Below are 118,587 nucleotides of genomic sequence, written 5' to 3'. Positions count from 1 at the left end.
TCACTCTCAAGCACCAAACTTTTAGCTAAACAACAAGCTAGCAGGCTCACTCTGAAACGTTGACGATATATGTTAGCATTAGCTTAGCTTGAACAGACGTCTTTCCTCCCAGGCCACGTCGACATGGTCAAATACATACGAATGCCGTATAAAAAAAAACATGCATTGAGGTTTAGTGTAAAAGATAAAAGACAAAGGTTGATGGAGAAACTTCACCCACAGCTGTGTGTGCTCCGCACCGGCAGACTGCAGCTCTGTCATTGGTCCAAAATATTCTTGTTCCGGTGTTGCGCAGGAGTAATATGCACCCCCGCCGTGAAAAGCGCCCCCTAGCGTTCCAGCATAGAAGGTACGTAAAATGAACGCTGCCAGACAGAATGTCACAGAACATTCTAATTTCACTGATATGCAAAAAAATAACCACACTATCACAAGTATTTAAATGTTATTGGGCGAGAAGAAAAAACGTGTACCTTTTACGACTTTAGGTCGTGTTTACGAGCGCCCTTAGCCGTAACCATGGTAACAGTGTTTAGTGTCGAGCTGCGAGTACAACACAGTCAGTGGAGTGGAGTGGAGTGGAGTGCCTGTTAGAAGTTGTAAGGGCGACTTTATGGTTAATTCATGCAAAACAATTCAAATGTAAACCATTGAAAATGCTCATATTTTTTCTTTTTTTTCATAATTTGTCTTTTTTTGGACCACTGAAAATGAATGTTCGGCACCTTCCTTTGATCTATGTTGCGCGTGGACCAAAGTCAACGGTGTGAATCCTCATCGGAGACAACGGAAGGCCAAGAAGAGAGAACATAAGATCAGCTGTAACACATCAAACTCAACATTCACTGGACAGTTTCTGCCTGAAATGCACACTTTATATTATAGTTAAATCAACAATAGCTTATGCCACTTCAACAACATTTTTTTAAAACGACTGGAAGCTGTTGGAGATGTCAGGTGGGCCTCTAAATCTGAAGATTTGATTTCTTTCTCTCTCACACACACACAGTTTGGTTTCCATCACTTCAGAGGACATTACATTGACTTGCATTGATTTCCATCAGACTCTTCTGGCTTCACCCTAACCATAAAGTCTTCACTATAACATTTGATGAATCCAGTTTATGGGGACTTGCTTTTTGTCCCATAAGGAAGACAAGTCCCCATAATGTGACTGTATAAACAGATTTAGGTCCCCACAACGTGTGTAATACCTGGTACACGCACAAGCTTGTGAGACACAAAACATGCCCTAACCCTTTACCCTAATAACCTATAATAATCTAACCTTGACATAAAGTTACATCTAACCTTAACCTTAAAACCAGATCTTAACCCTCAAAAAGCACATGTTCACACACTGTTGTACAGATAACTTAAACCTAAACTTCAAACCCTTAAAATCAGATCTTAATGTATTGAATGTGGCAGAATGTTCTCACTCACACTGTGGTTTCTAAGTTGTTTTGTGCATACAAAGATATACGTACACGTACATAAACGCATTATTTTGTTTTACTTTCATACATATATATATATATACCTAAGATAAAAGCAGAATTATGACATGTCTATAGATGCTTGAATTTGAAATACTGTGTGTGTTTGCAGTGGAAGCTCTGATAAATGTGTCCTACATTTTTCCAAACGGTGACAAATACGGTGAGTAATGATAACCGATGAAGTGAATCATAATATTTTAGTGTATTTTAAAAAGTCTGTGACAACCTCTCCTTCTCCCACAGAGGGGGGGAGTGGCAGGTCTGCGTCTGGAGCAATGGTGAGGAAAGGTGTTGGTAAACACACCTCAGCAAACGGGATCATATACACAGGAGAGTGGCAGGAGGACAAGGTATGAACACGTGCAAATGGCTTGTGGATGTGAAACGTAATTAGAGCAGCGGGCGAGTTGTGTTCCCTCTGTGGTTTAGTCATACGTCATGCTCTGTCACTCTCTGTGCTCGTCACCCACCGACACCAGATGCGTGGCAGAGGGACCCTGCAGCATCCCTCTGGAGCTCGCTATGAAGGAGAATTCAGTGACAACATGTACCACGGCACAGGGACGTACACCTTCCCAGATGGCTCTTCTTACAAAGGTCACTTTTGTCACAACAGGTATTCAACAGAGTTTTTATGTGATGTTTTTACATGTAGTTCAGGGCTCTTTAATTACCTGAATACAGGAGCAGCAACATAGCTCCTGTCAGCAGTGGTGTGCACAGACATTTGGGAGGGCAGGGGTGAAAATTAAGGGCACCTACTGCTTGCCAGTAGTACATAATTCCCGTATATTCTATACGTGTATACTTGTCTTGGTGCAGCTGCAGGGTTAGTATAAATGCCTTAGTTCAACATTTGATGTATTTTTTCCTAGCATATTAGTTTTCGGTTGTTTTTTAAGTTTTGCGATGACCTAGCTGACATTGTGTTTCTAGGTTGGAGGGAAAAGGCGTTTACACCGACTCACATGGACGGGTTTGGATGGGAGATTTTCACGGCAAAGCAGCTCTGGGCCTGAGGATGCAGCACACTTAGGGAAGCCATGCTACAGCGTTTTTATGTCTTGGATTGTACTTATTAATTCCTTCGTCACGTGATGCATTTACTGTGTGGAGAGCAGACAGAAAGACCCATGTTCTTGCTCAAAAACGGCCTTCTTTTTTAAATGCTTGTGAGAGTTGAGCTACATTACAACTACACAAATCTGAAATAAACTGTTTTTTTTTTTATATTGCATACTTTTTGTTTGCTTGCTTACAGATATTCCCCAACATTTCTTCTTTTCCCCTGTTGCAGTTTTACTGCCAGCCCATCGCAAGGGGGACATATGCTCACATTCACACATGCGACAGATGTACCCTGTTGGAACATTGGCCGGAGGAGGTGTGTGATGTGATGTGAGTGGGTGGTCAGTTTGACCTTCGTTGTGCATGTTTGTGTGTGTGTGTGTACTCTCCCACCCACCGCACAACTTCCTCCACTAAAAAAATCCTTCACAAACAAACCACATTTCTTTAACATTGTTTAATAAGCAACTCTGATATTGAAATCTGTCATTCTATTTCATAATGCCTCTATGGATCTGCGATTGCACATACCCCCTGAACAAAGTCAGCACTGAGTATTTTGTCTATACACTAAATAGGTACATGTTAATGTGTGCGACGACAAAAACACATATATACTGTAGTAACACCCAAACAATGCTAAACACTCCCGGTACTGTAACAGATACAAGGAAACATTGATTGATTGTACAATTTTTCCCCCGATAGAAAATAACATTTCTGTATTGCAAACCTTAAGCGGCGATTCAAATCATAAAAAACGAAACAAAATAAATATGACCAAAGAGGCAACGACATTTAAATAAAACAAGGAAAATGGCACTCAAATTTGGCACAAGATACAAAAAAAATATATATACACCTGCACTTGAAATGCAACCGACATGAATGCACAGGTTATTGTGTTTAGTGGCGATGTGCAGCCTTTGCAGTCGACGTTGAGTGCTTGAGGTGTTGTTTTATTATTCGAAGAATGTGACGACGCACGCGTAGCCATCGCCACTATGTCGTGAGCTAGATGACGAGAAGGAAGCTTTTTAAAACTGTTGCAATATATATTATCTCCATAAACCTGAGAATATATAATCATATTTTCACATATTTCACCTTCCTGAAAAATAAAACCTTTTGTACTGCAGAAGACTGTGACTTGTGAACTGGAAACGGACATTCCGAATATTAAAGTGTGCGCAGGTGCTCCAAACAAAAATGGTGGACATGCACATCCCCACAGAGAAGAAGACTGAGAGTCAAAATTATTGTTCTGTACAAAGATAATTAATACGCGACAGCTCCTGACACCTGAAGGTGAGTCGATAACAATCGGAATCAGTGACGCGACAAAAGAGATGATGGTGCTTTTTGTCCTCTGTGCTTGTTTGTGCTCTTCAGTAGAAACACTCTCAAAGTTGGAAGTTAAGTAACAACAAAATGAAACACACCATTTTTTTTTTGTTACAACCATGATTTTCTTTCAAGCAAGCGAAGCAAAGGCCTCCACCAGGCGGTTTACAATGTGTTGTGCTGTTGTCAAGTTGATAGAGGGTAAATCGGTGGACCGAAGCAGGGAGTCAATATTAACCTATACCAACACTCGCTACTCTGACCTCTTCAAATAAAAAGATTTAACTCATACATGCTGGAAAAAAGGTGTGGTGGTTAGCACTCCTTTGTGCATGGAGTTTGCATGTTCTCCCTGTGTGTGAGTGGGTTTCCTCCCACAGTTCAAAAACATGCAGATTTGGGGATAAAGGCTAAATTGGACACTCTAAATTGACGGTGAGTGTGAGAGTGGATGGTGTAGCCCGCTTATCACTCTATGTCAGCTGAGATTGGTTAGTGTTTTGATGGTGAAAAAATTATATTGCATATTTGCAATAGCAATATCGGTCGAAAAACATTTTTAATTCGATATTTTCCTAGTTCGCTCAGCCCTACGTGGACTTGAATGAAACCTGGAGGATGCATTTGATTCTCTTTAAGTCAAAAATCCTGATATTTTGTGGAATGACAAGGTTTACAAGGTAAGTTTTCCGTTTTAAAAGTAATGTAACAACATGCTTCAGCAAAATGCAGTTTCTTCAAGCAAGATTCTGTTTGTTTCTGTGCCCCGCTGCCCACTTCTCCTACATATCTACATACAAACCACACGTACAGCTGGTATATTTCTTTTTTTTTTTTTTGGTGCCTTTTTTGTTGGAGGAAATAGCTCCAATGTTTATATTTGGGACTATCAAAAAAGACCCTGTGGTTTTGCTTTCCTCTAGAAAATACATAAGAAAAACTTTCAAATCCATCACTGAGAAACTCCAAACCCAGTAGGCTCTGTGACGAGATCTTAAAAAAGGCATAAACTGATCAAAAATTATAAAAAATGTACATCTTTTCCTTTAAAAAACAAAACAAAAAAAAAAGATTTTGAACCCACGCGCATACAAATCAACGGAAAAACAAAGTCAAAACAGCACCAACGTTTTATAAAGGGCACACAGTACAAACTGTTCTGTTGTTGTGTAACATGGGGGGGGGGGGGGCAATAAATGGCCACAACAGCCTCCTGCTACAGCGATATCAGGTGTTTTGTTATTATTAAGTGCTACCTCTGTTCTTACCAGTCACGCACACAGTTGTCATAGGCACCTGTTTGTGCATGTGTGGCATCTAATTGTGCTGAACTCCGTCTTCTTTCCCGTATCCTCTCTTCACTGCATGGACCGAGAGGCGAACAACACCGTGCCCTAAACCAATCTGACATGCTCATGTGTGTTACCTTTCCTCTGCTTGCACCCCCCCCCCCCCCCTCCACCTCACTCCCTCCAAACCTCTCTGCCCCATCTCCTCCTACATCACGGGTTCTGCAGCAGCCCCTCCCACTGGATGGGCTGCGAGAACACCTCCCTCTCCAGCCACATCTCATAGCTGTAGTGGAAGTCCTCGGGCAGCTCCACGCGCTGGCCCAGCACGCTCTGCAGGCAGTTGTCCACGGGCGCGAACTCGCCGTTCTTGTTCTTGTCATAGCGGCGGCCGTTGAACTTCTCGATGCACTCGCGCAGGGCGCACTCCTCCGCCTGGAAGTCCCAGGGCCGTGCGTCAATATCTGGGATGAGAGGGGAAAGCATTTACTCATTCCTGAACACACTTAAAGTAGACATATTATATCCTATTTCTCCAAGTTAAACTAGTTTCCTGGTGTCCTAATGAACATGTCTGTGACATACTTTGGTCAAAATACCATAAGGATGAAGCGCCACAGCAGTTCAATCACCCTGACAAAACAGCCCTGTTCAGAACGATCTGTTTAGTAGTATCTCTTTAGGTCCACATTAAAAAAAGTAAAACAGAACATAAGGGACAGGAAATGACATCAGCCACAGAGGCTACTGGGAGCTAACAGCAGTTAGCATTTGGAAAAGTGATCATTTGCAGGCTCTAGCAGGCACATCGCCGTCATATATAACATGTATACACTGGACAGCTAAATCCTCTGAGGCTGAAAGTTTGTGTAGAACTGTGCTGCACTGTGAACTTCTTGCGGACTTCCGGTTTTTGGATACCGTTTCCCTCGCCAGCACTCTCACGTGTTTTACAGACAAGGTGGAGCTCCGCGAGACAACATTTCCACAAATTTAGAGCATAGTGACGTCCCAGTGAGTGCGGAAGTCAACATTGCGTGTTTTATTTCCTGTTTAGAGGAGGACCACAAAAACATGAGAGTGAGTGAGTCATCTTTTTTCACACTTTGCCGACTGATAGGACCTCCAGAGTCTACTACTACCGATTAGTATGTTTGTATAAGTGTATGACTGCTTTAAAATAAAAACGGTTTGCTTTTAGTTGCTTTATGGAGGAAATACTGTATATGCTTCATGTTAAGGCTTGACGGTAGGCAGGTCTGACACTTGGTGCTAGAGGCAGCTATCGGAGATATGGCTGAAGACGGAGCAAGTGTTGTTGATGATGTGATGTGATGTGTGCCATGTCTAAAAAAATCAGCAGGAACTAGGAGAACAACATTGGCGAGAGCTCCGTTAGGGCTGAGTAGTGTTTGAGCTAAACGATGATGGGATTGGCTAGCGATTGTGTGGGAAAAATTTCCATAATGTGATGTAATATTTTAAATATGTTATTCAATTGTAAATGAGAATAACTGTGTAAAAATGGCCATTCCCTCTCCCATCATATCACTGGTAAATTTCAATCAAAATAATCACAATTGGATATTTATATAAAATTATTCAGGCCCTACTTACGATACAAACAAACGTGTTATGCACTAAACCTTAAAATAAAATAAATAAATAACAGGCCTTCTACTTATCTCACCCACAGTGACAGATCACTTGCTCTGTGACCCTGAAAAAGAGACCCCGCCCCAACCCTGCTTTGTTGCTATGGCAACATAGTTACACACACACACACACACATGCATGCACAGCCACCATGAATTATACAGTTAGCATATTATTAACCTGAAATTATCAGGCAGTCGTCTTTGTTCTGTTATTCTGTGTTGAGCTCTGTCTGAGTGTGTGTGTAGCGGAGGACTACAGGGACTAATTATCACCATGAAAACTTTCATTTATGAAATTCTGAGAGGTTAAATCGAGTTAGAGCTCAAGGCGAACGCCCTGTGACCTGATTATAAACTGCAGATTATCAAAGACATGTTTAAATAACTCACTCATGATGGAAGGAATAAAAAATACATGAACACAGGGGCCTTCATTTACTCTTTACGCTGCCAGAAAACCACAAAGATTTCTTATTTTTAGTCATTTCTTTACCTATTTGACAAAAGGTTGAGCGAAATATCATTAGTTTAATATATAAACTATTTAAAATTGTGTACTTGGGTATATACTTGAATATGTCAAATGCCAACTTGTAGGTTTAACCCTTTACAGGGCACTCAATGAAATACTTTTTTAAATTAAACATTTTAAGTGTTACTGAAGGTCCATCAAGGTCCATGAAGATACTATATATGGTTCCTTGCTTGTCTGTGGTAATTACAAAATACAAAAAAAACACCAATAACGTGAAAGGAACATTATTTTAGGACATTATAGAACATTTAGTACAGCGTTTCACAATCCTGGTCCATGTTTTACATGTTTCCCTACTGTAGAGTGTTGCAGGCCTCTGTGTTTCTAGTACCTTGCGGTAACACACAATAACGTAACTATAGTTCTTTGCCCAGTAACATGATATTTAAACAATAAATTACTATTATAATAATAATGCAAAAAAGTCCCTAAAAAGGTTGAAGACTGGCACTACAACTACTCATTTTGGTACGATAATTATTTCTTAAAACAGTTATTTACCAGCTCATTCCAACTCAAAGTGAACTGTTTCAGAAGTTAAAGAATCAGGTTTTTTTTGTTTTGTTGTTTTTACCGTTTCCATAGGCCCAGTCATCGTTGAGCCTGTGGCGGACTTTTTGGTAAATGGCCGACATGGTCTTCATGTTGCTCTTCCTCCACTGACGACCCAGGTACTTGGTCTGAATCTTGAGCAGCTTGAGAACGTAGAGCTGCATCATGGCCTGCTTCACCTTCAGAGCCCTCTTCAGGATGGGAGCAGACTTGAACACCACCAACATCTATTGAGGGAATATGAAGAAAGAGGAGTCGTATTAGTAGGAGGTTTATTGTCATGTCGGTAAACAGTGAAGCGAAACACCAATTCTCTTGAACTGAGGTGCTTCATAAAACACGGTGAGGACAGAGCTTCATAAAGTGCAGACGCTGCTTACAGAGTAACAATACTGACAATATAACCTTCTAACAGTCAGAGTGTGACAGACAAAGCTGGAATTAATATGTACATTAAAAAGTGAGTGCCGGGCAACGGCGTCAACGTTAGCGCGTGACGCGCTTCCATGACGACTGACCGCAAAAAGACGAGTGTGACGTCGTGTTTACGTGACTCCCGATTGTTAAAATGAGTCTCTAAAGAGGCAAAACAGAGGCACACATACGCGGTACATGATGTACGCTGGTTATTTGTAGCGCTGCTCTTTTCGTTGAAATTTAAACAGACCGTTCCAGTTCGACTGGAGACGCACTAATGGCGCTAACTGAAAAACGGAAAAACTGCGTTACTTTAGAGACTCCTTTTAACAATCGGGAGTCTCGTAAACAGGACGTCACACGCGTCTTTTTCCGGTCAGTTGGCGGCCCAGCCTTATTACAAAGAGAATGAATAACTACAGCAAAACAGATGACTTTAAATCAAACATCAGAAGAATGTGCATATAAAACGAAACCATATTATTAGTGATGAGTCAAAGCTGCTGGGTTTAGCATTTGAATGCCAATGGGACACAGACGATCAGTCTGGTCTTGAATCTCATCTCCAGAGAGATTCTGCCTATTGTTATCTTTAAAACTTTATAGGACATCGAACATCATCACGTCCTGAGGCCTTTGCTGACCTTCAGCTTCACTCACCATGGTCCTGGAGTGTTTCCACTTGGTCAGCTTGTTGAGGATTCTCAGCAGGTTGATACACGAGAACAGATTCCTCCAGCAGAATTGGTTGTTGTCTCCTGCTTCCTGAAAGGAAGCGGAAAAAGGTCAGGTCGCGATAACATTTGGACAAGGGCCTTCCCGCTCGACCTGCGGCGCTGTAGTTATTAACTCACCAAGCTCTCAGCCGTCAGCTCAGGCATCTCATGGACCACACAGTGGGGGAAGTCCAGCACACAGATGCTGCAGTGAAAACACAACATAAAAGATGTCTTAGTCACCTTGTGTTGAACAATTTTAGTTGAGGGTACCCAGAAACAGATAAAGCATTCATTTCTGTACTAATTTGTGTGAGATCAACAACGTTATTCAGAGACATCAATGGTGCAGGAGAAGAAGTCGTCCTACCTGTTTTTGGCACTGATATAGGACATGATATTCTGGTTGAAGAACTTGAGGATGAGTGGGATACAGTTGGCAAACACCAGGTGCTGGGAGACGATCTCAAACTGTGGAGACAAAGAAATTTGGAAAAGTTAGACCAGGGGTGTCCAAACTACGGCCCTCGGTGAGATGCTGTACGGCCTGCAGCTTCGGTCTTACAGTTGCTCTTTAAAACTAGAGTCATGTGACAGCTATATGCAATCATCTAATATTATGTTATTTGACTCCAGATGTGGAAAGAAAGGCGATTTTGCGTTGAATTTTTTCACTCCTGCGTGGCTCAGATTTGGTTACCTTTCCATTTAAAAACTATAATTGGGACAGTGAGAATACAATTTTGTGCATTTGTCTATAAATTATACTTTAAAAATGGCTAAAATAACTCCTCTTATTGTTATTTGAATTATTTATTCAAGGTTTTGTTTTACTGTGATCGTTAACATTGTACAGTTCTTATTTATTTGTTTATTTTGTACAATTTTTATACCTTTTTTTATGTTTATTTTTGCAGTGTTTTGTTAAGGTTTTGGATATTGATTCTACTTTAATATAATAAATCTATTTAAATGTAAATCTTGGTGAAATTATCTCACTTTATCAGTGTTTGTTCAACATTTAGAACATAATACAATTCTCATATTGTTACGTCCCGTTCAACCAGGAATGAGAATTTCCTTTATTTGCACGCTGTGGTGCAAACACTCAAAACACACAGGAGCAGGGACATTGGATAAAATGTACAGTACTGACACAATAAATAATCTGATGATTAAAAAAAACACATTATGGACTGAAACATGATGATTTTGAAGTGGAATGGAAATTCCATATCGCTGAGAAGAATAGAACAGAAAAAAAGAATATTCCTGTGTCAATGAGTTTCCTGTGTGGGAGGAAAAGGTCAAGAAGCGGAGGATTTCCATTTTAACTGTGGCAGCTGTATTAATCCCTCAGATTAAAAACCAACAGCAATTCTGAAGCTGAAACTCACGAGGACAGATTTCAGTCAGTTAACGACGTCCCAGGTGTCCGATATTTAGCTTTACTGTCCGCGTGTAATGATTCTCCCTCACAATCTGTTCTCATAATGCAGTGTTAAATTATGTAAAAGAATTAATCAATTTGCCCAGCTCACCACAGCTTTGCCAGCAGAGGGCGCTGCCACTGCAACTGTGAGGAGCAACCAATTCAAACACAGAGGAGGAAGGAAGAGAATACATATCCCCATCCTGCTGCATCAAAGCAGAAATCAAACAAAATACTTGTAATTGTGCCAAAAACCTAATGAAAAAATTGCAGATTTTATTTTTGGTCTCCATCAATCTTTGTTTTCTGCCTCCAGTGAAACGAACACAGCTTCAGCTGTGAGGTGGTGCAGAGTCGGAGGTCCAAAGGTGGGGGAGGACTGGCGCGCTTGATGAAATAATCAGGTGGAGAATAGTGTAGGTCACACTGGGGGAGGTGAATGGATATCTCTATGTGTGTGTGTGTGTGTGTGAGTGTACTGCAGGGGGAAGCAGGGAGATGATGGAGAGATGGTTGTTTAAGTAGGAGGGAGGACAGCAGGTATCTGTGTGTGTGTTACCTGATAGATATGGTTGAGTTTGAGGTGCTTGAGGAGCAGCAGCAGCAGAGCAGAAATGGCCTTGACGATGATCTCCTTGTGTCGGTTCACGTCGATTCCCAGCTTCATGCTCTGAAGGACTGTGATACTGGAGGCAAAACAACACAAAAATAAACTGTGTGACCTTCGAGTGTGTATCCATAGAACTGGTTAACATCTGTCAACACGCTTTCCAAGAATTAAATGAGTTTGACTTTGCTTTACAGAAGTGTCAGGGGAAAAAATTGGCCTGTAAAATTGGCTCTCTGATTTCTACAGCTTGGCATTGGCCCCAGAAAAAACAAAATATGACATAAAATATCAGTCAACGTGTAGCAAAAACAGCCTTACGGCATCTCCTCCGGCAGCACATCAGCCAGGATGTTGATAGAGTCAGTTTTGGCTTTGGAGGTGGGAGCTGCAGCCAGCAGCAGCTTCAGAAGGGCAATCTTGTCACAGAAGAACAATGCAAAGCATTACACAGATTACAATTTCTATATATGGATTATTGACATATCTTCCCTAAATTCTCCACAAAGCTCCTCAAAATATTGAATTTGTAAAACACACAAAATAAAACACACAAAATATTCCCCATCTTTTAAAAGAGAAATTCAGGAAAAGGGACAACTTTCATGGACAACAACACATTAATATACTAAATAAAGAGCAATAGAAATAGACCTACAGTATGTTATGATATACTCACCACATACTGGGAAAGGTTAGGAAGCATGCCCAGGTACATCATCTCTGTCGGAGTCTCCTCCACCTCCTCCTCTCCCTTTACAACACAGTTTACATGATTGAATGTGGTGTGAATGTGTTTTTTAAGGTTTAGATCAGCTCACATGAGAGACTCATCTGAGTGTCTGAAACTTGGTTTTACTGACCAGGGTCAGCGGACACTGTTGAAGCTCCTCCTCCTTCTTGACCTGGACTTCACTTATGGAGACATATTTGTGCTGGTAAAGAAAAACAACAGAACATAAAATTGTTCAGTCAGGAAAACTCACATTACATTGTAATTGAATTGCAACACATAGTAATACAGTTCGATTTGGTGCTGATGGCGCCGCGAAGCAGAACAGGCAGGGGTGAAGGGATGAAGCTTTGTCTTTGAAGAAAAAATTCTGCACCCCTAGTGACAAAAATGTACCTTTATGTCCTGGTACAAAAACGTACTGATTGGTACACTCTGAAAAGGGTAAAGTGCTTGTATCCTGATAGGGTACAACCAGAGCGACAAAGCATTTGTACCTTTTTAGATACAGTCCTGTACTTTGATTTCTTAGTGTGTAGCAAGACACCTGTCAAGTTTGAAATCAATCAGACTATCGGTTCGACATTTTTTCTGGAAGTTTTCCAAAAGGTTTTTCAGTATGTTTTTAAAAAACGAGGTTTAAAAAAAGAGTTCGAACCCAATCATGGGGTTTGGTGAACCGTTACAGCCCGAAGAAGCATTGGTGTAGCAAGAAATGAAACAGGGGGTTTTGTTTAAATTGACCATCTTTTGTAGAGACCATCATGAACTTTTGTATAGACGTGTCCTGCATGAACTACCCCAATTTAATTAGCTTTGCTGACTGACAGGCAGTCAGATATTCCTCTGTTTGAGTCCACTTCTCTGTCTGTTTTAACAGAATGAATGGATTTTTAAATGGGATGTCAATGTCGGAGGGATTCAGCAGCTACGGTGTATTGATTAGGAGACTTCACTGGGCCAAAACACAAAAAAGAAGGGCTACTGTACGTACATTTGGAAATGGGAGCCTGTGCTCTAGTACTGAAATGAGTAGAGAAAATGAGACTTAACATAATTAGCAATTTCACCTGTTTCAGTGTCTTCACACTCTCATGGATGGGTCTGGGTAAACCCACCAAGGTCTCTGTGTCACTACAGAAACAAAGAGAAGTTACGCATGAAAAATGAATTAAAACTAATAAGGACATTTCAATGTCTCAGATGAAATACCCACTTTCCCAACGTGAAGCCGATGAACTTGTTTCTACTGGTTTCCAGGAAGTGCTCGATGTCTTTCTCCCTGTGAACACACACACACACACACACACACACACACACACACACACACACACACACACACACACACACACACACACACACACACACACACACACACACACACACACACACACACACACACACACACACACACACACACACACACACACACACACACACACACACACACACACACACACACACACACACACACACACACACACACACACAGGCTGCAGTCAGATTTGAGACCTATCACACATTAGCTTTCTCAAATACTATCAGTCATGCTCAAGTGGTAACTGGTCGTGACTCAACCACTCTGAATCCCTGAGATTCGCGATTTGGCCAGGAAGTTCACATCCACTCATAAGTGCCATGCTTTATAATCATTTGTGTTCCTCTAAATGATTGAGATTAAATCCTCAGGAAACTGTTTACTGATGTTATAAATCAAGTGAGACATGGTGACAAGGTGAAAAACCGGTAAACCAGGAGACCACATCCACTTTTCATGGACGTTCTACGGCCGCTCAATGTGCTGATGCTGTTTTTGTACAAACGTTTCAGGGCCTGTGTCATCTCTCCAAATATAGAAATCAGTCAGTAATGAAGGCATGATAAATAGTACAAAATGTCCTCTCTTGGATTTTGTGTAAAAACACTCACACTGCCCACTGTGTGTAAAAACACAGATGGAGAGCATATTGCTTGGATGAGGTGAGATTGTGTCTTATATTTAGTCATAAATACTCATAATCAGGATGGGATTCTGACACGAGCTGCCAGCAAATAATGGTGTTAAATCCTGATTGTACGTGGGAAGTTTTTTTGCCTAATGTGCTGGTCAAAGTGGCAGGTGGCCAAACGTAAACCAGAAGGTTTTATCCAGTGGAATAAAAGCTAAGTGCTCCATGCCAGGGATAATTTTAGCAGCTAAAACAATTATTGATGGTATTAGTTTAATAGAATGCGTTCACATTAACAGATTGTAATGCCAATATATGAGCGATGGTAGCTTTCAAATCCATAACAAGGAGTTAATATCTTGATGGTGTCATGTAGTAATGCTCAATCATCTGTGTTTTTATCCAGAAGTAAGGAAACATTCAAACTTTTTTTTCCCCGATTATCTGCTTATCTTATGTTCTTGTTTTATTCTAAAAAACAATACATATATATACATATATATATATATATATATATATATATATATATATATATATATATATATATATAAAAATGGATTAATAAATAATAATAATGATGGTAAGTTAAAGAAATCAATGAGGTTTGAGTATGGAAAAACATCTAAAACATGGACAGGACCGGGGTCCCAGAGGACCAGGGTCCCAGAGGACCAGGATTGGGAAACACTGTCCTAAAAATATTCTCGAATGTTCCAAATTCTAGAAGAGGCAAGGAAACATAATAAACTGTAATAAAAGGGAAAAAAAACAATGTTTTAACTTTCTAAAATCAGTATTTTACCAATTTTTATTTCAGACCCTAAAAGTGCTATTGAAAGCTGAGAGATTAACCTGACTTTAGGGGCCCAGGGGAGGCCCTTAGGGAAGTTGACCCTCTCTGTTGGAGGTCTCAGAGGAGGCGGAGGCGGCGGCGGCTGGATGATGACGTCGCGGTCCAGAGGGTCCACCTCACCCTCGATCCCGCTGTCCGTGTCCTCTGGGTCCTCGTCCTCGTCCCGGGCGTCGTCGTTCTTGAAAGGATCCCGCTCGTTGTACGTGTCCAGGCTGTCCTGTTTGACCAGCGGCTGGAAGAGAGAGAGAGAGAAAGAAAACGTAGGATTACAATGAGATTCTGTAAATAAATGTTTACTTTATTTTCAATTCACCATCAGTGATGGTTTAACCTGACAACCTATAAAAGTATAAAACCCAGAATACAATTTAAAACATACTTTTTGAACCAAATATTACAGGACTTCTGTCTATTTTACTATTGTTCTGCATACTTCCATACTATAACGTTGAATGGTTTTGTAATTTCAATTTTAGGCTTACATTTAGGCTTACGGTTACATCTGTCCAGGGACTGCAGATGAAAATATAGCCTTGTGGCTATGGCACATTTACAGAGATGTTTATCAATGTACATTGTCCTTGTTTCAGTAAACCAATAAATAAATTAAATCAATCCTGAAAAGGCGGTTCAAGTCAATGCCACATTCATCGTACATGTTTTCACATCAACTGCAAGCAAACGTGACTGAATTAACTCACCGCACCTTTTTTTTTTCAAATGATACAGGCAACAAAATGCAAGCAAGGCCCACGACTTTAGAGTCTTAATCCCAGTTCACACACATACATACACACGGTATCAAAAATCCAAACACATTCTCTAATGAATGAGTGTGACAATAGTGCAAGCATCAGGCATGAGTCAGCGTTCTGGACGTTAGTGAAGCTAGTGCAGTTGATGTATGGTGCAACAGTGGTGGCTGGACTAAGTGAGGAGTAGAGTGAGTGTATGGTGGAGAGGAGGGAGAAAGAGGAGGAGGAGGAGAAAGTGTGTTGTGAGCCATTCTCTATGGAGAAGCCATTCTCTTGCTACATGAGGAGTTCAAGCTCGTGTTGTTTTCATCAGGGTCAGGGGACAGCTGCTTTCAATGACATCCATTTAAGAGAGAGGTCAAGTGGAAAAAACAAAAAACCCCAAATACAACATCCGCTAAAGAGTAAAGATAGAGTTCATTAGGATCTCAGTTCACCTCCTCCATGAATGCATTTGCAGGACATTGACCCCTAGTCCGGAGTCAGAGACGGTGCAAGGTGACATTTGAGGCCAAACGCAGCAGCGATGCGATGAAAACTACATCGGGGGGAGGGAATGCTACGACTGTAGATAGTCGCTTGACAATAGTCAGCAAGCCAGCCCTGTCTTTCAGACCCCACAGCCCTGAACTGAGCAGTGACCACAGTGGAGGAGGAGGAAGAGGAGAGAGGGGGAAGAAATAGGGTGAGGGAAAGGATGTGATGAGGAGAGTAAATAGGAAAGTGAAGGGGGAGTGAAGGGTGTAAGGAGGATGGAGATGAAATGGAACGTGTCAATGGGAGTGGAGGAGAAAAATATGTAGATGAAGCAAATTAAGTGAAGCACTGGGCAGAGAGCGAGGCTGCACCAACATCACTCAAAGAGCATTAAACTTTGAGTAATTGATCCGTTTCAGATCAGATTTCAACCCGCATGCAAGAGTATAAAACATCTGAAGTCAAAGAGGGTAAGTGTCCGAGTATACCAACAGGTTTGGATGAGATCAAATGACAGGAAAAATGAGGATGAAGGGGAAACAAATGCAAGGGGAAGAGAAAAGGGGGAGAGAGGGAAGGGAGGAAGGAGGGGAGTGCAAAAATAGTCCAGCTCGATGCAGAAGGAAAAGAGAGGAACTTGTGGGTAAAGACCTGCTTCTTGGAAAAGGGACTGTCTCCTTCCAAGCTATCAACAAAGGCACTCTGTGGGGACACAAGGAAGAGGGGCAATGAGACATCACAAGACAGTTAAAGACAGAAAGAGACAGAAAGAGACAGAGAGGGAGAAAGGAAGAAGAGAAAGAGTCTGTCCATTCTCTATGAGGAACAAGGGGCTGGAATTCCCAGGGGACTGATGACTGTACGGCGCAACTGGAAAACCTGACCCAGCAATGAGTTACAGAATGTGATAAATCCACTTTACCAGAAACAGGTGAAGCTGTTGAATGATTAAAAAAAAGGCAAATTAAGGAAAAATTAGTCTTGGTTGGTTAGTAATAGCAAAAACATGTTAGTAATTATAGTTCAGTCACACTGTCGAGTTAAAGGTACTTTGTTCAAATCCCCGATTCATTTCTTTGGCTTCATATTGTTTGCAATTCAATTAATATGTGGTGTCCCACTGGTCAAAAAACCCATTTACTCACAGGTTTAAATCAGAATTCACTTCAATGTCAAATGACTCCCTAATGCATGCAGATTCGGATGAACACAGTCATTTTTCTTTGTCTACTTTAATTGTGGCAGCAATGCAAAGCCCTTTATCATCTCTATTTATTTCATTAACTGACCTTCAATGTGTCTCCCCCCCCCAAACTTGGTTTGTTTCCGGCACTATTTTGTGCTCATTTCATACACAGGTGTGACAAAAACACCAGCATTTTTGTATGAAAGAGTCTTCAAAGTTTGCGTTTTTGTGTGTGTAAGACAGAGGAGAAGAAGAAGAGGGATGAGGAGGGGAGCTGTACCCGACGGCTACGGCGACCCCTCTTCTGCTGCTGCTGCTGCTCGATGAGCTCCATGGCTGAGGCCGGAGGTGACGCTGCTCTCATGGCTCGGACCACCTTGATGCTGTTCTCTGGCAGCGGAGGCAGATTCAGACGCTCCCGGCCTCGAACCTTCATCTCCTGGAGCTCCTCGAATCCACCCAAGGTGAACTGCAGAGAGGGAAGTGTACAGTTCAATGTCAGTCTTGCATAAAGTACTTGAAAGTATCTTACCAGAAAATGACTTTGGTAGAAGTTAAAGTCACCTTTTAGAATATTACTTGAGTAAAAGATTTAAGGGACCTGACATGTACTGTACTTAAGTATCAAAAGTAATTTTCTGATATAAAATGTACTTAAGTAGTAGAAGTAAAAGTAAAAGTATTGGTTGGAGAGCTGAAACAACTGATAGCTGTAACCTAGCATCTGGATTGTACAACAGAAACCTGGAGACCAGAACCTCGGTGTCAGACATGGTAAACAACGAGCTGCTTCCGTGTTTTAAATCCACTTGGAGCCGTTACCTGAGGCTAACAGCTGAGTGGCTGTGTGGCTAACGGCTGAGTGGCTAATGGCTGAGTGGCTAACAGCTGGTACTGCTAAAAACAACTAGCGACAACAAAAGAGCATTACGTCACCAACTCAACTTTTATTTTGTAGTAACGTACATGGTTATGGGAAATGTATCGGAGTAAAAGTACACATTTTATTTAGGAAATGTAGTGGAGTAAAAGTAAAAGTTGTCAGAATAAAGTACAGATATGTGAAAATTCTACTTAAGTACAGTAACAAAGTATTTGTACTTCGTTACAAAACAACACTGGTTTATGTTCAGTGCATCAGTGCACAAACAAGAGGCTGAGAGATGTAAAGCAATATATGATAATGCATGCATCATATTTTTCTTCATATAAAACTAAAATCTAAGTTGTATCCATCATCTCTCCGCAGTTTTGACGGAAGCTCCTTTAAGATTTTAAAGTTTTCTGCTGTAACCTACTGTTGTGTACCTAGAGTAGCGATAGAATATAACTTAGTAAAAATGTGACAGTGAAAACATGAGCCTCTACTTCATTAAGAGTGTTAAATGTACACAGGTTTCTTGCACATAAGGACCAACATGTTTGCCTCTTTTCATGTATGTGGAATAATTATATATTAATAAGCCAGTAAATTAGTCTCATCAGTTGTTCAATCTATCAGTTGTTGATCTATATGATTGTTTGTGATGCACTAACCAGTAATGTCTTCCAGAGCAACAGGAGCACTTTCTTCATGGGGAAGTGTGGCGCATTCATGCTGCAGAACTTGGTGACCATGGTGAAGAGGAGCAAAGCAAAGGGCTCGCCGTTGTACAGAGGTGAACCTGAAGAGACAGAGATCAAAGCCAGGGTTTTTTTGTGTGTGAATATGAATGAATTAATACCCCTTCATCCAAGATACTAAAAAACACACACACCTAACTCGTTCTTGAAGGCCTCTCTGGCTGCGGTCCACTCAGGTCTGTCATCCTCTGTTTGAACTCGAATAGTCTCCACCATGAGGTACATGATGCTTAGTAACACTCTGCAAACACATGAAAAGTCACATGAATGCAACATGAGCATGTTTCTCGTGTGTGAGTGTGTGAGGCATTAAAGTGGTAAGGGAACTCTCTGCACCAACCAAAAAAACAGCATAACAGAAGAATTTGTGTCAGCTGGGATTAGCTCCAGCTTCCCCCCCGCGACCCTCAGCAGGATAGACAGTAAATAACAAAATAATAATGGAGGAGATGGTGAATAAAAATGAATTGTAAGTACCTTATTTATAAAGCAATCCGTTTGTGCCAACAAAAACGTTTCCTGATCTCTGCCAGGTATTACAACATCCACGCACAATTACCGAATTATGAACCTGTACATGTATTATGAAGCCAACGTGTCGATTTTTCCAAAGCAATTGAGATGTTTTTTCAATTTTCTAGCAGTAAATTGAGTGGAAAAAAATGTGTCCTGTGGCCTTCGATGATTTGTAATTTTTCATCTGAGGAAAGACACAGATGGCGTGTGTGTTTGTGTTTGTGTTGACTATTTTGTTTAAAAATCAATTCCATGAAGTGGAAGAAAGACTGAAAACGAACGCGAGAAAGAGCGAGCGACAAAGACTATAATTAGATGTCGCACATTTGGGGTTTATATGTCGACAAAAGGTGAAGACATGAGACAGGAAATGAAACAATAAAAAATGAAAAAAAATAAAAGCATAGAGGGAGGTAAAGTAGACTGTGAGTGATGTGTTTGTATGGCTCACCTGAGCTCTGTGCTGTCTGCAAGAGAAATGGCAGGTTTCCTTACTGCACTGCTGCACGCCTGGCTGTTACTACTCACACACAGAGAAAAAAAAAAAATCACATCTTAATTGTTTTTGTTTTTAAAAAAATGACATTAACACAATCAAAAACAGAAAATGTGAGAAAATACAGATCGGACTGTCTAGTAAGATGATTCTGTGTGTGACACAGTGGGCAGACTGTGCCATGGTGTCTATGAGCAGCTTATGTAACAACAAAGATTTGGATTTGGACGCTTTGGCTTGTGGATCAAAGGCAGCGTGTGTTCCAGCATTTTAAGTTGCTCTCTCTGCGCGTTTCCAACATCACAAACGTCCTCTCGTCTCGTTTGAGCTTTGAAATGGAAGATGAAGGATTTGGGAGGCAACAGAGAGAGGGATTGCTGAACAACAATCAGCTCGGGAAATGTGAGGGGAAAAACTGAAGCCTGTCCCCACACTAGAGGATTTTCAAACGTGACTTGATTTACAGACGCGACAAATTCACCGATTTTCACCGTTTTAATCCTGAGAAAATGCAGACTAGACGATCCAGTCAAGAGATTTGGGATCTCACAGAAATTTGCATGATGTAACATGACTTCAGAACAGGCCAAATATCCTGGAGTGCAACTCTTTCAGGGTTTGAATGAATGACCTTGCAGTTACATTAAACATCATATCGTGATCATATTCGTCTACTTCTACATGAAATCTGCTGCCAAACAGAAAGTCCTGAGAGCATATTTACTTCACTTTATTGCAGCCCTCTCTCTTTCTTAATTGTTCTTAGTGGAAATAAAGTAAAGACAGAATATGAAAATCTGTCCCATCTACTAAAAAACATGAAATATAGAGCTCTGGTGGCTGATGTCGCACCTTCATATCATGCAAAAGTGGGAACCGAAACTGCACCACTGTGTTCTGACTCAGAGATGCACAATATATACGAGGTAATACGTCAGGCACCTTGTCTCTGTGCTGGCTCTTTTCATACATAGTAGAGATGATGGATAGTAACACTAAAACAGTGGGAGACAAGCGAAATGGCCAGAACACTTATTTATACCATAGATCCCGAGAGACAGCGAGGTTGAATCACTGCCATAAAATGCGCTCATAGTGAACACAAGAGGATGGAATGATGACAACCTACTGCAGGCAGCTGATTCCTTGTGCAGTGATCACTTCATATCAGGTACAGAATCCAACGGAAAGGAAAGGTTTATCAGAAAGTTGACATCTAGATTAATGTCCGCGCTGCCTGTTTACATACTTGTACAAAGTGCCGACATAGTAAAGGGTAAGATATAGTGAGTCAAGTCAAGTTCTGTGATATATTTATCGTTCTCCTTGGATTCAAATTGCACAGCGAAGTCTGGCAGCTTGAAACCAGCACTGGTGCCAGCCAACATTATCCTGCCAACATGGCAGCGTAAACAAACCGAGTCACGTGATGTTTGGAGCTCTATAGGCAGCAGTAAGTCTGTAGTGACAGTAAATACAACATTAAATATGTTTCAAAAATAACGTATCTGGCCGTTTTTCTCGTCTATTATTAATAAAAAAATGTTCTAATTCTAACAAGAGTCCTACTCACTCGATCTCCATGCTGAGCAGCTCCAGCAGCGCCGTGAAGATGCCCATGTTGTAGAGAAGAAAGACGTTGTGTCTGGACCAGTGGAGCACGTCCACCTCGGTGTCACACTCATCAAACACTCCTGTGAAAAAGATGAAGAGAGAAGATGAAGAATAAATACCATGATGCATTATGTTCTCTGTATCAAATTATGGGAGTTTTAACGATAACAACATAGTTATAAAAGAAGATGTGCGCTCTTATACTTTGTAAAATGAGCTGAATCAAGTACATTAGACATGAGGTCTGTTGTACTATGCATTTCAAGTGACTTTTACAAGCTTTTATCGATATAAAAAGTAGTTCTGGGCACGTTATCAATCTTCCACAGCATGTTAGACACGCCCCTTCACCGTCCACTTTTAAAACGCGTCTTAAAACCCATTTTTACTCTTTGGCTTTCGACCCAGTATGAGACTTAGGTCGTTATCTTTTTCATAGTTTTATTGTATGACCTGTTTATTGGTGTTGTTTTTATATTTTCTACAGTATTTTATTGTTTGTTCTGAGGTCTATCAGGTCACACGTTTGTATGATTTATTTGTTTGTATTTATTTGTTTTCGCCGGAGTTTGTCTGTCTGTCTGTCTTTTAGCAACCTAACTCGAAAAGTCGCAGACGGATCTGGATTGAATTTTTTGGAAATGTCACGGTCAAAATAATGACACAATACTTAGTTAGTAGCATGGTGTTCATGAGAATTTGTTGTTCTGCTGCCGAAACGCTCACGCTTTATGGGAAGAGCTTCAGTGGCTCAAAGAGCAGCAAACGGCACTGCAGTGAGTAGCTGTGATTTTCCGTGACCAAGACCCACAACAAACTATAAACACAAAGGTCAACACACTGGCTAACGACTAGTTATTAGATGTTTGCACTGGAATGAAGCAGTTCATTACCTTGACTCCAAATACAGATTTCTGTGGAGCGCAGAAATATCTCACATTGTATCTTTAACTGCTCACGGTGCACGGATATTTTTCATGAATGGATTTTTTTCTCCATGTCACAGGTGAAGAAACCGACTAAGCCTGAATTCAATTTAGTTCTGGCTCTATTCAGGCCACGCTCGCCATCATGGCTCATAAATTCAAAAAGAGCCGCTGTTGATAAAATAACAGCTGTGCTTTACACTCTCTGAGGAGACTCTACGAGTGTGTGTTTGTGTGCTGTGGAGAAAAAGAAAAAGTCTTCATACCCTGAGCCAGGTACAGAATGGCCCTGGCCACCTTTAGCCTTCTGTCTCGGTCCGTCACCTCCAATGCGTCCAGCAGCCTCATCACGTACGCCCTCTGTTCCTCCAGCGACAACTCGATCCACCTCCTACCTCGAGCTGCAGAGAGAACACAGTCATCGGGGTTACCACTCACTCTTTGTTACACCTGCACTCCAAATGATCCCGAGTTTACGCTGTGTTGCGTGTATTCATGTTTTCATTCTCAACGACCAACAAAGAAACATGTATTTTTTCACCACTCTCACTACACTCAGTAACAAGGGATAAAGTATGTTTAACTAAATGATGATAATCCTGCTTTGATGCGTCTGTCATTAGCTTTCACATTATGTTCCGGCTCACTGCATCAGCTTTAGTCGTTGCGGGATACAGAACAGCAATTACCAGAGTCTGTAGCCACAGAGACGCCAATAAACTAGAGAGAACTTGGAATCACACAACCTATTTTAAAAACCTAAAACCATACACTACCGTTCAAAAGTCTGGGGTCACTTAGAAATGTCCTTATTTTTTTAAGGAAAGTGTTCAATGAATATAACATCAAATGAATCATAAATACACTCTATTCAGTGTTAATGTGGTAAACGACTATTCTAGCTGCAAACGTCTGGTTTTTAATGCGATATGTACATAGGTGTATAGAGGCCCATTTCCAGTGTTCTAATGGCTATTGGATGATTAGAAAACCCTTGTGCAATGATGTTAGCACAGCTGAAAACAGTTTTGCTGGTTCTTATTTTGAATAAAAATCATTATTTCTAATCTTGTAAATGTCTTGACTATATTTTCTATTCATTTTGTAAGTCTTTAGATGAATAAAAGTGTTTGCTTGCTTGTATTTGTGTTTGTTGTTGCAATAATTTGTTAATAAAGATTTAAAGGTGCCTTATATAATAAATCTAAAGCAACTGGCCGTAAAATCCTACTAATATGTCACAGAGACTCAGGAATAATATTCATATAACAAACTGAACTCACCAACAACAACAGTACAGCCAAAATATTTGCATTAAAAAATATTTTGCCGACTGCAAATCACATTTATGTTTTGAAATCATGCTGAGCAACCACGGGTTGCCAGTTAAGTCTGAGCTACAATGGTGGCGAAAATGAAAACCTTAAAGACCTTGGTCCTTTGAATTTGAGTGGAGTAACGTTTTTTTGGCCACATTCTTACATATGTGACAAAAGACACACACACAAAAAAGGGAACAGATCATTCTACAACAAAAACAAATATCATACAACTAAATGGCTTCAGTAGAGCGGGGATCGTGTACTCCGATTCTGACTCGACTCGGCACAGAAACACGCTTTCAAAACATACAAACACACATACACCTTCCCCGGATCTTTAATTAGAGGTGTGGTGACGGTAATCACTGTAATTTATGCGAGTGCCTGCTTTACAGACAGTGCTGACAGACCTTAACGGGAAAACTGTCACTGTGGACCGTGATATACGCCGTACAGCTCACACTCACAGAGAAGAGAGAGAACACGAGTCAATCAGGAAAACCAACTGCTTGACAACATGCACACACACACACACACAAACATAAACATAAACATGGACACACTAATGAAAGCTGCAGCTCTATCTCTGTAAAACAGCAGCTGCAGCTTCAGGCTAATCCTGGTATTCATCGTCACTCGGTTTGGAGAGGAGGTGTCTGATAATGGAGGACAGCACTCATCTGGTCCATAAGGAAAGATGTGTGTGTAAGTGTGTGTTTGTGTGCGTCACAAACATCTGAACCTTCTTTTTTTAGTCAATGATCTTTGCGTTTTTCTCCGACACCATCCCGGTTCTTCATTTCTGAGAAAAACGTACTAAATTATAATCGTGCTGCATCACTAAGATTCTATATTCTAATCTATATTATATCAATATCATGACGTAAGACAAGATAGTCGTTGATTTTGTATCATGATATGACATCTATGAAGTCTTTTCCTGGTTTTAAAGGCTGTTGCCATGCTGATATTGAGGCATATAGTAAAATATTATGATATTTATGATACATTATTGATTAAAAATACATGGAATAGACATAAAATGATAAGAAAACTCAATTATTTGTTATCAAATCTATATCTATTTATTCTATTTTTTATTCTATAGCAATTTTTATGTTTCTGACACTTGCAAATATTCGTTATTAAACATTAAAAAGCCCAAGAAGATATGATCTAAAACGAAAGCCAACAACTGCATTTCGTATAACAGTTTTTTACAAGATACATCACTGTCCTGCGAGAAGCACAAAGCTCTAAAAATAACAAAAGTTTCCTGAGCTCAAAAGAACAGCCTGTGTCCAGCTTTATATCGAGTTACATCCAGATATATTCCATATTTCTGGACATAGCCTAAAAATATGGAGAGATTATTTATAAACCAGTAAAGAAACACTGTACTAAAGCTTGATTTAATTTGAGAATTATATATGAATGATAAAGTATGTGTTGGAAAAGCAGCTTTGTTCTTGGAAAACTTGGGAAAAAATGAATCTGTATCTGAGAAGAGATTAAAAGAGCAGAGCTTTGATGTGTCACCGCGCATCAGTCGGCTTAAAATAAAAACTGACACAAGATTAAAGCTGCAACGATTTAAAAATGCACAGAAACATTGTGCGATTTAGTCCGTTTGTGATGTTGTTATTTCATTACTCTATCGTGTGTATTGTGTCGAGAAAGAAAAACACATTCTTGTACGGGAACATTTTGTCGTCCAGTTAACCTTCAAGGTTTCACTTAAGCGTCTGTTATCAGGCGGCAAACCGGAGCCAGTAACCAAAGAGGCGCCGCACAAAGAGAGAGACGCAGTCGGCAGAGGTCACGCTGGTGGAGGAGCTGTCAAGGTTCCTGAGATAAAGAGTCACGACTGTGGACTTCTCAGTGTTTGATAAGGTGCAGCAGAGCAGTGTGAGTGTGTGTGTGTCACCGTTTTTGTTGTGTTTACACTACAGAGAGGGAGGGAACACACACATGCAGACACACACAGAGACAGTGAGACAGTACCATGACTCCTGAAGTCCTCTTCAAAGTAGTCTCTGTTGAGGGCAAACTCCGGCTCCTCTGTGTAACTGTAGAGCTCTATATGAAACACATTTAGAAACAGAAAACAACATTACAGGTATGATGATAGGTTAATCATTGGAAATCTTTTAAATGTCTCCTTTTATTTGGTAATGTAACATTGTTGCATCCTTTAAAGAAAGGAAAGAAGGTCATAGGTTACATTAGAGAGGCACAATGCCAAAAGAACAAGAAGAAAAAACCATTTTTAAAGCAAATAAACACTATCACACTATCATACACTTACAGTGTTTAGTTCTCGTCTGTCTTGTGTTGTCTCACTCAGGTACATTGACATGCTTTGTCTCTCACTTGGTAGTTTTATTTTACTTTCCACGATCAGTTAAATGAAAAACTAGAAAAGCACTCGGAGAGCGCAGACCTCCACCGAGGGAGCTCAGCCCCCCCACAAAATAGCGAGAAAAATAGTGATAGCTTCTACGGATCACACCCACATTTGAATCACTTGTTCCTGGTCCCATTGCGACTTATGAGTTATGTTGCTAACAGACAGACAGACAGACAAACTCCGGCAAAAACATACCTCCTGGCGGAGGTCAATAAATAACTCCCGACCACAAAAATGACAGAACAGGAAAGACTAGAACAGCCATGTTTGACTATGACAACTGCAACTGGAGATATCTACGGGCACTTCCACACTTTTGTGACTTTACGCGCATGTTGAGTGCGTTTCACGAGTTATTTATTATGAGTGGGAAATGAGGAAGTAACAGTAACACAGATTTACATAAATGCAGAATAAAAAAAGAAGTTAAGAGAACTGAATAGTTAAAGGGTACATATTATACCCTACTTATCCAAGTTAACCTAGTTCCCTGGTGTCCTAATGAACATGTCTGTGACATGCTTTGGTCAAAATATCATAAGGATGAAGCATCACAGCAGTTCAATCACCCTGCCAAAACAGCCCTGTTCAGACCTCTGTTTAATAACATTTCTCTAGGTCCACCTTAAAAAAAAGTAAAACGAAACATAAAGGAAAGGAAATGCGCCACAGAGGCTACTGGGAGCTAAGAGCAGTTAGCATTTGGAAAAGTGATCATTTGCAGGCTCTAGCAGGCACATTGCCGTCATATATAACATGTATCCACTTGACAGATAAATCCTCTGGGGCTGGAAGTTTGTGTAGGACTCTGTGCTGCACTGTGGAGCCAAGAATAGAACTTTTCGCGGACTTCCGATTTTCGTATATCGCCAGCACTCTCGCGTGTTTTATGGACAAAGCAGAGCTCCGCGAGACGGACGGAGCGCGGAAGTCAACATTGCGTGTTTCCTCTCCTGTACTTAGACTGAGGAGGACCACAAAAACATGAGTGAGTCATCTTTTTTCATAATTTGGCGAATGATAGTTCCTCCAGAGTCCCAAATATGGATTTAAATGATTAAAAAGTTGATTTTGCATAATATGTCCCTTTTAAGAGAAGGTTTAATAGAATTGAAATGAAAAGAGGACCTAAAAACCAACTAAAACTGAGTGTCTGTCCACCATTTCCTCACGTTGCCGCACGTTTAAATCCATCGCCATTCCATGATTCACATGAGTCGCTGCAATGTCCGTCTGTGTGTGCCAACACTTGGCAAATCTCCCAGAGAGACAATCGCTTTATATTTTACTTTAAACCAATGCCATTATTTAATGTTTTCTCTTTGCACATCTGTTGCCTCTGAACTAAATAATAATTTAAAAAAAGGCTACACACTTGTGCCCTTCTGTCATTTATTTATGCATCTCTTGGCATTTATGAACCCTGGCCTCAAGTCACAGAACATGTTACCCAACACGCAGACGCGGGAGTCACCAGGGGGTTCTGAATTCATAATCGCAGTGTTTACGATTACTCATAACATTAGTCATTCAATGTGTCCTGTGTGTCTGAAAAACATGTCGAGGACGGGAACGTTTTGTTCTCTGCCTTTTGAGCGTTTTATGAAAAACAATTAGAGAGTTGCACGAAGTGAGCAGTCAAAAAAATTGTTCTGGAAGGACAAATGTAACAGTTGCTCCACTGGTTATTTAAATGGAAGTCTATGAGTAATCATCAGTAAACATTTTCCTGAGCAGTTAATGGTCACAACCGCTAATTTCAAGTGTTTTTCAATAGAACATGACGTCAATTTTGTACATTAAGTTTGTAGTTTAAAGGAAAATCCATGAGAAAGTAGGGGCAGGTCAAAGTAAAGTCCTTTGTCCTTCCTTGTGCAATACGACAATTGGTACGCCAGGGCAAATATTGATATTTTTTACTTCATAAATGAAGGTGATCTAAAGTAAAGGCGTCCTTACTTCACGTCTCCTCGCGGTGGCGCTGCTCATATTAATGAGGGAAGAGGGATAATATATATTGCGGGATAATGTCGGAGAAAGCTACGTTAAGAGATGCCACCATCCACGTTTTTATGCACTTTGTTCTCTATGTTGTAAACTAGAAAAGCACTCGGAGAGCGCAGACCTCCGCCGAGGTAGCTCAGTGCCTACAAAATAGCCATAAAAATAGTATATCGTCTACGGATCGCGGCCAAAATTGAGTCACCTGTTCCTGGTCCCATTGCGTGACATTTCCTGAAAATTTCATCCAAATCCGTCCGTGACTTTTCGAGTTATGTTGCTAACAGACAGACAAACAAACAATATATACCCCCTCGGCGGAGGTCAATAAGATTACAGTCTGCTCATAATGTGAAAAACTATATTTGTCAGTTCCAGATACCTGTAACTAAATGTTTTGTGCCTTCTTGATCTTGACCTTGTGTGTAAATGCATAATATTGTTGAAATTGCACTTATTTTTCTTGTAAAAAAAAAGATACTTCATTAAATGTCAAACAAAGGGGAAAGTGTGGAGATGTTGTTGTTTATGGGTTATTATGCCGTTATTGTAATGGTCTGACCCGCTTGAGATCAAATTGCGTTGAACTAAAATGAGTCCGAAACCCCTGAGTTAGACAGAAATCGTGATGTAGCTCTAATATGACTGTTTTTCAATATATATTGAGTATTACAGAATCATTGCATCGTGATATTATTGGTATCGCGGACCATGTAATGTGTATCGTATCGTGAGGTACCCTGTGACTTAGTGTAGTGGACCCCGGTGTGATCGACAGATGGTATCATGGTTGCAGGTGACATCTTCATTATCGTCAAATCAGGTATCGCAAATCCTGATATGACATCCATCTTTGACTTTATCTCTGTCAGTCAAGTTTGACTTTACACAGTAATGAATAAAAGCTAGTGGCAGTTTGTTTACAAATGTGATGCGTGGGTGTTCATTCTTACCTGAAAGCTCAGCTGTGAGAGCGTCCGTGTCTCCGTACTCAAACTCCAGGTTGGGAGAGTCCATGGAGCTCTGTGAACGAGGGCCAAACACACACACACACACACACACACACACACACACACACACAGACATTACCATGAGCGTACAGTGAAGGATAACAGTGAGCTCAGCCAATCACAGATGTCCCGACACCCACATACAAACAGACATTCAAACATATTCACATTGCGTTAACACCTACCACACATCACCCACACACACACACACACGCTTCAGGCTTCACGCTCACAGTTTGGCCCGATCGTGAGTGTTTTGAGTTTTGATTGGCTGCTGGATCTCCAGGCAGCGCACTTTCAGATCCTCTTATAGTCACTCACAGTTTCAGGTGTTGCCGTCTGGGGAAACACAAAGCTACTGTCCTCGTCTGCTGTTATTAGAAGCTTGTTAACAGTTTAAACACCTGCATTCATTAGTACAGGTGATTAACACAGCTATTATCTTTGGAAAGACACTTGTTAACGTTTACAGCCAGCTTATAAAAACTAATACGATGTTTGTTGATAGTAACAATAGTATAAAAGTCACTATTTTTATTTCTTAGCACCCTTACTAACACTGAGTAGAAACTAGAGCCTTAAAACACTATAATAAATGTATTTACTAGGCTTTTATAAAACTTGGGACAATATATTATCACTGTTTTTTTCCATTCCTATATTAAAATGTTAATACAGAAGCTATAAGAATGTGCACCATAGAGTGTCATGTCCTTTTTTTACAGTAAAACCTATAGACAATCTGATGATTTTTTATTTTTTTTCATTTTCACCAACTATATATGTTTATGTATATATATATATATATATAGTTAGATTTCATTCATCGTCCAGTGTCTGGGGCATCCGGTTGTAACCACCTCCTATAAGTAATAGTCTCATTAAATATTGATCTGCTGTAGAATAATACACATTCAGTGCCATGGTCATTCCAAAGAGCCATGGATTTCATTAGAGTAAGAGAGGAGTTTAAAACAACTGGCAACATCTGAACCACACATTCTCCAACGCTTTGATGTCTCCTTCTGAGCAGAAGGGTAATACAATATCTCTCTCCAACTGTGTGAAGATGCAGTTTCCCATAGTAATTCACCAATATTTTTGCCACTGTTCAAATCTTAAAAGTCTTGACATTTGTATAATTGTGATATTAATCTCCAAGATTTGTAAAAAGAGTAAATGAACATATTAAATTCAATGTACCATTTTCTATTTTTCTTAATTCCCTACATCATAATTTAATTTAAGCAATGCTTTATTTGTAAGTTACAAAAGAGATCCCGGTTCTGCAAACCATATTCTGTTCTGAGGTCATCAAAAATCATCTTTGCAGGCCCATTCTGCATAAAAAGTCACTTAGACCAAATAATGAATAATAATAAAGTGATTTAGTAATTGATTAATTGTTGCAGCCTTAAATAGTATCATCCACAGTGAAACTTCTTTATCTTATTCAGATGTGAACTGATGAAATCCCCCCCTTCAAAAGGATGATTATAAATTCATATCCTGTTAATGAGCGTTAAAGAATATCTCTGACTAGCTGCAGGCTAAGGAGCGTTAAGATGCGTTCCACCTCCTCTGTAAATAAGGATGTGCTCTCTCTGACTCAGCTCGACTGGTTTAAATAACTGCTGCGAGACGTCATGTGTCGCTGCTGCCGTCGCCTATAAATACCCCGCTGCTACAACCGTCGGCACCAACCCCGAAAACAGCCTGGACGTCAGCCGCCTGTTTGTGGATGACGCCGAGCCAAAGTAATGTGACTTGATGTCATTACAGCGCTGGTAAACCAGGAAATGAAAAAGCACTTGGGAGAGAGTGCAGATGATTCAAGGAGATTAGAGACAATTCTGAGCGGAGAAAGGCTTTGATACTTTGCTGCTTCATTTTTATACCGACTATAGCTATTATTGTACGAGGATTCACCTTCCTGGGCAGGAAACTGTTGTCACATTTAATCTAATGATTTCTATTGCACATTTAAAAAGAACAAACGTGCCGTACATTAGGGATGCACGATATTGGACTTTTTGCCGATATATCGGGATATATATATACGTATAAATACATACACATATACATATAACCGTGTGTATATATATATATACATACATATATACATATATAATATGTATGTATATGTATGTGTGTGAATATATATATATACACACATACACATATATATGTACATATATATATATATATATATATATACATATATATATATATATATATATATGTATAAATATATATACACATACATACACATATACATATATACACATATTATATACATATGTATATACATATACATATACATATATGTATATACATATATTATATACATATGTATAGATACATATATATATATATACACACATACACATATATATACACATACACATATATATATATATACATACACACATATATATATATATATATATATATACACACACATAATATATATACACACATACACATACATACACATATATAATATATAGGTCAAGAAGGTAGCGGCCTATTTAGCCTGATGATGTAGTCATGAGTCATATCGACAGATATTTTAAATATATATCCCACAATAAAAGTGACTTAATGATACAAATCATTTCCTGTGTCACATTTTTAATTGACATGGCACATGGAACAATTGCAAATACATTTTAACAATTGCAACATTTGTAATTGACTAATTGTGTTGATCTGAATAGGGAATAATTGTCCATTGTTTATTTGAAATTGTTAGACACTGATACAAACGCTCTTATGAATAATATTGTCAATATCTTTAACCTAAATGTCACACAGCTTATTATTTTATGTCTTCAGAAAAACAGCAAATCCTCACACATTTGAACCAAATGACGAGGCTGAAGAGGCAAAAGCATTTGTTGGAATTCATGACACAATTAAAGTGACTTAAGGATACAAATGGTTTCCTGTATCACATTTTAATTTACCTGGCACATGGAGATAGATTTAATTAATTGCAGTCTCTGTCATTTACTAATTGTGTCGTTTCAAAAGGTGCTATTTTGATTTGAATAGGAATAATAGTCCAGCAATAACAAATGACTTGACACAATTAGCCGATTATCAAACCTGACATTTAATAATCAGTTATTGGAACATGTTGCCTCGTCATTCAGAGGTTTAATAGAGTGGAGTTAGACCGGAGTGACTGATCTTATCCAAGTGTTTTTAAATCCTCCACAGCACAGAAAACCTCTCTAAATCATCACCACTTTCACTTTGCGCCTGTTGATGGCACAGGGATTTTACCAGAGGAGAGGGGATTAAATACATTCATAAACAAGCTAATTTTATTTCGTGACTAATAAGAGACGGCGCCGATGTCCTAAAACACTGACTGAGACTTAATGTGCACGCATTGTTGTTGACAAAAAAAAAAAGAAGACTAAAATGTTTTGCATCAACAACAACAGAATGAGGAGACAGATGTCCAGCTGTTGAATTCAGTTGAGTTCATCATGTGCAGCAGCAGCAGCTTTATTTACGGTACGTGCCTTTACTGCAGCATGAAACTACAAGAACACCAGAGATTCTGCTTTAACATTCATCCATTCATTTATCTTCAACCGCTTTATCGTCCACATGAGGGTCACGGGAGAGTTACACCCTGAACATCCTGGTCGCCAGTCCATCACAGGACCCTTTTGAATTGGGTTGGTTCAAAATAAAGCATTTAACAAGTGTATTTTTATCAGGTTATAATCAGAATTTAATCAAAATTTGAGATGTGTGATGTCTGAAATGATCTCAGAAATACTTCAACACTTGTTTTTTTGTTATTAAGAAAATACTAAAATTGACTTAGTCAAGACTAGACTCTAAAACTTGACTGACATAGTAAATGGTACATGAATGGCTAAATATGACAAAGAGTAATTTGGGCTCGTAACTGGAAGGTCACTGGTTCAATCCCCAGACCCGATACTAGAGATGTGACTCTTTGGGTGGCTCATGATACGATTCTTAAGGTCACGATTCGATTCAAAATCGGTTCTCGATTGAAAAATGTATACAATGCATAGGGTGTTAAGGCAAATTATGGAATCAAAACGAAAAAGTTTTGTGATCACACAAAGGTAAACTTCAGACAAAAGTTAACATTTATTCATTCAAAACAAATAAAAACTTACTTACTGTACAAAAAAATAACTTGCATAAATAAAAGCTTAGGTTAGCTGCCTTTTTCTCCCAGAAGTTACAAAAATAAACTGTACACAAATAACACAAACTGCTGTGGCTTTTCAAAATATAAAATTTACTTCTTTTTTTTTCCAAAATTTGATTTTTGACGATTCAGAATCGTGGATGTGAATCGATTTTTTCCCCCACCCCTAACCAATACCCTATTGCTCCATGGGCACAGTGTGCTGGTGTGTAATGATAAGATTCACTATAACCTATTGATGTGTGTGCAAAAATTGCTAATAACGATTACTTTGAGTATTTTCCAGATCAATCGAGTAATCGTTGATCTGGTCGTTTCAGTTATAATGATTTCTTTGTTATATGGAGCAAAGAAAGCAGAAAATATTAGAAAAATATTCACATGTAAGAAGCTAAAACAATCACAAATCTTGTTTTAATAATGGAAAACACCCTCAAACTGATGAATCGATTAGTCAAATAGTTGACGATTCATTTAGTAATCAATTAATAATTGATTAATCGAGTAACTGCTCGAACCCTAATAAGAACAGGTGAGTGACTAGGATATAAGTGTATATTCTTATTTCTGTATTGCCAAAAATAACGCATTCACGGTTTGAAACACTTAAGTTTGCTGTTGTACATAATTTTAATAGCAATAATATTTGTTTCAGCCCTGCTTTCTCTCTCTCACCAAAACATGGCACACAGCTTCACTCTGCACCACATCAGAGTGCAAAAACTGGGCACAACATCAAACCACCAGCAGCCAACACATGCCACACGGACAACACAACAAACGCCTGCACGATCCACTCAGAATTTGAGGTCAAACAGAAACGAGAAAGGAGCCGAGGCCGCAAAGTATCAGCAAACTACATCCACTCAAATGATGGTTCTAATAATAAAAGCTTTCAGAACAACCCCCCCACCACCATCACCATCTCTCCTCCTCCCACCATGACGTGAATATGCTCCAGTTCTCCTGAAAACCATACAATGCGTTGTTCAATGGAAAAAAAAGACAGTGGAGCGTGTTGTTCCTGGACAAAAGCATCTGGACTGAATGACCCCGGAATGACTGATCATAAACCTTCACGTCTCAGAGCAGAGCAGACGCTCAAGATTACACACAGACTGACTCATAAAACACACATGAGAGAGTGTGATATGTGGTCATGTCTATGCTTTTTTTATATAGTTTACAGCTAGAAGACATTTTTATGATTCATAAATAAATTCTTTATAAGTTGATCCAGGTTTGTTGCCCATAATAAAATGTTAGAAAATCGAAATAAATCAGATTAATATCACAAATAATAGCATGAAACCATTATTATTTTTATTTTATAATGATGTGAATTCTCACTTTATATTATTAAATTGGATCTTTAAGGTTTCTTCACTCAAAATTGAAAATAAACAAAACAAAAACCAGTGGTAGCTCCAAATAAGGGAAAATCCTTTATTAACACATTTCATGCCCAGTGGCAGATAACTTTTATAACTATTATTTGACTCCAGTTTTAATAACAGTGATGCTTTATTGATTATGACATTACCTTAACTCACAGATATCTTAAAGTCTTAAAACTAACCCTAACCCTAACCCTAATAAAGATGATATATAATCAACTGTGCAGCCGGTTTAATGATATTAACCTATGGGATTTGCAGTTTCTCACAGATCGGCACAAATATCACAGTCTTAAATATGTTAATAATGTAATACCATTCCCTCTGATATCGTGAATCATATCAAAATTGCTATCAAAACAATCGCAATTAGATATTTATTCAGAATCATTCAGCCCCAAAGTCAAAACTCCTCAGGTCCACTCCCATCACAACCGTTGCTTTTCCACTACATGGTCCCGGCACGAATCGCCTTGGCTCGACTCTACACCTTCTCAACGTGGGCTGAGTCATCACAGCACGGCTGCATGAAACTGCTGTGACTTTGTTTTGTCGTTTGTACGCAACACACACAAACTAGTGATTAGTGACCTGTAAAGCAGTTGTTTTCAGTGTAACTGAATCATTAGAATCAGTTATCTAAAAAGATTTGTTCAGTACTTCCATCTGTGAACGGAGACTCCTTCTGACAAATCTGGTAAATATTGAGATTTTAGATATTTCCTTTGCTAAATGTTGGAGATGAACACACGTTTTCAGGATTTTTAAGTCTTTTTAACTGATCTACAGTTCGGCATCGTTTGGTTTGATTCTTGCGACTCTGCCTGTGACAACGCTCTGACCAATCAGGGGCCGGCAGTCTGATGAAGTCACACACAGTATCAGCTCAGCTTGCTTGGAACCTCGCCAGAGAAGGTACTAAAACAAAAGTACCAGGTACTATTGCTAATGGAAGAACAAAACAAACAGTGCAGTGCTGAGTCGAGTCGTAATGGGACCGTGTAGTGGAAAAGCGGCAAAAGTACTGCTACAGGAAGGTTCACGTACCACAGTTTATATTATATTAGGGTTTATATTATAATGATTTTAGTTTTTTATTAATTATTGTGCAATAAAATGTTGAATCCTTTAGAAAGTGAAGCCTTAAAACTGCAAAGGTTTTCTGTTGGAGGAGATATCGATGAACACTTTCATGACTGGTGGATAATCAGCATTGATACTGATGATTATATTTGATGGATTATATGCCAGTGATGCTGAGCATGATAAAAAAAAAAATAACACACCATAATACAAAAAACACAGCTGCTGTAACAGCTGCAGTGGACAGTTGTTGAGGAAATCTGCCTAAAATGACCAGGAGACATAAGAGAATTAAGTTTTTTTGGTTTGTTTTTAGTAGTGAAATGGACCTGATTTGGTGGAGCTGGCGCTGCTGTGGTCACATTTCACCACCTGCCTCCTTCACCACTGTAGGATTACTGCTGCCGGGTATTTATAGCAGAGGCTTTTTCCAAAATAGCACCTGGGTGTCTGTCTGCATGAGAGCATGTGGACATGTCCAAGAGGACACACGAGGACAGTCTCACACTGCACTGTGTGAAAAGAGGGGGGGACATTTAGCTGGTCCGAAAAGCTCCCCAGCAACAACACACACACGCACACACACACACATATACACAGAGAGAGTGTGTAGCCCGGATTTACCTCCGACTCCTTCTGCTGATCCTTGAACGCATCTTTCCCTCTCGGCCTCAGTCTGTCGCCGTTGTCGTTCAGGTTGTTAATGAAAGGGACCTCCATGTCCTCCGCCTGCATCTTTCCTCGTGTATCGGCAGCGGCTCACTCCCTCCTCCTCCTCCTCTGCTGGTGGCGCATACCTTCTCCTGTGGTGGTGGAGGAGAGCTGAGCTGACAGAGCAGACAGAGAAGCGGGCACCAGGAGCAGGAGTTGAGGGTCTCTCTTCTTCTCCACCACCGCCGCCGCCGCCGCCTCCTCCTCCCCAGGTTTGTTTCGTTCGCCGAAGCGCCTGATTCGCTGTCACCCGTGCGCCCCGAGAGGGCGGGGTTAGAGTCCTGACAGCAGAGAGGAGCGTCAGCTGACCACTACTAACTAATAAAACGAGGTGAGCGGGGTGCTATGGTGGCCCTGAAGGTCAAGTTGAACTCACTTTAGCATTACAGAAAACACATTTCAAATTAGCATTAGCACTTAGCTAATTCACAAGATACAACATTTTCTAAAAGAAATATCTTCACAGCCTCATTATCTTATTCACGTTAATCATAATTTTGCGTTAAATATTAATTGGAAGAGTAATAGGGCTCTATGTAAAAAAGAATGTCAAGAATAAAGTGAGAGATTAAAGTCAAGATTAAAGCAGAATTTCAAAGATTAAAGTCAATATTCTGAGGAAAAAAAGTAAGATTAAAGTAGAATTTAAGATTAAAGTCAGAATTCTGAGAAACCAAGATTAAAGTGAACACCAGATTGAAGTCTGAATTCTGAGCCACTACCTTCCAGTTGAACGACAACTCTGAGACACCACGGCTCTATCCTTAATCTTGACTTTAAAAGAAAACAAAACAAACTTATACTTCTAAACCTTAAGTACTTTTTATATCAGAAAATTTTGCTGAAGTAATATTATTTAAAAAAAAGGTGAAGTGTCCCTTTAATACGGTGGCCCTGAGGTGCAGAACACAAACGCAAATCACTGTTTGCGTTTGTGTTTTGCACTGATAAATTGAGATTAAAACACCTCACAATCACATGTATATCGAAAAGCTTAAAGATACAAGCAGTAAAAGCAATTAAAATACAAATGCACCACATTACATACAAATATGAATATAAACACTTCAGAGTCCTGCATTTTACACGAGTTGTAGTCCAATAAATAATATCACTGGCTGGAAATGTAAGCGACATCATCGAATCACATGCATTATTGCCGCAACACTAAAGGGACATTTCACCAACCTTATGTCAAAATCACCATACCTTTGTCTGATTTTGTGCTATATATTTTAGGAAATGACCATGGGACATGAGATCAGAGGGTTGCCCTGCAAAAAAAAACAAAAAAAAAACAGCGGCTGAGTGCATTAGTCCACACAGCAATGATAATTCAATATTTTGCTCAGCAATGCACAGGAAACGGCAATGATACCATTGTTGGAGAGGAGACCCCCCGTCACTCAGCCAAACTGCTGCTTGTTTGAATATTTGATGAAGGTGGAGGTGCTCCCGTCTGCAGCAGCTTCGCCTCCTGCTTCTCATCCTTTCTGTGGAGCAATTTTGAGATATGATGAGAGGGTGTGTGGGTGTGTTGGCTGTACACACACCAGGTTTTGGTCTCCATGAGGACTCCTGACTCCTTACAAGGTCAGTGTTTGTGCCAGAAAAGAATCCTGAAGATGCAAAGTAATACAAATCCACACACACCAGGCTTTATGACTATACAATCCACTTATGATGACGTGATTGGATTGTACAGATGAATGTAGGCGTGCGAGCTGGTGAGAATGCGACCACATGGCAGGACAGCAGGCACAGTGGGAGCACGCTTATCATTAAATAATTACTCACTGTTAGATAGACTCACTGGCCACATTATTAGGCACACGGGCCAATGAAGTGGCACCTGGTGTTGTTTTCTGCTGCTGTAGCCCAGCTGCTTCAAGATTCTCTGTGTGGTGCACGGAGAGATAATCCTGTGCACACTTTGGTTGCAGTTAGTGTTTATAATCTGGTCATTCTCCTTCGATCTCTAAGGTTTTTTCCCTGTAAGCTCCAGAGATGGTTGTGAGTGAAAGTCCCAGTAGATCAGCAGTTTCTGAAAGACTCAGCAGGTGAACAGGTGTACCTAATAAAGTGGTCTGTTTGTGTACATCACTTTAGACCAGGGGCCTCAAATGCAAAGTGACCTGGGGGCCAGTGAACTTCTAGTCTGGACAGGAAGGGGCCAGGTCAAGTGAAAAAAAGTCCAACAATTCGGGGAAAAATGAACGCTTTAGTGATTAGAAATTAAAATTATATCTTGATAATCCATCATGATGTTGCAGTTACAAACATCGCACACCATTTCGAAGTAAAAGTCTTTGTTTTGATGCATAACCCACACATTTATGAAGCACAAAGAATCTGTAAATAACAAAGACAGACAGAATTGAAACATTAACTCAAAATACACATGTAGACAATTGTAATTAAAACACTAGACAGGCTGATATATAATTAAATGTGGAATTTTGTCATTTCAAAATAAGTGTTGGGCCCCCGGGCCGCGAGTTTGAGACCCCTGCTTTGGACTCAAGAAGCTGTGAATGCAACAGCAATACCAGATTATTTGCAAATAAACAAGCAGAGGATGAAGGATTCAGTGTATTCACGGTGTGTTTTAGTGCTACGTATGGTTTTGGCCAATAATTCAATAGCAATATACCGTACACTATATTATGATACAATATACTAATGTCATTTCTAGGGTTGTTTTACTTCAGAAGCGTGAAATGTGTCGTTTTCAGTCCATAAAAGATGTTTAAGACAACGATTACCTTGTTTCTACAACAACATTCCCTGGCGGCAAAAAAAAAAATCAATCTTTTTTTATCACACCTTTATTGTGATAATTTCTTATATTGACTACTTTTAAAAACAACTGACATAACACTTTATAGCAAGGGGTCTCAAACTCAAATGACCTGGTGGCCAATGCGCATGTAGTGTGGTCAAGAGGGTGAAAAAAACACTATATTTATCACAATATTGCATCATGATATCACACGCTTACTTCATCATACTATTTATGGATGCACAATAAATGTATTAATATCAAAAACAGAGACATTTATTTTAAATTACATAAATAATAGTGTGGACAACTGTCATTAAAATTCATCCCAGGAGCCATTTTGGGGCCACTGCCAGTGTATTTATATATATATAGTTATATAGTATATTTAGTTTGAGACCCCTGCTTTAGAGTGACTGTAAACAGGGCCAGTCCAAGCCTTTATGGGGCCCTCAGCTGAATTTGATTTTGGCACCCAGGATTGTGGTGATACTGGACTACTGGATTAAACAAATAAACCAGGAAAACTTACATTATTTAGATATACTAATATCTCTATCCAGATTTCTTTATCGTATTAAAATGTTTTTATTTTGTTTATAGCATGGACTGTGACTCTGACTGCGATTGAAAATCCCACCATATTCTCCCGTCAGTCGTCCTGTGATGCAGATTTGCGTGAGTGCGAAACACACGAGGGCTCGCAGCTGTGTGTGTGTTGGAGACGTCCCCGTGTACGACGGCTCACATTAGCTCACTGACATAAAATCAGGCCGCTGTGAGGACACACACACACATTTGTATACTTGTATAGGGAGAAGCAGGTGAGCAATAACTGAAAAGGAGTTAAAGCACACAAATCGGTTACAATTTTTTAACGTCTTTATTCATTAGGCTTACAGATTTTTTCTTTTTTTTTTAATTATTGCTCATTATCTACCATTATCACTTGCGATATTTAAACATAGGAGTTTTTTTTCTTTTCTTCCTTTATTAGACAACTTAAAACATGTTTGTGATCATTGCCAGTTTGCTGTGTGCTAGGATTTACAACAATAATAATAATAATAATAATAATAAATACAGGAGTCAAATTTTTTTTTAACCTTCCTATACTTTTTAAAGGTTGTCATATTATGTATATAATACGTCGTATATATACACACATATGATGCTGGTGTCTTCCCCTGCCCCACCCACGTGTTGGTCAGCTCGCGACTGACTACAAGAAGAAAGAAAGAAGAGAAAAACAATGGTTTCTTCCCCTAACGTACAGGCTAGGATCCTGAGGCAGCTGGTAATGAAGCAACCTAGGCCTACATGAGAGGAAGTGACACACACAGACACACACTAACACACAATCCTCAGCTTTAAAAAGGTACACATACTCACGTTTGACACATTTACACTGGAAACAAAAGCAAGGACTGATTAGAAGAAGGGATTTTTCACAGCACGATGAGACGCATTATTAACATTGGCTATAGTGCTGAGGTTTTACGGGCTGTGGCACAGTATCGGATCTCATCACTTCATATAAAGTATATGAGAAGTTGTTTTTTTGCTTTAAATGTTGACCAAATTTAAATAAATAGTCTGAAATCGTGGTTGCTTAGCATAAAAACAGAAAACTGGGAGGAAAGAACACACATTTTGCACTGACACTAGGTTAGATTTTCATTTATTTAGTGCAAAAAAACGAGTTTTGGGGTAAATTAACTTAATGACTATTTTTCCATGTTATTATTAGCACTGGTGGTTTGTCATCCACTGTTTACAGTCAACATGTTAAGATATCGCACTTGTGACGTCACACGTACAAAGTTGCAGGACATGTGTAGAAATATTTGTACTTCAAATAAAATGTTTATTGGATTGGTAAACAAGGTTTTTTTTTGTGCCATTTCAACCTGATCAAAAAAGGTGTAAAGAGGTCACTTTTTTTATTTTTAAATAATAATAATAATCATAATAACCCCCGCATATACAGTGAACAGATGGTTTAATTGTTTAGTTCATGTGTTAAAGCATTTGATCCCATGTCTGCGAGAGTAGAAATGACACACACACACACACAAAAACACACACACAGACACTGACTGGTTCAGGATTTTCTCATTTCCAGCCATCAGGTCAGCTGAAGGAAAGAGCTGTAGAGGATGACAGCTCATTATAGAGTAAGGATCTAAGTCTTTCAGGTGCAGCGAAGAAGAAGGAAATGTAATCAGGGATAGCATGAAAAGAAAAATAGGACAAAAATCCCTTTACAGGCAAATGCACATTGATGCTAATCATGTTTCTTGGATTGGTAAAAAAATGTCTGATTTCTTTTTTTTAATTTTTTATCACCAACTGAATCTGTGAGTACCAACGAGTCGTGTCGTGTATGGTCAGTGTAGTAAATCTTTTGACCAGAAACAAAAAAAAAAACGTATTAGTACCAGACTGGCAGCAACAAGTTTTGGTTTCTCTGGATATTTTCTTCCGTCACAGTATTAAAAATGAGGTTTTACGTACACACGCATTATTGGAACATTTAATTGCTTACGTTTAGGATTTTTTGTTTTCCAAAAAAAACAAACAAAAAAAAAAACACGTATGACATTAGATGGTGCAAGAGAGGAACAGAAGATAGAAAAGTTTCTATATAAATATCTAAATATACAGTATAACCCCCTCGCAATGACCCGACTAATACAGTATCGTCTCTCGTAGAAAGGAAAACTGAAACGTTCGGCTCGCCCCCACTGGCTTGAAATACTTTTTGTGACATCAACACTGGCGTTTTTTTGCGTGGATGCTGAGAGAGAGAGAGAAGCAGCCAATGAGATGGTTTCACTGCAGGTTTTGAGTGGCAGGTGGGAAGCACCGCCGCCCCCCCCCTCCCTCCAGTCGTACTAAAGAAAACCAAAAAAAACAAGACAAACTACAGGCTGATCAGAAGAGAAACAACGCGTAATAAAAAGTGTTTTTAAAAACAAACAGTGAATCTCAATGAAATGATGATGAATTAAAAGACATGATATGATTGGACCCTGAGATCCCACCTAACCCCGCCCATCATCAGGTCTAGCCCCGCCCCCTCACAGAACTACACAAAACATAATCACAGGTAGAAAAGAAAAGACAACGATAACAAAAAAGGAAAAAAGTGTCCATCTAAATCTTCAAAGGTCACCTTCATTCACACAGATTTTTTGTTTCTTTTTTATGTTTTTTTTTTTTTTTAATCAAGTTTGTTTATATAGTTATATATATCATTTTAGCATCAATAATTCCATCTTTAATAGTTAAACAATAGAAGATCTGGCAATGGGAGGAGAGGATGAAAGGTTTACATACAGGTTGACACACAAATGAGCGTCTTAGGACAATGTGATAATGGGGGAGAAGAGATAGAAAGTGGAGAATGGCAGGAGCAGCTCCGCAGAGTTAGAGTTAATGCTGTTATTGTTGTTTTAAAGCGTGAATAAATAAAACCACTGCCACGGGTGTATGGAAATACGACCCCCTCTGCAAACAAACCCCCCCCTTTCCTTCTCTTTCAGGCTCAGCCAGAGCCCCCCCCCCCTCTCCTTCCCTCCCCACGAAAATAAAGCAGGTGTGTTGACTATTCTGTCCTCCTTTCTGTCCTCCTCCTCTCCCTCTATGAGTCTGTGCGATTCATGGGAGTACTGGTGTTTCCACAATCCAACCGTAATGCTGCTTTAATACCTTAAAGAGACAGAAAAAAAAAAAAAATTCAGTCAGTGTTTAAATCACATTTATCTCAATTAATCTGCTTAATTAGTCAAACTCAATGTAGTTCAGGAACCACATCCAGCATAATTTGATCTAAAGTGGGCTGGATCAGTAAAATAATAGCATGATAAACTATACACAACTCGGAATTTGTTTTCCTTTGTTTTGTAATGAAGTATCCTTTTTTTTTTTACAAAACATGACATTTCTTATGAAAAAGTGAAAAATATAGTGTTTCACATTATGATTAGATTCCAACTATAGTGTGAACTTTTAAATGTCCCATATTATACCCTATTTCTCCAAGTTAACCTAGTTCACTGGTGTCCTAATGAACATGTCTGTGAGCAGTTAGCATGTGGAAAAGTGCTATGGTAATATTTACTTCTTGCACTATAGTGCGATTACCTCATTAGTCTTCTTGTCAATTTAATTTACCTTATAAATAATAATGTGTCAGATTGTAATTATTTGTGCAGGTAGCAGTGAAACCTGAAACCTGTTCCTGTCTTCTCAGTTAATCCTTAGTTAGCGGAAATGACTGGTTAACCAACAAGTTACTGATCATCTTTTTGGACTGGTGGTCAAACACGTGCAACTGCATCCAATTTGAGGACATCGGCTCAGAACAGTTGAACCTTTTTTGTGGAATAAATAGTTAATTGACAATAGATGTCAAATAGATGATAAACTGAACTGAATTGAATTTACTAGGAATATGAACCGATTTAGATTTAATAAGCAGGTTATAGATGATTTCTTAACCTCTAACCTCCCTCTAAGCTCCTTGCACTGTGTTCTAATCTCATACCTATAGTAGTTTGGCTTAAAGGGTCCGTTTTTGTTCAAGCCCAGATACTTGGCCTGCTCGTCGCTCAGCTCCGTCAGATGTGCGTCAAACGTCGGCAGATGTAGGCTGGCCACATACTCATCTAGAGGGCAGGAGGAGGGGGAGATAAAAAAAAACAGAGTGTTAACATCGACAAGTCGTCTGTGGTTGATTAATGATTCAAATGAAGGCGGAAACAAAGACTGTCGGGAGCTTCTGTAATTTACCACCACTCCATCTCTTCTGTACACTGACTTTGTGTCAGTGCTGTGCTCACACACACACACACACACACACAAACAGCTAAGAAATGTTATGGCTAACGCTGCTCCACACACGCGCACACAGAGGACTCATTGTACTGTGAATGATTTTTCCAGGGAGACGACTCCGCATGGAACAGATGAGATGTGTGTTGTCTACAGAGATAAGTGTAAAGTGCCTGCAGACGCCACTGGGGGCAAAAACAAACCCTGTTGTAATCACCGCCGTGTTTGGTGGCTACTTAAGAAGCAAACAAGGTCATTCATCTCCATAGCCTAATAGCTTGCAGCTTTCTATGTTATCCAGCGGAGGATGAATACTTCTACATGCTTCAATTACTGTGTTCTGCTACTTCTCCAGACACAATTATCAACGTTAAACCTTTAACATACTATTAATTGAAGTCAATCTTACCCATCTTCTTGGGCAGCAGGTAAACATCCTGCTTGTAGCGTCCCTCTGGGGCGTTGTACAACTCTATCAGAGCCAGAGCCTGGGGGAGAATTCAAAAACACACACACACAAGTGTTACTCAAAAAACATGTTTTTCTGCCTTTTGGACAGAAATAAATCAAGGTCCAGTCAATTATAATGTGAATAATGTGTATAAATTGGTGGACCTGGGTAGTGGCGGTGATGGAGAGCACAAAGGTAGGAACAGTGGAACAGCTGAGGTTCAGCAGTCGACCCTGAAGAGGACACACGGGAGGCAAAATGCACACTGGATTTAACTTTGTGTAGCTTGGCGTGAATCAGTGAGGAACAAGAACTCAGCTTTTTAACCACATGGCATAATGAGGTAAGTTGAAAAGAAAACATACAGTAATATGCAAAATTACTCTGTTTTAGCAACGCTACAATGACCATATAGTATAATTATCTCTTAATCACATCCAGTATATATAAGAAAAATGTTTGCAGTTATATACATATAAATATATACACGTACATATATATATAAAAACACATATACACATATATACTTACTAGTTGTTAATCTTACTAGTAATTAATAGATGGCTTGCCAATATATAAAACCAACACAGTCACATCGTTCCAATCCAAATGACACTGATCACAGTATTTAACAGACATAAAAACACCAAAGCTGGTGGTGCTTTGAAACTTTCACAGTGCTGTACGTTTCCTTGTATCCGACGTTGCACGGTTTGTTTTCCTTTCAGGAGACGGAAAGTTGCCATGGTGCATTTGTTAAAAACAGCTGCTGTGGAATATGCTGCACTGCAGAGAAACCCTATAGTATAGATAGCAAGTGGTGCAGAAGATGAACTTGAGTGTGTGCAGCATGTAGAAAAAACACTCGGCAACACCACAACCTGCTCCTCTCGTATCTGCAGTTACTTCTGCCTTATTTGTTTATTTATTTATTTATTTGTTCTATTGTCTATAATAATTCTGATGATTTTATGAGTAATCTGTCTTAACTTTGTGAGGCACTCTGGAATCAGGATTTAGAAAGTGGAAAACAGGAGTTCAAAATAGTCTGGAAATATCATATTTAAGTTCTGATGCTTAAAGGGAGGTGAAATGGAAAAACAATCAAAGAGGACATTTAGACATCGCATGACTAAAACGTCCCCTCTCACTTCACACATTTTTGCCGTTACTGGTAAACAGTAGAAATCAGCAGGTGATGTGGAAACATTTGTCGAGCAATTACTCCGCAGTAATGAACACCACCGCACATCAGCTGGTGCCTTCATTTACGCCTCTCGTCCTTCTGTGGTGAAACGGACTTGGGCGCCACCTACTGCTAATGTCCTATAGTGACTCCCAGCACTCATTTCACAGAGGTTGATGGAATGAGAATTTGGTCACATTTTGCATAACTGACTAATGTCAAAAGATGATTAAATCATAAAAAAAAAAGGGAACCAAAAATCAACAAATACAGAAATGGTGATGTGAGGGGAATGTAAATAGTGACACTTCGGGATTTCTGATTGTAGTTGTATGGAACGGTAGAGCTGCAACTGAGGATTATTTTCGTCATCGATTAATCTGTTGATGATTTTCTCGATTAATTGTTTGGTACATAAAATGTCAGAAAATATTTAAATTAAAAAAAAACGGTGATTGGTGTTTGTCAAACATGGAAATTCCGATATTCTCGAACGTCTTGTTTTGTCCACAAACCAAAATGATTCAGTTTGAATGATTTCTTTGTTATGTGGCGCAAAGAAACTAAGAAAATATTCACATTTAAGAAGCTAAAACAGTCAGAAATCTTGTTTTAATAATGAGAAAAGCTTCAAAACGATTAATAATGGATTACTTGTTTCAGCTCTAAGAGACACACTTTGACAAGACAAGGTACCGTCTGTCCATCACTGTCACACTGCTCTTATTTTGTCCCCACTTGTAACAAACACAAATACAGCCAATCTTATCGCATACCGATTTGTTGTTCAGTGAAATGCTGAATTAATGTGACAGGATACGACCAACTATTACTCACAACTTGGAATTTCTTTGTCTTCCTTTAATGTGTGTGTGTGAGAATGAGTGTGTGTGTGTGTGTGTGTGTGTACCTCAGCCAGCAGCACTATCCTCTTGCCATCGGGCCAGATGACATGGTCCACCTGAGAGCGAACCCTCTCCCAGGTCAGCTCAGGAGTTCGCAGGCTCGCCTACAAATACACAAATAGTACCTAATTATTCTCTATATTAGTCCTTGATTTCTGGGATTTGATTATATCAGTAGTATAGTGCTGAACTTAATGCATCAGGACATAAAATTATATTGTAATGTGTTTTTGCAACCTCATAGAGCTCTTTATGCGACATGTGGTGTGTTAAAAGGCTATTAGAGAAGCAGGAGTCGGTGACTGACCACATCGATCTCGGTGTTGGAGTGTCCCATGTTGCAGACGATGCAGCCGTTCTTCATTCGGTCGAGGTTCTCTCTCACCACCACGTTCTTGTTGCCTTATGAAATCAGAGGAGATAAAGAAGAATAAAAAAATAATGGGAGAAATAAGCTAAAATATTACATTTTCTTCTTGTGCCTGATCTGTGTGAGGTGGCTGCTGTGACACCGTTAACTTCCCTCTGGGATCAAACCCTTCCTGTCTATTCCCATAAAAGTCTTTCCTGTATTTGGTTTAATTATGTCTCATGAAAGCACTCGGGCATGATTAATTAAGTGTGACAGGGTAATTCACTTTTGAGCGTTCCCTCAGTCTATGTACACGAGGATCCAGGCATGTCTACTAAAACTACAGGAATTCTACTTCAAAGGTTAAATTCAACTCTTCGTCTGTTTATGTTTACGTCTTAACTCTCGTTTCAAACACTGGAAACATACAAATGAGGCACATTTGACTTGAAGGTGTAAAAACTATAATTAGAACGTGACTAACCCAATCCAAACTAAACATTACAGGCACGGCCCTTACTTTAAGAGAAGCGTTGAGATTATGATTATAATGATTACACTAAATAGACCGTTCCAAATATAACTAATTCCCTTCTACAATCACATCATTCACTGGGAATCTCAAAAAGTGGTTGGGTCAAATAAGGTTTATTATAGTTAACGAAAACGAAGTCTATGAAGAAAGAAAAACTCACTAAAACGAAACAGAGATAAATTCAGCTTCGTTTTTCCAAAACTTAATTCTGGAATGCAGACCGTTTGAAGTTTGACTTTCGATTTACCTGCAGGTGTTAAAAGGTTAAAGAATGAAATGAAAGGATTTGATAATCCATTATTTGGTGTGACACATTCTTTCATCCCTTTCAGCGTCTACAATTCAAGGCTTTCTCTTAACACCTGAAAAACATAACTAAAACTGCCATGTCATTTGTTGAATTAAAGAAAACTAAATGATGAAATAAAAATGTCAAAACTATAATAACCTTGGCTCAAATACAATGTGTCTATCTTTCCTGTTCGACTACATCTCCAGCCATTAGACAGCCTCCTGCTGGCTGACCTGAGACACAAGTAATTCTCAGCTTCATATAAGTGTGAAAGTTAAGTCCCCGGTTGCCAAAAGAACTAGATTAACACCTGCTGCAGATTGAGTGTCTGTCCAGCCCTCCTGAGCAAACAGCGCCGGGAGAGTATGACTCACCGTTTTATGTCCATCATGTTCCCAATTCGCATAATGAAAGCTAGCATTTGTCCAATCAGTTAGCCGTGGATCATTCCCCCAACAGGACAAATAGAAAAGGGCAATAAAGAGACGGAGGAAAAACCAACCTGTGCAGGTGATGACTATGTCCACTTGTCTGATGACTTCGTTCAGCTTCACCAGTCTAAAGCCGTCCATGCTGCAGCGAGGAGAAAGCAACGGGATTGATGGCAGTGTCCACACTCGCAAAGAGACACAGAGTGAATCACAGGAAATTCAACAAGTGGAGTCTCACCAGGCCTGCAAAGCACAGATGGGGTCGATCTCTGTGACGTAGACGATGGAGCCCATCGCTTTCAGGGCAGCGCAGCAGCCTTTTCCGACCTGGGGGAAGCAGGATGTGATGTTAGCGCAAATGTACGCGATCACGTGATGTCGAGTCACGTGGTGTTGAGGTGTTAGATGGGTCTGAAATAGTCACAGTTGCTTTCTTGGTGTTTTATAATAGTTAACTAAAAAAAAGTTGGATTTTGGAGGATGAGTCGAACAACATAAGCTAAATAACCATTTTAAAAGTGTTGTGTCATTTAGAAATATTCCCCGGTTATATGCAGTAATCCTGAAGTTAAATTCAATACCTTTTTAAGACCTTATTGCCACTTTAAGCTGTAATCAGTAACACATATTTAAAAAACAGTTTTAGTTTGCAACTAAATCTATAGAGCATAACCATACAAAGGAACAAAGCTCAAAAGAATAAATTAAACCACAGGCAAGGTTTATTAAAATAAACAAGTTACACTTTGACTCAAGTATTCACGATTTCGGTGTTTATTTCATGCGATTTCTGATATCATTTCACACCAGGAGGAGCGTGTTCGCTGTCGCAAGATGCGCAACGTCACATGTACACGTGTGGCCGATCATGCAGGGTGAGCATGACTGCGCATCGTTGTTTTTAACAAAACGCAGGGGAGGAAAATATACCTCATGAAATAGTGATTAAGACTTTTTAATACTGTTTAAAAAGGGCCTTAATTTTCCCAAAATCGATTTATCAACTTTTAATACTTTTTAAGACCCCGCGGACACCCTGTATAAACCGTTATATTCAAACCACTGTCGAATGACAATGAAAAAAATACTGATAAAGCCACGACTCGATCTGTGTTTCAGACCTGTAGTTCAGCAATTTGATGGCATAAATATATGTCCCCCACCCCACAAGCGCCTGTCAGGTTTAATCCAAAATAATGTTTTGTCGTTTCTGCTCACAAAGACCAAACAGAGACGGAATACTATCAACGACAAATATGACCAGTGCATCTTTAAGCCATTTCTCATATCATTTTTTTTCCTAATTATAAAGGCAGATAAACCAATAATGAAAGTAATTGTTAATTGCAGAACTGACATAATGAAGAGGACTCTAATCACCACTCTACTCAATCTGCACAGACTCGTCATATTCTGTACTCATGATTTGCTTCAACACAAAATAGTGTGAAATCCAAGAAGGCAACCACTGTTATTCATCTTCTAAACAACATCTAAATTGGATGCGTTATATTTTTTACTGTGATTTAATTTGACAAGTGTGTCAAGCTTTACCTCTCCGTATCCACACACCACCACCTGTTTGCCCCCAAACATGACATCAGTGGTTCTCTTCAGCCTGAGGAGAGGAACACAACAATTTGCCCCTTATTTCATACATCCTACGATAACATATTTAAAGACCAGCAGAAATGTAGTAAACGAGGTTCATACCCGTCTAAGATGGACTCCCTGCAGCAATAAAGGTTGTCAAACTTCTGCTTGGTCACAGAGTCGTTGACGTTCATGGCTGGAACGGACAGCTTTCCTGCCTTGGACAGTTGATACAACCTAACGCATAAAACGCAACACAAGTCATATAATTTGATCCATTCTGTAATGTTACGGGCATAGGATTGCAATAGAATAATCAGTGTCACTTTCATTCATGGTTAAAGCCATGCTGCAGTTGTGTAATCTCAGTAAAATGTTGTTTTTTTCAAACCACTAGGTGGCGATGTTACCACATCAGACACAGAGTGTGTGAGAATCAAGGAGTGAGAAGTCCTACCTGTGCACACCAGTAACACTCTCCTCTACGATGCCCTTGATCTTCTTGAACATGTTGGGGTATTTTTTATAAATCCAGTGAGTCAGGTCTCCACCGTCGTCCAGAATCTGACAGACAGCAACCAAAACAATACCATTCAAGACAGAGAACTAGAAGTGCTTCAAAGTGAATGTCAAACTGCAGTTAAATAACACACTTTCCACATCAACTGAAGTGTTTTTCCTTCAAAAGAATCTTCTGTACATATATATATATTCTTCATGAACTCCTATCCACAGTGACAGAAAAAGTCAAATCTAGCTTCCTGGGTTATAAAGGGTAACATGAATAAGCGTGATAGAAAAGAAAGAAAACATTTGCATTGGCAACTGGCTTTATTATTTATAGAATGTAGGTGTGCTACCATGTTTGGCTGCCAGCCTTCCACGTTAACACAGCGATCGATGCACCACCAGAAGTCGTCCTCTGACTCCCCTTTCCATGCAAATACACTGAAGCCTAGAGAGAGTGAGAGGGAGGATTATAAATACAGAATACACATGAGGTAGGTGTGAGGGGTGAGAATGATTCTGAAAGACCGAAACAGGAGAGATGAAAAGGGCAGGTGTCACACACGGCAACTCCCGAGAGTCTCACCTCCCTCTGCCAGGGCAGCTGCCACTTCATTCTGGGTGGAGTAAATGTTGCAGGCAGCCCATCTGCACTGAGCCCCCAACGCTGACAGAGTCTCCATCAGCACCTGAGGGAAGGGAAGAGTTTCACTTAGTGTGTGAATAGAGTGTCACTTCCTCAGATACAACACAAGATAACGGTGTGAATTGTGAGTGGGATTCTTTTTTCTTTTTTTTTTTGCATTTCTACTCACAGCAGTCTGAGCGGTAATATGAGTGCAGCCCACCACCTTGGCTCCGGCGAGGGGTTTCTCCCCCTGCGCTCGCTTCCTAAGGGCCATCAGTGCTGGCATCTCTGAAAGAGTGTACACAAGTGGCAGGAAGGAATCCCCCCATATTGAAATACAATTCTGTCACACTGTGTTGCCAATACTTGAGCTACATGAGCTGTCAGCGCAAAGGATATACTCTACTGTTGTGTGTGTGTGTGTGTGTGTGTGTGTGTTTGTGTGCGTCTGCGAAAAGCCTGCAGGGGCCAGCTGAGGCGCCCTGTATGTTCCTTCTGTGAAGTAATTAGGGAATAATGAGAATGATGTGTTGGACTTCAGGTTTGTGGTGGCAGGGGACATATGGCCAGCCAGCAGTGTCGTAACACACACAAACACACACACACACATGCTAGTGTTTCTGTATTTTGTGCTCGAGTGAAAATGTGTCCAAGAAAGTTCAAAACAAATGTTTATCATAAAAAGTGAAAATGTGATTTTCCTCACCTTGCTCCGCGATCTCAATTTCTCTGCGTCCAAAGTCGGCCTGTTTGATGTTTTTGATGCAGAAGTCGCCGTTGCCCTTGGAGTTCTTCTGCTGCTTGTCCCGAGGAGATGTCTCATCGTCAGAGCTGTCCGTGTATGACGCCGCTGCAACAAACAATCACACGGTTCGGTCAGTGTACACGCAAACATAAAATATTAAAATTGATGATCTATTCAACAAGGTCGAAAGGTCCAAACCACAAAAAATATTTGAGCAGCAGTAAACAAGCCACCAACAAATATTTATAATGCCTCTAAAATAGTTTGCCATATAATTTTCTGCCAATCAATTGTTGAAGCTTGGACATTTTTTTTTTTTTTTTTTATTACAAACATTTGAAACAGGATTTGTTTTCCCATTCTCAGAGGATTCTTTCAACCACAGCTTCCAAGTTCCAAAGTGCCCGACAAACAACAATGTGCCTTTTTGGCTTCTTTATTGTGAATTTCGCTTGGCCTTTCACCAAAACCGCACATGTTTTCGCAGCACCAAGGTTTAATTGATTACAAGGCTGTGTGAGAAGCATTTCCTGCTACAGAGAAACTCCAGTCTTACGGGAACACGGTGGACAAAGTGAACACACGAAAACAAAGAAGTATGAATGCAGCACACTCAGTGAGGAGGGCATGCCTTCAGTACTGTACTATGCATATGTGGTCCCCAAGACTGAGGACTTGACAGTATAATGTTACTAAGGTTAAGAAGAACATAAGTCTTCACGGCTACATGGGAAAAAACGGTGGTCATGGGAAAAGTGTTCATCGCACTGTGGGAACCATCAGAAAAATAAGAAGCACTCTGCTGAAGGATTTATAGGAGAAGACAGGGAATCAGTAGAGAGGGATGAGGAGGAGGAGGGGGGGAAACAAAGAAAGAACATGAAAGGGAGAGTTCAAAAGGGATGAGACAGTGGTGTCTGAGAATAACAATATTGGCAGCATTGACAACTCTGCTGTTTATTAGTTGAACACAAGATGCACGGATGCACGCAGCATGGGAGGAAAAGAATGAGCTTGTCAAATCAATGCAGGCTAAGTGCTCTCATTATGATCATAATATCTAAGGAAGAAAAAGCTCATGTCATGACTTTAGTAATGTGCCTCAGGCTAGAGAGGGAACATTTAATCCTGAGGAAGGGCTGTAAAAACTAACCTTACCCAATGTTACATAAACAGCATCACATTTTAGGCGAGAGACAAAGCACTTTTTCTGAGAGATGGTATATAACGAAGTGAAAATTCACTTTCATTGTTATTATGCATGAAGAAAAGGGGACGAGTCGTATGCTCAGCAGACTGACTGGTGTCGCTCAAGTCACAGGACAGGAATCTTACATCTTTTCCGCAGATAAATATTTTTTCAACACCAATGACCTAAGTAGAACCATACACCAATACTGACTAAAAGTCTATTTTTGTCCATCTGTCATCAATCTCTCTGTCCATCAAAGTACAGAGACACTGTCCAGGTTCAGTGTCACGTGCGTAATCACAGATTACTTCATCATCCTAATGGCGTCATTGGACGACCTGTGCACTGCGAATGACCCTAGAGCACAGCAGTCAACAGAGTCGATGAGTCTGTGAAAAATTAAGCAACTTAACTCAGAAAAATCAACATTTTAGTACTTTTAGACAAGTGATGAAATTTTGTCAGGAAGTTACAGAGTGAACCGAGTTAGAACTGCTGCTTAATCATTTTTCTAAATTCTAAAAAAGGCAAACTTTACTCTGGTCTGTTCTCTGGAAACTCCCCTTGCAGACTCGTGTTCTTTTTTCTGGATTAAAGGATATTTTTCTGTGCGGGGGTAGATTTTATTCACCACCAATTAAACTGATACCATGATACATAGTTGAGTATAAAGAGACTGATTCGTGTCAACATACAGCGATCTCACCTTGCTGTAGTCATTGGAAAAGTTCTTTTAACACAGACCTGAACATTTCCTTGAAGCAAAAACATCTCGACTGTGAACTTTGCATACACCTGCTCGGGGCTGCTTTCCCACTCACCAGTCTTTAGCTAATCATCTCATGGATGCAGCTTTATAGTTTTAGTATTGTTCTTGCTGAACAAACCTTTGACTCATATTTTTTAAAGCTCACTTTTAAAGTGTCACTTCTGTCACTGACAAAAAGTAATTATTAAATCAGTGACAGGGCCTGTACATGACGCATGTTTTTTTGATCTCGCACCACCTCCGCTACCCAGCTGCTGCAAGCATTTATCCCATCAAACTGCTGCTGAACATCCAATTTCTTTTGACTTTGACGTGCTTCCTCATTACCTCTGTCGGGCTTCAGATAAACAAATCACTCGACGTGAGGTTTAAAACATCACTAAACTGAGAAATTCAGAGAGTCACATGGAGCTCAAAATGCCAAAGCAGCTGATGTACCTGGTTGGTGTAAAGGAAACGGTCTGATTGTTCAAATGAATTTCCTTAGCAACCAAAAATGCACCATTTTCTGCCTGAGGGATATAGTTAAGGTAAATCTATTGTTTCCGAGTTGCCACTTTTACCACTTTTATCCATCCTTAAAACCATTTTAAATGGGATGGACTGGCGACCTGTCCAGGGTGTAAACCACCTTTCCCACCTTTGCCAGCTGGAATTGGCACCAGCACACCCCGAGACCGTCATGCGGAGGACGATGGATGAATTGGACTTGAGATTTTCGGTTTATTATGCCACTCAGCTCAAACTACACAAACCACACACTTCAGCTTCTGGGGAGCAGACCAGCAGTAGCTAATCCTCTCACACAGAGGCCACAGTGTCAGAATGTGAGAATGAGAGCCAATGAGACCAGAGGTGGGTAAGCGAGGACATAGATGAGGTCGGTCCGTTTGTCCCAGTTAACACTTTCTACGGCTTTGGCGTCGTAAACATGGAAACATGTCATGGTAGGTGAGTGATAGAAGGAATACCTGAGCTGTAGCTGTCTGTGGAGGACTGGGAAATGGAGCGGGACAGAGAACGTCGGCCAATCTTGGAGGGGCGCTTGTTAAACTCCTGTTTCTGGTCGGCGAACTGGATCTATTCGCAGAGAGAGCAGAGGGGGAAGAGAACAAAAGGACGTTCAGATTTTAAGCCCAGACTTGGACACACACAGAAGCAAACAAAATGCAGTAATAAGATCAGGTTATGAAGACAAATCAACTTCAGTGAGTAACTTTATCTTTGTTATGCTCTGTAAAAAAAAAAAAGACAGATTAAGTACAAGTCAGTTTTCAAGAGAGGGGACAAACTTTTTCAATCTCTTTAAAAAGATAAAGAAAACAATAACACTATTATCATAAACTCGCAGCAAGGCCAGACATGGTGCAACTGTTTTATTTTTTACAGCCATTGCATCAGAGTCAATAGTCTGATCTGGTGTATAATAATATATGCACTACTAATAACGGAGTATGAATGGCTGACTTATTCAGGCAGTAAATATCTCGCAAACAAGAACAAAACGTGCGTGTGGGTGTGTGAGCATTCACATATGAATAAATGTTTTTTTTTTTTTTTTCCCACCCTTTCATCTTTCTGCAAAGGTTATTCAACAAACGCCCACGAATCAGCAAACGCGTTCTGTCAAGATATCTGGAAAGTGAGAGATTCTGCCAATGTCACGGTCCTGTGACTGAGCGTTGACAAGCTTTACAGATTTGATGACAAAGAAGCGCCATTCATCACTCTCAAAGCCCGGCCTTGGGTCCAAAATGCTAAAAAATGTTTTTCGTTTTTATCAAAGAGAAGTTACAAAACAAATCTGACATTCACATTCTGTGCGTGTGTGTGTGTGTGTGTGTACATCAAATACCAAGAGGTTCATTGTGTGCGAGTGCCCATTCACTCCATTCATTCTCACAGAGAGAGAGACCCTGAATAAATGACACACTGCTGCTTTCCACGCAAAAATGATGACGTCCGCAAAGAACTGGTTTTGTCCACAAATCAAAACTTGCATACTTGGCCTTTAATTCCCTCCTTCCTCCTGACCTTTTTTGTTTAAATAAACACAGGGCACACTCACTGCCCTCTCCCCATCTTTTCTTCTCTTCAGCATTTCCACGCGGGTGTGTCTGCGTGGTGTGAGTTTCAAGGTATTTTGCATTGGAGGAGCCCCTCAGTGTTCACAGGCTACCATCTCTTCTCGCTCTGCCAACTTTTGCTTTTCTTGCAATCCAGGCCGAACTGGTCCGACCATGCTCACTCCGGCAATCACAATGCAATAAATTGTTTCCAACTTCCTTTCCTTGTACCCCCCTCCCTCTCTCTCTCTTACTACCTCTGTATTGTCATTTAATTGTCGATTGTTCAAGAACCCTGAGATCCCTGAATTGCTGGTATCATGAAAAGCCCTACCAGTTGATACTGGTAAAACTGGTTAATAGAAAAGTGCTGGAAAACTACTGAAAACTAAGTTAATGTCACAAAAACTTTCTCTAAAGGACAAAAAAAAATAATGTTATCTAAAGCCTACAGAGGAAACATGGCAGTCATAAACCTGTCGACATATTGCTTCGAAAAATAGAAAGGGACACATTGGAGTTATTAAAATGGACCCAAACTGAACTAGTTCTACACATGTGTTTTATTTGAATGTGTTAAATAATGTACTTACAAATGACTACAACAGGCCATAAAAAACATGCATTAAAGATTGACAAAACTGCCACTAGATTTATGAATCTAATGAGGAGCGGCTAATGGTGGCAATAAACCTTGACCCCAATAACAGACTATAACGGGCCATCGGTCTCTTCGGGCTTATCAAAGTGAGGTTAGATGACAGACTCGAGCATGTATTTGCTGCACTGGGACATAACAATTAAACGGTAGCCTCTGTGAATGTTTAGTCCATTAATCACAGCCGGAAAGACTTTGATTTAGTTGTTGTATGGAAGCTTGTTTTAAACATAAAAACAACACTCAAAGGATTGATTTATTACCAAAACAGTTGGTGATTAAGTAATCAATTGCTGATCCATAATCATTGCAGCCCTAGAGGAAACAAAACTGTGGTAGTGACAGGAGAGGCTCCGAAAGGCTCTTCACCGTCATGTTTGTATGTAGAGCTGCAACAGTTCAGGGGAACATCAATCATTTTATGGACCGAACAACTCATTGATTCGTCAAGAAAATAGAACGACAGATTACTAGATTATAAAAATAATCTTTAGTTGCAGGCCCGGCGTTATGTAAGAGAGGCACTGGCAACAACGGGTGGACACACACAACAACACGCTGCTCCTGTACTAGTACATCAGAGCTGCCAACTAGGAACAGGTCAGCATGACTCAGCAGCTGGAAAAATCATTACGTGGAGCTCATTCAATCTGCTCAAAATATAGAGCAGCTGGAGACACGTCAGGTCATTACGTACCCTCTTCATATGTACTACTAGAGCAGGGCATCTTAAAACCAACAGCCCTCGTCGCGAACGTGGCAACGGTGACGTCTCGGAGCCTCTGCTGCAGCTCTGAAACGTCGCCGTGTGGTGGAGACGTCCTGCTGTGTTGTTAATGCGAATGACGCTTTGACCGGTCTGATGTGTCAGAACAAATCCTCTTCCTGACTCTACAGCACACAACGCCGCAGGTTTAAAAAGGGAATACAAAACAAAACGTAACATTTGCAATGACTCCGCACATCCTGTCGCACTCAGGAACTACACACAAAGCTACACCACGTGACCAGAAAGATTAAGAGTCAGAATCGCCAGCCTCTAAATAATGCATCTTGTTAATATGCTCAGTAAAAGTCACATGAATTGATTGCGACTTTGGACAAATATGTGGAATTATGAAACTACTCTTTATAGAACTGCTATAGCATATAAAGATACTTTGATTATTTTTGAGTGAAGACCGAGATTTTTTAACACTGTACTTGTATCTATTGAGATTTCAATTATTTTGACATCTGTTAGGGCTGGGTGACATACAGACTTTTACATTTTATCCCTTTTCACATCACATTTGCCTCTTTTAAAGTTGGAGAAAAGAGCTGCGCTGTCACAGCCCCAAGTGGACGCATCGTCGCAACACTAAACCACCCAGTTTTTTTATTTATTTGTTGCCACCGCCACAATAGTATGTGTTGTTATGTGATTTCTATTCCTATTTGTGGAGTAGTGGAGCTCTGATTCACCAAGCTCCTCTTAACATTAACACAAACCATCAACGGCTTGTGTGTAATCATTAAAAAAGGTCCCAGGATATGATTTGCCCACAGTTATTTATGCCTCTCTCTCTCTCTCTCTCTCTTCACGTTGCAATGCACGCCTTTACATTATGGATGGTGACTGATTGGGAGGCTAATGACATGTGAATAATGAATGTTGATTCAATACTGGGACTCTCGCATGCTCACCAGGGACTTGCCTTTCCACTCGTCTGTGTGCATGTTTCACATTTAAATGGGATTACAAGAGACTGGGAAGTGAAGCTGGGTGTGGGCAGTCCCACTTAGGTACGCTGTGTTCACGCAAGTGGCCCCATACAGACACAAGTACACGCCGCTGATTATAGTTGCTAATGTTGCCATGCAACAAATCTATTTCAAATCATAGTGGCCTTTTGTGTCGCACACAAAGTACCAAAAACAGACAAAACAAAATACCAGCACAGACAGGAGCTCGATAAATCCACCTCTTAAAGCTAGAGGCTACCAAGATATTTCAAGGTCAAGGACAAATATAAAGACTTTTTTATTTGGGTTTTGGAGTGACATGACAGTGGAAGTCTTCGCTTAACACATCATTTCTATCCTTCCAAGTCCATCTGGAAACTGTAAAGCAGAAATAAGCCCCTATATGCAACCTACAAGGTCAAGCATACAGGCTCGCTTACTTAACTTGATTATAATTTACAGTCATAATCGAGAAAATGTCAATCCTGAGCTCTGCTACGACTGCCTGCGTGTGTTCCAACTCCGTGATGAGACACTATGTTACGGGACAGGGTGGATCCCTTAGCTGAACACAATCAACAAGCTCGCCAGACACCATGGGATCTGCAGCAAAAACAGAAGCCCCTCTGGGCAATAGAGAAAAGGAAAGCAAATAGGCACAGATGTGCTGCAGCGGGCGGCAAATGTGATGGGAGAGCGTCCCGTGTGGTTCCCCCCCACAGCCATTTAACTGCAGATTCAGCTTATCCAGCCGACCTGACATCGTCCTCTATTAACGTCACCGCAAACCGACCAAATTTTACTCAATAAAAGCTTGCGAACCGTCGAGGGGAAAATAAACACAAGTAAGGTCAAACCATTGTGTGTGGTTTAGACATCATCATTGAGTCAGATAATTACAAAAGATGAGGTGCTGTCTGGATGTGCAAGTCTCACCGATGTAATTTATCAAAGATGCTTATTACAGTGTCACACATTGAACACTGTTGTGGTGACAGCTAAGTATACTCATTTTATTATTCCTAAGTGAAAGAAACTCAAGACGGTGATGATGGTGACCTGTTTCTAGCATCTACAAAATCCACTTTTCCAGTTGCTTCGCGCTCACTTAACCCTCTTATGACCATCATGATAATAAGGCCGCCTGGATTTATTTTGATAAGTTTAATAGTTATTCAAGTGTTTAGGAATACAGTGGTGAGAAAATGACGTCACAAACGTGTGGCGCGCTGAGATTCCCATCTCGTCTGTGATTGGACGGTCGTTCTGAGGGCTACCGTAATGACAAGTATGCGGGTGCAAGGCTCCATTTCTCTGCTTTCTGGCATCTATCGATCCAACTTCACAGCAAAAATGTTCTAGATATCACAAACAGTCTAGTAGTACACATGCCAAAGGTAACAGAAAGGTAAATATAAATGATAAGCCTTATATATACCATACATTAAAAGAAACTTGGTGCAGTATTTTCACCTCAAACATACCAAGCAGCATTACCTTGGTGTGCTTAGGCTGTCCGCTCGTGTCCATCATCATCATCATCTGAACACAATCTCCTCATGACAATCCCTTTAAGGCTAATTCAATAAGAACATCCGATTTTTAAAATTCTCAAGGACTTTAAGGCTTCAAAGCACAGGTAAAAAAATATATAATAAATCAAAGGAACGGTGAACAAGTCCTGTCTGCTTGTACAAACTGTGCCCTCACTCACTAAGAAGAGGGCAGGACAGAATATTAACAACAGACGCTGTAAAAAACATTGAAAGTAGGTTGGATGTGGTTACAAACAGGACGATCTGAATCTCAGGTAGCACCCAGTCTTACTGATTACTATAACCTGAGAAGCAGCTTGGTGAAAGGTTAAATAAAATGCTCAAATCAGGTGTTGAAATTGACAGTCCCTTTTTATTCCACACGAAGGAGCTTGGTGAGAAAAATCTATTCCTTTCCTAAAAATGACAGAGGGTTAATGAAATCCAGAGGCTGCCTCAAACCTCGTTAGATTAGTCGCACGAAGATCTCCTCCTGCACAACTTGATATGGAATATTTAAAATTAAATTGAACGACGACCACAACTGCATCAGAGCTGAACTTTGACATCGGCGATGATGTCACTCGTGATAAACCCAGCGGGAAACCTCGCCCTGAGAAAACACATTTATAACTAAATCTACACAGGCCTGATATTATCTACCTTTCTTTGGCTCATGTTTAACAAGGGGATTTATCTGAACATACCTTTTCCCAGCATAATCTACCACAGTTTTACACCTGATAACTGACCTGTAATACTGCAGTCCTGCAATACTAAGTGATAAGACTTGTTCTTTGGGGAAAGTTACAACGAGGGGGAAAAAAAGATGTTTAAAATGTGTAAAAGTATGAATAGATGTTGGTAATAATGTAATTATTATTCTTAATTGAGGTGCAAATTCTAGGATGCACTGTGCATTCTGACTATTAGTATAGTATTGTATTAAAGACTACCATCTTATGCCTGCAAGGTAGGCAAACTTTTGTCTGTGTGTGTGTGACTGTGTGTGATTGTGTGTGATCTGTACTGTACTATTGCTGCACAACAAATTGCCTCATTGGGGGACAAAAAAAGTACCTTGAGTTGAGACTACCATCTGAGACATTTTAATTAAAATGCAATAACAGAAATAAACTGGTTAGAGATTCTTAAATGTGAAATTTGCTAGTTTTCTTGCACGTGTAAATATTAAACAAAAATCTGTTGGTTGGATACATTTGATTTCACATTTCCTCAAAGTCTAGGGAATTTTATAATTTTATAGACTTCTTTATGCATTAATACCATTAATTTTGAAGTGGTTACCAAATCATTTGCAATATAACTATCGTTTTTATAATGAGACTAATTATTTATAATGTAATCTTCAACAAGTGCTTGAATGTGTATTCAGCTGCAAAATACAATAAATGTAGGTTTGTGATACACACACAGCAGTGTCTTCCCAGCTGTGTGTTGTCTGCAGGTTTTCCATGCGTGTCTCGTTTGTGAATTCGTTCTTTACAGGTTTCTCCTGAACATTTCAGTTAAATAAAAAATTGTGGCGATACAACCTCATACACTAGGCTTTTTCCTCCCAGTACGTACACAGCTGGCTTCCTTTGAAGTAATTTCAGAGCAGGGGAGATTTGCCTTTTATGCGTTTCCAGATCTGTGTGTAGGAACAAACTTGATCCTAATCAAACACAAAGAGGTCATGGGATGGAGCAGAGACCCCCGCAGCAACAAAACACTGGGCCTCTCGCGCTGTCGGCCGGGTCTAAGGTCCTCCCTCAACCTCTGCACATGGAAACACGCCAACCTCACTATTGACAAGTGTCATCGATCACTAAATTGCAGCATGATTGCAGCAAAGTGATCAATAGGGGTGGGGAAATCACGTGGTGCCTCGCGACACACGATCCATGATACCCATAATATCACGATGCATCGATTCCGTTTGATAATCAATATATTGGAAGACAATCATATGGCGATACATCATACAGAAGAGTATTAGGTAAATTATGTAAAAACAAAAAAAATATTCTCACAATTCTGACTTTAATCTTAGGATTCTGAATTTCTGTCCAACTGAGGAAAACAAAAAAACAAAACAGTGTAGGATTTCTCCATTTATTCACAAAGCGCATAAAGTTCTTGTATTGAACGTGGGTGGGACATCTCTTAAAAAAAAGGTAGCTTCCCCTGCCATTATCCCACTGTAAACCCTCCCTCTTCTTTGGCCAGGTAACTGCTGAAAGTGTTAGCTTTACTTGCGCAATGTTGTTTTTGCCTCGATCACGATAGAAGATAGAAAACTTGTTTTTAAGCAAACATAAAAATAACTACGAGAAAATACAACCTCTCTGGTGAACCAACAATGACAAATCTGTACCATCCTACTTCCCCGCTGCATCACTCTGCTACAGGATGATTACACAGACCAACAGCCTCCAGGCAAACAGTAACTCATTCACAGACTTCAAGGTTTGCTGAGAGAGATGGAAAGCAATAGGATTATAGATTCCCTCAAAGTTTCCTGCTGATAACGTAATGTACTACAAAGACAATTGATTAAGGCAAATAAAACTGATTAATATGGCTTAATATTGCTGCACGCTTCATTTCACCCTGGTCCCAAACTAGTCAACCACAACGTGGTTCGAAAATATTCAGTATCAACACTGACGGTTCATCCTGTCTACATATAAGCTCTCCCATCTGGTGCCAAATGTCATTATATAAACACACAAAATCACACTCATATATGGGTAATTACATGCAGTGTCATGTTCCACAGCAATGGTAATTTCCAAGGCTTTACTCAACGGGAACAAGGAGGGACTGAATTTGACAGAAAGAATAAGTAAAATATCTATAATTACTACTAAATAAAGACTTAACGAATATAATACTCAACCGAAAATGGCGACCTACTGTCTCTAGACCAAGAAGCTGCAGCATAAATGGTCACCAGGTCATTAAACGGTCATTTGAATAACTTGTTATTCGGTGTACATTTCCCCCTGAATGAGAAAACTCGGCTAACAGCTTTGTGATGCAATTATAATGTCAATAACTTAAAATCTGAACAAACAGCGTCGCCGAGACATCCAGAATATGATCACCTGTGGAAAATGTATTCACTAGTTGGCAGGGTGCTGATATATATATATTCATAGACAATCGAGCACACATTCATTTTTAGAGGTTACTTAATCATACAGCAATCGTGACCAACTGCATGACATCTTAGTCACTGGATGATGGACACTGACAACCTAAATACTGCAGGTACTGTTATAATATCTGACTAATCTAACTGCATCAGGAAATAGAGACAAGCACTGGATCTGGATCAGACCAAGCCACGAGACCAGGTGCAACGTCCTTTCAAAGTAAACCCGCAGGGGAACCTGGACTAGTACAAAATAATACTCTTCAAAGATATTCACAGTTATGTAAGACAAACAGCTCTTTTTCAGGAGCCAAATTGACACATTTGGTTTTTTTGGTTGGTATATGGTGAGTAATAAGTACTGGAGGTAGCAATTGTAGGAAAACTTTGGCATCATGACATATTATCTTTATGCCTTTAATTAAACAAATGCATGTGATTTAAAAGCAATTTTCCAAGACTTAATAAGAACAAAGACTGGAGAGCACCGGACCATGAGTAAACACAAAGCACTCGGTGGTTTGTTCCATTTCAATGTAAACTTTAAAAAAAAACGAGCTGGTACTACATTATTTTATTTGTGTGTCAACACTAATTCTGTTCCGGGAAGCGCGTGCTCATCAGGAAATCTCATGTTACCAGACAGACACTAAGTCTCTATCGGTGATGGATGGACGACTGTGTTGGCACAGTCCGACTTGTGACAGGCTTACCAGCCAAACATAGGGATAACGCAGCAGCAAAGCCGTGGTATCAGGCCAAGATTCCACGTGATGATTGCAGCATTATAGATGATAATGACCTTGCAAAGTTAAAAGGTAAACAGACAGATCTGAGTGCAAGGATGAGTGGTCCAGTTAATAGCTTTATGTTTAGATGTGGTCTGCCAGAAGGGCAGGAAAAGTGAGTGATGGTTTAAAAGAAAAGGGAAAAAGAAAAGACTGCAGGAAAATAAAAGGAAGAGCGTGTTCTGTTGACCACTAAATGCAACAAACAAATGACTGGAAATATCCTTGGAGCTAAATCCTTAAAAGTGTTTCTGCCTGATTGTCCCCATTCTGGGAGTAATTTAGAGGGGGGAATATGCAAACTCCATGCAGAAAGACCCTTGTTCTGGCTGGATTGTGAACTCGGGTCATCTTGCTACAAAGACAAGAGTGCTAACGACAACTTCAACCATATGGCCCCCTTCCATAGACCACAAAACAAAAATCAACTGCATCTGATCCTCTTATCAGAAGGTTATAAACAATGAGTACATTGGAATCAATGAGCTTTCAAGACACTGATAGAGGTATACAAGTATGCGTGTAGATGCAAGTACTGTATACTTGTACATCCGACGTTTCCTTCGCTCTAAAGCAGTCCTTTTGAGTCTTTGTTTTCACCAGCCTGTTTCAGTGCAGTTCAGCTCACCACAGTGTGGTTTGGAACACTACACCCTCATCTGACTGGTGCTTCCACCGCAAGGTGTGTGGGCCACATATACGTAAATTATGGAGCTATTTAGGTTATATGCGTCAGAAACGTAAATAGTGCAACTTCATAACCAGCCCATCTCACACAGTGGAGCTCGCCAATAAATTCAAACCTAGCAGAAGACGGTAAACAAATGGCAACAATGGAGGAATTTCAGCATTCCATGTGCCTTCTTCTTAGCATGTGGCTACTTATCATGATAAGACTACACGCTTCTTCGAGGAGAAAACACCACCGTTTTTCATGTTCATCATACATGAATGATGGATTACCCGTCAACAAATTGACGGACTGCAGTTTGTCCAGTTCCAAACACTTAGAACCGGACCCCTTTGCTTGATACGGGGGGAAAGTACAGATTGTTTTGCGGACGTTTTCCAGATTTCCCCCACAGTTTCGATGCAAGAACCTCTTCACTTACTCTTTTGCCTGCCGTTTAAACACTTCACTCACAGTTCTCCCTTTTTTCTACTTCCACACTCGTCTTTCTCGTCCAGCTTGATGCAGATGAGAGAATGGAGCACAGTTTGTGTGTATTGTTTAACAAGCACTTAGATAACACAACACTTAGATCAAATAGCTGTGCACAAGTTTCTCACCGTCTTAACTGCTATTTCTGGATTACTGTTGTGCCTGTGTAGAAGAAAATCAAAAACAGACTGTAAGCAGACCTAGAGGTGCCTACGGTTTTCTCCTTTTATTCTTCTCCCCGTCTCACCCTCCCCTGCATCTAGATCACACGCAATACCAACAAATCTGGATTAAGGAGCCAGTCTGATTCAGAACACACTGTATGGATAAAAAAAGGGTACAGCCTGCCCTGTATAGTCCCTCAGAAAAAAAAGAGGACATGTAACATGACAGAGCTGACAGGTTTCCTCGTCTTAACGGAGCAGACTGCCGTTTACTGAGTGACACACTTGGCTGACAATTAAGCCTGCAGCCATTATTGTTGAGCGTAAGACTGTCTGTCTGTCTGTCTGTCACACCTCGGGCCACACTGACCCTGGATGATTGCTGGCTCCAGTCAGAGACAAGATGTGTGACTAGAGAACACCAGCAATTTCGTCTCCTATCATGGATAATAATCAAAGAAAACAGTTCAGTGTTTAATTTGTTAAATTCAAATGATATTATAGAAAAATGCATAGATTGGGGCACAAAACTTGTTTTACTGTGGTTTTCTGTTCATTACTTAAAGCTCTCATAGATTGGTCCTATCGCACATATATAGTATGTGAGTTATGGAGGTCTACTTGCATACATTAACTTGTATAAACGAGCCAATCGAAATCTCTCCTCACTGAAGCTCTCGTCAGCTGTGCCGTTTCAGACCGAAATCTCACCCCCAGAAGACAGAACTGTGTTGTGATTGGACAGCCAACGAGAGCTTTCCGCACCGTCTTGTGATTGGCCAGGTACCTGGAAGTGACGTAATTAGCACATCAGCTCTCAGAAGCACAGCTCCCCCTCTGGAACGGTGGATGCACTGCTACTCATCAAAACATTGTTTTAACAATGTTTAAAAATAGTTTCGTCACGACTCCCCGTCACAGTCTCTTTTATCAGGAGTCAGACCCAGAGTCAAAAGACACCGTCGCACGCGAGACACCTCCACAACGGACGATTTTCTTCTTCTGCGGTTCAATGTACGCAACCAGATGTGCCCTGGAGCAGAAGGATCGATTCCATTCTTTTTCAGACCACTTGTAGAGCCTGAGAATACAATAAAACCCAGCTTTCTCAGCAGTGGCTGAACTGTTTGTTTTCGAAAATGTAGGGTTTCATAAACGAGGTAATGGCAGATACACACCAAAACGCAGCATTAATTGGAACTTATGGTCTATGGGAGCTTTAAATGCTAAGAAAGAAGCACCAACTACTATTAACACCACTATGAGGACTTTCGTAAAGCAATGATCAATATACTGGTCAGATGTTCAAGTTCCATGATGATTTAATTCCAACATACCAAATATCCAAAGTACGGTGTGTTGAGCTTTCATTGGCCAGCAGGACTGCAGTGTTTTGGACCATCCTTTTCCCTGTGGCTGAATATTGCCTCTTCATAATGAGCACATATTTGTGATTTGCAAATATGTCACTCAGATGAATATGTCTTGCAGATGACATTTTAAACAGCTTCAGAACAACGCAATAGTAGAACTCAACCTCAGGACGGCTGAAAGAACTGAAAAACAGGTGTGTGACTAGAAGACAGGCCTGGCTTTTAGTGGAACAGCTCTGTGCTTTTGAAGCTCTGGTACTGCACAAGGGCAGAGGAACTGATGCACACAAGTCCGAGGTGCTCAGACTTGCACAGAGAAACATGCTAAATAAATATATCGACCAAAGACGACAACATGCATGTGCAAATTCACAAGATTTGCCCTCAGTGTATGCCCTTATGTATAAACGGGAGGTATGTGTGAATGAGCTTTTATGACCTAGACAGCCCTGTTCCATACTATGGTAAATGCACAAAAGGACAGAGTGGCAGGGTGGAAAAAAGAGTGAATAGTGAGCATTAGAAATATTTAAATAGAAAGCCTAGAAAGAGAAGGTGGCTGCTCTTATTCAATAGTCAATTACTCCTGAGGCCTCCTGAGAAGGAAGAAGGCAGCTACTAGTGCATGGTGGTCAGTGTGCATGTGTGTAGACTGCAGTGTGCTGCCCTGAAGGGGGCTGTGTGATGTAAGAACGGCTCCTGCTGATTTATAGACACAGACAAGTGCTCACACTGACTCACATGTCATGTGTAAGAATACGCTCACACACACACACACGCACCCACTGCCACGCATGCACTTGGCAGTTGCTGGGCCCACGTGTGATTACCAGTGCTTTAACACATGCCCCACACATTTCCACCATAAACAAATGTCAGCTCCATGGACGCAAATGTGGAATTTAATTCTTCTGAAATGTGAATATTAAATCCAGATGCTTCTTTGACATAACAGTTAACCCCATCCCGTTGGATTAATCAAATGCATCAAAAGGTGTACATGAACATAAACTGTATGTAAAACCTGCGAACAGGCATCCAATCAAAGATACTAGCTGTCAGTCACACTGGTATCCACTCATATACGTCATCTATTTTCCTCATAATTTACAAAATTGACAACATGTTCTATTGAGGAAGACCGACAACTAGCGATTAACATCGTCAACACCTCAGGAAAATGTTTATTGGCTTTATAAATCAAGTTAGAATAGGACTCGATTTTGATGGCTCCATGTTTTCGAACTGTTCATTTGCATACAGTCCATCTATAAGGAAAAACTGAAGGATTGTGAAATCAAATTGGTAATTGACTGCGAGACCCTGTGGTTCTGAATGATTGCAGTCCTGCAATAAGTCATGGAAAGTATTCATGGTCGTCTAATGTCTGCACAGCCCACTAGAACAATCTCTGTCCTGATATGGTCCAATAGTCATTGTAAAAGCCAGGGACACTGATACTAGAAGAGAACAGGCAATGAATGATGGGGCTTAGTGACTGATTAAACCCTACCTGCTTCTTCCCAGAGAGGGAGGAGACAGGAACAGCCACCACAGTCAGGGCTTTCTTGTTCTCTTCTCTTTCACATGCCTTTCCCCTCTATCTGCCACTGAATGGGGGAGGATTAAGAATGCAGGATTCACATGTCCTTCAAGGACGAGTAACAGCTGACTTTCTTATGAGGAAACCATTTTGAGTCGCTGAAATTTCTCAATGGTTCTTAAATATTTATACCTCTGTTATTAGGCACTAGATTAGCCACACACACTTAATGTGGGTTGTGTAACATGATTTTACTGCCCATGTCGACCAAAACAGGGCACAGTTCAGAGCCCCGAGGCTTTGTGATCCCATCTAATGACAGCGGTCAAATAAGCTCCATTCACACTGACGGCAAAGTGATCAGCATTACTATTGATCGGATCTTTTAAAAATCCATTTTTGGCTCCTCCACGTGGCTCTCAAATCAGAGAGAGAAAACTGACTGTGGCATAAAGTAGATATACTTTGACCTAGTGATGGATCAACAATAGAATGCCTTTACAGCAAGCTGCTATGCGCTGTAGCCATACTCATCCATTTACCAATGGCACGCGATCATCTGTCTCTATTAGGACATACTTTTCACATATTAGTCTCTTTTTCTAAATCGAAGCTCTGGGAGGAAGTAAATCCTTTCACCAGAGAACAAATCATTTGCGACAATTAATCAAAGGCAAAACCAAGAAAACGTCTACACATTTTTGACGTCTCTTCCTGCAGGGCAGGTGTAATTACATCAAAGGATCACAGACAGGACAGGCGTTTGTGCTACTTTCTTTTTTAATAAACCAATTATGGGGTGAGGGGTCTATATTTAATTAGGGGTGTGAAGTAATGGTTCAATAATTGTTAGACATTCATCACGTAAATCTAGTGTAAATCAATATTTTTTTTACATCTATAATAGCTCAGTCAGTATTTTCCATATGAACTAGGTTTATAATATCCGACTGGTCAAGTGTTTTATATTTGTGTTCATTTGGGATAAAAAAAAAGCTTGTTGTGATGGGGCTAAATTGCAGATGTTGAAGCTCCATTGAAAAATAATTGCTCGTCTTTTTCCATCTGTGGTTTTACAACGGTTAATGTGGTGCATTCATTGAACTCGGCCGTGAACCCAGCTGTTTATTTCTCCATTCCCTATAGGAAGTGAGTGACAGGGTTTGATTTGGTCCAGTCAGTAATTGTGCATTATAGCTCAACATATTCCATTAATAGAACATTGATTTGTTTTTAAGTTTGCATCAAGAACATAATTGTCTGTGTGTATTGTCTATCAAATCCTGTGATCATTGGCATTTAGATTGGAATGATGCGACTGAAGGTTGGTCTTATACCAGTAGCAAAAGGTCAGAGAGTTTAACTCATACATGGTTATGTAATGTTCAGGCCTGTCTTAAAGAAACACGGTGTAACAGACTTTTTTCACAGCAGATATCTATTGACATGAAATAGGACAAACAGGTTTTACCAATAATGTTAAGAAGGATTCTACTCCAGGTTTAAGAGAGCCAGGGTCATGCTGTTATTCAAGGTTTAGGGCAAGTCAGAATATAGAAGAATATATTTTACCTTATTGTCTGGATGCATTCCAAAGTGATCGAAAAATAATTATACTGTATGGCCATTAGAGCATTGCTAAAACAACAAATCGAATGATGGCCTAGACTTTTGCACAGTACTGGATATCTACATCGATATCCTTAATGTGCTATAGTCTCATCTGACATAATCTCCGTCTTTCAGAGTGTTGGTGGCTTGGTCTGACTAATAGGAAGTAGGGCAGACAGATGGGTGTGTGGGGGTTCATTTCAGGCTTTGTGAGGGCCCTTTTGTGAGCTAGCACTTTTTGGACACAATGTTGGCCCTTTGTTTGGATGCAGTGCTCGAGTATGGAGCTGCATTCCTCGTCATGCTGGTAAGCAAGTTCAGCGTCCGCTACTTCCTACCGATCCTCAGGATACACACACACCAAAAAGGTTGATCACTTGTTCAATTGTAACTACACCAAGGGTTTAAAATTTCACACTAATTAGGTTTCTTGTGAGCCGACAGTTTCCAGGAAATGTGAGCACTACATTTGCTCTTCCAAGAATCTGGATCTTGTACAACAGCTTAAGACGGGATGATGTGTAACTCAATGAGCTGTACATGCTCAGTTATAACAGGCGGCAACGACGAAGCAGGATGAATGAATTACAACTGGGGAGCTACAGCTGCAGATAAAACATGTGGGTGGTACACACAGGAGAAGCAGCGATACTGCCAATACCAGCCTAAAAACGAAGCAACTACATCAGATAAATCAAATACCTGACCCCATGAGCCACATGCCAAAAAACCGGGGCAGAGTTCACTCGATTGTCAGCCTTGGGATAAGTGTTATGGCTCCAATATACAAAGTGTGAAAATTTAATTTGGTAGGTTGAGCACAGCAAAGAGAACAGCCAGAGCACTCAGGACTCACGGACACTGGAAAGTCGAGTGAGACAGCCAAGACTTCATAGTGCCAACTTAATTTGAAAGCAATACGCAGAAAGGAAGCATACAGATAAATGGCAGATGCTGACAGGAATTATGAACACAAGCTGACAGGTCAAGTGTGGCAACACATTCTTCATGTAAATGTTCTTGTAACCCAAATTGTCCTCTTAAAAAAGCCACTGACTGAAAAACATGTTCAACGTAAATCATTTGAGAAATACTCGTGAGTTGTGCAACAATTTCATTCAATACTGACTCAGCATCCAAGTTGATCATCCTCAGAGTTCATGCATTTTGAGGTGACTTATTTCTTAATCCATATTAGTAATGAGAACAAATGTTCAACTATTTGTTTGACTGTAAAAACGATCCTTTTTCACAGTTGTGATTATATTAATAAGATACAAAACAAATTTTTTTTTTCAATGATTGGATTAATTAATCTTTTGACTACTTAATTTGTGGTGCATATTACCACAAGGTGTAATTGTGATCAGCGTGCAGCATGTGTGTTTGCAGAATTTATTAAATTTACGAGGTTTAGTGAATGCATCTTGAAGTCACTCATCTAAGCTCAACATGCTGTGAAGCCCTAAGAACTGATAAAATGTACCGGGGTCAATGAATGTATAATTTTAGCTGCTCTTTGTCAAAGCTCACAAGAAAACACACTATGAACCCTGGATTACTCTCACTACCTGTTGACGTGTGCGTTTGTTTTCATGTTGAGAAGAAACTGCCACTTGACAAAATGAATTATGAAGTAGAAATGTAATTTAATGTCCGTCAGGGACTTAAAGATTAGATTAAGTTAGCAGCTGCTGCAAATATTGGTCAGATAATCCGAAATTGGTGTGGAAGAAAATTATGATCTCGGTGAAATCTTGTGATTTTCACTTCATTATTCAACCACACAGTCTGACAGAAATGTAGAGGCTAGAACATCCCGTCTGAAGAAGGGGTGATGAGATCGCTATCTGGCAACCTCAGGGTGAGAGAAACTCAAACTGGTGTTAAGTACCAGCAGCCATTTCTTGAGAGCCTCAGTGACACGAATGAAGTTGGTTATGAAAGTGCGTTCTCACACATGCCTTTGCTGTGTGGTGTTAAGATCAACACTGCGAGAGGGTAGAATGTGCTTGCCCCAATACAAGAGTACAGTGAGAACTGGAGAAAGCAAGCCCTGGACATAAAAAGCTATTGTTGAGTAGACTGACCGGAGGAAACAAACAGGGACAGCAGAAAACAGAGGAGAACGAAAAAAACTATTATGAGTGTTCTGGCATGGTAATTTGAGGAAAACGGTGCAAGAGCACAAAAGAAAAATCTGAATTACAGCTTCACTCATAGGTGATAAATCCAGCTCTGAAGACAAAATTGGCCAAATATACACGTTCTTCGATGGTGGCACAGGGAGCCAAGCGATGCAAAATTACACACGGCACCAGCAAGATCCTATAAGCATTTATTTTGAGACGCATTTCATGTTCTGCTTCCTGGCAGAGTTTGACCGTAATAGAGCTCTCTAACACTTTGCATCTATCAAGCACATACTGAATACCTCCAGGTCAAGGGTGAGAAATGGGCAGGCTTTGTGACAGTAGTGGCCAAATGGAGATTTCAAATAATAAAATAATAATAATATATTTCTGCAACACAAGCAGGTCAAAGAATAACATACAACAGTAGCTTGACATGGCATTCAGGGTGGTCCCCTCTGGCTGCATGCCTGTCAGGTCATGGGCAGGGTGAAGGAAACGCATAGTGGTTATGTCACGCCATCGCTGACCAGGATCACGGCCAAAAGAAGTAAATCTGATGCAGCGTGACAGAACTAAACAGAAGAGCCAGGGTTTAAGGCGACACAGTCTCAAGTGTCATTACAGCTGAAGACGCAGCAAAACTGGAACAGTTGTGTCCATTGAATAAAGAACTGCAGTGTCCTACTAAAATGGGCAGTTATCAAATTTCAGCACCACAGTAAGGAGAAACAGCTGATATCGCTCACTCAGGTGATTCTGACAGAAAATCAGTCATATATTTTACTACTTCGCTAGTTGTGTGTTTTTTTGCAACCCTAGTTGTGTTTTTGGCTTTTACTTTTTTCCTCGAGAACGAGGTCGTTCTTTTCAAGCTTTCGCTTTCAACGGATTTACAGCGAACCAATCGGAACGAGCGTTGATGACAAGGATTCGAAACATTCAACACAGCAGTGGATATGCTAAACGCCCCTTACACTGAGCCCAAGCTGTGATTGATTTTAATGTGTATGACATTTTCCTGCCTGTTAAAGGATAAAAGTGGATTGAATATTAAATCTGCAGTGAATTTTCCCATGTTTACATTTAAAAGACAAATATATAAATGGGAATTATTGATCCTAGTCTCATGTGTTGATCAGAGTTATGATTCAAGGTTTAGGTGGGCCTCTGAGAATTTTCAGATATCAAAGTGGGCCACCAGCAGTCTTAAATTTGGGAACAGCTGATGTGCCCGACAACCTCGATTAACAGCAATACAATGACAAGCTCAGAGCAGCGTTGTCCTGCTAAATTTCAATTGCCGTTCCAACTGTGTGCGCAAAAACTGACCTTTGGAAAGATCCAGTCCATTTAAGACCGAATAATCCCAACCTGGACAGGATTGAACAGAGCCTTTCCAACCCTGTATAAATAACCTTGCCTTGTTGTATGACACCAATAGATAAAAATGTCTAGACCTCCTTATCCAGACGAGGATATGAAACCAGGAGTTCTAGAAATGTAAACAAATTACACGCACTATAAATGATCAGATGATGACAACCAAAACAAAAGCCAATCATTGGAGTGGAGCCGGTGAGTGACTCTTTAATTATTTTTATTTGAGCACTTATTTATACTCACTCCAGTTCAGTGAAAACACAACAGAACTATTGTTACACTATTGTTGCGTTTACACTCATTTAAGACAGAGACTAAAGCACATACACGTATCTATTGCACTGAATAGTAAAACTACTAAAGACATGATGTTCTGGAACATTGAGGAGACTTTCCTCTTTCTGGGCTTCCCTGAATGTCATTTTAATCTTAAAAGTACTAACTATTTCCTGGTTCTGAATTTAAGCCAAAACATTGCTGCACCGAACTGTGATGAACCACCCACTTTAGATTTGTTCTCATCTTTTTTTCTTGTTCGCCTGCCGCAGTCTACCATCTTTCTTCTCCCTTCTTTTCTTCTTTGGCCTCGTATACCGAGAGCTCTTCCAGCTCTTCTGTGACCTTATCTCTGCTGTCAGCGTTACCTTTTTCCTCGAGATTTCTTCTGACCTCCTCCCTGCACTTATCGAACATCAACTTGAACTTCTGGGCATTGTGTGCGTTAAAAAAGCATATTGCCAGGATTTCAGGTTTGGGACATCCATCAGCAAAGTCTGCTGGTGTGGACCATACCCATGCTCTGTTATTGCCAGCATTGGGCTTCAGTTCCATCATGGGTATAAAACAATGATTAGCACAAACCTTCAAAGTCCGGTTTCTCCTCATTAAGAGGCGGATCATGCCCTTCTGTTTGTGTTTCAGTATCTTGACCACACCAGTTCCTCTCTCCTTCCACTCTGGGGGGCTCTTCTCAGTGGCATAACGAAATAGTTTGGCCTGCATTTTAAGGAGTACCTCCTCCTCCTCAGCTAATGTTTTCACATCCTGCTCAGGCAGTGATGCGGTGGCCTCAGAGTGGGAGTCGTGATTTAAATCTCCTGCACCAGCTGCAGTGGTGTAAAGTGCGTACAGGTTCCTTGGATCCGCCATATCAGTGTAGATAGTAGCCGATTATGGGAATGGTGTGGTATATTCAAATCTCAAACTGGTGCCTTTTTGCCTCGTGGGAAAAGTGGAGAGGGAAGAATGCCAATTCCTTTTTGGAATTTTGGTGAGCCTTTAACTTGTAATGTAGAACATCTGTAGGATGAGATCAAAGAACTGGCAGCGCAGTGTCATCATGATGTCGCAGTGATGACGTTCTATTTTGTCCTCAAAGACAAAGACAGCTTGTTAGGCTGAAGAGTTACCAGGTAACAATGGATTTTTTTGTGGGGAATTTATGCCCCTGTATGTGTCAAAGGTCAGTAAAGCCCTATGTATACTTCTGCGTTAAGTGCTCTACGTAGGTTACGGAGACCCCTGTATGTCACCAGAGAGCCTGTCGGAGAGTCTCTCCGTCGTCTCCGGGTGCACAAATTATTTTTAAAGTGTCCGTCACTCCATCAAGGGACAACGGAGACGGCAAGGACTGTGATTGGTCCTCAGGACAGGTCGAGATAACGCTGCTCTGTGCCGGCCACTGTGCGTACCGAGGGTCCAGAGGCGGAGCTGATCACCACCGAAAACGTCGCTGCCAAACTACGTCATATCTTAATACACAAACCACATGTTTAGACTCTAAATAGCCAATTTCTCGCCTCAAATGATCTTAAAAACCGAGTTCCAGGACACAGAAAATATTTATTTCAGGTGAGAAACGGCCACTTTTTCAATGTTATTCAGCTGCAACGACAACAGTCTTTCTCTCTCGGACGCCATTGCTCACTGTAGCAAGAAGCACAACAACCTTGCGTAGCAACCCCTACTGATCAGGCGGGAAATTGCGTTGCGTATCCGGCACCACAACGGTTAACTATAAAGGCTCGAGGGCTCTCCGTGGTTACGCAGTCGGAGAAGTATACTGTGGCCTTATGACAATTGCAGGCCTGACCATAAGACTACATTTTGGGAGCCTTTTGAGGTATAATAGGGCTCTGTTAAGCGAGACTTAGCACTTTATAATTTAACTATGATTCTTTCATTTAGGCTAGATTCAGCACAACAATCGAACTTGACATTTTAATAGATTTGCTAGGAATCTCACTTCTTTGCCAGTAGGGAGCGGACATCTTAAACTACCAAATCGGGTCAGTCGGTTGTCGTCGTCATCGTCATCATCCTCCTGGCCTCCCCATTAACCTCTGACAATGTTCAAACATATTTTCCCTCCTCCATGAAGACTCGATAACCGGCGAAAGCTCATGTCAGCACAAGAATCGGCATGACAGTGTTTAATATATTACAGTGCTGCAAAGAGCTGACAGGGACATTTAGGTAACAGAATCGAATACTACTGAAGGGTTCAGGTTCAAATCCATTAATGAAATTAAAAAAAAGTGTGCCTTCCAGCAAGTGAGTATGGAAAGGTTTTTATCAACACTCAAAAGCAAAGGCTTAACTTTTGTTTTAGCTCAATATCGTGAAAAAAAGGAGGTGGGATAACTGGATTTATTTTTTGGGGGCAGTTCTCCAAATTCAGACCAAAAAGGATGAATGTATGTCGGTATGCCATAAAAGAGATTCTCCATTTGTGTTGTGTGGTAAAGACAGGCAGAAAGTGAGCACAATCTTACTAGTCTGCTGAAGCCAAACAGCAAATACCAGACACCAGCATACTCACTGTGTGGCTAGATCTGTATGTGTAAAAAAGTTAAAAAACTTGATCCTTTTTTTTCCCTTTTTTTTAAAGACAATAGAGTGATTCAACGAGGTCAACACTACAGTAAAAGAAGACAGAATCCCCTTAGGAAGATGTGTGAGTAATTATCACTGTGTGTTCACTAACAAACTTATATGCAAGCCATTTTTAATCACTGAGGTGACTCACAAATGAGAGCCCAGGGGCAGGAAAATTATGCGTTCTCCTTTGTAGCCAAGGACAGCCACGGGAAGATAAAGACGCTTTCCATGAAGACGACAATGCTGACGGGGCACAGATCAGGGTGACCTTAAACTTCGACGAGATAACTCGTGCAGTCGCATCTTTAATTTTAAGAATTCTATCACCAATTCTGACTAATTCACACAGTGGACCTGTAACGCTTTCAGTAAGTCAGAAAAAGGCTGAATGACGGGTTAACAAGCATTAACATCAACAGCAGCTTAGTAGGATGTGACACAACTTTACATCAGAGCAAAATGACGCAATGTTCCTGATGTCATTCATAGAGATCATTGTGCATTCTTTCCTAAATCTATTAGGAAGTGAACTCGTTCAAAGGTCGATTGGTGAAAAGCCTTGTGTTTGGGTCAGTGTGTCCGACAGGTCCAATGTGTTTCAAATAAGAAAATCAGGTCGGTGACCGTAGTGACCCAGTGTGGAAATAAAACGTTGCAGAACGGGAAAATTTAATGCACATGTTAGAGGAATCATGACGCCCATGAGAAACTAACCCTAACCCTCATATGACTGCACCATGTGGCTCTTTTTGAGAAAAGACACCTGCCTGTACCACAAGCTTCGAAATAGACGGTCGCTATGTTTCCAGACACAGATAAGTCAAGCTATGGTTGTAGCCCGACTGTTAGTATTAGTCAGTTATGATACCACTGTCCAAAACAACTCTAGCTGGCAGCTAATTGGCATCATATCAAGAGCCAATCAAGTCTTCCTCCCATCCATGAACTTGAAAATGTTCAATTTATGCTTTGCCAGCTCAAATAATTTATCTCATGATCAGTCCAATGCAAATGCAGAAGTCTGGATTTTGCTATGTTTCTCTTGCTGTTGTCTTCTATGTAACGGCAACTTATGTCGTTAGTCTGACTTTGACATTTTTTAATTGAAATTTCTGTATATTTAGGCAGACACAAACACAATACTTATTTTGTAAACATACTGAGCACAAATTATCTTTCCCCACATTTTGGAATTGTAAATATGTTGCTTATGTCAAACAACACTTCTTATACCCATTTCAAAGTAAAACCACTCACTCTAGCATTTGAGATTACTTGCAGGACCACCTGGTGAGCGGCTTTATAACGAAAAGCACTGGCATTTAGTTGAATACAAAAGGAGTATTTGGAGTGTTTAAAAGTGCATTATTTAAATTGCACTCTGTGTAAAAACATAGCAACAGCTCTGCATCAGACTCACTCCCTGTGTGAACAGCAGAGATGCATGAGACGCAGCAGGTGAGTAAAGCAGCTGTCGCATCACGCGTACAGTGTAGCCAAGGCCTTGGCCAATAACTGGCTAGTTTCTTCCCCTTCCAACCGCAGGTATCACCCACAACTTTACAAAACACCAGACATACACATGACGAGCTATGCGTGATACAGCAACAATCAGCGGTGACTCAAAAAGCTTACATCTGGGCCAACCTGCAACAGAGAGCTGGCCTTTTAATCCCCTCGTGTGATGACACGATAAAGGCATGGATTACAGGCTTGCCCGTCATCCACTCACTCAGTCAGTCAACAAGGCTGCCTGCATCATCACTGCTGCTGCTTCAGTTACCCTTTGCTGCACATTGCAGGCAGAATTCAGCTGATTCTAAAGGCCAGGCTGTGGTTGGATATCTATAATGCATTGCGCTATAAGACTGACCATGCCTCATGATCTATAAATAGGCAGCAGGCAGCCTTCTGTCCCACTGGTTATATACGCTGAAGTGATGGACCGGACCAATGCAGTGACAACAAAGTATTTACATTAATGTAATGGATTGCGCTCCGTCTTATTTTATTTACAGTCTATCGTTCTTTACGATGGCTTATTTGTGCATTATATGAACAAAACACAGACACATCGACAATGAAATTCAATAATACGCCCTCTTATGTCAAATAAGAGATTTGAAACAATAGCATCATTATACAACACTCACACTATCAGGCAACCAAGAGACACCTATCATTATTTCATTAGATAATACATTATAAGCTCCTGGTGTGTTAATAAATGTAATCAGCACAACTTTGGAAATGAATGCTCCGCTCTGTACCATGTTCCTGTATGTGAACTTGGTCTCCACAATAATCCAGACATGGCTGTTGCCATCTACGTCCACCTTCGCACTACGCCTCAAATGTGGTTCGCCCCGTGGGCCCAGTGCTTCCTGCTGCAGGTTGACTTCCATATGCTTTCTTGCTGTGAGAGTCTGAGGTATGTAAAGCCATCTGCTCTGAGCTTCTGTCAGTCCGCGGTCCATCCTCACACTATTTTGTCCAGATATTGCTGCGTGGCTCTTCTAGTAAGATTTCCTTAGGGGTTGTCCAACAGGATGGGATGACTGCCTGGGCGTAATTGTGGATGTGGGTGTTGAGTGAATTACAAACCACTTGCTCCTTCTGCCTCTACGCTTTACTCTTTCCAAGACTAGGACTGAAAAATAATTATTTAGATGCAAAGAATTTACAATTGCAAAGAGAAAGGATAAATATGTCTTTAAAAACGAGCAGGTGCACACATACGAGACACTGCACGTCCCCTTGGTGGATCTTTCAGTCTGTCCTATGCTCTTGAGGCAGCATGAAGTGTACAGTCGTTCCAGAGAGAGGAGAGGACATCCGATCATCATCATCTGGGCAGAGGTGACGACCCTCTGAAGAGCTTTCCTCTCTGCCGCTGTGCAGCCAGCAAACCACATACTGACACAGTATGTTAGTATGCTCCCTATAGAGCAGCAATAGAAGGACACAAGCTGATTTGCTGGTAGAAGTGGTTCTTCCCGAGGACCGTCAGGAAATTAAGTCTCTGCTGTGCCTACTTTAAGACCTGTGTGATGTTAGCGCTCCACGTCAGGTCCTCCTCTATGTGCACCCCCAGGAAGCAGAAGTTCCCAGCTGATGAGAACGAGCTGAATGTCCCAGTTCTTTTTTTTTTCTCTGATGTAAATAATGACCTCCCTTCATTTTGGTGGTGCTAAGGAGCAGGACGCCATCTCTGCAGTCACCCACTCAACCTCATCCCAATAAGCGGACAAATGCCCAAACAGATGATAAAGTGCAGTACAGTGACCACAGGTTATAAATCTCTCAACATCTGGTGATAACTCTCAAAGAAAGAAACAACTCTTTCCTTGAACATTGCCCTAAATAGCCACTTCTGTCCTAATCAAGACTGTGTGACATGCAGATAGATGACGTGTTTCTAGGGCACAAACAAAACCAGGCAGATTTGGGATCCAACTTGCCAAGAGTGACAGATTAGTGGCTGCTATCGTGTTCGAGTTCGACAACACTCCAGGTGACAAAAATTAATTTACCACAGCATTTAAGCAGTAAAATGGAAATATGCTGAAAAAAACCTGACCTGAAGTCAATCTGAATGCAGAAATTACACAACCTGCAGTTTCAACAAGGCAAACCAGCAACATATAATATTTGTATCACAGAAATCTCCCTTTAAAAACCAGCATATATATAGTGCTGTACATCATGTGCTAGCACAGTGGTGAGATATGGTCAAATGGAAGTCGCAGTTGTTGTTTTTTTCCTAAATTTTACTAAAGTAAAAAGATCAGATTACATTTGAGTATTGTACTCCAGTAAGTATTCAAGTGATTTTGAAGCATAAGATCACAGAACTATAAATATAAACTAGAATTACTAGTAAATCAGTAGATAAATGCTGATAATTCACATAGTGTACACCTTTAGATGCACACTTTTAGATGTATATTTCATAATAAAAATGTTTTAAGTGTTATGCCTCATACTTATTTCAAATGTACTGCATTTGCTTCTCATTTTCTTCCCCGTCAAAACCAGGACCCTCTAACAAAACAGATTTTAATGTCAATGAGGACTCTCTGGTTGAAAAAAAGTTTACAACAAAAACTATTAATTATTTAAACATCCACAAACAAAACAAGTGTGGTATTATAATCATAAATAAGCATATCGAATAGGGTCAATAACGTCTTTCTTTCTTAAAAACACAATATCAAAACTTATAGCAACTTGGACGTGAACGTTACGTGTAGTTACGAACATGTCTCTCCAAATTAGATGGTTAGACCTTTTTAAAATACGGTGTTTGGCACTTCTTAAACCCCCTGCTGTGTTATTAGCACCACACACCATTATTTACAGCGTTAACTGACAGAGCTGAATCAGCTTTTGGACCGACTAGCCTGCTAGCATCGTCACACAATGCCAGATTTCCCAGGGAGCTTTCATTGCGGCGAGGTGCTTAGTGGTGGTTCAATAACAGCGAGAATGCTGGCGGTTATGGCGAGAGAAGGAAAAAAATGCGGTCTCCCTCACCTTCTTCATTCGTGGAGCCTCGGCCACGGTGCCGTCACGGTTGACAAAAGCCTCTCCGCCGTTCTCCTGCGGGTCCGACCGCTTCATAGCCGACGCCTGCGGCATCTTCATGGGGTTCGGCGTGAGCAAGCCAAGGCTGGCTCCCCCGGCTTTTGCGGAGGGCTCCGCTGTAGGGGACGCAACGGCAGAGGAACCGGCCTCGTGTGGCTCGTTCCTGCCGAGACTCTTGCCTTGCGACGTGGGTGTCAGCGGGGATCCAGCCGCCAGGTCTTTGCCGGTGGGAACGTCTTTGAGTTCGACCTCTGCCATTTTCGCTGCCACAACCTGGACTGACATCGCTGCAGTTTCACAAAGTCCTTTTTCAACACTAATAACGAGTCAAGCGGATATGAGCGGAGTGGAGCGGCGATGGGCGCAGTGCATTGTGGTTGTTGTAGTGCTTCTGTTTCTCAGACCCTCCCCTTGTGGACTCCCTGTAATACAAATCAAGGGCATACCACTGACCTTTCTACAGTGTTTATTAGTATGGAGAATAAACAATAATATAACTTGTTTATGAATTATAATCAACAGAAAAGCTGTTTTATTTGACACTTTGACTACATTTCCAAGCAGGTAGAGCTGCGCCGTGAAATGCATTTTGGGAAATAAAGTCCTTAGATAAAAAAGGAAAACGAGAAACTACAAAACAAACACGGGTTATGCCACATAATCTGTTCAAGGAACAATCAAACCTCTATCTCTTAATGCTAGACATGAAAAAACTAATTTCTATACCATCAACTCTGTTTCTCACATGAAACTGGATAGATTTACGTCACTTATATCGTCATACATTTTGAAGGACACGCTGCCACATCACAAATAACATCCCTAACCCAAAAGGGATTCCCGTCATCCAATATTGACAAACATTCTAAAACCGTTCATACATGTCGCTTGTCGCTGTTAACGCAGGTACACAACTCACGCAGGTACACAACTCACGCAGTGGACGTGCAGTGTCTCAGAAAAAAATTGGAACAGAAGGTCAAATCCGGAGAAAAAGAAATATTGAACTACACCGCCACCAAGCGGTTGTTTGAAATAGTCAAATATACCAAGTACAATTTGAGAGACATGAAACAAAAAGTAAAATTTTATACCAAAATTTTATTTAATTTAGTCCCAGGGAACATTTTGTAAAACAGAAGTGAACATGTAAAAAGCTTTACACATCACGAATGGGTGACACACTGCATACTGTACATACAAAAAATTAACTTTGGTGATTCAGAGGTTTTTCCAATTTGTTTTCCAGCACGTCAGATTCAACTCAAGTCATAATTATGTGGCACTGTGGCCTAGTTATATGGAAAACATGGAAAAGAATCCACAACAAATACCAAAACTAGTATCATTGAGCATTTTGTGCAAGTTAATTCAAACACATACCAGGAGTATCCCTATTACTGCAGGCATTAATTCCAAGGCAGAACTAAAAAAAATAAAACAGCATTAGCTGTGAAAGGTCACTATGATGCTACAGAAATATGAAGACGGCACATACTGTATTTACATTCAAGCTGAAAAGGATTTAACCCTTTGCAATTCACAAGTTGTGAGGTATATTATTTACAAGTCTACCATGCTGGTACATTCTGAAAATCAGCAAACCAATGCTTGAAAAAAATACAGCTATGCATTGTATTATAAGCTCACTGGTGTAACAGAAAACACAGCATGCTGCTGATTTTTAGATAAAAAAATTGTGTAAATGTCCAAAAATGTGCATTTGTTATGAAGTACAAACAGAAGCACAGTTTTTTTCCACACTTAGCCTCTTAAAGAGCCGTCATGTTAGGTGAGACAACCAGTGTATGCAGCACTGATGAGACTGAAAATCGTCCATTTGTAGCTTGTGGTTGCTTGTAAATTATAAATGCATCAGTCTTCAAATATCCACAGGATGTTCACACCAGAGAGGCCGAGATTTACTCTCCTGAAAAAACACAAAAGGCAATTTATTTTCCCCACAGAAACCAAGCGAAGTAAAACCAATTACTTCAAATAAACAGATCAATACTGGATACAATTGTCTGTTTTGTGTTTTTGTTTTTTTTGCCAAGCTGGCCACAAATAACATTTCTGTAGCAGCATTACTCACCCCAGCATCCCTGACTCCTTAGTCTTAATGACATAGAGAAACATGAGTATTGTATGGAAAAGGTTGTTCCTGCCCTGAAACAGAATTTGAGGTGCATTAGGTCATCGGGAATTAAAATGTTGGTGGACAGCAAAACAGCCTGAACTGTTTTACAACGTCTCTTCAAAAGCCCCGAGTTTGCTGGCTTTATAGCAGTTACACACTACATGTGGGAATAGGTGAACATTCACGTCCAATGGAGAAAATGAAGGTAAGCTATCTTACAGCCCTTCAGCTTATGTATTGTCATGTTTTGTGCATTCGTGGGAATAAACACTTTGGACAGTAATAGACTGCAGATTGCATTTAATGTTATCCATCTTTATACACAATGTATTATTTAATCGTATGTACCTACAATGAGACAGTCAATTCAATATCAAGTCAGTCGGACAAAAATTGTAAGAACTGGAAAAGGAAATTAACAAAATATAAGATGTCATTTTTGATTATCACCTTGGGAAGACTGTAGATGTTTCCCTGGTAGATGAGCTGGTAGTGAGGTGGAGTGGTGCTGCTTTGGTGGATGCAGAGGAGGTTCTCTTTGGTAACATCTATGAAACAGTACGAAAAGAGCACAAGAACTAAACTGCGAGAAACTGATGTAAAATATCATGAAAAAGTCTGAATCAAAAAAAATGAGAAGCATTCAGTGGAAACCATGAGTGTGTGTATTTACCAGGTTTGTCTGGGGTGTGACTGAAGTGCTGTGAAGTAAAAGTCTTTCCGTCTGGGTACTTTGGGTGTGGGGGGAGTCTGGAGTCCAAGTATGTGCAAAACATGTGCATGAGGATCTGAGGGAATAGACAAGAGTGACCCAGCAATAGGAGACAACGTATTATAATAGGATATAAGTCAATATATGTACTTTTATGGTAATTCTATCTCGATGCTGAAACATTAGGCAATAACAAACAAAAAATACAGCGGATGTAAATTGGATTAAATCCTGAGCAGTGATTATTTTACTTGGAAACTTTTTAAACAACTAGATCTGTATACATGGGTGCACGTTTGTACCTACAGCACAATCAGAGGGGAGGTCTGTGTCCCACTTCCTGTTCTTCAGATCACCACCTCTTTCCCAGCGGAAGGAACTCATGCAGCCGCTGTGAGACAACTCTGACCGAACAGAAGATTAAAACACATGAAAACACGCAACCAGTTTACAGCTCAGACAAAAAGTATTGATTTCTGATTACTTTGTGTCCAGTCGACACAAAGAAATGTCCTCTAAAGACTTTAGATGCCTTTGACTGTAGCGAAAAGGTGAATGCACAGATCCAAAGGATCATTCTGTGCTGAGTGCTCAGACATTACACGCATTAAAACGTTTTGCATTAGCATTTTCACCCACACTGAGGGGTTTTCTTTCGTGTAAATGATTTTCTGGTCAACCACAAAACCTGTTCTATTTATTTGAGAAACTAATACTTTAAATTTTGCCATTTCAGACATTGGCCGTTTCCCCCTCAATCATTTACAGCTCTCAATTCAATAACCATGTCTCTAATTATTTTCAAATTGGAGCACTGCACATATAAAAGTCTCCATAGCCACCTTTGTACTGTATTCGATGAATGCTGAGACTTAAAATGTAACATCTATTATTATTCAAATTAAATAAGTCACAGCTCAGCTTCTATAGAACAAAAAAAAAGCCTCAGGTCAGTGAAATTTTTGCTGATATTCACACAAATACACATGCAAAATCAAATCAGTACACTTTACAACCACTAAAAACACATACATGGTCGTTGCAATGGGACCTACCTTTTATACGGTCCACTAGATACTCCTGGTTGGGTGTGACGTCCAGGTATTGGACAATAGAGTTCATGGTGGGGATGGAACAGGCTTTCATCACTGCTGCCTGCTTCAGGCTGCTTATGCTGGCATCTGATGGAGGAGATGGGCAAAACAAGTACAACTCTGTGAGTATTGGATATCAGTATTTCAGAATGGGCTTTTTGGTGTGGGTTAATTTCCTACACGTGCAGCTTACTTGCTGTGTAAAATAATTCATAAACATACCATAAGTTGAGGGAAAAAAAACATTTCCTCAACTCTGCATGTTCATTAAAATTTCTGGAGCAATAGCTCATGATTTTTGGCTAAAAAAAATGACATTACACAAAACATGAGTAATGAAATGTATCATCACTCCTGCACTTTTTATCTCCCTGAACCTAGCAACAGTTTTTAATTTGTATATTTGCCATGATACACATATTCTTGTGGTGGTTTACCTCCTATCTGGAGTTCAGGGCAGCCCATCCTTCTGAGCTGGCTGTTGACAGAGTCAATTTCCTTGACCATGGGCACCAGGATCGTGTCACTTATCCACTGCAAAGAAACAAAATATTTTTATACCAAATAAAACCATTTGTATTTTTGAAGACATGACAAAAATCAACAATAAAATTGCTGAAATCAAGAGAGCAATGTAGTTCTTTATATTTGGACACTTACATTCCTAAGCTTGGCAGTCCAGCTATCAATGCGGTCAACTACAGGGCGACTGGTTGTGATTCTGGCCCACACCTACATAACAGGAGGGGGGAAAAGAACCTCATGTTAACCATACATCCCACTTTGATACCAAAAAGCAACACTATGCCACACAAAACTAATGAGCAGACAGACCTCCTCTGCAGCCTGTTTGGAGCCCAGGTCTATCTCATCCTTGTGTGCAGATGGAGCCTGAGAGCGGCAGGCTGGCTGGTACAGGAATTTCCTCAGGCTCTGAGCGTAGTCCCCCACAGAGCGGTTATAGTTCCAAAATGTTGGACTGTGGTTTGGAGAGACAGACTCTGGACTACCTACAAATGTCATCCATTAATCTCTTTAGTTGAAAGGTAACAATTCAGTATTTTGTACAGTGTATCTTCATACTATTTTTATTTAAGCTCACACAAACAATGTATTATTGGTCTAAACATGTCTGATTCAAATATACCAGTGATGGTGCAAAAACATTAAGCTTAATAGCTCTGTTTGTGTTCCTGGCATTTTCTACCTAGTTGGCTGCGGTGACTCCTCTCTTCCTCTGTGCGGAGGAACCTCTCCAAGCTTTTCTGATCATCCATGTAGTCCTCCTTGATTCCTGGGGAATTATATACTGAGGGTGAAGTGCGGTATCGAGCCCTCAAGCTGGAGCCCTCTGCTGGACCAATGCTGCTGGGGTAGGGAGAAGAACCTGGGGATGGGCTGTAGTTTAACACCTGAAATGAAAATAACACAAAGTACAGTTATTACATTGATTTACTTATGCTTTTCCCAGCAACTATATCAGTGCTGTGATGAACGTACCTTTCCGAATGGCACTGAGGGTGAGAAAGGCCCCCCCACACTGTTTGGGGTGGGTGGACTGCTGAGAGGAGGGCTATATCCAGGTACACAGCTCGGGGAGAACTTGGGGTTAGTGTTTGCCGAACGGGAAGGGCTGAAACTCAGTACACTCTGACCCTGCAATGGAGACAACTGGGTTGGAGCTGGGGTCTCCTTTTTTTCTGGCTTCTGTGGTGGAGAGGCCTGAATACCTGCAAGACAATGAAGAACAATGACCCAAAATCCAATAACATTCTTGCACAAATACTGATGAAGCAATTAGTGAAATATTAACAGTGTGCTGACAAGAGTGAGCCTCACTTGTGTTCCTCAGCCCCAGAAGGAGATGCTGCTCAGGGGATACAGCAATAGTGGAGGGAGCCATGGTGTATTTGAAATATTTCCAAAAGTCAAAAAGAGCATTGAGGCTGAAGAGAGATGCCAGCACCAGTTCTGCGAAGAACAGAGAAAGATACACACACATAGCACAACAGGTCTTCTATGGAAAATGACAGCAGATATGCTTATAATAAATTAAAGTGTGGTGTAGGATCTCACCAATGTACCAGATTGGCCAGTATGTGATGTTATAGTATCGGCTGAGCAGTTTCCCTGACCTAATTGAAAGGGTAAACAAGACACATACATTATCACACAGTATACTCGAAGACACGCATGAAAACAAGGGGAGAGTGAACCAGAACTTACATCTCAGTGTAAATCATTCCAGCGAGGGAGACGTTGAGCACAGCCCAGACGAGCACCACCTGTCGAGCCTGCTCCTCTCTCCTCATCCTCAGCGCATTGTCTATCACACTGGGCACCCCCTCCTTCTGTGGGGCCAACATCTTCTTGTCTCACCGTTTAGGCTGACACGAAAAAAGAGCAGTTAACCACAGCGGTAGACCCCCAAAAATCCCCAAACACAAAAAGCACAGCGTAATTTACAGAACTAACTGTTCACTGGCATAACTGTAGCTCCCCTTCTAGCTACGACGAGCTAATATTAGCTAGCTAACACAAAACACCAAAGGAAAAGGAGCTTTGGAAAAAATATGGTTTGTTGAAATGTGTTCCCATGATTTATAAGACATGAGACAATAATATTACCCAAGAATATCACAAGTTAAGTACAAACGGGAGGGAAAAAAGAAGATAATTCCTACCACGCTGAAGTGAATGACAACTGCGGCGCTGCATAATTTGTACTGGACCGGAAGCCAGAGTGACTACTTCCGCTAGCACCGAGCCCTGACAGAAAACGAAACGTTTTTAAAATAATAACATTTTAACCTACCATTTTTCTATGTGTAAGTGCACATTTTAATATTGTTATTATTATTATTATTATCATCATTATAATCATACAAATACTGACAACTATAGTCAAATGTAACTAAGGAAAAAGTACAAAAACACTTACTAAAGGTTTACTTCGATATACAGTAAATTGTTTCTTACATTTAGATATTGCACAAAACGGTGAATATAAATTGCAATGCATTAATAAAAGTTAAACGTGTTTCTGATACCTTCAACAGGTACAATATTACATATATGTGTGTGGTCATCGACTTACTGTGATTAAAAAAAATGAAATTAAAATATTGTGTAAAAGAAGAAATCAAGATGTGACAGATGTAACATTTTAAAAAAACATTTATTCAACATTCACACAGAGGACTATTACAATAATGCAAAGTCTCTGTTCCAATAACGCAGGCAATCTAAAATAATTAGATTGATGCATTTGATAAATTAAGAGCAAAGGCCCAGGGTATACAGGAATTACATAATAATAAATATGGCATCAGAAATGTCAAATGACAATGTTCAACTACAGAATATATAATATCAGACTTTAACACCATGTTAGTGAGGCTATGATAGAAAATCTGATCGAAGAAGAAAAATGAATCGATTCTCATGTGAATCCTATCAATCAACAATATTGCACAGGCTTCCCTTAAAAGAAACAAGAGAAACGGAGTCAGATCTTTGAGAGTTAAGATTATTGTAGAAGCACTGCTATGCATAAAAGAAACAAAAATATTTCACTTATGTTAAAGGTGGCCATTCAAATTCATCTGATATTCTGCAAAAAAGTTCTTGAATAAACATGAGGCACAGTGTTATCAATGCGGGGGCGAAAGGGACTTTTCAGAGTTATATCCTCCCACATCTAAACCACAGTCTTCATCATTGGCTGAGTCAATCAGTCTTTCTCCTCCTCCCCTGCTGCCATCCTCCTCATCCTCCTCTTCCTCCTCCTCCTCTTCCTCATCCACGTCCTGCTCTTTATGGGATGCTTTCTCTGTCTTGGGTCCTTTGCATATCTTGAGGTGACGGGTGAGGTGGTATTTGGTGAGGAAAGCTTTGTAGCATTTTTCGCAGACAAAGTCTCTGCGGCCCTCGTGAGAGTTCATGTGTTTCTTCAGGTGGTTGGTCTTGAGGAAGGGTTTGTTGCACTTTGGACACTGTATCCTGCGCTCACTGTGGTGGAGATGGGAGAGAGGGTAAGATATCAGATAACAGAGAAGGGACAAAACATTCAATTCTTAAAACGAAAGCAAAGAGATGCTCAGTTAAAGGTCTAGTGTGTGCGCTATGTAGGACGGAGTAAACTGTACACAAGTATATAGTTGCTTTCAAATTAATGTATTTTGTTTTTAATAGCCTAAGAATAAGCCTTTTTAATGTTCTTCACGCAAGGGCCTTGCTTTACAGAGGCTGCGTTCTTGTGCTACTGCATCTTTACATAAATCTGATGCATTAACCAATGAAAATGTCTCTCGCACATTCACGGAAAAGTAAACAAATGGCACAAAGGTGAAGTTGACCGTCCATCAATCTTCACATTAAATTAAGTGAATAAATTACAAAGAATAGGGAGCAAAAAACAGATGAAGTCAGCAACTAAGCCATGATGAGCAGGTGGTCAATCATTCAACCATTTTACTAAAAAGAGAAAGAAAACACTGGAAAAAGCAAGGAGAGCTTGCTTTATTCAGTAGCTTACATTTCTACCAATTCACTGCTTCAAGACTGACTGTACAATGGCTGTCAGACAATTTGAAGAGTCCCAGCTTTCAACATTTATCCAAAAAATTATACTCATTATAGTGACATTACATTGTTAAAATTTGAAAGTCTGGATACCAGACACTGGCTATAAAAAGTCTGATTACTTTCGCAGCTTCTTTTAGAATATAATAAATAAGTTACATACTGTGTGTGAGAGAACATGTGCTGCGTCAGGTCATGCTTCCTGATGAAAGCCCGGTCACACAGGTCACACTTGAGCTTCTCTGCACCGGTGTGGATGAGCATGTGTGAGGCCACATGGGATTTCTGCGTGAACGACTTTTCGCAAACGGTGCATCGATAGTTCTTCTGACCTGCGAGACGGAAAAGGAGTTCCACACATTTCAGAAATACAAAAGTAATATTATATTATATTATTTAGTTTCTCATCTCATGTGTTGAGACTATTCTTTCAACGAGCTTGAGGTGATGTATTAAAAGAGTGGAACAGTGCTAAGAAATTACTTTTAAATCACCTTCTTTTGTGATGCTAATCACGTGTACATTTTCTGACACATATTTGAGGGGAAAAAAAAGCTTCCATTTTTCTGAAGTGTTAGTTTTCATGTGGCTTTTTTGGAAATAAATGTTTTCAAAATGTACACCCATATAGTGAAATACAGATGTTGTGAAAAATCAAACTTCCACTATGCCCGCCAGTACCTGTGTGAATCTTTAGGTGCTTCCTGAGGTTACTGGGATCGCTGAAGGCCTTGCTGCAGTATTCACACTTATGAGGTTTCATCCCCAAGTGTCCCATAAAATGCACATTGAGCTTGGTGGATGTAATGAAAGCCCGAGAACACATGCTGCACTTGAATTTCTTCTCCCGCACATGGCCCTGTCCTTTTGCTCTGACATTTCCATTATTAGAGCTCCTGTCACTGTTGTCTCTGCTGCCACTGGTGTTGTCATTGTTTGTTTGTCCTGCAGTTTGAGTGTGGCAGGGCCATGGTGATGAGGAGGAGCTGGAGGTCCCATTGGTGAGCTTCTCTTCCTGATGAGGGTGTTGTTGTTGTTGTGGTGGTGGTTGTTGTTCTTGCTGCTGATGTTGTTGCTGTTGCTGTTGCTGTTGCTGTTGCTGTTGCTGTTGCTGTTGCTGAGAGTGGTCCTGTTGTGATGGGCTGTGGCTGTGTGGAGGTTGATGATGGTTGTGGTTACTATTATGGCTGCCGAGATGAGACTTGAGCTCAGAGAAGGATGAGCACTCTTCGCCACATTGGCAGATCTGGCCCTCAGGCACCTGAGGTACACCTGCAGTGACACAAATAAAGCAAAATTATCAGTTTATTATCAACTACGTCTGATGGTAGGCGGGTTCTTTATATATATAGTCGACTCACCCATTACCCTGCAGTAGTCTCGACTGTAATAAAAGAGCAGCTCCTGATCTGGATGGATCTCTGTGGTTGTACAGAAGAAGAGTTTACCATTTGCAGGGTATGCCACCAGGTTCTGCTCCTCACGAGTCCTAAAACCACACAGCAAATTAAAAAAAATATTTATTGATTTCTTGTTATTTAAAGTGAAATATCATGACAAAAGCACTGCTGCTATGTCATACCTTGCCCTGCGCACAAACATCATCCAGTTGCATTCGTTCTCATCTGTTGTTACAATGTAGAACTCCAGCACATTGTTGTGATACATCTGCAGAGAGAGAAAAAGGCTAATGATTTTTCATCCACTTAGCATGGTTTTGTGCATGAAAGTTACAGATCAATAAAAGTCACTGTACTGACCTTCCATATTTGAGGTGTGTCTTTTTCTGGCCAATTAGACAGATCCACGTTGCTACAATGCTGGCCAACCATTGGCCCGAAGCAGGTCCTCTGAGCGATGACATCACGTGCAAAAACACCTAAGATAAGAATATATTGTCAGTAATTTAATTGTATACTATTTTTCTTTCCATAAGGAAATGTTAAAATCCTAAAGGTACCTTTACTTTGTTAATGCTCTCTTGTTAAAAACTGTTGTGTTTCTTGAAAAGTATGATGATATTGAGACATTAATTGCAAGGTTGCATGTTTAAGAAAAACTTGAATCAGTTTACACATATGAACAAAAATAAAAGGAAAACCGTCTGTTAAATCATCAGATATGACTGTCCACATATTGGTGAATAAGGTTGGTTATGATTGAACAGCCACAAAAAAAGTCTTATTTACTTATTATTTTCTTACCAAGTGGTTCATCGGCCACTGAGATACGCAGACACAGTGGACGTGGCAGAGAGAGGCGAGCGCGGCTTTGGATGGGAGCGTCAGGGATGAAGGTGACTGGGCCATGTTCTGGACAGTCTGAGGTATACGAGCGCTCACATAGTGTGCACCCTAGAGAACAACAAAACCAGCAAAACATTAAAGTTAAAATATACGTTTTTTTTCAAGCACTTTCCTCAAATCCTCAAAATGTCTGCAGGGACTGCAATAAAAACTCACAGATGGTGAAGGCGGTGACCATGTTCTCCTTATTGGACGTAGAGTCTTCGAGCTGCAAGGAGGAGTTCACCAACACCAGGTTGTTTTCCGGCCCCAGTGACACTTCTGCAGTGATGGGGGACACGTTCACCGACTCCAGCCCCATACCAGAGTGTCCATGGAGAGGCACCGGCTCCAGCTGACCCTGACTTGTCATGGAGCCAGTTAGCACCACACTGACAACTCCTGAGTTTAGCTCCCCATTCGAATGGAGCTGCTCCCTAAGTCCTCCTGCTCCTGCCCCAGTGTTTCCAACTCGACCTCCCATGTGATCTGGATCCATAACGACTGGGAGTTCAAGCACAGAGGGCCCATGGAGAGGCAACACCCCACCAGATGAGTCCACACCAGTCATGCCCTCATGCGGCTGAGGCTGCCTTCCACCACCAAGCTGCTGCGAGTCAGACACCGCCACCACTCCGACTCCATCCATAGAGGCCAGCTCCTCTCCCATCCTATCTGGGGACATCGGGCTGCTGGCGCGTGACTCCATGGCCAACCCTGTGGAGTCTAGTTCATGTGCACCAGTCTGGTGGAGGTCAACCTGCCCACTGACCTGCCTGGAATCTATAGGTACCAGACCCTGCTCCAGGGGGCCCACTGGGCCACTGTAGGGATCAAGTCCTGAGGGATTGTTGCTAGCCACAGACAGGGTCCCATCCATGTTAAGACTGCTGGGATGAATGTATTGAGGTGGTGGACGGTCTGCCAGATAAGACAGGATCCCTAAAGAGAGAAGAGAAGTCCATGATCTTTAATACATTAGGAAGCATGTATTAATGGTTCATCAACATAATCTTCTTCAGCTGAAAGTTTCAACAGATAATATTCAAAACAGACAGTTTACCTGGCAATATGTGTCGGAAGTAGCTGCTCTCCAGGTGTGGGTATGGAGGAGGCGGCAAGGAGTAGTTTCTCTCCGGAAGACCGCACATCACTCCTCTGTCACTCAGTGGACCCATGGGTAGCATCAGCGAGAGGGCAGAAGGGAGGGAGCCCAGGGAAGGACCCAGGCTGGGGATGGCCACTGGCATGCCTAAATCAAATACCCCACACAGGGATGTAGAAAAGAATACTGTAAAGTCAGTTTCAGACATGAACTCCAGGTTATATCCAGAAATTAGGATCCAGACATTTAGAGTTTGCAGTCTATAGTATATGACAAAATCAAACAAGAGACGGTCTGTGTGAGACACGTTCTGAACAGCGGTAAAATCTCCAGATTAGTTCTCACATCAATCTCACTTGAATATAATCTGTAGATAATAAGGAGCTGGCAGACAAATCAGGAGCAACTACTGTGGACATGAACATTATTGGTGTAAAGAGTTCAATGTATGTCTGAAAGCAGTTTAACTTTAATAAATAAAAAGAACCCATCACACATTTTAAAACCAAACAGATTTAGTATTTAATGATTAATTCTACTTGTGTATATCTCATGCTCCAGCTGTTTAACTAGGTTTGCAATTCAGATCAGATCATCACTGTCATCGACTTTCCACACATGGGGAGGATGTATCACATCTGTTAATGCGTTATCTTTTACAAGCCTGTGAATACCGTCCATACCTGTTGTGGGGATGGGGTTGTGTGTGGGGGAGGTGGGCAGACCCAGGTGGCTGGCACTCACTGAGGGCACACTGAGCTGGTCCATGCCCACAGGACTCAGGTTCATGTCGTTCATCCTGGGAGACATCATAATCATCATCATCACCGAAATTAACAACACTGTTAATGCTGCAGATATATAAAAGCTGAGGACACATGACACAACTTTCACTGGTCTGTTACACTCTCACACACTTGCTGATTTGATTCTTTACCCCTCACACACTAACAGATTTCTGTGCCAACTAGCCATGCTGACTGTACTCAACTAGTGCTGGTGCAGACTCTGTCCAGCTGTGAATTGTGGGTAAAATTGGGCCACTGAGCCAATGACTGGTGCTGGACATTATGTCAACATTTAACAAAGACAAGTTATTTAATTATTCAACATATTAATAAATAGACATACACAGTTCGTTTCTTAGCCTGTTTGTTTTCATTGTTGATGTTCTTTCCGTTGCTGTTGTTGTAGCGTATGTACTTTCATTCAACAAGACTTAATTACTTTTCTTCTTCTTAAAAATTGCCAATAAACCCTCATAAATGTTTTCCAAAAAGCTAAAAGAAATAGACATTACACAATGTGAGTAGCTACATTAGCTTACCTGGCTTTAAGAGCTGATGTCCATCAGTAGCCTTGTCCCGATGAAAAGTACTTTTATATTTGTGTCACTGTCAAAAACATGAAAACCACTTCAGACACATTTCAGAATCCTTACAAATGATGTATTTGCAAGGGCAAAGCGAGAGCAGCTCGTTATTTAAAACCACTGCTTTGCTAACAACGACACTTCCACACTGCTAACGTTAGCCTTGCTAAATTACATCTCCACACAACGTGAAAACAGAGAAAAACGCAGCGCTACGGGTTTAGGAAACGTGCACACACACTGCGTCACTCTCGAATGCTTAAGCTTTATTGCAAGAACAATGTACATTTAAGAGGAAAGAAGCCGGAAAAACAATAACATACCAGCACAATACGTCCCTGGACGGGGCCATGACAGTAAGCAGTCCTATGACGCATGCGCAGTGGCGACTGATGGGAATGGTGGGTGTATTTAGGTCAGGTTTTTTTTCAGCGTAAACGAACACACTTATAAGATTAAACACGTTCTTTTTTGTATTTTGGGTAATTTTTAAAAAAATCATTTAAAAAGGCATTTATCTGTGTTTTTCTTTAACTGCCTATATGTGTTATGAGGAAACTAATAAGGGAAATAAATATAAAATATAAAATAAAATAATCTCATTAATATTGATCATTTCAATGTGTAAACATTGTAACCCTTTATTTTAAGTTGAAACGTGTTTAGATTATTATTAATGTTAAGTGAAATCAGATTGTTAGGTATCTTCTTCTTGTCTTGCTATTTTGTTATTGTGCCCCTGTTCCTCGTTCCATTATTATTATAAAAACTTATTAGGTATAAAATAATTGTTAATTGCATTGATGTAATGTGCTAGATCAGGGGTGTCGAACTCAAATACAGAGTGGGCCAAAATTTAAAACTGAACAAAGCCGCGGGCCAAGGTTGAACAAATTAACCTTTAAAAATATCAATGGCATATCAAATAAAATTTAAATAAAAAATGTAATGCCTCTTTTCTATTTGCAGCCTTCTGAGGTAAATATCAACATTAACTTTTTCCACAAGCTAATACATTTGAAAATACCGCTATACTGACCATCAAAGTTGCCAGATCGCCCCAGCTCTAATGTTAATTCGATATTGCCTCAAGGGCCAAATGAAATTACATGGCGGGCCAAATTTGGCCCGCGGGCCAGAGTTTGACACCCATGTGCTAGATGTTCATTAAAAGTTGTGTGGAAAAAAAAAATCCTTATATATATATATATATATATATATATATATATACGTATATATTTTTAGGTAAAGGTATATATAACCACTTTTTGTCAAACACCCCATTATGGATAATAATAATAATAATAATAATAATAAGTATATATATATAATAACAGTTTTATCTTGATGAGAAACCTTCATGGCTGCATGCCCGCCCCGGGGTCACACCCACCCTGTGTGTGTGTATATCTGTGTGTGGGTGTGTGTGTGTGTGTGTGTGTGTGTGTGTGTAACACTAACAAGCTGTCACTCAGTCTGTTCTGGTGGAAGTCAGTCGACTTATTAAAGGTGACATCTAACCTGATCGCGTGGCGAGACACAAGAGAAGAAACCACGAGATGATTGTGGGGAGAGTGACACTCTGACACGGTGAGGCTCTGGAATCATTTGGCCAAATATCCAAAATTGTCTTTTGTGTGTGTGTATAAATGTCTGTTTTTTTATTTTTACTTTCTCTTACACAGATGTCTTATCACAGCAAACAGTTAATGGATCATATTCCTTTTGTCCCTCCGCTGTCTCTGCATGGCATCTCCATGAACGACAGCGGGGCGCACTGCAAAGATGCGCTTCGACTCGGACTGCCTTTGCACCTGGACGCTACATACCTGGACCCTGGGCACGGCCAGATGTCGCCCTACAGACGGATAACATATTTCCCCTTTCACGGACACCTCGGCGTGTGCGATTATTCCTTCGAGCCCGCGTTTATCCGGAAAAGGAACGAGAGGGAGAGACACCGGGTGCGCTGCGTAAACGAGGGTTACGCGCGGCTCAGGGAGCATCTGCCGGAGGAGTTTGAGGACAAGCGGCTCAGCAAAGTGGAGACACTGCGGGCAGCCATAGACTACATCAAACACCTGCAGAGCGTGCTGGATATTAGCGTGTCCGGCATGGAGATGCCATTTGGAGACGCGCGCAACCTTGCGCCACTGCCGCGGCAGAGGATGGAGTGCAGCAGGGATGGAGAATCCAAAAGTGGACTCAGCGTCAGCGGGGACCTGGTCTAGATGTCGCTGATTATTTACCCAGTGTGATTTAGAGTCAATAAAGGGACAAGTTAAGTTGTTTAAGTTGTAACGTGACAAAATGGACAAAGATGCACGAGTTCACCTGCTGCCTTAAACACAACTTGACCATATTATTTCAACAGCAAGGTTTAACTTTTGATCAATGTACATGTGTCATTTCCTGTCAAGCAAAAACTACATTTCCAAAGTAAATGGCGATTTTAAGAAGGTAATTTCAATGAAATTCAAACAATAAAAATGAAATGACAATTAAACAATTGTCATTTTTGTGCTGCCATGTGCCTTTATTTATTTATTGCCATATAGTGAGATTTTTTAATTGTACAAAATCCAAGATTATAGGACTAAATGTTCTTTTCAGTGACCAAAATCATTGTTTGTGGACAATCTTTTATTTGAATTTTGTGGTTTATTATTGCTATTAAACTCCTGTGGACAAACATTTGCTGACTCTGTGAGCAAATCATAACAAAGACGACTCAACAAGCATCTTCATTGTGGTGTAAAGTCTGTGCAGACTGTAGTGATGATAAACCATAAACCATGAATAAACCTCGAATAAATAAATAAAGAAAAAATAGTCATCTAGCCTTTAAAGTGTTTGTTTTACCTTACCTTTCCTTAATTAATAGTGATAATTACCTTTACATGACGCTGCTGTACTCTACATAACCCCATAGAACCAGAAAACCTGCTAGAGAAGAGCTGTGCGTGAATGAAATGCAGCCTTTCGTCATTTCTTTAATTATACCTGTGCATATTTAAATAAATTCCTATCATGTCTTAAAACATTTATAGTTCTCGACAGTGGAAGTGAACATTATGTTACAGCAGTGCAGGCTGAACCGGTTCCTTAAGAATGGAAATCAAAGAGTGTGCACTGAAGAAAGTTGTGTGCGTTGTTTTTAGTTACCTGTTTGTCAGACCACCAACTCACCGCACTATATCTCTACCTCCTCAGGAAGTTTTTCCCCTCCTATTAGAGCGTGGAATGCATTTATCAGGGAGCCCTCAGCCACAAACACCCAGTTTATGCTTCCCACCTCCGCTGGCCTGCATGGAAGCAACTCTCCTTCTCCCCCCATTTCCAGTAATACCACAACCACAAACTGGGGAGAAGAAAAAAACAAAAAGCAAACATGATATTGTACACACAAGTAAGAGGGATTTCGAGGCACCAGCAGTTGAAGTGAACCTTGCAATGGAAGAATGGCATTGACAGCCATGAAGGCATGACGAACCCTCAACCAAAAGGTGTTTGCCTGTGCGGATTGTGAATTAGATCCAATAATAATTAGAGTAAAAGTGCTGGTACCCTGGGTTTGATGGTTCAGTGGCACTCTGCTAGATAAAGAACATGAAGCCACTTAAATGAAAGCCTTTGCCATGATGGATGTTTTCTTTCCTGATGCACACAGTCTGATTCTAATCAGATTCCTGCACTAAGTCCCTGCTGCAGGCAACACTGGATCCGACTGGAAAACCTGCTGCGTTCAAGGATCTAGTCAAATTTAAAAGTAAATGGTACAATTTAAAGGTGCTATCTAAGAAATCTAATGATACTTTTCCACTATACAGTACCTGCATGGCACGGCACGGCACGGCTCGGCTCATTGTTGGAGATTGTTGGAGATTAAGCTACGTTTTCAGGTTTTTAACTGATCTACAGTTCGGCATTGTTCGGTTTCTTGTGTCTCTTCCTGTGACGACACTCTGACCAGTGCCCCGGCAGTCTGGCAACGTCACGCATAGAATCGGCTCAGCTCGCTTGGTACAGTCAGGTCCATAAATATTGGTACATTCTTTTTGGCTCAATGGATTTGAAATGAAACGAACATGATGAGCTTGAACTGTACACTTTCAGCTTTAATTTGAGGGTATTTACATCCAAATCAGTTGATCGGTGTAGGAATTACAACACTTTCTATATGTGCCTCTCACTTTTTAGGGAACCAAAAGTAATGGGAAAATTGACTGACTATTTTTAATTGACTATTTATTAGGGGTGGGTGGGGGGGAAATCAATTCACATAGGAATCACCATTCTAATCATCCACGAATCATATTCAGAAACTTCTAAACTTTTAAGTTTCTATTAAAACCACATAAAACACCAGTTTGTGTTATTTGTGTACATAATTTGCCTTTTTAAACACACTATGCATTGTATCAATTTTTGAACCGAGAATCGTAGGAATCGAATCGGTTGAATCGAGAATCGATTTTGAATTGAATCGTGACCCTAAGAATCGGAATCGAATCGTGAGCCACCCAAAGATTCACATCCTTACTCTTGATGGACCTGACTGTATCTCGCCAGAGCAGGCACAAAAAAAAAGTACCAGGTACCAGGCAGGTACTATCAATAATGGAAAAGCAAAATAGCCATGCCGTGCCGAGCCGAGTTGCGTTAGTGGAAAAACGCCATTAGATATGTCTTTGGGATTTCTAAGTCTTTTTGACTCATCTACAGTTTGACATTGTTCGGTTTGATTCTTGTGTCCGACGTCGCGTTCGTGACTCTCCCTGTGTTGACGGCGCTCTGCCAATCAGTGGCCGGCAGTCTGTTGACACCACATTTAGGGCATCGGTTCAGCTTTCAGCTTGGAACCTCACCAACCAAAGAGTGTACTAGGGACTATCACTAAAAAAAACAAGTAGAGTCCAGTCCAGTCGAGCTGTGCCGTATAATGGAAAAGCAAAGCAGGTTCATCTTTTTCAACACGTTTCAGTGAAGTGGGGTAAATTACTTAATCTAAAGGGCTTTTTTCCCGTTAACCTAAGGTTTGCTGCCGTCTAACTTCACTGCTGTAGCTGTTATGTGCCTGCCTTTCTTTGGTCGGACACAGGGCCACCATGGGCCCCAGAGTAAAACGTGGGTAAACACTCAGGGACAATGACAACAGAGCTTCTTATTAAGGGTATGGAAACAAATAAAGGTTGATTTTAAAGTGGAAAAAAAGCCCCACTTCAGAACTCTTTGAGGGTGTGACACTTATTTCCATCACGCAACAGATTTGGCTTTTCTTTTTTCTTTTTTTATCTGAAACCTGCCTGCAAATGTTTTCTCCTACACATTTGTGCAGTGAAGGAGGAAGAGAAAAAACCCGCAAACACGCTCGATGACTGGCTGAGATAAAGTTTATCAGATGAAGTACAGATCAGCGCGGGACCACCGGGAAAGGTTTGCTACTACGTGTCGAGACAGAGAGCCCTCATCGAGAGACGGAAACGCCAAACGGAAGATAGAGTTGTGGAGTTGTTTCTCAACACTGCAGACACACATTAGCACAGAGGTCAAAGTCCACGTTATTACTAAAAAAAAAGAGAAGGTATAAAAAAAACACTAGAGAAAACAAATTAAAGCGTATATATCTGCATAAAACGCCAAAAATAAAAGGTGCTCATGAATTGGAGAGAAAAGTGCTGTATTGTATATCGTATTATTATCATTTCTTTGAGGCATTAATGACAACTGTGCCGCTTCCTTCCTGTATTTTAAACTATAAATATCTGCTTTTGGAAGCTGGGGATTTTAGTCTCTTGGTAACGTTAAAAAAACAGTAATTATATGCTATAATTATTACATTAGGTAATTAATCAAATCAAACAAGGCTGAGAGATTTATCACCAAGCAGAAACTAGTTCACCCAAAAAGAACTACACAGGATGAAGTTTTACGTTTATTAACTGCCATTTATTAATTTAAATACATATTTACATACAGGCTGTTAGGAAGCATTTAAGTGGATGACATTCATTTGTGTGTGTGTGTGTGCTGGAAAATCAGTGAGCCTGCAGTTCATACAGCTGCTCAAGGAGGGCGTCTTTCTCCAGCTCCAACGTGGAGATCCGATGATTTTTGTCACTCAGCTCCTGTCGACGAAGAAAGATGAACGTTACAGATGCCACACGAACGCACGCACGCACGCACGCACGCACGCACGCACGCACGCACGCACGCACGCACGCACGCACGCACGCACGCACGCACGCACACACACACACACACACACACACACACACACACACACACACACACACACACACACACACACACACACACACACACACACACACACTCGAACCATAATCCAAACCAACATGGGGTTAAGGGGGTCTTTTTTTAACTCAGTTTATATGTTTTTTTCAGTTATTTACAGTATTTTATTGTTCTATATATTTATATTGTTTTATAATGTGGACTCTTTACAGTGTAATGTATTTTTTTTTTACAATGTTATATCGTTTTTTTAAAAGCTATTTACAGTATTCTATTGTTCTTTACATTTATAATTTCACATACTTTTTAATTACAAGGTTTTTCCATGTTATTTCATTCATTTTGGAAAAAAAAAATATTTTGAATGCATACATTTTTCGTTGGTGTGTTATTCATAACATAATGGTGATGAACACTGTTTGGAAGGGCCCCCTGGGAATTTTTGCTTAGGGCCCCTACAGAGTCTAGAATCACCTCTGCATCTCTCCACCTTACCTGAGTCAGTACCGAGTTGTGCCACCGGAGGTCGCTGTCCGCCACAGTTTCAGGCAGGGAAGGGTCGCTTTTGGTCATTACGTTTGGTTCAGACATCACTGAGCCCAGAGAACCATTAACCCTGAGGATACGAGACCTGAGGAGGCAGGACCGAGTCTGAAAGGTGAGATGATCAGAAACTTAGAATTATTATTATTATTATTATTAGTAGTAGTAGTAGTAGTAGTAGTAGTAGTAGTAGCACTGATTATGTGGGATAAACATTATAATATAAATGAGGGAGGAGTAGGATTTGAACATCATGTCAACTTGTGTTCAGTTCAGTCTTTAATTTAGTGAACCATGAAATAGTAAGTCATATTGCTTATTAATATGTTTGTTTTTCCAATATCAGATTCAATGTTTTTGACATGTATCGGACCAATAATGATACTGAGTATGGTATCGTCCTTTCCATACACATCAAATGTTAATGATTTTTTAAAATGTGTAACCCTTAAATTGTCAAGTTTTTGTCATGATGCGTCTTCATTTTATGGTCTAAAAACCTCTATAAATTAATTGTTTTCAATTAATTTACTCATACTGGTATATGTGAAAGATTATTTCATATTTCATAAATAAAAAATAAACATAAAAAAAAAAAAAAATTACAACACACCTAGAGCACCAAAATGTGCTCATAAAAATGAACCGGCCCTTTCCATACATATCAACTAATTAATAATTAAAACATTTTGTCATCAAAATTAGTCATTTGAATGGGTTTCAATTAGCACATTTTTGTGAGTAGGTGTGTTAGTGTGAGTATTTTAGACAATTTTTTTAATTTTTTTTTTATAAAAAATACACTAAAAAATGCACAACCTGGCATACTATGGAGGACAAAACCCGACATAATAATAAATAAATACAGAAATAAATATAGGTGAACTGAAATGTAGAAATACATGTAGCACTTATTTATGTATTCCTGTATGTATTTATTCCTTATTTATTTATTTATTTATTTATTCCTGTATTTATTTATTTATTATTACGTCAGGTTTTGTCCTCCATAGTATGTAGAAATACATGTGAAGCACTTGTTTATTTATTCCTGTATGCATTTATTTATTTATTTATTTATGTATTCCTTATTTATTTATTTATTCCTGTATTTATTTATTCCTGTATTTATTTATTTATTATTACGTCAGGTTTTTTCCTCCATAGTATGCCAGGTTGTGCATTTTTGAGTGTATTTTTTTTAAGTCCTCCATAGAATACATCTTTAAAAATATGCATAAAAAAAGGATAGAGTAGTCCAGAAATGAAAAGCCAAAAACACAAAAATGTGTGTTTAAGGGTTAATCAAATTTCTGGGTTGAATGGAAAAAAAATCTATTCAGGTAGACAGACAACATTTATCTCAGCAAAACAAACTTATTTAACAATTTAAGCAAAACATGCTTAAATTTAAAATGTTCTTTGTGTGTATGGGAGAAGAAATGCTGAAATTCCAGCACCGTCCTGTACCTGAGCTGCGCCGTCCCTGCAGGAGTCAAACTTCCCTTTAGTCTCGACGTTGTCCTGTCGGGCCCTGTTCTCCTCCAGCTGCTGGTCGTACCAGAGCCGAGACTTCTCCAGAATCTCCAGACCAGACCAAAGAGCGTCCTTCTCCTTCTCCATATCCCTCATGCGCTGAATCTGCAGCAGGTACAAACACGACACTGAGGTGAATCGGCTGAAACAAAAACACAATATTCTCACCACATCACATTCCCACAAAATAAAAGAACTTCAGCGTTGATGTTGGTGACATAATCTGGTTTTGCCGCAGCGCATGTACATGTATGTTTTACATGTGTATTCTGAAGGCACCAGAACGCTGAATAAACAATCGTGACCACGGACAATGCAGCCAGGGTGTAAAGCGACGTGACCGGCACAGTGGGTGCCTGTTGTCTTCCAGAGGCCCCAAGGCTTTGTCTGCACACGGCACTAAATCAACAGAACATCAGGAGGCCTTTAGCTCCATTGTCTACACTCACTTGCATTTATACACTCACCAGTCAATTTATGTGTGGTAATAAACTTCTGCTGCTGTGGTGCATCTAATTCAAGGGTTGACATGAGGTTGCTTTTCTATCATTCTAACCCTTTAAAGGTGCATTATGTAATAAATCTAAAGCAACTGGCCATAACATCCTCCTAATATGTCACAGAGACTCAGGAATAATGTTCATATAACAAACTGAACTCACCAACAACAACAGTAGAGCCAACATATTTGCATTAAAAAAAATATTTTGCTTTGGCATGTGGCGCCACCTACTGCCGTCTACCAATCATTGCAGTCAGTAGAGTCTCAGCTGCCGAGCAACCACGGGTTGCCAGTTACGTCAGAAAACGAAACCTAAAAGACCTCAGTATTTTGAATTTGAATGTAGTAACCGTTTTTGGTCACCTTCTTACATATGGCACCTTTAGGGTACTAACTCAACCATTTGGTTGACCACACTTTAAGTCACTATACCTCACTGAAAAATGCATCAAGCTGAACTCACTAACACTTAATGTGACTTAATGTTCTGAATTTTGTACTTTATGAATTATGCAAACCAGGTTTATTATGAACAGACGTCTCAACCGTTTGGTAGAGGCCCTGTATCTGAAATACTGTAGGGTCTAATTTAAAAATAAATAAATACTGATTGTTGTTATTGTCATCATAAGTAAATAGAATAAAATAATTCCTACTGGCAACTTCCTGTTGGCCACTACCATAGTTGCCATGGTAACCTACATACAACTCAAAGGAAGGCGAGGGCAGTATCTCACTGAGTGAAAGCGTGCTGCATGGCTAGTGGGAACACAAAATATGTCTTTTAACTGTAACTCTTGCAAAATTCTTCAGATCACCTTAACATTTTTATTCTTTACACAGTATTTTATTGTTTTACTGTATGTGTAGGTCTTACATTTGTATATCTTATTTGTTTTATTTATCTTTGATGTTGTTTTTAAAGTGCTTTATGAATAAAGTTGGATTGGATCGGTAATAATATCATGATACAGAGATTTTGTTTTAATCAATATACTGCGAGATATACTATACTATATATAATATATCTTTGCAACTAAAAATATAATAAATAAATATACAATACAAAATGGCCCCTAAAAAGGTCAAGTGCAGGGAGTTATAATCATTTCACAATTACCTTCAACCAGTTGACGACCATAAATTTTAAGATTTACGACATAGTACTGAAGAAGCAAATTGGCAAGGAAATATATCATGCTTTTTTTAATTACATTTTTAATTAATTTTTGGGGCCAGTGTTTTAAAAAACATATCGTCAGACAGTTCGTCTCCCAACCCTAATCGAAAAAGGCAAACAAGTTCCTGCGTTACATAAGATTTTGCTGCGAGCCATAACAATGTGAGACACATTACTGCTGCTTTTTACAGTTTCTTCTCCTTTAATGATGACAGGTTTACAGTGGGCGGAACCCCGTTACATACACTGAGGTTTTAACAGAAAGCTGCGAGGAGCAAACTTGACATGTGGGAATGTGTCACTGGTTTGACGGCAGCCGTGCAGAACAACACTCAGACATGAGGCACAGATGGAAAAACCTGGTTTAAGACACCACGATAATGACACTGTCAGATTCCATTGGATTAAAAAGTTTAGTTCCCCTTTGATGTACTACAGATTAAAGACGATCTATTTCACAAACCGGTAAGACATGTTAATATGTCACCGATTAAATACTTAAAATATAAAACCTCTTCTGTCTGCACCAAAATATAATCTCACAAGTCTCTTTATCACTTTATTAAACCCTTCGGCGTTAAGATTGCACTCAGTCTTTAAGGGTCATCTATGTGGCTTTAAATAAAATCTCATTTTATTGTTGGACAACAAAAGCAACAGAATATTATTCTTTCGTAAAAATTATAATTGAACAACAATTTATTTGTGTGTTAAAATCACATGACAAAAATACTGAATTGTTCAGAGAAAGTTTAAGATTATTTGATGGAATCTTAGTGCTCAAATTGACATTTCCACTGATTTCTCAATTCAGTTCAAACTTTTATTGTCCCACAAGTTCTCAGGCCCCGACCCTACCATCAGTCTTTTTGGGGATGCCTAACCCTACACATGGGTTGTTAGATATTGTGGGGGCGATGGCCTGCCCCTGCCCCTTGTGCCCTAAACCTACCATTAGTCTTTGTAGCTGTGGTTAAAAAGACACAAGACATAAAGACACAAGATATAAGGACACAAGGACACAAGACACAAGACATAAGGACAAAAGACACAAGGACACAAGACATAAGAAGACAAGACAGGACACAAGACATAAGGACACAAGACAGGACACAAGACATAAGGACACAAAACATAAGAACACAAGACATAAGACACAAAACATAAGGACACGCAACAGGAAACAAGACAAAAGGACACAGGACACAGGACACAAGACATAAGGACACAAAACATAAGGACACGCAACAGGAAACAAGACATAAGGACACAAGACATAAGACACAAAACATAAGGACACAAGACATAAGGACACAAGACAGGATACAAGGACACAAGACAGGACACAAAACATAAGGACACAAGACATAAGGACACAAGACATAAGGACACAAGACATGTCTGATTGATTAATTGCACTTGGAATGAAAGAAAACTTGTATCTCTTGCACTTTGACCTCTGTATGGTCATCACTGGCTAAACTCCACTTTGTCATTCTAAATAATTGTCTGGTCCACATTTCTGACACAAAGACAACTGACAAAGAAAAAACAAGGTCGAACGTAAGGCGAACGCGTCCCTCGTCAAAACACGGTTTAGATGCCGTTACTGCTCTGAGCCACTCCTTCGTGTTCTTGTACTTGCTTGCACGACATACTGTTTGACGTGTCCTGTGCATACATGTGTAGAATTAGTGTTGAATGTTGACATTTAGCTGAATGAATCTGCCACAGAAAACACGTGTTACACGAGCCTAGAGGGACACAAACCTGCCTCTGCTTTGTTTTTGGCTACACTTCACACTTTTTTTCCTTACTTTTTGCCAAAAGTAACAGAGTAGTGACAGACGCACAGATTAAAAAATGTGTTAACTGCAGCACTTTTACCGCCCTGCTGTTAAAAATAGCTGTAGACAAGGAAACAAAGTGACTCAGAGGAAAGACACCATGACATGAACTGATTAAGATCACTCACACACACTCACACACACACATTCATCCTCCCCTCCTCACCCATAGGTAGAAGCGAAGTGCGTCCAGGCTGTAGAGGCTGGTCCTGAGTGGGATGATGACCACGGTGTAGGAGCCTGTGCTGGACGGATGACAGGCCATGGAAAGACGATCAGTCACTGTCTGCTACAGCTGCTGCCCCATATAAAGCTGCTGCAGCTGGAGCTGCTGCTGCTGCTGCAACAAACAACAAACAACAAATCACGGCTCGTTGTCGTGCTTTAGCGGCCGAGTCTGAATAATAGGCCAGGAAGAGAATGAGTGTGTGTTTTCCAGAGAGAGAGAGAGAGCGCGCGCGAGAGAGAGAGAGAGAGAGAGAGCAGGAGTGGAAAAAAAAGTAGCATGATACACAGGCAGAGACAGCATGGTGCCCCGGGGCGAGGGAATGAAAAATTCCACATGTGACTGCCATGACTGGTTAATCAACATCCAGTGACAGTGAGAGAGAGAGAGAGAGAGAGAGAGAGATGAGAGAGAGAGAGAGAGAGAGAGAGAGAGAGAGAGAGAGAGAGAGAGAGAGAGAGAGAGAGAGAGAGAGAGAGAGAGAGAGAGAGAGAGAGAGAGAGAGAGAGAGAGAGAGAGATGGATGGTGAATTAAGGTCAAAACATGCAGTTAAGGATGAATTAAAAGTGAACTATGGCAGGAAATTCATGTGAAAGTGAGTCTGCGGATGAGAGATTTACAGACAGGTCCTGTGTGTTCAGCAGAGGGGGAAAGAGTACTGGTATATTCTACTCAAGTAAAAGTACCACTACTTTCGTAAAAAAAAAATTATATTAAGGAACACATATTCACCATTTAACTATAATGTAGCAGTCACAATGGGTCAAAGGCCACTCAGGGACCTTAATTAACACCATTCACCTGTCCTCATCATTCACCTGTCACCACCATTCACCTGTCCTCACCATCATTCACCAATCCTCATCACCATTCACCTGTCCTCACCATCATTCACCTGTCCTCACCATTCACCTGTCCTCACCATTCACCTGTCCTCATCACCATTCACCTGTCCTCACCATTCACCTGTCCTCACCATCATTCACCTGTCCTCACCATTCACCTGTCCTCACCATTCACCTGTCCTCATCACCATTCACCTGTCCTCACCATTCACCTGTCCTCATCACCATTCACCTGTCCTCACCATTCACCTGTCCTCATCACCATTCACCTGTCCTCACCATTCACCTGTCCTCATCACCATTCACCTGTCCTCACCATTCACCTGTCCTCATCACCATTCACCTGTCCTCACCATTCACCTGTCCTCATCACCATTCACCTGTCCTCACCATCATTTACCTGTCCTCATCACCATTCACCACCATTCACCTGTCCTCACCATCAGCCTCATCCCCATTCACCTGTCCTCACCATTCACCTGTCCTCACCACCATTCACTTGTCGTCACCATTCACCTGTCACCATCATTCACCTGTCCTCACCATCATTCAACCTGTCCTCAACTGCCACAGTTTACAAAAAGTCAACTTACAAATTTTAAAGATTACTTTAAAAAGTAGTACTCAAAAAAACCTACTCAATTACAATAATGTGAGTACTTTCCACCTCTGGTGTTCATAACTCCTGGCTAAACATGAAAAAACAACAACATTATTTATCCTGAATCCCAGCTGTTAAGAAACATGGTGTTGGTGGAGGGAACAAGTTCAAGTTCACAAGCTCTAAACCAATTTTCCTCAGATCAAGGACTGGCTGCATTTTCTCAGAATCGTGTCACAACCTCAGCAGAAGTGGAAACTTTACTTTTGCTTTGAAGGTGCTGCTCCTCTCTGAAAACAGAGAGCATTTGCTTATTTTCTCCTCCTCAGTTCCCAGTGAGCTCTTTGTCCCAACACGTTCCCTGGAATGTGACATAACCTGGGGACGAGAGAATCACGCGCTCTCAGCGGGCACACAGGTGTGTGTGTGTGTGTGTGTGTGTGTGTGTGTGTGTGTGAGTGGAGCGCGCAGACATTATTTGGACATTATAACAACTGGGAATATACATTGAGGCAAAACACGGCTGGTACAGTTCAGCTTGCACGGCCGAGCAGAATGGATCCATGGATTTCATCCACAGAACATTGACTTTAACATCATTATTGTCAGTGTTCAGCTGCTCAGTGTCGCTGCCTCAGGCCAATGTGGCAAAGTTAGACTCATGGGAAACTGAATATCCTATACCAGGGGTTTGCAACCTGCGGCTCTAGAGCCACACGGGGCTCTTCAGCCACTCTGAGTGAACGCCTCTTATTAAAAGATTATAAATAAAAGTGTTTTCATATGTTGTGCGCCATTCCCGAGTAAGATGAACACATTTGGAGTTGTGTCCATCTTTGGATCCACATTATGACAGGCAGGCACAGCATCACCTACATAAAATCCAGATACTTGGTGAATTACTTTTAATTTCGTTAATTTGCCACAAACAATGAATGGACTAGCTCTACAAACAGTAGTTCTGCGTTTTTTATTACTTTATAAGAGGTTGGGTATCAGCAGAAATTAAATGGGAACAGTTTTCTTTTTCTTAAATTTGGTAAATACAACAACCTATTGTTCTTTTATATAGATATATATGGTATGTCTATATAAAAACCTCTTATATGTCGTTATCTTTATTTTATGATTCAAATAGGATTTGCGGCTCCAAAACGAAGGCGTGTTTTTGTTTGTTTCCTGGCTACAGTGTCTCTTGTTTATTCAGGGATATTGACTTGAGCAACAAGCAGTTTAACAGCAACGCCCAGAGTGAGAATAACAAAACAAATACAGGATCGACGATGCTTGTAATAATGAATAACAATAGAGGAATACAATTGACAAATCACATAAAACAGGATTGGAATATCAAATTTGGCATTTTAAACAATGCAATATGATGACCGCCTAATTAAAAACAACAAAACAAGTAAGTAGCAACTATGTCTTAAATATACTCAAAAAAGAGGACAACAAATAATCAATTAAATGTTAAAAATATTTTACTGAAGCAGAACTGCTATAATTAATTAATTAATTAATTAATTAATTAATTAATTAATTAAATTAATTTATGAATTAAGGAATTAATACCAAAGCTTAAGTTTTTAAAAGGTACATTAAAAGGTGGATTAAAATAAAGGCAATAAAATGCATTTCAGTATTGGCCTAAAATCATGTCACTCACAGTATAATCGTGTGCGTTTGATCCCGCCTACTGCAGCTTTAATTTGATGTCGTCAAGGTTTGGATTTTCCATCCATTTTCAACCGCTTTAAAACCAATACGGAAATACAATGAAGTGTGTCAAATTTGAATAACTTGCTTATTAACATTTTTTTTTTTTTGCGGGTGTGTGTGTTTCGTAATTTGCTTGTTTGTCTTAACAACAGGAAAGTGGGTGGTTGTGTTGTACTATGACTATTTTATTTATTTGTTTTAGTATTGTAATTTTATTTTATATAATATATGTAAATTGACTACTTGGGACAAAGGGGCAGAGTTAATAAGAATATTCTTCTGCTCCTTTTCTTTCATGATTTGGACAATTTTGTATTAAATTGTTGTTGTAAATAAATAAAAAAACCATCCCATTTTAGGCCTATAATCTGCATGTTTTTGGATTTTGGGAGGGACGTGGCGTACACAGAGCAAACACACATTGTGAGATCTTGGTTGTTTGTTGTGTTCTTGTAAATCCAGGAGTTAATAAAGTATTATTTAAGCTGTTGACTGCTATGATTGTACAGAGGGTGTGACTGAGACAGTTTCTCCCGAGGCAGTGCAACCCTCCTTAATTATCACACCACTTGCTAATAAAGCAGTTTGACATTTGGCTTTATTTCATATTTACTGTTGAAGTGCTTTAACGCTGCAGTGCTGATGTTCTTCCAGCAGAGGGAGCTCTAAGTGAACTCAGAGAGAGAGAGAGCTGACATTTTGTGCCTTTCAAAATTCTTACTGGTGCAAGGAGCTGCTGGATTTCAACACAACACCAGGTGGCGCTGCACAACAGAGATCTAAACCTATCCTCAAAAGTGTGTCAACTGTGTGTACACTGTTGTTTTAACTGACATAAGATGCAGTGTGTTGCTGGGTTAATAATTGAACAATCCTGTACAGAACATGGATGTTATCTAAAAACAGTGAAGATGACAAATGCTGAAGCCCCGGGAAAGTATTTTCACTCAACATCATGGGATTAAGCTGCTGTCAGGGGACGAGCATTGGAGTCTCTGAGGAAAACCCATGACCCTGGGTCATTTCTCAAGACATGTGATTGTCTTTAGGTTTGAGCCAGAGGCTCTGACGGCGCTCATGGTACAGAACAGTATATCCTGCACATGATGCATTGTCACACTGTATTCACAACGGGGGAGTGGAAAAAAAACTATTTATATGAAAACGTGTCTAATCTCATTATCTCACCTAAATGTCTCACTAATATCAGCAGCTTTACATTTCACTGTTGACACAAGATACAAACAAGATCACGCTGAACTCAACTTCCTCTGTGCGGGGGGGCCCCCTCGCAGGAAGTTCATCATCACACACATACACATACTGTAGTGTAAATACTTTCACACATGCATACTCTATTATGTTTTACACACATTTGTATATATATGTGTCTATATATATATATATACACCCCGTACATTTTTCAGTCACCGCCACTACTTTGCTGCTGAGTGGGCCTCTAGATGCTTCCTGTATCACTCCTTCGAGCTCACACACACACACACACACACACACACACACACACACGTGACAGAACTGGGTCTTAACCCTAAAAAATACCTGGTTAAAGTTGTGTGGACCAGCCAAAATGTCCTCACACACACACACACACACACACACACACACACACACACACACACACACACACACTACGGCCAGCATTGGCCACTCAAGGCTCACTGTTCCACATCATAGCTCTAAGGAATCTTATCCAGATATGTAACCCCCCCCATCCCCCGTTAACCCCCACCACCCCCAACACACACACGGTCACTCACATGCACGTTTCCATTATGAAACCGTCTCTCATGGGGCCTCATTAGAGACGGACACTCACCTCCTTGTCTCGAGACCCAAATCCACACACACACACACACACACACACTCACGATGCAAGAAAAACAAACCTTGCTGCAGAAGTAAGTGGTTGTACGTTAATCATTGGAGATGTTTACAGTTTGTCGGAGAAATGTATTCCTAAAAGCTACAGAAAGCTGTTTTTTAAAGTTTTTTTTTTTAAAGTAAAGAAGTAACTATTTGATCTGGTTTTGTCATTTTTTTATGTATTTAATATCTGCATTTTCTGTTATGTTCTTACTGTATTTTAAGATGTATGTAAACATATTGAATATAGATATATATACCAGTAATGGGAAATAGTGGGAGGGGGCGGTAATGCTTAGGTTAAAGAAATGTGTTTACATTGCCTGTCTTTAATATGAAAAATTCAATAAACACAATGTAAAAAAAACAACCCAAAACACTTTGTTGTGGTAAAACAAAAACGGACTGTATTTATGACGTATGTGTACAGAACGTATGTCATGTCATTATGTCATGCACTAAAAAAAAAAAGGTCAAAGTCAACAGTGAGAGCTTACATAATAGCAAAGTTCTGTTGTGTGAATAACAAGGGAGAAAAATTTACCTGAAAGTTTTTAAACTGATTCTTTGACAGTAAATTATTTTGGCAATGCTTTACCTGATCAGTAGTGTATCCATAATTAAATGTGAAATACAGGAGGTTTAGACCCATATGAACTGAAAAATAAAGAAAGCAACAATCTGATTATCGACCTTATTCTGAATAACACATTTTTTTGGACTATATTAACGTGAGTTGTGTTGACATTACATCACATTACAGCTGTGAAAACACTACATCACGTGTCAAACTCAAGGCCCGGGGGCCAGATGTGACCCGCCACGTCATTTTATGTGGCCCGCGTTGACCATAAACTACATTTCCCACAATGCATGGAGATTGCGTTACCCGCAAAGTGACGGCATCCTGCCACTAGATCGCAGCGTATCATTGCATATGCATCATGCGACGAGTGAAATTGAATAAGTATTAAATACAGAAAGTTATTTAGCAATATGTTACGGAGTAGTTACCTTTATTTTACATAATATTTGGTTACATTTAGTTACATTTAACACCCCTGCACTACATGATATATTTAAAATCATAAAGGGCCTGTGTTTAGGAAATAGTGACATCTAATGGTCAAACTGCAAACTGCAACAAACCTCTCCTTTCCCCAAATGCACAAGGAAGCTATGGTGGCAATCATTTTACGGGGGTCATATATTCAATTTCTGTCAGTAAACCCACCCTAAATGTTACACAACGGACACAACAAGACAAAATCAAAAAAAGGACAAAACCAGGCAGAACAAGCAAGCTCATCAAATCTTATTATTCATATCATATTGTTGTCCAGGTTAAACAAAGTCAATTATATTTTCAGAGGGTGGGCCATCTAGCGCCATCTGCACAAAGGTCAGCCTGGACGTTCAGTTACGCCTGTTGAATCCATTGCATCACAAAGTGGCTTGACAAGTCACACATGTGTCGTGTGCACTTATGTCACATTATGTCACTGCTCGGTGAATGTCACCAGTTTTTTAACAAGCAAAAAAATAGCCTTCAGTAAAACACACTTTATGTCTCTTCAATTCTGTCACATGATTACGACGGGTTCATTTCGTTATGAAACCCTTGGAAATCTTACATAAGCCCAGTTGACCCTGTTACCATATGACGGGGGGGAGGCCCCAATGCAGAGTTTCATAACACCAACTTCCCCCTTGATAAAAACAACCACTCCTCTCTCTCTCTCTCTCTCTCTCTCGCTCACAAACACACATATTGTCACGCTCAAGCGCAGCCCAACACTCCAAGGTCCGGGGGGCCAGATGTAAACCATATGTCCTCCAGATGTAGATAACGGCGAAAAAAAACCACACCAGCTGAAAGTGTAGCACCTCTTCACCTCAGCTGCGCGGAGCTGAAAACATCGTGGCCTCCCGAAAGCTCGCGATGACACATTCTGTCACATTATTTTCACGAGAACCGAGTTGATCATGTATCACTAAAAACAAGGAACCGATACTTATTTTTGTCATTTTTATTGGTATACTTCTTAGATTGCATTGACTGTTCCTCATTTCAAACAAGCTGTATCGACCTCTCAATCTATGACAACTTTAAATTTAAGAGCGTTTAGTTGAGTAACTGAAGGTTACAATTTTTATAGTGAGGAAATATAATATATATAAAGTGTATTATTAGAGTTTGTCTCATATTTCTCAAGCTTTGACATTGAACTGGACTCAAAGTCACGCCAGTGAGATCAAAACAAGTCCTCCTCGGACAAGGACAAAAACAGAGGATCAATTTACACCTTCCTTGCACCGCCCCTCCTACCCCCTCACTCCTTCTCCTCTTCTTCTCACGCCCACTAACACAATATGCAAACCTCACACTTCAGGCATCTCTGGAAAAAACCAACAAACAAACAAAAAGTGGTGTTAGTGAGCAAACACAGGTATATTCAAACAGATAGAAAATACATATGTACGTTACACCCAAAAAAACCCCAGAGGGCAAGTGCCTAAGGCTCCCCACCACCACCACCACCACCACCCCGCCCCCCAAAAAAGCAAACTAAACTAAACAAACATACTGAGTCAAAGTATCATTGGGCACATTTCCTATTAAACCCAGTCACCCTGACGCGCAAGTTCTCGTGGTGGTGAACCCCTGACAATATCCAGCTGCCACAGAGCGGCGTCGCTCGCTCTCCCTGCAACTCAAACTTCTGCAGGGCCGACACACACACACACACACGCGAAATCAGAGCACAGCTTTCTCCTCCATCCTGTCCTACAACCTCACCTGTGGCCTCCACAGCTGGGCAAATGCTCCCATGGAAACACCTCCAACTTCTGGAGTATGTTGTGTTTTCAGCCATCCTCTACAACCACCCCCCCCCCCCCCCCACCTCACACATAAAGTGCACACAAGAGTTCCAAATTTAGTTTACACCCCCAGGCGGTGTGTATAGGGGGTATGTTTAAGTGCTGTGCATTTGTGTATAGCGATAAGAAGAAAACATTACGAGCCACCATACTAATGCAGATATCCGCAGGCATGTAGGTTAAACTTATTCTCAGTCTGAGACGCATTTAGCCTGAGTAAAAAAAAACATCGGACAATCTTGAGATAAAGATTCTGGCAATAAAGCATCGGTTTTTCTCCCAGAACATCAAGCTATGGCAGCTATTGTTTTCGCTCTGCTTCTACAGAACATGTCTCCTTTCAGGCGATTGGGGAAAACATGTCAAAAATAAAAGATAAGGTGTTTATTTGACACAGCGATCAGTTCATTTTCTGTCGCCCGTGCTTCGTTATAGCCCACAGGTATTCTCCAGCACTGCTCTTCAGCGTTTGCTTTCGCTTCAAACTCGATCCACTGTATCAACATTTGCTAATGCATACTAAAGCCATGTCAGCACATATGAGCACGGCGCCTGGGTGTAAACAATCGTGTTTGCGCGTCGTCTCAGATCAGCGGTAAACGTGAACTCTCTCTTCGTGTTGCTCATCGCTCAGTCGACTGACAGACTGGTGTGTGACACGTCTGGTGTGTGGAAAATCCCCCCCACACACACACACACACTCCAACTGCACCTGCGTGTGAACCAACGCCGTCACCTCCGCTGTTTTTTAAACTGGTATCTCGCATCACAGCTTCCCCTCCACCGCAAAAAGACTTCCTGTCGCGCTCAGACTCAATGAGCACGTCCTCTTGGTGAGCATCTTCATCAATAAACTCTCTATAGCACCTCTGTCTCATCACGAGTGAAAACACGCGGCATTTAAATCTTAGAAAGAGGGAGTGAGAGAAAGTGAGAAAACCACTGTGTATAGGTATCTAGTGATGTTATTTGATCCAGGAGCTCTGGTCAAACACCAGCTACTGCATTCAAGTACACAAAATCTATTATGCAACATACACAAACAAGCAGCTGTATCAGGTACTCACTCATCTTCTACCGCTTTATCCTCCACATGAGGGTTTACAGGGGGCACTGGCACCAATCTCAGCTGACATAGAGCGTAAGTTGCGGTTCATTCTGGACAGATCGCTAGTCCCTCACAGGGCCACAGAGAGACAAAAAAAACCATTCACTGGGTTAGGGTTCACAATCAAACCAAAGATCAATTTAAAGTGTCTCAATTTACCTAATCCCCATATTGCATGTTTTTGGACTGTGGGAGGAAACCTGTGTGGAGAACATGAAAAACTCCATGTAGAAAGGCCCTTGTTCTTTGTTGGTCTTCTTGCTGCAAAGACAAGAGTGATAACCAAAAAGACAGCGGTCAAAAGGGTGAAGCCAAAGCCTTACAAACACAACCACAACCTTCTTGCTGCAAAGGAGGTAACAGTTAAAGAAACCAGAATAGAATATCCATCCATCGTCTACCACTACACATGAGGGTCGTGGGGGTGCTGTGCCAATCTCAGCTGACATAGGGTCACAAGGCAGAAACCTGAATATGTTCTTGTATTTTAGATTCTTCAAAAGTAGTGATTTGTTTGATGGTTTTCCAAAAGTCTTCAAGGAGTTCCCAGAGGTTCCCATCATAGGTATGGTTGGTACAAAGGTCTATACAGTGAACAGCCCTATTTAGACTAGTGTTTTAATCCATAAACCACACAACTAAGTAAAGACGAACAACAGTTCATTATTACTTTTAGACATGAAGGTCAGTTAATCCGGACAATTTCATCAAGAACTTTGAATGTGTTCCATCTGGTTTGCACTTAGCGGGACCATCGTTTGCTTTTCAACTGGACAATGACCCCAAACACACCTCCAGGCTATGTAATGGCTATTTGACCAAGAAGGAGAGTGATGAAGTGCTGCGTCAGATGACCTGACCGACACAATCAGCTGACCTAATCCCAATTGACGTGGTTGGACCACAGAGTGGAGGCAAAGCAGCCGTAAAGTGCTCAACGATGAAGTGTTGTTTCTCTTTACTTAGCTGAGTGGTTCTTGGATGGATTAGAACAGTAGTCAAACAGGCCTGTTCACTGTATAGACCTTTGTACCAACCCTACCTCTGTAGAACACAACTGATGGTCTCAAACTTAACGGGAACTCCTTCAAGACTGTTGGAAAACCATTCCAGGTGACTACCTCATGATTGAGAGTGTGCAAAGCTGTCACCAACGCAAAAAGTTGGCAACTTTGATGAACTGAAGCAATAAAAAACATTCTGTACAGTATGTGTTCCTTCATAGTCCGGATGTCTTCAGTATTACTGGTACTGTACATCGATCTAGGACCAAATAATCGGAAATCTGTCTCCACACAGCACTGAAGAAAATCAGGTCTGATCGGATATGAGTCACTTAAGCCTGAATATCTTCCTGATCTAGTAAACATCCTCAAAATAAATTGTGCTATTGACCAAATCCAACTGACTATAAATACAACTCAGGCTGCAGCTCTGTTAGCTGGATAACACAGTACATTTTGTTTATTTTTATTCCATTAAATCTTTGAATACATTTGAATAAAAAGTGTATTCACACGCACATGATAGTTCCTCCGACCTGAGCCTCACTGTGTTTAACGTGACCGTTGTTTTATGTCGCATACTAATGCATGCAAATAGAACTGGCCCTTTTGGGGCGGACAATAGGCGAGAACCAACAGCACAACAATGCAGGATTAAATATGGGAGGTGGGGCAGCACACCAAAACACACACACACAACACTGTAAACAACAAGCAGGGGGATTAGGTATGTAGACCAACTATACTCACTGTAAATATGGGTCAGAGGCCTGACACAGCAGTGAGGGATCATGATGAAGAAGCCTCTTTGTCAACACTCTGCAATGACAGTACTTGACACACACAGATTAGTAGGGCATTAGGACAATGGGGCACATCCCTAATTTTACTATCAAATGTCAGGGATGGGAACTCATTACTGACAGGGTCAGTGCTCAGAAGATGATGTCAGCAGTAGGGTTGGGCTAGAAAAAAAATATCGTCTTATACTGAAAATCTTGAAATCCATCTTTTATTCTTATTTCCTGTATCCTCTGCACAAATCGTGCGAGATACTTTGGTGTCGTGGTGACCTCTGTCACGCCCTCTGAATAACTGGGTAATTACTTCAAATTGTCTAATGTGCTTCTAGGCTGTATATTTGTCACTTTTTAAAGTTTGATTAATCAGAGTTGTACTGTGTGGTAGTCATTTGAGGGCACATTTTAATGTAAAATGTTAAAAAGATCCAATCTTCTTTTGTTTTTTTATTTTTTTGTCGTATGTTGTTGTCAACTTGGTTGCATGTTTTATTCGCTACATATTATCGCTTTGAGTCGCACGCTGCACTGCCTTGAACACTTTGCTAAGCACCCCCCACATGAAATTATAGCCCTTTCCAAGGAGCATTCCATAGTAGTGACGGAATTACTACAACCACGGCTGTCACACACACTACTCGCACAAACAGAAAGTGCTCCACAGTCCCTGCTGATCTGACACAACTAAAGCAGCGTGTCTCATAAACCTCCGCAGAAACAGATGTTTGTGCTGAGAAACAAAACACGACGTGATTAAAATTCTATGCGCCGTGTAAAAAAAAAAACCTTGAATAACCTCTGCGAGCGAGGGGCTTTGGGCGGCCAGCGGGCCTCTCAGATAACTCTTCCACTATGTCAGCGAAAAGCTGTGGGACAATAAGAAAACACAACAACACAGTGTGTGCAATTATAGGAAAGAGGAGAAGCTTTTTCACAGTAGGAATGGAGAGTCAGCAGTGTCATAACAGTTGAGGAAAAAGAAATAAGAAGCAAATGATGGCTATTATTGACAATAATAAGAAATTTGACATTTTAGAAGTGCAACTACTGATTATCATAAAACTAAAATAGAAATATGCTTGAGTGACACATTTGAAAGCCTTATTCTACACTCTTGGAAATAAAAGTGCTCAGTAGAACCATAAGGTTCTTTCGCTTGTCCTCATAGGAGAACCCTTTTTGGTTCCAGGTAGAACCTTACCTCCCGCTTAAAATTTCCACTTGGTTTTGAGTGCCCTCAACCGTGAATTCCCCTCATTGAGGGACCACTATATGCAAATTAGCGTAGTGAACGTAACGAACGTGCTAACCTATGTCACATGTTGACAATTATACCGGTGAAGCGTGCTACTATTTTCATACGTGTTCAAGTGAACGCCGTTACACACATCCAAAACACTGACAACACTACTCAGCAGAGCTAGCTAACAGCTATTCCGAAGCACTTGACAAATAGCCGCTAGCTAGCTAGTTCGCTAGCTGCTTTCATAAATCGTCCGTTATTTTCTGACATTGGTGTTCAAAGCTCAACGGTCCTGTGGTTGTATATCAAACCAACACATTCCATCACATTTCGACATTGTAACGTGCTTATTTGCGAAAATATATTAGTTCCTCGGCAGATGTGGCCGCCATCTTTGTTGAAAAATATCCGCTGGCTCGCTGATTTTGCAAAGCATCATGGGTAATTTCATCTTCCACTTCGTTTTAAGCCCACATCAGAGCTCACTACATTTTGAGGGTTGATTATAAGGGCAAAATCGCACTCAACCTCGCTCCCACCTACACATGCACGTGCAAATTTTAGGGTTAGGGCAAAAATGTAGGGTTAGGGTAATTATTGGGACGGGGCCTTATTGTTACCAAGAACCCTTTTAAAACCCTTTATTCAGGAAAGGGGTTTTAAAGGGTTCTCTGGATCAAAATGGTTCTTACTGGAACCATTAGTGTAACCAAGAACCCTTGAAAAACTAATTTCCAGGTTCCAGGTAG

General features: G+C 40.4%; 7 protein-coding genes across 8 annotated transcripts; 1 reads left to right on the top strand and 6 right to left on the bottom strand.

Annotated features, from left to right (window-relative positions):
- Positions 1 to 3,022: 3,022 nt before the first annotated feature.
- strip2 (striatin interacting protein 2) lies at positions 3,023 to 36,607 on the bottom strand. Of its 2 annotated transcripts, XM_083906903.1 has the most exons (22): positions 36,303 to 36,606; positions 28,935 to 29,004; positions 25,575 to 25,649; positions 22,515 to 22,649; positions 21,282 to 21,402; positions 19,664 to 19,732; positions 18,831 to 18,937; positions 18,610 to 18,737; positions 17,354 to 17,542; positions 16,539 to 16,589; positions 14,655 to 14,887; positions 13,070 to 13,135; positions 12,924 to 12,987; positions 11,984 to 12,055; positions 11,800 to 11,874; positions 11,442 to 11,539; positions 11,073 to 11,199; positions 9,452 to 9,552; positions 9,220 to 9,286; positions 9,026 to 9,130; positions 7,971 to 8,175; positions 3,023 to 5,667 (listed from the first exon to the last, which is right to left on the bottom strand). In XM_083906903.1, exons 1-22 carry the CDS (start codon positions 36,411 to 36,413, stop codon positions 5,417 to 5,419), a joined length of 2,520 nt encoding a protein of 839 aa, XP_083763029.1. In that variant the 5' UTR covers positions 36,414 to 36,606; the 3' UTR covers positions 3,023 to 5,416. The 2 variants fall into 2 exon arrangements, with proteins under 2 accessions (XP_083763029.1, XP_083763030.1); XM_083906904.1 differs by lacking the exon at positions 16,539 to 16,589 and having other exon boundaries at positions 36,303 to 36,607.
- A 1,184-nt stretch (positions 36,608 to 37,791) lies between these two features.
- On the bottom strand, positions 37,792 to 80,651 carry ahcyl2b (adenosylhomocysteinase like 2b; the record flags this gene model as incomplete). Its single annotated transcript, XM_083906804.1, has 17 exons — positions 37,792 to 37,882; positions 43,724 to 43,844; positions 44,420 to 44,498; positions 44,626 to 44,694; positions 46,558 to 46,656; positions 46,860 to 46,954; positions 48,234 to 48,304; positions 48,401 to 48,489; positions 49,717 to 49,780; positions 49,876 to 49,992; positions 50,213 to 50,319; positions 50,616 to 50,710; positions 50,849 to 50,951; positions 51,078 to 51,178; positions 51,597 to 51,740; positions 54,568 to 54,676; positions 80,316 to 80,651. The coding sequence occupies 17 exons, from the start codon at positions 80,649 to 80,651 to the stop codon at positions 37,792 to 37,794; spliced, it is 1,890 nt and encodes a 629-aa protein (XP_083762930.1).
- Positions 73,449 to 74,048, bottom strand: LOC310941480 (ran-specific GTPase-activating protein-like; the record flags this gene model as incomplete). Its single annotated transcript, XM_083906667.1, has 1 exon — positions 73,449 to 74,048. One exon carries the CDS (start codon positions 74,046 to 74,048, stop codon positions 73,449 to 73,451), a length of 600 nt encoding a protein of 199 aa, XP_083762793.1.
- Positions 80,652 to 82,181: 1,530 nt separating the features above from the next.
- On the bottom strand, positions 82,182 to 86,678 carry tmem209 (transmembrane protein 209; the record flags this gene model as incomplete). The annotated part of the gene is made up of 14 exons (XM_083907295.1): positions 82,182 to 82,296; positions 82,462 to 82,535; positions 82,957 to 83,054; positions 83,180 to 83,294; positions 83,525 to 83,622; positions 84,274 to 84,399; positions 84,750 to 84,846; positions 84,973 to 85,044; positions 85,147 to 85,322; positions 85,520 to 85,724; positions 85,813 to 86,042; positions 86,152 to 86,283; positions 86,389 to 86,447; positions 86,539 to 86,678. 14 exons carry the CDS (start codon positions 86,676 to 86,678, stop codon positions 82,242 to 82,244), a joined length of 1,677 nt encoding a protein of 558 aa, XP_083763421.1. The 3' UTR covers positions 82,182 to 82,241.
- A 930-nt stretch (positions 86,679 to 87,608) lies between these two features.
- prdm4 (PR domain containing 4) lies at positions 87,609 to 93,096 on the bottom strand (the record flags this gene model as incomplete). The annotated part of the gene is made up of 10 exons (XM_083907008.1): positions 87,609 to 88,323; positions 89,060 to 89,228; positions 89,578 to 90,168; positions 90,258 to 90,385; positions 90,479 to 90,564; positions 90,657 to 90,775; positions 91,101 to 91,250; positions 91,359 to 92,123; positions 92,245 to 92,433; positions 92,970 to 93,096. The coding sequence occupies 10 exons, from the start codon at positions 93,094 to 93,096 to the stop codon at positions 87,966 to 87,968; spliced, it is 2,682 nt and encodes an 893-aa protein (XP_083763134.1). The 3' UTR covers positions 87,609 to 87,965.
- Positions 93,097 to 95,343: 2,247 nt separating this feature from the next.
- On the top strand, positions 95,344 to 95,889 carry LOC310941617 (achaete-scute homolog 4-like; the record flags this gene model as incomplete). Its single annotated transcript, XM_083906803.1, has 1 exon — positions 95,344 to 95,889. One exon carries the CDS (start codon positions 95,344 to 95,346, stop codon positions 95,887 to 95,889), a length of 546 nt encoding a protein of 181 aa, XP_083762929.1.
- Positions 95,890 to 99,687: 3,798 nt separating this feature from the next.
- sapcd1 (suppressor APC domain containing 1) lies at positions 99,688 to 105,853 on the bottom strand. The gene is made up of 4 exons (XM_083907277.1): positions 105,688 to 105,853; positions 101,927 to 102,097; positions 100,409 to 100,564; positions 99,688 to 99,786 (listed from the first exon to the last, which is right to left on the bottom strand). The coding sequence occupies exons 1-4, from the start codon at positions 105,784 to 105,786 to the stop codon at positions 99,697 to 99,699; spliced, it is 516 nt and encodes a 171-aa protein (XP_083763403.1). The 5' UTR covers positions 105,787 to 105,853; the 3' UTR covers positions 99,688 to 99,696.
- Between the last annotated feature and the right edge of the window lie 12,734 nt (positions 105,854 to 118,587).

The sequence above is a fragment of the Microchirus variegatus genome (assembly GCF_963457635.1).
Source record: "Microchirus variegatus genome assembly, chromosome: 20".
Lineage (NCBI taxonomy): Eukaryota > Metazoa > Chordata > Actinopteri > Pleuronectiformes > Soleidae > Microchirus > Microchirus variegatus.
The sequence above is the reverse complement of the archived record's forward strand: the minus strand, read 5'-3'. Positions and strand labels throughout refer to the sequence as shown.

Bases quoted from the DNA above. Each gene is read 5' to 3' on its own strand.
- sapcd1 (XM_083907277.1), bottom strand. From the start codon at position 105,786: ATGGCCTGTCATCCGTCCAGCACAGGCTCCTACACCGTGGTCATCATC. The intron at 102,098-105,687 runs GTGAGGAGGGGA...TACCTGCTGCAG, and splicing joins CACTTCGCTTCTACCTATGG to ATTCAGCGCATGAGGGATAT. The intron at 100,565-101,926 runs GTACAGGACGGT...CTCACCTTTCAG, and splicing joins GCAGGGACGGCGCAGCTCAG to ACTCGGTCCTGCCTCCTCAG.
- strip2 (XM_083906903.1), bottom strand. From the start codon at position 36,413: ATGCAGGCGGAGGACATGGAGGTCCCTTTCATTAACAACCTGAACGAC. The intron at 22,650-25,574 runs GTACTGTCTCAC...TTCTCTCTGCAG, and splicing joins AGAGGACTTCAGGAGTCATG to CTCGAGGTAGGAGGTGGATC. The intron at 18,938-19,663 runs GTGAGCCATACA...ATGTGTTTGCAG, and splicing joins GCAGACAGCACAGAGCTCAG to AGTGTTACTAAGCATCATGT.